At 39.1% G+C, this 121,878-nt stretch overlaps 5 protein-coding genes, 1 non-coding gene and 1 pseudogene across 11 annotated transcripts; 3 read left to right on the top strand and 4 right to left on the bottom strand.

The window, feature by feature from the left end:
• Positions 1–2,722: 2,722 nt before the first annotated feature.
• LOC149844223 (nuclear transcription factor Y subunit B-1 pseudogene) lies at positions 2,723–3,884 on the bottom strand (annotated as a pseudogene).
• A 16,736-nt stretch (positions 3,885–20,620) lies between these two features.
• Positions 20,621–23,674, top strand: LOC149844222 (uncharacterized). The gene is made up of 3 exons (XM_090001058.1): positions 20,621–20,676; positions 20,779–20,866; positions 21,803–23,674. Exons 1-3 carry the CDS (start codon positions 20,621–20,623, stop codon positions 23,672–23,674), a joined length of 2,016 nt encoding a protein of 671 aa, XP_089857184.1.
• Positions 23,675–30,022: 6,348 nt separating this feature from the next.
• LOC149844221 (uncharacterized) lies at positions 30,023–39,556 on the top strand. The gene is made up of 3 exons (XM_090002101.1): positions 30,023–30,329; positions 37,673–37,800; positions 39,057–39,556. Exons 1-3 carry the CDS (start codon positions 30,182–30,184, stop codon positions 39,345–39,347), a joined length of 567 nt encoding a protein of 188 aa, XP_089858227.1. The 5' UTR covers positions 30,023–30,181; the 3' UTR covers positions 39,348–39,556.
• Positions 39,557–41,585: 2,029 nt separating this feature from the next.
• Positions 41,586–41,666, bottom strand: LOC149844220 (small nucleolar RNA Z155). The gene has a single exon (XR_016431230.1). It is a non-coding gene; the product is annotated as a small nucleolar RNA Z155 (small nucleolar RNA).
• A 19,256-nt stretch (positions 41,667–60,922) lies between these two features.
• On the top strand, positions 60,923–81,284 carry LOC149844219 (acyl-CoA-binding domain-containing protein 6-like). 4 transcript variants are annotated; one of them, XR_016430961.1, is made up of 18 exons: positions 60,923–61,186; positions 61,582–61,652; positions 63,947–64,010; positions 64,096–64,167; positions 65,916–66,104; positions 66,227–66,304; positions 66,691–66,801; positions 66,915–66,981; positions 67,068–67,129; positions 67,631–67,770; positions 68,154–68,280; positions 68,364–68,478; positions 78,344–78,432; positions 78,992–79,075; positions 79,160–79,345; positions 79,450–79,628; positions 79,712–79,771; positions 80,821–81,284. XR_016430961.1 is itself a non-coding variant. In XM_090000415.1 (18 exons), exons 1-18 carry the CDS (start codon positions 61,022–61,024, stop codon positions 81,004–81,006), a joined length of 2,022 nt encoding a protein of 673 aa, XP_089856541.1. In that variant the 5' UTR covers positions 60,923–61,021; the 3' UTR covers positions 81,007–81,284. The 4 variants fall into 4 exon arrangements, 3 of the variants coding, with proteins under 3 accessions (XP_089856541.1, XP_089856544.1, XP_089856545.1); XM_090000415.1 differs by having other exon boundaries at positions 79,473–79,628; XM_090000418.1 differs by having other exon boundaries at positions 60,959–61,186; positions 66,730–66,801; positions 79,473–79,628.
• Positions 81,285–81,396: 112 nt separating this feature from the next.
• On the bottom strand, positions 81,397–97,708 carry LOC149844218 (mitochondrial thiamine diphosphate carrier 2-like). Of its 3 annotated transcripts, none has more exons than XM_090000420.1 (8): positions 97,609–97,708; positions 96,840–96,973; positions 92,557–92,673; positions 92,198–92,309; positions 85,239–85,366; positions 82,852–83,004; positions 82,244–82,393; positions 81,397–81,868 (listed from the first exon to the last, which is right to left on the bottom strand). In XM_090000420.1, the coding sequence occupies exons 2-8, from the start codon at positions 96,954–96,956 to the stop codon at positions 81,650–81,652; spliced, it is 996 nt and encodes a 331-aa protein (XP_089856546.1). In that variant the 5' UTR covers positions 96,957–96,973; positions 97,609–97,708; the 3' UTR covers positions 81,397–81,649. The 3 variants fall into 3 exon arrangements, with proteins under 3 accessions (XP_089856546.1, XP_089856548.1, XP_089856547.1); XM_090000422.1 differs by having other exon boundaries at positions 96,840–96,966; positions 97,609–97,665; XM_090000421.1 differs by lacking the exon at positions 97,609–97,708 and adding an exon at positions 97,072–97,206.
• Positions 97,709–114,064: 16,356 nt separating this feature from the next.
• On the bottom strand, positions 114,065–116,253 carry LOC149844217 (protein SRC2-like). Its single transcript, XM_090002100.1, has 2 exons — positions 116,160–116,253; positions 114,065–115,443 (listed from the first exon to the last, which is right to left on the bottom strand). The coding sequence occupies exon 2, from the start codon at positions 115,429–115,431 to the stop codon at positions 114,388–114,390; it is 1,044 nt and encodes a 347-aa protein (XP_089858226.1). The 5' UTR covers positions 115,432–115,443; positions 116,160–116,253; the 3' UTR covers positions 114,065–114,387.
• Between the last annotated feature and the right edge of the window lie 5,625 nt (positions 116,254–121,878).

Below are 121,878 nucleotides of genomic sequence, written 5' to 3'. Positions count from 1 at the left end.
AAAATATATATATATAAGAATTGAATGAGAATTGAAATGGAACACAAATAAAAACTAAAATAAAAGTGACTATTCTTAAATTTCATGATTTTTAGTGTTATTAATTTTTTTAACAAAAATCTAAAAATGATGCCTGCCAATTTAGAGAAAATACATGGAAGTTAGTGAGAACCGTGAGAGAAAACACATAAAAAAACATAAAAAGTAGAGTGAGAGAACATATGAAGCATGATAGAATCGAGATTTTCATCAAGTTTCAGAAGCCAGGAGTATCACGCTTCTTAAGCGAGTTTTCAGGAAGCAGGCTTCCCTCCTATCTAAGAAGCTTCTGGTAACTCTGGGTTCTCCTCTCAAGGTGTCAAGACAACAACAACAACAACAACAAGGCCTTCATCCCAAACAATTGGGGGTGGGCGAAGGTGTCAAGACAACAAATTCTAATTAAATTAATCTTTCAAAAGCAAAGGAAAATAAAACTAAATTACATGGCTGAATTGGCATTTTTAACTTAACGATGGAGTCATTGAAAGAGGAAAAAGAACACATTGAGGACGGGATCATATAATACTAGCTATGAACAAGTGACGCCTGTTGCACCCTCACCTACGTCAAAACGATTGAGACAGGTGTCACTTTTCTGTTTGCATATGATAGGACCCTGTATGATCTATTCTTTGTCATATCAACTATCCAGAAATCCAAATCTCTGATAACAAACTGGAATTCAGCATTGTTTCACACTCTCGAGTAAAAATCCGAAATATATATATATATATATATATGGGAAGCCAAAGCATGCAGAGGAGCAGAGAAAATAAGTCAGCATATTATACTGAACTAGAGATCATTTCAAAGAGCTAATTTTCTAATGTTAATTCATCGTTAGTGTAGACATGTATAGCCTCGCATGAAAAACATTTGATGTAACCAAACACAAATCAAATGACAAACCAAACGCCATTCTGCATGGCATCCCTCACCTGATCCACCGGAGCACGCTGCGGTGCCGGCCGGTGATTCGTTCTTTTACATGAGGTCCTTGCTTCTCTTGCCACTGGTCCAAGGCGTGCACCCTCAGTTCCTCCTCATTCTCTCATCTCCTCCTTTTGAAGGCCTTGGAGCTGAAGGTGGAGTTCTTCACACACACACAGTCAATAAAAAATGCACCATTTTTCCTTTCTTTTGAGTAAGGTTCATTAATGGCAATCTGCACCTAGTTTAGAGAGAGAGAGAAAGAGAGGGTTTTACAGGATAATGGAAACCTAAGGTTTTACATTATCTGCAGTCACTGAGTGGTGGGAGATGAAGATGGATGGTATGGATAGAGAAGGGCATCTTCTTTACCAAAGCAAGTAGGCAGAGTTTCTGCTTTCTTTGTTCAATGCAACACACGCACCAACCCCGGGAATTTGCTTCTTTTGTTGGGTGTGTACCTGCTGCACAACTTTAGCCATCTCTCTCACCTTCCCCAAGTGGTCGACACGTGTGTCCGTACACACCCACGTGCAATCATGGAGGGGGAATCTTGGCGGAACCTCAGACTTCCTGAAAGTTGCATCATTGACCACAACTCCCAACACATTTCCAAATAACTTGGGGCTGATTTTACACCCTGCTTCTTCTGAGATTTGGGCAAGTTGAAAAGATTAAAAGCAAAAAGGAAAGAGCCCACAGGACTCTGGTGTGTCCTTTTCCAAGGTATATCAGTGAGGCAAGCGTGCATGAGCAATTGCGGGTGTGCTGTGTTGCAGACATTGCTCCCTCTGGTTTTAGGGGAACAAGGAGTCTATATTGGTTTTGCGGGTGGTCCTTTAATATTCTTGTGATCTTTGAAAAGTATGAAATAATGGAAGCTTAACAAGGACTAGGTGCCCTTACTGCAAGTAATATTAGACCTGCAGCTTGGTGATGCTAAGATGAGCAGAAAACATCTTTTAAGCCAGGGGCGGAGCCACATGGGCCAGGGTCGGCAAGTGCTCACCCTGGCCTAGAAATCCCCAATAAGGGGTTTGGGTCAGGGTGGGCAGTACTTACCCTAACCCAAATGTTGTGCCCCCTCCCCCCAAAAAACCCACCTCTCTCTCTCTCTCTCTCTCTCTCTCTCTCTCTCTCTCTCTCTCTCTCTCTCTCTCTCTCTCTCTCTCTCTCTCTCTCTCTCCACCAGCCGGCACGTCCATTGCCACACACAGAGACACACCCGTGCCCTCCCAAGCTTGGATTTCTGGCTCCCCCACTAATTTAAGCCTTGGAAGGCAAAAACTAATCTATGGTTGTATCATATGATGAAAAAAATCCCAATCTTCTCAACACAACCTCTTGCAGATGTAGGGGTGATGAATACCTCAAGTTGGTCATGTAGAAGTGAATAATTGGTGATGATGATGATTGAGAATCAATCCTTAGACTTGTTTGGTTTGTGTACAAGATTATGTACCAATTTGGGAGCAAACTGAATAAAACTTTATATCCTTTGAGGAATCATAGGAAGCAAAGAGCCAGATGGATTATCTCAAAGACATGATCAATTACACAGAAATTAGTCTCTGTCGCACAAAACTAATCAAAGAAATCCTCAAATCAGATGTATTATCTCAAGGACCATAAATTACACTGCAATCTTTTTCTCACACACAAAACTGAGTAACCAACTGATACAGAAAAGCTTCAAACAACAAAATCAAAAGACAAGTCTAGTTATGAGCTCTCTCAAAGAACTAAAGAAGTACAACATAAACCAAGTGCTTCTTTTGACAGAAGGAACTCTCAAGGGTGCAAACCATGCTACAACAATCACACAAGCCTCACAGTGAACAATCACCAATTAGCATGTTAGCACAAGACAAATCTTAGACATATCATATACCTTGTACTACCTAATGTGAGCGAGAGTTGTTATTCCTTTCAACCATATCATGCTTCATGTAAGGCATTGAAGTCTGGCCTTTGAATTGAATGTTCTTGCTTCTTGGTGATCCTTCCTTGGTGTGATTGCCCTTCTGACTTCCATAGCCACCAGTACTAGATTTCTCACCTTCTACCTCTCTGAACTTCTGCAAATACTGGCGGACGGGCACGGCGTAATCGTCGAACCCCAGTGTTGCCATTGCCCAACACAGATCATCGCCGTTGATCGTCTTGCGCTTCTCCTTGCGGCACTTCTCGGAAGCCTCACCAGTGACAAAGCTGATGAACTCTGATACACACTCCTGCATGGTTTCCTTGGCTTCTTTGGAGATCTTTGCATTTGAAGGCAAGATTTGCTTCATAATTCGGCCGACGTTCGCGATCGGGAGCAAGCCATCATGCTCCCTGATGCAACCATCACCAAGACTAGTGTTTGTGTTAGTAGTTGCATCCTGAAGATTGCAATAATCCTCAGAGTCATGGTCACTTCCTAGTGAATCAGCCATGTCTTAAGGTGTTGTGTGTGGGGGGGTGGGGTGGGGGGGGGGGGGAGGACTTCCCTGGCCTATTTTGACAAGGCATGTTATCTCCACATCTCAACTTGCTTATTTATAACTATACATATGCCCTTTTTGTGCATCAATAATTCAGTATCTCTTCACGAGGCGATGAAGCAGTCCAAACATGAAAATGGTCATCTGAGTTCCAGGTCAAGGTCAATATTTACTCTTTGTTCTCTAGCACAGCCTTTTCAAATTAATTGTATATATGAAGTTTACTTTTGTGGTTACCCTAGGATGGGCGCCTAATGTATGGTATAGGGCATAAATCCATATATTGTCCTTGAAAAAAATATCAGCGAGGAAAAATCTCACGATCTTTTAAAATATTTTGTTTTCTCAAGAAAATCTTGTTGTATGTAAAACATATAAGCATAAATAAAAATATGAATAATATAAAACCTTTGCGAAAGGTGCTTTTATCACCTTAATATCATGATAAAAGCATGATATTTTAAAAATATCATTTTTTGGGTATAACATCAGCCTATAAAAATACAGCAATAATTTAAAATTTTCGGCGATATTTGTGAGTATTTGCCCTCCCATTGGTTGGTGGTTCAAGAATAAGACTTGGATCCAGTGGCAGCAGATGCACATTCATGTGCATCTCTGTGGCCATGTGTGTGTGCATGTGTGTGAGTTTTATGGGTCGCCGACAGGTGGAATTGGATGTAGAGAAGTAGGATTCTCATTTTCATACAGGAGTGGTCCGGATTCCATAAACCAATGCTCCCCTCGAAGACTGCAATTGCATTAGTTGCCTCAAAGACAGCACTAGGTTGAATGTGATGAGACCAAGTGAAACCATTGAAGCTTAAAATTGTTCCCTCTAGGCCAACAACATTGACTATAATGACTACATACCTTGATTCCACAGAAACCTAGGCAGCCATCACTCTTGAGCAGATCAATTCATCAAAGATCTTAAATCTCTTTCTCTCTCTTTATATATATATATATATATGGGTTCATGCTAAACCCATTTGGTGCTAAACCGCATGTTAAATGGGTTTTCCAGCTTCTTCTCTGTTTTTTATGCGGTTCTGGCTAGGGATGGCAGTGGACCGGGGGGAAAGCGGGGCCCCGCCCCGCCTCGCCCCGTTTGGACCAGGTATGAAGGGTATGAAACGGGGATGGAGGCGGGGACGAAGGTTAAAATCCATCCCCGTCCAGGGATGGAGGCGGGGATGGACGTGCACTTTTCCCCGCCCCGCCCCATCCCCGCCACGATCCCCGCCTCATCCACTTTTCCCCGCAATATCCCCGCCCCGCCCCGCCTCATCCCCGTTTGAACCGGGGATGGAGGACATGAAAAGGGGATGAAGGCGGGGGTGGAGGATAAAATCCATCCCCCCCCGGGATGGAGGCGGGGGTGGAGGATAAAATCTTGAGGCGGGGCGGGGGTGCAGACCTTGTCCCCCGCCCCGCCCCGCCCCGCCCCGCCCCACTGCCATCCCTATTTCTGGCCCTATAAATGCGTTGGGCATGGTCGGTTTACTAAGAATCCACACCATGTGTTTTCAATGAAAAAAATGATGTTTGGAGCCTCAAAATTTTACAAAGGTTTTGGACCGTTGATTTTTTGGAACTCTATAAAAACTACTCATGTATTGGAATCAAACCCTTCAAGAACTGATCCCTATAAAATCAAGAAAATAGAGCACATCTGTACGGTCAGAATTTAAAAATAAAATGAAAAAAACCTGAAAAACCTATTTAGCATGCGGTTTAGCACCAAATGGGTTTAGCACCCACCCATTACTATATATATATATATAAGAAAGAAAACATTTGAGGTGCAAATATTTATAAAATTAACCACTCATTTTGGATCATCGGAAAAACATGTACACGGATCATATTCTGATGATCCAAAAGTCTGTTCCCACTAAACAAAACCTATACATCTATGGTGTTAGATGTGAGAAAAAATATGGAAAATTACAATTTTAAAGGGGCAGAATGAGAAAGTGAGCAGAACTACAGTATCACATCTATAGTGTTATATATGTATAAGAAAGCAGGATCTTGACTAAATATGCACCCTATATGGACAACCGTACAAACTACTAGTGGACCAACCAGTTCACCATTGCATAACAAGCATTTTTTTGTGTTTCCTTATCGTAAGAGATGTACACTAACATTAATGTAATATATGAACTTGTGGGGGGGTGAAATGAGAGCGTGTCATAAGCATCTCCAAGAACTGGTGTAGCAAGGACACTGGCTTGTCATCGCCAACACAAGTTTACTTAATCGTATGGCTAACTGGCATTTGTCTAATTAAACATACATCTCTTGGAAATTTTTTATTATAATATATTTGCCAGGCCCAAAGTGGGGATTCCTCAGTTTTTAAAGGTAAAAATTCAGGATATGGTATTTGAATTCTTGTCCGGCTTTGATATCACTTTCATATTATGGAAGCTGGCTGAATTATTCGCTATATTATATTCTTCTCTCTAATATACTATTATTGATCTAAGCATGATGAGTCCTCTTGTATCTCAACATGTCTATTTAAAGTATTTAAGGTCACCTTTAGGCTCCAGAATCCATTCTTGTGGTCCCAAACTTCCTAGTCAAATTTTCTCAAGTACCCACATGCATATGACAGAAGAAAAATAGGGGTGTTTTGAATTGGAATGAACTTCCATTGGTAGATAGAAAGTATATAAGATTTTTGCATATTTTTTATTCATATTGGGAGGCAAATAACACATTGGAACCTTCTTTATTGGGCTTTACTTTTGATTCCAACTTATTAATCCCTTTAATAAATGTGTCAAGTGGGTTTATCACTATGTTAAGTATTGAAAGTGACAGGAGAAGTTGGCTTAAGAAACCCCATATATTCTTCCTCAAAAATCTATTATACAGAAAGCACCGTAGGCAACTGCTTCATCAGACAAGCCCTCTAAAAGATAGGAACCCCTCTCTTTTTCCCACGTGGCTCTCACCTTCAACCTCCCCCCCCCCCCCCCCCCCCCCTTGCTCTCTTTTTCCCACGTGGCTTTTCACCTTCACTCCCCCCCACCCCTCTCTCTCGATGCCACATCCTCAAACCATTGGCACCATCCACTTTCTGTCTCTCTCTCACTAAGTAGTTACTATGGCATTAATTACCTTGACCAAATGTCCTACACATTAGATTCCAAATGTCCTACACATTATATTTTTTACTTAACTTTAGCCTATTTAAAAAAGATTGAATATCCAAACCAAAATATATGTGATATTTTTACCCCTTACCTATCCAAAAAGATTTTGATAGTAGGTAGTTGCCAGTTCTCCATACGGTTTTCTTTTGCCAAACCTCAGAACACCAGTCAACCATTACAAACGCTATAACATGGAAGGGAAGCAGAAACACGGACACTCGGAGAGGAGGACGACCCACAGTGAACACGATGACATACCAGTCGCCGCCGTAGCCAGAGGGATGAAGACGAGAGCGACCCCTTAACTCAGCGAGCCTTAAGCGAGGGAAGCAAAGTGCAAGAGAGCCCTGGTACACAAGAGCAAGTGAGAGGGGGACAATGCACGCTCTCAACCACTACACAGACGGACGTGCTAACATGCATACACTTTCTATGTGTAGATGTCACTCTCTGAAAGAGAAGAAAAAATCCCCTTGAGGAAGACGCCGTAATCATAACCGAGCAGACACGCATACACCTCTCAGTCTCTTTGGTTTGGGAAGGATTAATTCCGTCTCTTTGTCTTATATTGATCTTTTACTGTTTATTTCTTCCATTTCTTTCTTGTTTTCTTCTATAAGTGCAGTGTGAACTCGACCCAAGGGGTGCAAAACACAATTTAGCAAGTGGTGGTTACCTATTCGGCTTGTTACAGGTCAGTATAATAATGCTCTGCGTGGATACTAAATGCAACATTTTTTTTTCTTTGACTTTGGCTATCACTGAATTCAGATCCTACTTGTTTTATTTCTATTTGGATTTTTTTCTCATTTTCAGTTTTGTATTATATTCAAGAATTGATATCTTGAATTAGCCACTTGACACTTTAAGGTACCAAATTGACATGCATAAAACCAGGCGGGATGGCAACCTTGGCATCTACCCTCTTTGATTGTTGGATAGAGGAGCTCCTTCTCAAGTACTTGGGACTTTCCCTGCATCATGGGGCCTCTAGAGACGGCTATTGGAAGGACTTAGAGTATAAAGTTTCAGCAAAAATAAATTCATGGGTCTAGTTCAACCTTGCAATTGTGGGGAGGATGACACTTAGTGAAGCACGTTCTCACAAGCTTTCTACTTCATTTTGTGTAAAATATTTCAAATTCCTTCCAAGACAAGAAAACAAATCAATAAAGCCTTTCAAATTTCATTTCGTCCGATAAATTGCAAAAGGAGAAAATACACTTGGTCTTTTGGGATATCAGGAATCCGAGAAGTGGGTAGTTAGAACAAGGCTTTGCTAATCAAATGGTTTTGGAGGATCATCTCACTTGACAAACAGTGGGTGGTGGTTGTCAAGCACATATACAACCTTCATAGTTGGCTCTAGGGATGGATTGGAGGGGCAAGATGGACGTGGGAAACCCGGATTTGGAAAGGTTGGGTCAAATACCTATGTTTCCTTAGGCAACGGGTCAAGCACCCTATTTTGGAAGGACATTTGGCATGAAGATGGGTGCTTAAGGGAACAATTTCCTGCACACTTTAGTGGGTTGCCAACAGCAAGGAGGGGAAGATTCACTCATTTTGAGATTCACAGGCTAGTTGGAAAATCCAACTCCCTAGAAATCCCTCAACTTTGGCATTTGGGTAATGGATGGAGCTTATGCAGAAACTCTCCTCTCTTAAGACTAAAAATAGTCTCTCCTGCCTGTCAATTCACTGTAGCCTCTTGTTACCGAGTGTTAGGGCCTCCTAACATTCAATGGCTCCCAAATCAGGCTTTATGGGATCAAGCTCTCCCCATTAGAGGATTGATTACAGCTTGATCGATCCTGCTGGATAGGTTGCTCTCAGAAAGTGCAATTTCAACCTCTCGAGCCAGTGCTCACTTTGTCAGAGAGAGGAGGAGATGGTTGTGCACCTGTTCTGGAGGTGTGCATTTGTGAGGGGATGCTTCGCAATCGTTTGGCACCCGGCTGCACCTAACTGGGATTCGGAAACTGATCTAAGGGGTGTGTTTATCACTTTACACCTCGGCGATCGTGGCAGAAAATTTGTGTTCACTTGGCGCTGCTTCATCCTCATTTTATGGTGGTCTATCGCTTCACACCTATGCGATCATGGCAAAAAAATTGTGTTTGCTTGGCAATGCTTCATACAGCAGAAGACAATCAGAGCCCCCACAGGACCCTACCATTATTGCTAACGCAGCAAATCATGAGTTACTTGTCAAAACTTCGCTTCAACTGGACGGGCATAACTGTATCTCTTTGTAGTCCTTCATCTGTGTGTTGGATTTAAAAAATCCATTGAGATTTGGATCAGCATTTTAAGTTGGATTTAGAGTTTATACAAATCAAAATCCACCCGGAATGCATTTTTTTACATGTAAAAAACTTGTTTTGTTCTATTTTTTTCTAGATCCAGTATTACCACATGGATTTCAGATTCGGATTCAATCTAACATCCTCAAATCTGATTTGGATCCAGATTCAAATCTATTGTTGTTGTTGGTATTTTGAATTTGGATTCAGAACTAGCATAGGATCTGGCCCGAATGTAACCCGTTTGCACCCCTTAATGATGGGACTGATACCGGGAGGGAACCCCGATATTTCACAAAAGGAGAATTAGAGTTCCCACCTAACTAGGTGGGAACTCTAAATATTTAGAGGAATTCTAATTTTTAGAAATTCTTTTCTTAAAAAAGACTGATGCTTACTGTCATTATTTTAGTATTATATTAATATAAATATATTTTAAAATATAAAAATTAGCTTTTTATTTTTATTTTCATGTCCCCGTGCCCTATTTTTGAAAAAAAAATCAAACTTACAAGTGAAACCTGTGTCACATTGACTCGTGTCACCGTGTCTTTGTGACATAGCTTGTGACTCTCTTTCCGTCAAGACTTTCACTATATGGTTCAGGTCCAGAATGGATGGTAGTTCAATCCAGATTTATCCAGGCATCGTATGCACCTACCTTACTACAAAGGCAATCTCATGTTCTTCTTCCTCGGGCTTCGACCCGACCCGATTCTGACCCGGCTGATCTAATCCACAATCTTTATGCCCTTCTAATAACATCCAACAGAAGAATCTTAGCTATTGGGCCGGCCTAGGTTCATATTTCTCGGGTTCGGACCAGACCTGTAGACAAGTCAACAAAGCCCAGATATGATGAGATGGCTGATGAAGTGGACCATCCAAACCAATCTGGACCCACCTTCGTACAAAAGTTTTCTAGTGGTTGTGGATAATGACGGGGGATCAGGTAAATGCCATTTTAGTAATAGTTACTAAGCCAATAAAGGAGACCCGTAGTCTAATCATCATATCACCCCATAAATCCACTCTTAAATTGCAGAAATCCCCTCGAATTTCCTTAAATCCCTCAAACCCTCAATTTATGTTTCTTTTCTTTTCAATAAACACCTCGAATTTATGTTGGTAAAACCAATGTTGTCAGTATAGGCCTGAATAGGGATGGCAGTGTACCGGGGCGGGGGACAAGGTCTCCACCCCCGCCCCGTTTCAAAATCCGAACCTCCACCCCCGCAAGGGGATGGATTTTAACCTCCATCCCCATTTGGTGTCCTCCATCCCCGATCCAAATGGGGGCGAAGCGGGGGCCCGTTTCTCCTTAGCCTATAGTCATTCCTTAAAGGATTGGGGACGGGACAAGGTGGGGTTAGGCGGGGATTAGGACGGGGACGGGGACGGGACAGGGCGGGGCGGGGAAAAGCGTAAGTCCATCCCCGCCTCCATCCCCACATGGGGATAGATTTTAACCTTCATCCCCGCCTCCATCCCCGTTTCATGCCCTCATCCCCAGTCCAAACGAGGCAGAGCCCCATTGTCCCCCGGTCCACTACCATCCCTAGGCCTAAACCGGCTTATACTTATAGTATAAGCAACAAATCGATACGAATACAAACCTGAATCAGCTATTTTTTAATAAATATAAAAAATACTTAAAATCAATTTTTAATATCATTTTAATAGTTATAACATGTGTCACTATTGATTGATACTGAATAGTTTTTATTTATTTTTAACCTGATTCAGAACTATTAACTTGAGAATCATAATCCATATCTAGGGATGAGTGGATAAGAGGAAAATGGGGTCCCGCCCAGTTTCACCCCATTTGAACAGGGGATGGAGAACATAAAACAGAAATGAAGACTGAAATAAAGGTTAAAATCAAAACTCGTGCGGGGATGAAGGTGGGGATGGACTTATGCTTTCTTCCATCCCGCCCCGATACCCGTTAGTAAAAGAACTAAAATACTTTTAGAGATGGCAGTGGATGAGAGAAACAGGGCCGTCCAGCGTTGCTTCATTTGGACCGAGGATGGAAGACATGAGGCGGGGATGGAGGTTAAAATCAAAACTCATGCGAGTATGAAGACGAGGATGAAAGTTAGAATTTTGAGACGGGGCAAGAGGGGAGCATAGTGACAAACGTTTTAAACGGCAATTTCTCGTTTTTCAAAAACTCGTGAGAAATTGAATTTTTTTTATAAATCTTGCATTTTTTGGGCAAAATCTCGGCAATAAAAAAACAAATTAAAAAATATAAAATTTATTTTTTATAAGAAAATATTAATAAAAAAATATTTAAAAATAAAAATACATGTTTTTTCCTGATAAATAGCCATTTAAATCGCGGTATTTATGTTTTTTTCATAAATCTCGTGAGATTTTGAAAATCCCGCAATAAATTGCCATTCTAAACTTTCAGGCAATTTCTCACGATATTATCATGAGTTTTTTCATAAATCTCGCGATATTTGTCACTATGGAGGGGAGACCTTGTCCCCTGCCTCAGCCCCGCATCCACTGCCATCCAGGGTAGGGGGGGTGCATTGGCTGCTAGACCAGCAGTCAAGGCTCAAACGGTAGTGACAGATATTGAGAGATTTAAGAAAAATCTTGTGATAATATCATGAGAAATTGCCTGAAATTTTAAAACTATAATTTTTCACGAGATTTTCAAAATATTGTGAGATTTATGAAAAAATATAAATATCACGATTTAAACACGATATTTATGTTTTAAACAGCTATTTATCGTGAAAAAACCATGTATTTTTATTTTTAAATAATTTTTATTAATATTTTTTTATAAAAATATTTTTAAAGTTATTTTTTTATTGTTAACATTTTGCCAAAAAATGCGAGATTTTTTAAAAAATTTAATTTCTTACGAGATTTTAAAAAACTAAATTTTGCCGATTTTAACACGTAGCATAGGCCCCGGGACTCCGGGAGCAGGGGTCCTAGCTTAGGAGTTTTATGCTGGTAGCACAACCATTGTAGGTATTGGCAGTATCGGTTTTGGTGTTTAGTGTTGGTATTGTAATCGGAAATTCATAAAGGTCAATCATTACACGTTGGTTTATTACGCCGTTGATTCCTTCGGGTCTCTCTCTCCGCTTGATTTCTTCTATTTCTACGTGTTGGGACGTTAGGCTTCTCGTCATGGAGGTAAACAAACTTCTTTTTCCTCCCTCCGTTTCTTTTCTGGCCTTTGTTGCGCTGTGCGTGTGTAGAACGGTTGCTTGCTAGCTTGGTGGTGATTTTGTGGGTTTCTAGTGTGTTAGCTAGTGGAACGCTTGTGGATCTTGTGTGAATTCGTGAGGCAAGTTGTCTGAGTGTTTTGTTGTACCAGGAAATGATTTGTGGGCTTTCCTTCTTGTGTAATTTGGTTGAAGATTTGCTACTTTGATAGCGCGAGTAGTCGTTTTAGTTGATGTGTGACTGTTTCCCATGTTGGTTAAGCGTGTTGCAGTCCCATTTTTGTCTCTGTTAATGTTGACAGTTGGTGGTTCTTTAGCTTGAATTGCGAGTATTCGAATATTATGGAGTGTTTCTTGCATACCCAATTGTTGGTACCATCTTGTGTCCACAAAAAACTGGTTTTTTGGGTTCTACAATCTTGGTAGAATTTTTTTTCAAGAAATACATGAGTTTGTGTTCAGGGGTGCCCTGTTTGTGTTTAACATAGAAGTTAGGAAATGGGAATGGTGAATTCTGAAGTTTTGTGTTTAATGGAGTTTTGGGCTTTTGAGGAATGGAGTCTTGATGTAGTTTTCCCATCTGGCTTGGCAATTTCATGCTGGGGCATGGGTTTGGCGTTGGTGTTAGGGATTTGTCGTGGTTGACGAGCAACAAACACCAGGTTTTATCCAACATTGACCATTGTTTAGCTTGTAGGTCAAATTGGAAGCTTGGAGGGATTTATCAGGAACATGTAGTAATATATATGTGCCAAATATCTTATTCAGCATTTCTCTACAAATTTATTGATTTCCTCATATGCTGATAATGCCGTTGCAATTTGATCAGGCTGCTCCATTGTGTTTCTTATTTAGGGATTCAATTATTAAAACCGCATCTGAGTTATTTCTTCTCGCTCTTTTTTTTTTTTATTTTCGTTTTGCTATACCATATAACGAGTTTCATAAGATCGGACCGTCGCCTCTTTCTTCGAGGAATGCTGGGTGTCAATTGATTAAAATCACGACAAATTATTTCATCTTGCTCAAATTCATATATTTTTGCACAATAATAATATTCCAGTTCTGTATTCTTGTGTTTTTTCCTTTTTTGGGTTTTCAGCTGTTATGTCAAGTTATTGGTGTCTTTCAAAACCATACAGAAGACCACCAACTCTGATTTTTTTAACCCAAGATCTCTTGGTTAAGATGCTGGAGACTGACCATTTGATCATCAGGTCCAATTCTTATCCCATTGCACTTTGACTCTGTTGATGTGTTCGTCTTCATCAGGTATATCCTTTCTGTTTCAAACTGAGAAGAAATATACAATAGAATTAGGCTGGTTCACCTTGAGTAATATGCTTTTTGATTTCTGAGATGATCAAAATTTCTTCATGAGTGTATAATAGCTAATTTCTATATATGCAGTCCCACGTCAATAGCACAAACAATGGATATCAGGTTTGTCATAAACAAAGATACCATAATGATTGTTGTGTTTGCATCCCAAACAAAAGGCATCATATTTATGAAAGGAAGGATGTTGTAGCAGTCTAGGTGGTGAGATGGAAAGATCAGTCATCAGGGTAGATTCCTGTCATCCTGAGCTTCGCTTGGATAAGAAGGTGGTGCAATGCAGCTGCTCCTAAGTACCTTGGTATATTGGCTATGTTTGTCTGTCCAAAACAAATGTTGAGTATTGACTACCTATGAATTCAGGGGTCATGTTTTACCGGAGCAGAAGTCGAAGCTCCAAAGAAAGACTCCTTAATTTGTGATTGACAAATCTATAATCTATACTTTCTTTTGAACTGATTTGTTGGCTGATGAAGAATTCATTGTCACATGAAACAAACATTTTCTCATCTTATTGTTAGCACAAAAGAAATCATTATTTAAGAGTTATAGAAAGGCCTAACCTTGATCATGGAAGTTGTTGATGCATAAAAATGTCTTTTGCCTTTTGAATGATTGTAATGTATTTTAATTGGGTTAGCATGGAGGAGGATAGTATCTGTTTGGCACAGGCCTATCAAGGCTTCCGTTATAGGAATTAATGTTTCAAACTGTATAATTAATCATATTTCTTGTCGTAAGCCTTCATAATTGCTTTAAGAACAGAGATGCTTCTGGCACGTTTGAAAATTTTGCAGGTTCATGAAGTTACTATATGTAAATGCACAAATCTGCTTTATCTGCTTTTGCTTTCAGATAATTTTTATCATTCTAGAAATATTTTACTGGTCTGGTGAAGCTTTGATTCTTTGAAGGTGCAGATGGCTGAGGTGAATCATAATGAAGACTCTGTTGAAGATGCATCAACTGATCCAAAGCAGTTGCTTTGCACTGATTCACTTAGTTTAGACGATATCTATGGAACACCAGAAGTACTTTCTCGAGTAGGGGAGCAGTACCAGGCAAATATTCCCGCAATTATGACAGAAAAGGACTATCTTCAGACGAAACAGACTTGGACTGACATAGAAAATAGGGATGATGTTGATGACTTTCTTTGCATGCGGTTAGCAGTTCCACTGGTGTGGGTCCATGATAAAATTGACAATGTCAAGCATGAAACACTTGCATGTACAGATACAATGGGATCACTGTACTATGAGTATACTAGAGAGTGCAAATATTATATAAAAAGTTCTACTTTAAGCCAATTTACAGGCTGTGACCCCTGTCATCTTGCATACCTGAAGAGTTGTTCATCTGGATCTATTCCAAAATTTCTGTATGAAAGCCCGCAACTGAAAACCGAAAGTTTGGATAATCCTCCATGTGGTAGTGAAGGACAGGATACATCAAATCATGAACCTCGACCACTAGTACAACAGATGGATAGTAACTCGGTCATGCCATGCCGACAAAACCCTTCTCTTGGCCAGATATCTGAAGGCAGACATCAGAATCGAAGCCCAAGGGGATTTGTTGATTTGAATGGTTGGCATCTTGTGCCTGGTGTGCTTGGTGAATCTTGGAATGAACTTGAACATGAGGCTTTTCTTCTTGGTCTCTACATTTTTGGGAAAAACCTTGTCCAAGTAAAAGAATTTACAGAGAGTAAAGGTATAGGAGATATTTTGTCCTTTTATTATGGAAAGTTTTTTAAGACCGATGCACATCGCAGATGGTCAGAGTGTCAGAAGATCAGAAGCAAACGGTGTATTCATGGGCATCAGATTTTTCATGGGTTAAGGCAACAAGAATTGCTGTCCCGCTTGATTCCTCATACCTCAGAGGAGTCCAAGAACATTCTGCTAGAGGTAAATTATGGAGCCCTTGCATCTAGGGAATCTTATTACTTCCTATTCCTTATTTTAGTATATGGAAAAGCTGCAGTAAGTTTTCCTAACTGGAAAGACTTTCACTCTATGTATTCTGTATCTGAATATGCTTGAAGGTATTGTACTCTAGGTGAATTCCTGCACTTATATTATTTTTTACTCAAAACAGATATAAATCATTCTTGTGCTGTTGTGATTTGCATTTAGATTAGTGAATTTATCAGTTTGAGTTAGATATAATTAGCAAGTCATGCTGTGGTTTTAGAATTATATACTCATAAAAATACTTTTTCTTTTAGAATTATATACCCATAACACTATTCTTTTCACCACCTTCAATTTCTTTATCAAGGATAAAATATGCCAATATCTTTTTCACGACCAATTTCCTTATCAAGGATAAAAGTAGACAATATCCTTTTCACCACCAATTTCCTTATCAAGTATAAAAGTATCCCTTTATTACTTGTTTCTGTAGTTGATGGTTATTTATGAAATTATAAATGAATGGTGCTCAAGGCATTTTAAGAAATTGTATAGGGGGTATCTTTTCTCTCCCTTGACTAGATGGGCTGATATTGTATTACTCCTCTGAGATGAATTGGTCTTTCACTTATTCTGTTTTTCGTTTTGCAGTTGTATCTATAACTGAGTGGAGCTAGAACAAGATTAAGTAGAATTAAGATTCCCTCACAATTACCTCCAGTTTTCAAGAATAAAATGGTCTATCATGTGAACAGAAGGAAGTTCTCCAATCTTTTTTTTCATTTTCTTTAAAAAGATGAACCAAATGGCATGACACTAGATTGCATGCAAAGTAAGGCAAAGACAGAAACTTTATTGACCTGTGCTTTGTTGTTTGTTGGGGTCCTGATATAGACTGATTTTTTGCATGGAGATAAGAGAATCTCTATTAATTTGTTGGAGCAGAATTGTCATAATCAGTGTTGTGAAAAGCGTTGAGGCGTAAGCCTCGAGGCGTAAAGCGTAAGCCTCAAAAAAAAATTTAAACTTAAAAATCGATAAAAAATATCTAAAATTATAAATAAATAAAAAATGCTTTATTGATGAAGCAACAACCAACAAGAAATAAAACACACACGAGATTTTGGACTTATATTCAGTCAAATATCCAATCCAAATCCCAAATGTTGACATTCCTCTCTCTCTCTCTCACTCTCTCTCTCTCTCACACACACACACGAGATTTTCAAAACTTGTTTCTTTTGTTACTTGGAATCAGTGTTGTTAAAAATCGGTTCACTAAGTGAATTGTTAAAAAAGATAATATCTGTCCAAATTGAATGGAATCATATTGTTTTTTAATCAGACCATTGCAAAGATTAGCTTTTTTTATTTTTATAAAACATATAAATGAATCGATTTAGGGTAGAATCAACTTGATTGAGCAAAAAAAAACAAATTTTAGCCAGCAACCTACATTGGTTGAGTCCATTTTTTTTAGAAGTCATTTCAGAAGTTGAAAGTTTTTGTTATCAAGAGAAAAAGTAAGTTCAATATGAAAAAATGAATAGTAACTAAAACAATACATTTACATAATCAATCAATTGTTGTTTTCACATGAATACATCATAATTAACTTATTATAATCAAATTGGACGAAATTGAGATAACAACAATATCATATGGTACAACACAACTTTAACTCTCATTATTCGTGCATTTAAAAGATTGTTTTAATTCACCTTTTCAATGTTTCGTAGCCACTTCTTGCTTTTTCATTCCATGTGAACTTGTAAAAATATCATTTTCACTCCTGGCATCACTTTTTTATTTTACTTCCATGTTTAGCAACCTTGTTTTAACTCCGCATGTGTATAACTGTTTAGTTATACACTGCCGGTCCCAAGCTCGGATAAAGGAGGAGGGTTGCGGTAGGCCTGTGACAACCAGCATAAAAACTTAGTCATACCCTATGAATATGAACCAATATGAGAATTTCGTTGGGGCGTTCCCTAATGAGCGACGCGTTGTACTCTATAGGCCCGGAGGCAGTGATAAATGGGCAAGGGTTGCTAGGTCGTCGCCCGGAAGCGATGCGTCACACCGGCACTCGGGTGTGGTGTCAAATAGGCAAGGGTTCCCTCACTTTGTTGGACGGGTGGGGGTAAAGAAGTTAGTCCAAGACCATAAAATTAGGTTAGCCAATTGGAACATAGGATCTTTAACTGGTAAGTTGGTAGAGTTAGTAGATGTTATGTGTAGGAGAAAAATTGATATTTTATGTCTACAAGAGACCAAATGGGTAGGTGAGAAAGCAAAAGTGATAGAACCTTGGGGATATTAGATTTGGTATACAGGAATAAATAGGAATAGGAATGAAGTAGGGATTGTTATGAGTCGTGAGTTTATAGATAATGTAGTTGAGGTCCGTAGGAAGGGTGATAGGATTTTACTTATTAAATTAGTATTAGGTACAAATATTATTAATATTATTAGTGTTTATGCACCTCAAGTAGGTTTAGATTATTCCATTAAGCGTCAATTTTGGGAAGATTTAGATGGAGTAGTACAAGGGATATCTTATGGAGAAAGGCTTTTCATCGGCGGTGACCTTAATGGGCATGTAGGCATTAGTAGGGATGGATTTGAGAGTATCCATGGAGGCTATGGTATAGGAGAAAGAAACGAAAGTGGAGAAAGGATTTTAGATTTTGGTTTGTCCTATGATATGATCTTAGCAAATACTTGGTTTAGGAAGAGGGAGTCTCACCTAGTAACATTTAAAAGTGGGGTTAATACGAGTCAGCTAGATTTTTTTCTACTTAGAAAGAGAAATAGGGATTGTTGCATCGATTGTAAGGTTATACCGAGAGAAATTGTAGCTACACAACATAGAGTCTTAATTTTAGATCTTAGAATTAGACAATACCGCAAAAGGGATAGACATATGATAGATCCTAGAATTAAGTGGTGGGCACTGAAAGAAGCTAAACAAGGAATGTTTGTAGAGCGGGTAATTAAGGAAGTTGATTGGTGTCTCGAGGAGGATTCAGAATCTATGTGGAATAAGATAGCGGGTGGCATGAGAAAGGTGGCTAAGGAGGTATTGGGTGAGTCTAAAGGCGGTGCACCGCTAGGTAAGGATACATCGTGGTGGAACGAGGATGTCCAATTAGCTATTAAGGTTAAAAGAGAGTGTTATAGAAATCTAAGTAAAAATTGTGATAATGAGAATTTGGAGAAGTATATGATAGCAAAGAAGGAAGCTAAAAAGTAGTTCGGAACGCGAGGGATAAGGTATATAAGGAGGTTTATGACAAGTTGGATACCAAAGAGGGTGAGAAGGATATTTATAGGCTTGCAAAGATGAGAGATAGGAAATCGAGGGATCTGGGTATTGTTAGATGTATCAAAGATGAAACGCAAAGGGTTTTAGTCAAAGATGAGGAGATTAAGGAGAGATAGAAAGATTATTTTGATAAGCTATTTAATGAAAGTCATGCTCAGGATCTGGGAGACTTCTCCATTCCTTTTCATGAGATGAATCGTGACTTCATGCGCAAGATTCAAAAGAAAGAAATTGCAGAGGCTTTGAAGAAAATGAAATCAAGAAGGGCAGTTGGCCCAGATGGTATACCTATCGAGGCTTGGAAATGCTTGGGAGAGAAAGGTTTAGAATGGTTGACAAATCTTTTTAACAAGATTTGGCGGACAAATAAAATGCCTAATGAGTGGAGGAAGAGTACTTTGGTGCCTCTATATAAGAATAAGGGTGATATACAAGATTGCACAAACTATCGTGGTATAAAACTCATGAGTCATACTATGAAACTTTGGGAGAGGGTGATTGAGTCTAGGTTGAGGAAGATTGTCATGATATCGGAGAATCAATTTGGTTTTATGCCTGGAAGATCAACTATGGAAGCTATACATCTTCTTAGACAACTTATTGAGAGAAATAGAGAGAGGAACAAAGATTTGCATATGGTTTTTATTGATTTGGAGAAGGCTTACGATAGAGTACCTAGGGACGTTTTCTGGTGGACAATGATGAAGAAAGGTGTTTCTCTCAAGTACATTAGTATAATTAAAGATATGTATGAAGGAGTAGTAACCAATGTCCGCACTTGTGGAGGAGTGACAACCAATTTTCTTATAACGGTTGGGTTACATCAAGGATCTGCTTTAAGCCCTTTCCTATTTGCTATAGTGATGGATGAGCTTACGAGATCAATTCAAGAAAATGTGCCGTGGTGTATGTTGTTTGCTGATGATATTGTTTTGATTGATGAGTCTAGAGTTGGGGTTAATGCTAAGTTAGAATTATGAAGACAGACATTGGAAGCAAGAGGTTTTAAGTTGAGTAAGAGTAAGACAGAATACATGGAATGTCGATTTAGTAAGCAACGAAGTAGTGATGGGAGTGTAGTGAAGCTTGGTGAGCACGAAATAGCGGTGGATTATTCTTTCAAATATTTGGGATCTATCATTCAAAAGTATGGAGAAATTGATGGAGATGTAAATCATAGGATAAAGGTTGGGTGGATGAAATGGAAGAGTGCAACTGGAGTGTTGTGCGATCGTAGAATGCCATTGCGGTTGAAGGGAAAGTTTTATAGGACGACTATTAGGCCCGCTTTACTATATAGTACGGAATGTTGGGCTGCCAAGAGACATCATATTCAAAAAATGAGTGTAGCTGAGATGCGTATGCTGAGATGGATGTGTGGAAATACAATAAAAGATAAGATTCGGAACGAGGAGATACGTAAGAAGGTAGGCGTTGCACCCATTGAAAATAAGATGAGAGAGAATCGTTTATGGTGGTTTGGACATATTCGACGAAGGCCTAATGATGCTCCAGTTAGAAGGATGGAGAAATTGGAAAATATATTAGTTAAAAGAGGTCGGGGTAGGCCTAGGAAGACATGGATGGAGGTGATAAGAAAGGATATGAATGCTTTGAACCTCACCGAGGACATGGCATTGGATAGAAATGAATGGAGGAGAAGGATTCATGTGGAAGACCCATAATGATTTTCTTTGTTGGTTCATATCGCCGACCCCAATTGTTTTGGGATGAAGGCGTAGTTGTTGTTGTTTAGCAACCTTGTTTTGGATCCTAATCCAATCATGCATACTGTGCGGAGAGAGAAGAGAGAACGAAAGGGAAGAGAGCATACCTGACCTCCGGGAGAGGGAGAGCGAGCCGGCGCAGTGGTGGAAGTGGTGGCGACCTGGGCGATGGTGGCAAAGGAGCGTGAAGAGAGGGACATCGAGTGGGAGAGGAGAGGGATAGTGTGCGTGAAGGAGGAACGTGGGCTTTTTAAGCAATGCTTTAAAAAAACTTATTTGGGGGTCAAATGAGGGCTTTGACCCTCATTTGACTATAAAAATTTAAGGCATGTACGGCTCAGCGTGAGGCGCGCCTCGCTTCGAGGCATGCGCCTCAAGGCGTATGAGGCACACGCCTCAGGGCTTTTGCGCTTTGTACGTGCGCTTCAAGGCATAACGCCCCTCCTCGCCTTGAGGCGAGGCGTGCTTTTTGCGCCTTGAGGCGCGTTTTTAATAACACTGGTTATAATGCTACATTATTGACACCAAATGCTTAATTTCTATTTTAATGGAAGTGGGTTTGATCCTTCTGCACTTAGTGTCAGTGCGACATTAGCAGCAAATGTCTGTTTCTATTTCAAATGAAATTGTTTTCCTCCCATTTATGCATAGACCAGCACCTTTTCAATTTTCACCCAGATCAGTTTTCGCAGATCCTTCATTTGTTTTCTTCTGTTGAAGGGTCTGGGTCTCTTATTAGGACACCTTTTTAGTTGGGATTTCTATTTCTAGAATTGCACTTTATCTATCTTTCTTTTATTTACCTGTTTCTTTTTTTGCTTAGTTATTGTTGTTGCTGCTTCCAGATTCTACAATTGTGCAATCGAGTGATGTCAACTTAGTCAAATTACCCATAAAAATAACCATGTGTATGTTGTAGCAGAAATAGCTTTTCTTGTATAAGCTGCCTTGTATGCATTCCTACATTCTGACAAGTCGTCTCAGTGCTGACTTTCAGTTCTAGGTTATCGCCTTCAGTATCAGTGATGACTTCCAATTCTTGCTAATCACCTCAAATAAAGTTGAGAAATGACAGATAGTAACACATCAAATGGGGAAAAATGCATTTTGACTTACAGTTATTATTTCTTTTATTTTTGTTTTCTCAAACTTGTTGAAAAACTGTTTGAGCATATATTACCTGGCTATGAGAGCATAATATTAGTCTTATGCTCTCAATTTTGACCGTATCCCTTTTGGTTGGTTATTCGCTAATTCATTATATTAGTCTTATGCTCTCAATAAGTGATTCTTTTGTCTTTAATGTGTTGGATTTTCCAATTTTGAATAATATTCATCTTTTGTGGACAGAAAACAAAAGCATATAATGGAGGAAAAGTTTCACTGGAGGAGTATGTTACCACATTAAAAATAACGGTTGGATTGGCAACGCTAGTAAAGGCTGTTGGGATTGGGAAGGGGAAGCATGACCTCACTGGCATCAACACGGAACCTGCAAAGGCAACTCAACCAGCTGTTACTCGTCTTGCAATTCCTATTGGTAAGGCTTGCTCCTCCTTGACATCTGAAGAGATTATCAAATTCCTCACAGGGGATTTCAGGTTAAGCAAAGCTCGGTCAAGTGATCTGTTCTGGGAAGCTGTTTGGCCTCGTCTACTAGCAAGAGGGTGGCATTCAGAGCAGCCTATAATTCATGGTTTTGTTGTGTCCAAGAATTCATTGGTTTTCCTCATCCCTGGTATAAAGAAATTCTCAAGAAGGAGACTCGTGAAGGGCACCCATTACTTTGATTCTGTTAGCGATGTGCTGAATAAAGTAACATTGGATCCAAGCCTCCTTGAAATTGAGGCTGATGGCACCAACAGCAATATGGTCAAGGAGGATGTATGGGGTGAGAATGCTAAGTTGGATGAAAAGGGCCCTTTTGATCATCAACTCCATTGTTATCTTCGCCCAAGGCTTTCAAGTTGCAATTCTGAGCACATCAAGTTTACAGTTGTAGATACCAGCATGGTTTATGAAGGGTCATGCAAGGTAAGAGAAATGAGAACTTTACCCATGGATACTGACAGTCCAGCCAGCTTTTCAACAGATGCTGATGATGACAGTTCTGAGGAGCAGGCTGATGAGCCTGATTCAGCAAAGACATTTCTGAGTTGTTTGGAATCTTCTGCTAAGTTTAGAGATAATTCAGACAAGAGTGTGAACAAAGGAATGCAAGCTGAGCATCCAGATGCCCATCTTCCCAATTCTGAACAGGCATCAACAAGAGATGAACTGGATGTGGGAAGTGGATCCACTTGTAATCAAGATAGAAGACTTGTTGCATTGACTTCCAAGAAAAAGGACCATGAACCCAATCATATAGTAAGGTCCTCCCCAAAGAAATATTTAGCTACTGTTTTGAAACGGTGGAGGATTAACCCAGGAAATCATGGAGATAGCAGTCAAGAAGATGATACATTGACCACTGGAACCAATAAAAAGGAAAGTGAACTGCATTCTCAGTCAAAGTCATTTAAGGATAGTCTTCCTGAGATTGCAGCAATTGATGATTTTCAGGGGACACGTGTTCTCAGTACAAGTCTTGATGGAAGATGTGAAACTATGGGAGCTGATGACCATTTGGGCAGTGGCGAATATAAGGAGAAGGGATTGTCTCTACGTACGGAAAAAAGTTTTCCACGTACTTTGATTGATCTGAACTTACCACATTGTCCCACTGATATTGAAATGGATGAGGCATTGGACACACAAGTGGTGCGTTGTCAGGATAATGCTGACTTAAGAGGAGATTCCTTTTCAATGGAAACAAATCAGCGGGGTAAGAGTGCCCAAGCATTTCAAGTGTCAGATGGCATGGATAATGCCAAGAAGTCTACAATACAAGCCAGGAGGCAGAGCACCAGAAACCGCCCTCTGACAACAAGGGCCTTGGAAGCACTTGCGATTGGTTTGCTGAGCCCAAGGCATAGGGTGAGGGGCACAAAAGCTGGGGAAGCAGAGAAACTGGTGTCTAAACCCAGTCGAAGGACAAAATGTATTGCAGTGCCAGCCCGCACCACTGCTCTTGCATCTGGCAATTGTACTGATGCTGTCATACACCCTCAAGAAGAAAGAATGGATGAGAAAGGTGGTACTAAGAAAATCAGGAATGCACTTCAATCTGATAAGGGAGTGACTCTTGGAATAATGGGGTTGTCAAAATCTTCATCAGTCTGAAATCCCAACTGGAAAAGATGGTCAATCTGGCTAGAGGTGCCGTTGTTTCCTCTGGTTGAGAAACAAATTATGCAGTGGTGCGGGTTCTCGGATGCTCTAACATTCACAAAGTTCACATGAAAATCTACACAGTTGAACACATGGTGTTCAGTGTTTCCTGGAATTGGTCCGAGTGCGAGTGAACATCCTACTTTTACAGTTTTTCTCTTTCAATAGCCACAGATTGCTTCTGATGCAGCATCCCAATCTTATGAAAATCATGCCATTGGGGTAATAAATTTGCGGAGAAGTCTTGATCGTTCTTTGCTAGATCATCATGTTTGCATTCTTATCGGTGGTGGGTAATTCTATCCAATGCTGCTGTAATAGAGCTGAGTGGATCCATTGCAACGTGGAACTCACATCTTGTTTCAGCAGATATCATGCTGACTTGTGTTCATATCTTTCACTTAATGAGTATGCTATCTTCTCCGATTAAGCAATCTTGTATTTGATATCTTTTACTTTTTCATTTTCCATGGTATTCATCATCATAATTGATGAACTCAAGGTCATGTTGCCTTTCCATCTCAAGTTTCTGATTCTCTTCATTCAATTGAGTTTGCATCTATTTCTAACCCTCCAAAAGCTTTGTTTGATGACCTTTTCTTCTAGTAGGCAATTACCTGTAGCAACTCTCTCTCTCTCTCTCTCTCTCTCTCTCTCTCTCTCTCTCTCTCTCTCTCTCTCGATCGAGAGAAAGATTTTCGGGAAAAAAACTTTTCTATCTCTCTCTCGCTACGTCGGAAACACCATCGCCCGACCTCCTCTGCAGTGACGCCCTTCTCCACGCGGGAACCACCATCGCTCGACCAACTCTGCAGCGACGCCCATTGCTGCTCAGGAGCCACTGTCGCCAGACCTCCCTTGCACGACGCTCCTCGTTGTGCCAGAGCCACCAACGCTCGACCTCCTCTCCAGCTACCCCCCCCCCCCCGTCGCCCGACCTTAGGGTCATCCTCTGCAGCGTCGTCCCTCACCACATCGGAGCCACCATCGCCCGACCTTTGCAGCGTCGTCCCTCACCGCATCAGAGCCAACACCAGCTGCAATCGCCCACCATCCCTCAGACAGCAAGTTCTTTGGCATTTTGGGGGTTTTATGATTGCTGAAGAGGTCGACCTCCCACTGCAACCGTCCACCATCCCTCCGGCAGCCAGGTGCTCTCTCGCTTCTTTCTTCCTCATGAGTCGCTCATCGCGTGTTTTCTGGGGTTTTGTTTTTTATCGCTCTTTGGGAGCAAATCGGAGGGCCCTCCATATCATTCAGGATGCTCTTAATGACTGGGGCACAGCATTCGCCCTTCGACGGTGGGGTTTCGATGTTGACCTGCCATTCAGACTCAAGCATCGATTATTTTTCAATCTCTCAGATGTCTTCGGTTCATGCCTGGATGCAGGCTCTCTTCATATCTCAGACGTCAGAAAATTTATCCATGTCATTAGGAGGGAGCCTCTCGAAGCATGTTCTGTCATGGCGCTGCTTGACCCGCCTTTCTTTTTTCGGGAGCTTCCACATTGGGTCGCTGACCAGGACTGGCAGTAGGTTCAATCTTCATGGCAACGCTCTTTTTGTGCCCTTCGCACAAGATCTCAGTTGCGTCGCGCTAGACCGGGAGATTGGTGGTGTGTATCATGTTTTTCTCTGAATTTTCAGAAACGCTTTGATTGCCATATGTGTGATTAATCTTTCCTTGCTCGTCGTCATCCTTTTTGGAAGCGAAGGCGAATAAATGTTCTTCACCACCATTCAACCGGAAAGCCTCTTGACTTCAGCGAATCTTTTGTGTTGGGAGCCACTTTGCCTATCAGAGTTCTAAGCGACCTTCGCGACATACTTCTTTTTCGCCATGGGTGCAGATTGGAGATCTTCAGGAGCTGAAGATTTCTTTTCATGCCATCAAGATTGGGACTATCTGGGTTCCGGTCTGGTTATCACATGCTTTGCTCAGGCAGCTCACCGAAAAAACCTTTTCGACTACGGTTCCGGCTATATCATCTACATTTCTGGCATACGTTGCCAAACCCAGCACGTCTATTAGACTTCTCGTATCTTGCTTTCAACTACTGTCGAACATGCTACTGGGGGGCCTCAAGATATCTGTCGCAACTAGTTTTGATTATTATCCTATCGATGATAAGTCCGTCATTATTCCCCATCCTCATGCCCATCATGGTTTCTCTGTTAGTGACTTTGTGCCTTACACAACTAGCGCCACTTCTCGAGGTGGATTGGCAGCTCGGTTAGACAGTCATGCAAAAGGTGGAAAAAGGTTAATTTTGCCCTCGTCCTTCATTATTTTTTCATTTAGGCATTTTGATTATATGGTGGTTCACATTATGGCGTTTAATGCTCGTTCCACTGATGCTCACAGATGCATGATTATTGGTCTATCGGTTCCTTTTTCTTTATTGTCGGCCGTCACTGAGGCCACTACTATTGCCTCTATCGTCACTGATTCTGTGTGCAGTTCTTGGAGGTGTGTAGCTCAAGATGGTCAGTTAATCACTATTTGGGAGGATGGTTTTAAATACGCTAGGAGTTTTGTGTTTGAACAATGGTGGCTCAAGGAGCCAGACTTTCACACTATTATTTCAGACTCTTGGAACAAGCCCTTCAATGAGCAGTGGGCGACTATTCAGTGTCATGAAAAGTTGTCTCGTCTCACTAAGGATATCAAAGCTTGACTCCATAATCGAGATGTGGTTAAATTTCAGCAAATGACTGCTTGGGAGCAAGAGATTTCAGCATTGTATCAAACTATGTCTTCCCCGGAGTCTCTATCTGATTCACACCTGCAGAGTTTGCATGCCAGATCTATTGAGTTATCAACGCTTTTGAAGAACTAGAGGGTCAAAGAGGAAATTAGATGGAAGCAACAGGCAAGAGTGAAATGGCTTACAGACGAAAACGGTAATACCAAATTTTTTCACTCATATGCTTCTCATCGTCATAGGAGGAATGTCGTCTCATCAATCACCATTGGGAGTGTTTTATACCTTAATCAACACGTTATTTTAGTTGTCACTCAGTATTTTAAAGATTTATATTATGTTTTACTTACTGCGAAGGGTGTCATTGGTCATGTTTCTGTTGGTTCGATTCGGCAAGATCAAGCCAGAATTAGGCAAATGAAGTTCTCTGAAGATGAGATTTTTAGGGTCATCAAAGGTTTGTCGGGGTGGAAAGCTCCAGGTTCTGATGGGTTTCATGTAGATTTCTTCAGAATTTTTTGGTCTTGTGTGAAGCCTGATGTTATTAACATGTTTGATGAGTTCTATCGCAACTCCAGATTGCCTATTCAAACCCACTTGGCAATTATTTCTTTAATTTCAAAAGATAATGTTGCCACTGATATCTCTAGGTTTCACCCAATTTCTGTTATGAGTGCCCTTTATCGAATGATTGCCAAGGTGTTGGCTAATAGGTTGAAGGTCGTAACTCACCAATTTTTTTTGAACTCTCAGTTCTTCTTTATCCACAATAAGAGGATTCACCATTCATTCATCTTGGCCTCTGAAGTCATTCACTCCTTACATCTTAGTGGCCAGTCTTATTTTTCTCTTAAATTAGATTTTCATAAAGCCTTTGGATTCTGTGCATTGGCCCTTCTTATTTCAAATGTTATCCAATTTTGGCATTGGTCGTTGTTTTTTTATGTGGGTGAGGGAATTGGTCTCTAATGCTCAGGTCATGATTAAGATTAACGACACTAGAGGTGACTATATCAAGTTGGTTAATTTTTTTTTAATTGGAGTGACACATTGGATGGGACAACCCACCTATGGACTCCTACCAAATTATAAATTTTGGTTAAATTATAAATTTCATTTCACTAAATAAATTTCTAATTAATTCACTTGAAATTCAAATTCAATTCTTTAGAAATTCAAATGTAAAGTTAAATGAAATGACATTAAATGAATTTGAATTAGACTTTATTTCAATTACATGTCACCTATTAAAATTTGAAAACCAATATATTTCAATTATTTATTTTAAATATTCTTTATGAGGTTAATTTGAATTTTTTATAAATAATTTTCTAAAGAATTGAAACTTAATAGGGTCGATGAGACCCTTGGGCGTGTGGGTGTATTTTGTATATTTTTTTCTAAGGTTTAAGCAGTATATAGTATAGTATTTAATATACATTAGCAATATTAATTCATCTAAATTATTTAATCTCTTTTTTAAGAATGTTTTTTTCTCATAAACGAACTTCGAAAGTGATCTCTAGCTGGGTCGGTAGGACCCAATATCGATTTGAGTATTTTTTTTTTTTTGTAAATTAGATTTCGAACTCATGAAACTAAATTCAAATTTATTGAATTCATATTACATACATATCAAATTAGTTAGATTCGTCTGAATCCTATTCGTCTTTATTTTGATAAAATTTATCAATTATTTTATTAAATTTTATCTCTTTCAGAAATTTGATTCTAAATACGAATTTTACTTAAATCAACTCGAATCAACTTTAATTTTTCATAGAATGTTTCTTATATATTTTTTTAGGCTAATTTATATATTTATATTTTTTGCATAAAATTCATTATTAATTATTATTTTATTTATTAGAAACACTCTGATGAATCACCTGTATTACTTTTGAATTCAATTTCAAAAAAAATATAATTTATTGTATTTTTTAAACTTGCATTAACATTCAATTAAGTCTTAATTTAGATTTAAATCAAACTCAAATCTAATTATAATATTTGAAACATATTTATTAAATCTGAATTCAAATTCGATTAAAAATTAAAACTCTGATTCAGCATAAATTATTTAGTGAAAATTTATTCCGAATCCTAGTAAATGTTTGAATTATAGATTAATTCTTATCTTAATTTTAAATAATATTTTAGCCTTAATTCAATGTTATTTTTTATAAAATATTAAAAATTTACTGGTTTTAGAGGAGGACAGTTTTTTCGATTAAAAAATTTAAAGTTGTAAGCTGCGTGAAACTCAAGCAAAGATGCTTATTAATTGGCTGACTAATTGAAGGTTCTTTCTTTCACCTCCTAACTCCTAAGGCAATATTGGTTGGATCACGTGACATTCACTTTCTCATATAAACTAAAAAGTGATTCTCACAAGGGCCCAAATCTCATGCTCAACCAAACATGGGATTTGGGATCATGTGATTTTGAATTACGTCAACCTGTAAGATCTCGAATCTCATGGGTAATGGTGTGATTTTGAATCACACCCACATTTGGCTGGTAAACACTGGGGTTCCCCCAAACATTTGTTTCCCTGTTTCTCTCATCTTCTCCTCTCCCCCATGTGAAGAAGAAGAGCATGTAAGAGGGAGAAAAGGCTAAAGTCAGAAAAACCCAAGCCTCGCTAGAAAAAAGAAGATTGCCAGATAATGGGAAAGCTTCAGCAAAAGCTCGTCGAAAAAATCAGGTAAATTTTTTTTTTCATGATTATTGAAGGGGATGGGGGGAGCTTGCCAGAGGAGGACCTCACTGGAATGGATTCCGGCGAGCTCCATTAGCCCTACCTATAACTGAACATGGGCTATCGCTTGTGAGATCTTATTTCAATCTTTTTTTTTTTTATGGTTCCTTGTGAAGCACAATGAAGGGGGGAAGCTCGTCAGAATCATTTGTAGTGAGCTATGCCATCCTTTCTACAACTGAACATGGGCTCTCGCTCGCTCGGCCTTGTTTCAGTCTTTTTGGGGCGGGAGAAGCTCGCCGACGAGCTCCATTAGCCCTCCTTATCACTGAACATGGGCTCTCGTTCGTGATGCCTTGTTTCAGTCCTTTTTTATTTTCTTTGCTTTGGTTCCTTGCGAAGCATAGTGAAGAGAAGAACTCACTGAAATTGATTATGGCCTTACGACTGAACATGGGAGCTCGCTCGTGAGACTCTGTTTCAGTGAAGGGGAGAACTCGCCGGAATTGATATCGGTGAGCTCCATCGCCTTCTCTACGATTGAACATGAACTGTCTCTCATGAGACCCTCTTTTAGCCTCGTGAGAAAATGAATGTATGTCAACTTACCAAACAAAAAAAAATTGAATCTCATACAAATGAAATTTCTTTCTTTCCTCAAACCAATCAAACATGAGAAGTGGAATCTCATGAGATTTACTTTTACATGATTTCATCTCATGATATCATAAGATTTACTTTCACATTTGTAAAGGGCAACCAAACGTACCCTTAATGTTTTTATATGTGATCACGTTTTTTTCATGTGATCATCCAACTTTCTTATGAAAATTTTTACCACTTCCAAACGTGGCCTAAATGTGAGCCAGAGGGAGCGCTTCTTAGTCCAGCTACCACAAACACGCGCCCTAGAGTTTGAGTTTCTTATTTCTTCGTATGCGAACTAGTCGCCGGAAATCCGTCGGCGCTTCCATCTACGCCTCACGAAGAGAGGTTTCCGGCATGGTCCGAGGCGTTTTCCGGCACCTGAATCCCTAGAACCATCGGCGAGAGATGGGCCAGGCGCTGCGCAGAGCGATCGCAAGGGGTCGGGCTCCGAGCCTCGACCCGTCTAGGAAGAGCGAGCGGCCGAGAGTCGTCGTCGCGAGCAAGCCGAAGTTGCCCAAACGAGAGGAATCGAGATTCTCCGCCGCCGATTCCGGTGCGTGAAAATCCGGTTTGCAATTCGCACAATTCTCTTCCTATACTCTTATCGTTTCTCTTCTCCCCTGTTTCCCATTTTCTGAAATTTTGTGATCATTGCGGGCATCTACGATCGTCTGATGCGGATTTCGGCGTTTCCGTTAGACCCAATTCGCAGTACTCTAGCATAGCTTAGCTCGTTCTCACAAATCATCATCATCATCATCATCATCATCATCATCATCATCGTTGTCGTAGTCACTATGATCACCACCACCACAGTGAGAAAACGAAGTGGACGATCGTTGTTTCTATTCATTGCGAATTGTTGGCGTTTCCCTTAGTACTGATTCCCAGTAGTCAAGCGTAGTTTAGTTCACAGCCACGAATCATCATCGTCATTGTCGTCATCGTCATCATCACCACTGTGATGCCGAATCGAATGCGGATTTGATAATGATGGTTGTTTTTTTCATTCACTGCGAGATTGTGTTTGAATTTTGGGATTGAGAAAAGTGGTTTGGAGTTTGCACAAATTGTGTAAATGTGATGGTTCTTTTATCGAAGGATAATTGCATTCACTTGTTTTCCAGTTCTGCGAGTTCCTTCTGTTATGAACTCTCGCTGGATAAATCCACATGCGAGAAGAATGGTTAGAATTTCGCACAAATCATGTAAATGTGATGGTTCTTGTATTGAAATATAATTGCATTCACTTGTTTTCGAGTTCTGTGAGTTTCTGTTATGAATTCTCGCTCGATAAGTCCCGATGCGAGAAGAATGGTTTGAATTTCGCACAAATCGTGTAAATGTGATGGTTTTTTATTGAAAGATAATTGCATTCACTTGTTTTCCGGTTCTGTGAGTTGCTTCTATTATGAACTATCTCCCAATAAGTCCATATGCTAGAACAATCCGTAAAAAGCACGAGCAATAAGAAGTGGAAGGAATATTAACAAAATGTTGTTGGTGAGGGGTTTAATAGGACGCTATTGTCTCTGACTTGATCTATGCTAGATCAATATGGTTTCTAAATTCACACACATATGCAGGAAAACATGCAAAATTACCCTTTTATCGAAGGATAGTTGCATTCACTTGTTTTCCAATTCTGTGAGTTCCTTCTATCACGAATTTCTCTCTTGATAAGACATGCGAGAATAATACTTAAAAAAAACACAAGCAATGAGAAGCATAAAGAGTACTAACAAAATGTTTTTGGTGAAGGGTGTGATAGGACGCTATTGTCTGTGACTTGATGTATGCTAGATCAATATGGTTTCCAAAATCATAGGAATTTGTTTGTCATGTTTTCACAGTCAAACACAGTGCGGAAAATGAGGTCTGACAGACCATCTTCAGGAGGGGTAGTTTGATAATTTTTTAAAATAAAAGAAATGTCGGTTTGGTTAATTAAGTGAGTCATTGTACCGATCCGACTACTTCTATGAGAGATTCAACTATAGGGTGAGGGTTCAATCCTTGCATTCGAGGTAAAAGAACATTTGCAAATAACTCCCTAGATAATAAAATACAGTCTTTGTGTATAAATTGACTGAATGCATGCTTAAAAATCTGTATTTTGTGGTTTTTAAAAAGATGTATGTGAACTATAGTTCATATTACATGTTATCCTAGTACTTTGCCAATTCATGAAAATGTTGGTATATGATTATGTCATGAATGTACTTATTGTAGAAACAAGGATAATGGTTTGACATATATAATATATTATGGGAAAAAGGAATGCTAGGCTTTGAGAAAGAGAGGTGTAGTTGAGGTCCGTAGGAAGGGTGATAGGATTTTACTTATTAAATTAGTATTAGGTACAGATATTATTAATATTATTAGTGTTTATGCACCTCAAGTAGGTTTAGATGATTCCATTAAGCGTCAATTTTGGGAAGATTTAGATGGAGTAGTACAAGGGATATCTTATGAAGAAGGGCTTTTCATCGGCGGTGACCTTAATGGGCATGTAGGCATTAGTAGGGATGGATTTGAGAGTATCCATGGAGGCTATGGTATAGGAGAAAGAAACGAAAGTGGAGAAAAACTTTTAGATTTTGATTTGTCCTATGATATGATCTTAGCAAACACTTGGTTTAGGAAGAGGGAGTCTCACCTAGTAACATTTAAAAGTGGGGTTGATACGAGTCGGATAAATTTTTTCCTACTTAGAAAGAGAGATAGGGGTTGTTGCATCGATTGTAAGGTTATACCGGGAGAAAGTGTAGCTACACAACATAGAGTCTTAATTTTAGATCTTAGAATTAGACAATGCCGCAAAAGGGATAGACATAGGATAGATCCTAGAATTAAGTGGTGGGCACTGAAAGGAGCTAAACAAGGAATGTTTGTAGAGCGGGTAGTTAAAGAAGTTGATTGGTGTCTCGAGGAGGATTCAGAATCAATGTGGAATAAGATAGCGGGTGGCATGAGAAATGTGGCTAAGGAGGTATTGGGTGAGTTTAAAGGCGGTGCATCGCTAGGTAAGGATACATCGTGGTGGAACGAGGATGTCAAATTAGCTATTAAGGTTAAAAGAGAGTGTTATAGAAATCTAAGTAAGAGTCGTGATAATGAGAATTTGGAGAAGTATATGATAGCAAAGAAGAAAGCTAAAAAAGTAGTTCGGAACGCGAGGGATAAGGTATATAAGGAGGTTTATGACAAGTTGGATACCAAAGAGGGCGAGAAGGATATTTATAGGCTTGCAAAGATGAGAGATAGGAAATCGAGGGATCTGGGTATGGTTAGATGTATCAAAGATTAAACGCAAAGGGTTTTAGTTAAAGATGAGGAGATTAAGGAGAGATAGAAAGATTATTTTGATAAGCTATTTAATGAAAGTCATGCTCAGGATCTGGGAGACTTCTCCATTCCTTTTCATGAGATGAATCGTGACTTCATGCGCAAGATTCAAAAGAAAGAAATTGCAGAGGCTTTGAAGAAAATGAAATTAAGAAGGGCAGTTGGCCCAGATGGTATTCCTATCGAGGCTTGAAAATGTTTGGGAGAGAAAGGTTTAGAATGGTTGACAAATCTTTTTAACAAGATTTGGCAGACAAATAAGATGCCTAATGAGTGGAGGAAGAGTACTTTGGTGCCTCTATACAAGAATAAGGGTGATATACAAGATTGCACAAACTATCGTGGTATAAAACTCATGAGTCATACTATGAAACTTTGGGAGAGGGTGATTGAGTCTAGGTTGAGGAAGGTTGCCATGATATCGGAGAATCAATTTGGTTTTATGCCTGGAAGATCAACTATGGAAGCTATACAACTTCTTAGACAACTTATTGAGAGAAATAGAGAAAGGAACAAAGATTTGCATATGGTTTTTATTGATTTAGAGAAGGCATATGATAGAGTACCTAGGGACGTTCTCTGGTGGACAATGATGAAGAAAGGTGTTTCTCTCAAGTACATTAGTATAATTAAAGATATCTGGTGGACAATGATGAAGAAAGGTGTTTCTCTCAAGTATATTAGTATAATTAAAGATATGTATGAAGGAGTAGTAACCAATGTCCGCACTTGTGGAGGGGTGACAACCAATTTTCCTATAACGGTTGGGTTACATCAAGGATCTGCTTTAAGCTCTTTCCTATTTGCTATAGTGATGGATGAGCTTACGAGACCAATTCAAGAAAATGTGTCGTGGTGTATGTTGTTTGCTGATGATATTGTTTTGATTGATGAATCTAGAGTTGGGGTTAATGCTAAGTTAGAATTATGGAGACAGACATTGGAAGCAAGAAGTTTTAAGTTGAGTAAGAGTAAGACAGAATACATGGAATGTCGATTCAGTAAGCAACGAAGTAGTGATGGGAGTGTAGTGAAGCTTGGTGAGCAAGAAATACCGGTGGATGATTGTTTCAAATATTTGGGATCTATCATTCAAAAGTATAGAGAAATTGATGGAGATGTAAATCATAGGATAAAGGTTGGGTGGATGAAATGAAAGAGTGCAACTGGAGTGTTGTGCGATCGTAGAATGCCATTGCGGTTGAAGGGAAAGATTTATAGGACAACTATTAGGCCCACTTTACTATATGGTACGGAATGTTGGGTTGCCAAGAGACATCATATTCAAAAAATGAGTGTAGCTGAGATGCGTATGCTGAGATGGATGTGTAGAAATACAATAAAAGATAAGATTCAGAACGAGGAGATACGTAAGAAGGTAGGCGTTGCACCCATTGAAAATAAGATGAGAGAGAATCGTTTACGGTGGTTTGGACATATTCGGCGAAGGCCTAATGATGCTCCAGTTAGAAGGATGGAGAAATGGGAAAATATATTAGTTAAAAGAGGTCGGGGTAGGCCTAAGAAGACATGGATGGAGGTGATAGGAAAGGATATGAATGCTTTGAACCTCACCGAGGACATGGCATTGGATAGAAATGATTGGAGGAGAAGGATTCATGTGGAAGACCCAGAATGATTTTTTTTTTTGGTTCATATCGCCGACCCCAATTGTTTTGGGATGAAGGCGTAGTTGTTGTTGATGAATTATTTTGAGAATGTCATGCTTATACCTTGGGAGGGTATTTTAATGTTGTGGCATGATTAATTTATGTTGTATCTGTGAAAGTATCTCCAACAAGATACTAATATCAAGACCTTAATATTCTTGATAATGAACCCACCACGAAAGCACAATAAGAACACTTTAGAACACTTGTGCACAAAAAGCACAACCCACAAATAACTCACAAATGCACAAAGGCATAAAAACAATGGAATCAATTTATTGAGAACTTGGGCTTTGACTCAAAGCCATAAGAGAATACAAGGGGAGAGCCCCTATTTATAACAACCCAAAAGGGAGCCTTGGAGGGGCTCCACTCATAGACGTTGGAGCCCCTCCAACGGTCACAAATGTGACTGTTGGAGGGGCCCAACATCTATTTGAGTGGGGCCCCCAAGGTTCCTTTAAGTACAAAAATAAAAGAAATAAAAATAAAGAAAAAGAAAAACTAAAAAGAAATTACAAACACATTCAAAAGGTGAATGTGCGTAAAATGGAAGAAAAGACGAAACTACCCCTATGACTAAATAATAAGAAATATATATATTTTATATATATAAAAAGTAGATACATATACATATATATTAATATATGTATTACCTTATATATATAAAATATATATATATTACATTAGGTGATAAGGTACATAATTTAACAGTATCTCTGTGATGGATTGTCATCCTTAGACTTGATATTGTGTCCATGTGATTACATGCTGAAAACTAGTTAATGAATGTATACTTAAAATGATATAATACACTAACACTGAGAAAGGAAAGAAAATAAAATAAAAGGAATAATGTATATAAGGTAACAACACATACAAAGATAAGAACTCTACCAGGAAAAACATGCTCTAAAGCTTTGTTAGAGGTGTTTGAACCTCATTTGTACCTGAGATATTGAGAAATTTCTAAGTAACCCTTTGTGGGTAAAAATATTGCCTATTAGACATATGTAGAAAGTAGCATGAACCACAAACCTGAGATGCTAACAGTACTAACGAGAATGGTTACGAAGAAGACAGGAATGTTGAAAGGTTTGAGTGCTCAACAACAATACAAATGGATCAGATGGCGACAATTTTGACGTTCTTCTTGACAACACTGATGGAAACGGCTAGAGCATTTAGACTCATGATGCCTCTCATTCCTCCCCCGCACTAGTCATTATAGTGGTTAACGATGACTATTGTGGGAGAGAGAGGTTTGGACCTGGCTACTTAACCCTACCCCTTTTATCGACTAGAGGATTACCAATGTCGAGGGGACATCCCCCACTTGGACTCTTTAGAGGAGGACCAATAAGGCATCGAGGACGTATGACGGATTACCAAGTTCAAGAACATGAAGGTACTGACGTGTGACGGAACTCCAAGTGAAGAGATAGTAAAAAAATGGATTATGCAAGCTGAGAAGGCATTCAATGCAATTTAGTACCCAGAAGATCAGAAGGCATTAGTCATGACATTTGACCTAGTGGGAGATGTGGAGTATTAGTGGCGATCTATCAGGGATGTACTGGGTGACGAAGAGTTTGTTTCCTTAACTGTTTTTAGGAACAAATTTTACCGAAATTTTTTCCCAAGAATGGAGAAGTTTCGTTCTCAAAGACTTCTGTAGCTGCCCCTAAAACTTCGTAGTAAATCTCGGGTCTTAATCGGAAATGATAAACAATGGAATACCATGCAGTCTAATAATCTCATCCACGTACAAGTCTGCAAGACTCTCCAATGTCTGGTTCACCTTGATTGACAAGAAATGTGTTGACTTCATAAGGCGATCCATAATAACCCAAATAGCATTGTATTGATGCCTAGTATTGGGCCCACTTTCACTAGGGTATTTTAAGAGTCTACAACGTACCTCCTGGTCTTACCAAATACACATTGAGTCAGGATTTAGTTAGTAGTGGAGATCATCTTGGTCATTATATGGTTACATTGTTGTGCATTGTAAACATAAATGTTGCTCATGACTTCCTTGCATTTTTATCTTGAAGAATAGGAGTCAGTTTTCTTCTTGGCATAATCAGTAGGACTTGCTTTGTTAATGCATCCAAAGGTTATAGCTGTAGATTGCGAATTGTCAATTATGGTTCTGTACTTTGAAGCTTTGCTTCTTAAAACAGATTCAACTGATGGAAGAACTGTAGTGCTTTCTGTCAAATAGCACAAACTCACAGCCGAATAAGTTTATCATGTCAAAATTATGGATAATATGGTTCATATTCGATTATGAACGCTCAAACTGTCTTTCACTTTCATCTTAGCACCTCCAGAATCTGCCTTGAAATTATAAAATATTTTGCTGTTCTCTCTTTTTTGTTTCTCTGGCTCTCGTTTTTCTGAAAGAGATGTTAAGCTCACAATTTTTGGTGGTTAGTCTACGTCAGCATTCTTAAATCCTTTTCTAAATGTGATCAATGCTTCAGTTGCATGGTATTCTTGTCACTTTATGTCACTGGCATTGGAATTCAGCTACCAGAAATTGCCAGGATGTATGAGAATGCAAAATAAAGACTTATTGTCTTTCCTTTTTTTTCTATTTCTATTTTCATTCACTTGCCATGTACTGAACTCTATCTACATGTTCTACTGTGATACTTTTACGGTTGGAAGACTATGTTGAGTTTCTGTCTGTTTTGGACATACATCTTATGAAGTTTTGAACTAATCAAAAGATTAGCTGATGTGGAGGGGTCAAAGAATGAATATTATATCCTTATATTTTAGAATATTAAATCGTTAAGTTACATATTCTTTGCCTTTTATGAATTCTGAACCCAGTAAAGACACTTCTTCATTTCATCTTGTTTCCCAGAATCTATATCTAGGAACAGAAATGAATCTTCTGTACTCGAAGAAAGAGATCCAGAATACGATGCAATGCTCAGACAGATGGCCGGAAGAATCACTGCAAAGCCTGGCGGTAAACTGGAAATGGTTGAGGTGAGTCTATGCAGGTCCTTTTATTTCACTTTAGTTATATATAGATTATTGTTGTCTTACCTCATGCTGTCCATGCACCTTAAAAAGTGAGTACTTCTCAAGGTAATGAGATTGTTAATCCTGTGTCTCTACTTTATTAAACGTTCATATCAGTTTATCCACCTGTTGGCCGGTTTTACATGTATGTGTGTGTGTGGGCACACACACATTCATTTGTGTCCATGTGTATGTGTGTTTTTGCATGCAGACATCTGTGTGTGTGTGTGTGTGTGTGTGCTATAACAAGTTCACCACACTTCTTAACTCTGAGAAATTATAAGATACCATATGGTTTAAGATTAATGGCGTTTTGCAAATTTATGAAAGGCACATTGGCTTAACAACCTAATGGTTGAATGGCAATCATTTCTCTCTTGGCTTAACAACCTTCTAACATTCAGAAACATAAATACAGGGGTGAAAGAAAGTGCAGGCCGGTATCGTAGAGCATTTCAAAAGTATCTGACAGTTTGGAACATGTCATACCGCAAGGGTTGGAAATAAGCACATATTACCACTCAATTTCCTACCTTGTGTGTACGATAGTGAAATAGTTCTGTTCTTCCTAAAGATTTGGTGAGGCCTCATCCACCAAAAAAATAGTATCGAGCATAGTCTCTGGTATACCTGATATTTTGAGCATGTTGTGATGAGATATTTCAAATGCAAAATATCACAATAATTTCCATTTAAAAATATTGTGATATTATCATGGTGTTATCACAATATTTTTTATTTATCTTGGATTTTCTAAATGAAATATACAAATCCCTTCTGAATCCCCTTGAATTTGCTGCCACATCTGGCAACTGGGCAATATCAGTTATCAGTTGTAAGATATGGATGGTGTGGCAGTGGCACATGTGGGTTAACCGATAAGGTTGCTTCTTTCTGTGTGAAATGTATGAAATTATGTACAGTTTCCATTTCTTTGTTCTTGGTTTGCCAGAGCTCTCCTAGAAAAGCAGAATGATTTTGCTGAAACAGGTTTGAATTTGTCAGGGATCTTGCATGATAAACTAGGAATTGTTTCTTGTGTCATGTTTGGGCAATTAATAATTTTCTTTTATGCATGTATCTCTGTGTGTATGTGCTTGAATTCTACAAATTGCTGTCTCATGTTTGCTTTCTGCATTTCGATGGGCTTTCTACTGCTATGATCAAAATCTGCATTTGATGATATTTTGGACCAATAATTGGCTTTACCCTCTTTGCAGGCATCAGTGGTCCAGCGATATAACAGACCCATGCCAAAACTACGAGATACAAAGTCTGGTGCTGGCCGTGATGAAGAAATAACTGTTGCACCAGGGACGCTGAATGTTGCTAAGCTGCGCCAGATCTTCCTTCTCCATGAAGGCAAAGCGGATGGTCAAAGTAGACCAATGGATGCCAAAAACATTGCTGAGACATTAAAAATTGACGTAGTGCATGTTCAAAGAGTCCTGCAGTTTCTTTCTCTCCCTCCTGAGGGTGCCAATAAAAGCAGCAATGATGGCAGCAGGTAGAAAAATGTTTTTTACAGTGATTTTCTCAAGTTTTTTTTCTCTGTATCAGTTTCCAATTTTGTATCAGCACCTCAGGAGGGACATCCAACCTGGTTAAAATTGCTAGCTGAACTAACTGAAATTCGAGATTGACATGTCTTAAAAGATGGGATGTGGAATCCTATAAACTCCTCCAACTTTTCCTTCCTGATCAGTGATCACTTATTTGCTTGTAATTCTTCTTTTGCACATTAACGCTCTGCCTATGGATGTGAACACAGCGGCCGGCTCATTTCAGGGCTGGGCTGGTGGTTGACATCCATCCAGAATTCAACTCATCGTCTGACCACGCTGCCGTCACGTATACCTTGGTCAGCATCCAGTGTGATGCCTTCTGCTTTTCTCATGGGAGATCCACACATGTTAACAGATCATGTATTTCACTGGTTTCATACAAGCATGCCAGTTTAGTGAAAATTATCAAGATTATTACATCCACTGCATAGTAAAGGGGCAAATCAGGTCCAGTGCAGTTTAAATGCCATAGCAGTTCAACCTGGGCCAATCTGCCATCCTCACCTTTCCAGTAAGCCTACTGATGATTGTTGCCCATTTAAACCTGATGTAAATGGAATTAACTTGGACTCGGCCTGGTTGACCAACTGAACACCCACCATTCCTGGGCTCATTCAAGGTGAGCCAACAAAGCTATATATTGGCCATGCTACAAGGCATTGCACATTTCTATTGTCATTCTGTATGCATTGTCAAACACATTTAAAAATATACAGCTCTTGAAAACTTCAATCTGGGTTTTTTTATATGATTAAATATTCCCAAGCTTTTCTATTGCACTGTGATTGCTGATTCCCATGTTGTATAAAAGGATGAGCTTGATGAAAATATACAGTTCCTGGAAACTTCAATTGGGGTTTCTAAGATGTGCGCAAGTTTTTTTATCTTTTATGCACTGTAATTGTTGATTCCCATGTTGTGTAAAAGGATGAACTTGATCAATCAGCATTCAAGTACTTTGCAAAAGGCCTTCAGGTTAAAATGTAATTACTGTGCCTAGTCACTAGGCAATCCCTTTGCATGGAATCTATGCAACCCTTTATGTGAATAATTCCAGTTAGTATGCCAATGAATGTAAAGCTTTGTTTGGGAGCCTTGATTTGAAGGTGCACTACGGTGTCTCCAACATCCTCTGCTGTTTGGGAGCAGTGTGTTTCAGTTTCCCCAACAACCTCTTGTTTGGGAATACGGGAGCAGTGATGTTGACAAACCCCAACACCACATTTCAACACCATTCATAACAGGGTGTTTTTGGCAACTCCATCTCTAATACCATCTTTTTTCCAACACATGGAACTGGTGTTTCCCTTAACAGATCATGATTGCAATTATATACAACGTTAACTCTTGAGGTGTTCTCGGAGCTTTGAGCTTGATTTTTTGTTCAATGCTCTTGTTCCCTCTTCATTTCATGTGGGGTTTGCCTCATGGGTGAAACAGGGACACGTCATTTTATCTTTGTGTCCCTAGTAACACAAGGGGACACGCAGACTCGGACACAGACACAGACACAGACACATACTGCATTATTTTAATATTTTTAAATAATAATTTATTATATTTAAATAAATCTAATTTTACATTAAAATAATCAAAATACTTTTTATTGATTAAAAGTACAAAATTTCTGTCCTCGTGTCCCAGTTTTGAAAAATTTTCGAACTCTCAAGTCGTGTCCTAATCCCGCGTCCTCAAGTCCGAATCATTGTGACAGAGACTCATGGTGGATGGTTGAGGGCAATGCCGCAGATTGGGCTGTCATCAAAGTCAAGTGAAATGCTGAATGTATCATTCAATGTTTTTCTCATTTCCCAACCAAAACTTTTTCTACGCTTTTGTGCAACGAGTGCCAAGAAGATTTTTCCCAGGAAACACTATTCTTGTGAAGAGTTTTCCCAGGAACCATTTTCCCAACCAATCAAAAGGCAGCCCCACTCCCAAACGCGCTCTATCTCAAACGCCTCCGCAGCTCCGCCGTTCCTTAAACCTGATTTTGCTAAAACAGAAAACAAAAGGCGAGGAAAACCAAACTAAAAAAGCCCAAAATAAAAAACTTAAGAAATCCAGAACTCTGAAGATCTAACAAAAATATCCAGAAAAAGAAACATTTTCTTGAACAGGGGAGGAAGATAATCCTTTTTAGTCTTCTTCCGAAAAAAAAGAGGATAAACAATTAAAAGATACCATTGATCAGATAATTGTAGTCTGATTTTCTGAAACAACATTTGCTATCGCATCTGCGAGGAGCATATCATCACATCGATGGCAATAACAAAAGACCAAATAAATAAACAAATAAAAGGAGAAAAAAAGGAGACTCAGAGGATTCATTGGTTTCTTTATCATCCGAGATGATTTCAAATAGCATCCCCTCAACAAATAGGTAGCTTTTGATCATCATCGCCCCGCATAAATTCATAAGAAATCTTCAAAATGAAGCAATTCGAAGAATTTACGAAGAAAATCATGAAAACGGATTATGAGAAATCATACCAAATCTCGAAATAAAGCAATTCGAAAAATTTACAAAGAAAAACACGAAAACGGATTATGAGAGAAGAAGAAGATGATGATGATGAAGAGGACTAAGAAGAAGAGATTCGTTGCGTTTTATAGAGAGGAACTGGGGGGGGGCGGTGTAGGGTTTTCGAATTTTGAATTACGTGACGAAAATGGCCTCCATAATTTTACAAAATGCTGAAGAACACCTCTCGCTGTCTCTCATGTACTGTTTGATGGTGCGTCCCGCGTATTGCTCTGAACTAAAAAGTCAAAAAAAAAAACACTGTTTGCGGCAAACATTGGACGCTGCTGACGTGTGAAACGTCATCTGTCACATTCATATAAGATGGTTTAAATCATCTTTCCACCCCTATTACGAAAATAACAAGGACAAAGAGAACAAAAAACTAAAAAAAATCCAACCCCGACCCATCTCTCTCACCCTTGACCCCGACTCCCTTTCCCTTGCCTCTCTCACCCTTAACTGCTGGATCAGGAGGCGCTGTGGTGCTTGGTGGGGGAAGACGAGCTCCTGCTGGACCAGGTAGTGCCCGCAACTCGAGCCACGCCGCTGTACTTGGCGGTGAGGCTCAGCCACAGCGGGTTCACATCGGAGGTTGGCTCCAGCCAGAGATGGTGGGGAGAGCACCCTCTCATTGGCGTGTCGCAGTGGCCATCCCGACATCGTGAGGGTTCTTTGTTGGGATAAGCCACGTGGCAGTTACCCACGGTTTGGTAAGTTTCTCATTTTGTGTTTCTTTCGATAAACATACGGAAGATCAGGGAAGGAACGATTATGCTAACCGACCCCATGCTACAGACTATATAAATGGGTGTCAATGAGAAACCCGTATGCAGAGAAAAATCATAAAGAAGGGTTAAGGAAACATACATTTTTTGAGTTTTTTCGATTAAAGAGGAAAGATGGATCCTGCTCATCGACTGCTGAAGGAGCCTGTGCTCATTGGAGGGCTGCAGTCTGGCTAAAGAGTGAAACTCACCCTATTTCAACCACCAACGCCATCACCATCGAATCTGGTTCTCTGATGGCCGCCTCAGGTATGCTCTCCACCGCCTTTCTGTTGTTTTCTTTTTATGCGCAGGCTGGACACAACATTGGGTTATGGGCCCACCACGCTTTCCTTGCATGCTCGTTGGTGTTTTTTGGTGACTGTCGCCATGAGGCAACAAAGCTTTTCCAGCAGAGCGACATCGCCATGGGACGACATTGAGGTGATGGCAGTCGTCAGCAAGTCGCCCATGTCAACGGTAGTCAGCGACTGTCGCCGTGGGGGCGATAGAGTAAAAAAAAATTTGATCGGGTTTTTACCTGTGGCCGTTGGGCTACAGGAGTTTTCACTGTCGTCGGGGGCAGCCGTGGATTGTTGCCGAAGGGGGGGGGGGGGGGGAGGGGGCCTGTTTTTATCGGATCTCTGGTATTCTGTCAGGTGACGTGCAACATAAGGGATTTAAAACCCCTTCTCCCTGTTTCATCTGTCGTCGGCAGTAGGGTTTTCTCACCGCTGTCTGCAAGACGCCATGGGTGCACTGTTCGGAAGAGGCGGCTTTCGCCAGCTGCTTCATCGACGTTATGGTCCGTTCGGCGTCAAGCGGCATCCAGGGCGGCAGAAAATCCTTTTCGGTTTTCCCCTCTATTGTCGGGCGATGGGGGTTGCCATGAGGGTGTATCGCCAGTAAATGGCGGAGTTCGACGGCCAATTCACCGGTGTCAGGGGCCGTTCGATGACTTGCAACTTTCGGGATGTTGTATTCCCTTTTTTCTCAAGCATCTGGGGTTTTTTTCTTTCAGTCGTGGGGCTATGTCAGGAGGCAGGGGCTCCGATGTGGGTTGCCGGAGATGCATGGTCAACGGAGCTCCAGTGTGGGTCATCGGCAGGTGGCGTGGGTCGCCAACAAGCCAAGAGGGTAAACCCTCTTTTTTATTTTTACAGAAAACAGAAACGCTCGAGTTTTCTGTTTTTCTGATTTTAACAAAGGATCCAGATCGGGTTCGGGTATAGGTCTGATCTGGTTAAAACGGGTCAGACCCATATCCAGTTCATACCAGGTCAGACACGGATCTGACCCAGATCTGGTTATTATCGGGTCTGACCCAGATCTGGTTCATACCGGGTCAGACCCAGATCAAGTTATAACTAGATCAAACCCGGATCCAGTAAAGGTCCAGACACTATTTGGCCTGAACCGGATCAAGGACTAATTTGGCCCTTTTTAGGACCAGTTCAGAGTTGTTTTTGACCGATTCCTTTCAATTTCTCACTGGTTCCAAGATGCTAAGACCCTGTTTTCATAAATATAAGAAGATACAGGGATTTTGGCATCCGGTTATAGGATTTGTATGAACTTTTGTTCATACTTGACATTGGTTCATATGGTTCAAAATCGGTTCGGACCCTTGGATGATCGGTTCAGGATTATTTCAGATCGATTCAGGGTTGTTTTAGACCGGTTCAGAGTGTTTTCAGACGGGTTCCTGCTTGAGAACCCAGGGTTTTACCCATTTAAGCTTGGCTTTTGTTATTGTTCATGCATTTTATTTGTAAATTATGCATGAATAAATGAATGTATAACATTGGCATCAAGGATAACTAGATGACTTAGTGAATTCATGTCACCAAAGTGACTGAATACACGCATGTTATCAAATTTTTATACTATCATATGGATTTAGCCAATATTATTGTTGTACTTAGATTCATGAAACGATAAATGATTCAAATGTAATTTTATCGTGTTTGAAATTTAGGTAGGGTAAAATGAGGCAAATGTGTTGAGATACATTACACATGTGTATGTGTATCCAAAGATACCATGTGTTGATAGTCTAGCTTCACATGAGCCTTAGTTTTACTAACTATGGTCGGTAGACGTAGTGATTACGTGTGTCAGAGCTCTTACCAAAGTAGGACTATAATGACCCCCTACACTTACCTGGAAATACGCATATTCAGAGCCTTTTATTTATTATTTTTTTCATTTGGTTTTGTCTTGTATATGCTTTTTTTTTATACATGTCTTTTGGCTAAGCATACAAACACATATAAAGAGGGTGACAAACATAGTAGTGAGATATTGGATATAGTCCATGCAAATGTATGTGGACAGTTTACACCTGTTACACAAGCGAGAAATATTTTGTCACCTTTGTTGATGACTATTTACGACATATGTATATCTACCTAATCTTTGAAAAATCTGATATTTTTTAGATGTTCAAAGAATTTAAGAAAGAAGTAAAGAAACAAACCGATAAAGTTATTAAGATAGTCAGGTCTGATAGCGGTGTCGAATATTATAGTAGGTTTACTGAGATGGGGCAAAGGAAATGACCATTAGCACAATTTCTAAAAGAGGAAGACATTGTGCCTTAGTATACCATGCTTGGTAGTGCCTACTAGAATGGTGTAGCTGAAAGAAAAAATCGTATGCTTAAAGAAATGGTTAGGGCAATATTGAATTATTCAACATTTTTCATAAAGTTGTGGGGTAAAGCCTTAAGGACTGCTTTGCATATTTTGAATAAGGTTCCTACGAAATCTATGCTTAAAACTCCTTACGAGTTGTGGACAGGTAAGAAACTATCACTGTCTTATATGCACATATGGGGATGTCTTGCGGAGGCTAAGTTGTATAACCCCCACATTAAAGCCTTTGATCCAAAAATAACCAGTGGATATTTCATTGGTTATCCAAAGAGATCAAAAGGATACAAGTTTTATTGCCCATCGCATTCACCACAGATTATTGAAACGGATAAGGAAAATTTCTTGAAGATGGTTTAGTAGGATTAAGTGCACTTCAAAACCTTGGTTTTGAGGAAATAGAGGATTCAGTTTTGTTACCTGTTAAGAAAAACACTAAGAGATACCACATTATTATCTCTAATGATGATGTGGTTGATCACCCGGTTGTTGATGCACAAATCCAAAGTGAACCTATTATGGACAATGCAGAAGAGCACGAACAAGATAAAGATGTTCAATCTGAGCTTGAAGAATGACCTGTTTGGAGATCCACAAGAGTTACGAAATCTGCCATATATCCTGATTATGTGGTGTACCTTCAGGAGCCTGATGATTTCATAGATATAGATGATGACCCATTGACTTTTATGAAAGTTGTTGAAAGCAAACAATCTTCACACTCAATAAAAGCCATGAAAGAAGAGTTGGACTTTATGGTTAAGAATCAAGTGTGGAATGTTGTCGAGTTGCCTAAAGGAGTAAAACCCGTATGATGTAAATAGGTTTTTAAGACCAAAAAGGACTCCAAAGGTAATATAGAGAGACATATGGCAAGATTGGTTGCTAAATGGTTCATCCAGATGGAGGGCATTGACTATAATGAGACTTTTTCTTCTGTCTCAACTAAGGAGTCAATGAGGATAATTTTGGCCCTCGTAGCTCATTATGACTTAGAGTTACATCAGATGGATATGAAAACAACGTTCTTCAACGGAGATCTGAATGAAGAGGTATACATGGAACAACTTTTAGGTTTCTCTGAAGATGATCGTTTGGTTTGCAAGGTTAACAAATCAATATATGGACTTAAACAAGCCTCCTCACAGTGGTATATTAATTTTTTTCAAGTCATTGTGACTTTCGGGTTTACAGAAACCATTATTAATCAATGTATATACCTTAAGGAAAGTGGAAGTAAGTTCATTATATTGATGTTGTATGTGGATGACATTTTGCTTGAAACCAATGATATAAAGTTGCTTTTAGAGACAAAACAGTTTCTTGCATCACATTTTGACATGAAAGATATGTGTGAGGTTACTTATGTACTTGGCATTGAGATCCATCAAGATAGGGCAAAAGATTTTCTAGTCCTCTCCCAAAGATCCTATATAAACAAGGTATTAAAGCGATATGGGATGGAGATTTGTTCTCCTAGTTTAACACCTATATCAAAAGGCGACAAATTGAGCCTAAAGAATTGTCCACGGAACGAAATTGACAAAGCATAGATGAGTGCTTATCCATATGCATCAGTTGTGGGCAGCTTGCAATACGCGCAGACTTGTTCACGTCCAGACATTTCCTTCGCAGTAGGGATGCTTGGTAGATTTCAGTCTAATCTGGGCATATCCCATTGGAAGGTTGCTAATGTAATAAACGGCAAAAAAAAAGTTTGGATTCGGGTGGGATCCGGACCCGGACCCGCAAGGGAGGCACCGCCTCTCGTGTCTTTTGAAGACAACGAGGCAGGGGTTTCAAAGAGAACCCCCACCCCCCTTCTTCCTCTCTAGATCTCTCTCTCCCTCACCACCTCTCGCCCTCTCGTCTTTTCCCGACTCTCTCACGCTCGTCCACTGTCACCGAAGCAGGCGACCTTCTGTCTCTGATGAGCTTCTCTCTGACAGCCTCCCCAGGTATGCCCCTCTTTTCCCTCTCAGTCTCTTCTCTCTCTCCCTCACCTCTCTCTGTGGCCACGTGAGGGGTCAAATCCCCTCCCCGTGCCCCCTTTTAGCAAGGGAGGGGCACAACACCCCTCTCTGCTCTCCGTCACGGCAGGGGAGGGGCCGAGCTCCTCCTCTCTGCCTAGTGTTACGACAGAGGAGGGGCTCGCCCCCCCTCCTCTCTGTTCCCTCTGTCACGGTAGGGGAGGGGCTGAGCCCCTCCTCCCTGCCTCCTGTTACGGCAGGGGAGGGGTCGAGCCCCTCCTCCCTGCCTCCTGTTATGGCAGAGGAGGGGCTCGCCCCCCTCCTCTCTATTCCCTCTGCCACGGCAGGGGAGGGGCCGAGCCCCTCCTCCCTGCCTCTTGTTACAGCAGAGGAGGGGCTCGCCCCCCCTCCTCTCTGTTCCTTCTGTCACGGTAGGGGAGGGGCTGAGCTCCCCTCCCTACTCCCTATTAAGCAGGGGAGGGGCTGAGCCCCCTCCCTGTTTTTTGTTACGGCAGAGGAGGGGCTGAGCTCCCTCCCTGCCCTTTTGTTCGGCAGTGGAGGGGCTGAGCCCCCTCCCTGCTCTTTGTTTTGATAGGGGAGGGGGTCGAGCCCCCTCCCAGCTCGTTGTTACGACAAGGGAGGGGGCGAGCCCACTCCCTGTTCCCTGTTACGACAGAGGAGGGGGTCGGGCCCTCCCTGTGCCTCTTTTCTTATTAGGCAGAGGCATCGCCCTTGCCTTCACTATTTTTCGGCAGGCTGGGGCAAGCCCCCTCGCCTCACTTTTCCCTGGCATCAGGCGGGCCTCCGTTCGTTGTTGACAGGCAGGGGCTTTGACCTTGCCTCTCTTCTACTTTGTCAGGCAGGGGCGCAACCCTGCCTGCCCTCGCTTTATGAGGGCAGGGGAGCAACCCCGTGCCTCCTCGGAGTCCGCTGACAGCAAGTCAGCAGGGGCTCGCAGCCTTTGCTTCTTGCGTTTATAGCATGTGCGCATATGCATGATGCCCCCGCCTCTGCTTCCTTTATGTCAGGACTGCGACAATGCCCATGACCTTCTATTTTTGGTGGTAGCTTGCTAAGATCTTTACTTTTGCAGCTCGTGCGACGGATCCTGCTCGCGCTCCGCGACCCAAGGCGTCCACCGCTTACACTCGCAGATGCCAGCAAGCTTGCAACTCCCAAAGGTAGGGAAAAATTGCACATATGACTTAGACAATTGAATTGAGTTCAATTAACTAAAAATGACAATTAAATAAATATATATATATATATTTATACAAGTACGCATTTAACTCAAGGACGCGGTTTCGCGATCCTTGTTCTTTACTTTGCCGTCGTGCATCACGCAAAGGTTCTATGTTGCACTCCTGCTTATAGTTCTTTTACTTTACCGTCGTGCATCACATAAAGGTTCTGCGTTGCACTCTTGCTTACAGCCTTTACTTTGTCGTCGTGCATCGCGCAAAGGTTCTGTGTTGCACTCTTGCTTACAGTTTTTACTTGCTGTTGCGCGTTGTGCCGAGGGTTTGCGTTGCACTTCGACTTACCGCCTTTACTTTGCTGTCGCGCTTTGCGCTTAGGCTCTTGCTTTTGCATATGTGTTGGTATTGCCTTGCTATTGCAGATGACGTGCAAGTTATTGCTCTTTGCGTATGCCTTAAAGGCATCCTCGTGGAGGATGCAAGGGGCATTTACCACTCTTCCTCTTGCGACAAGAGTTCAGTCGGGAGCAAGCGACACATCCTCGTCTAAGGAGAGGAATACCTCACAAGGATCCTGGCTCTTCGTGTGCGCAGTCCTGCAGAGTCGACTTGAGATTTTAGGGAGCTACACAAAAGCATCAAAGACTGCTCCAAATCGAAGCATTTGGAAGGATGCGACTGGCTGGTTCTGCTCGCCTTTTCGGCATATCTCGAGTGATCCCGAATTGAGGGTTCGAGCGAACTTCTTAGCGGGTGTTCTGTTGAAAAACCTGTATCCCATCTATCGAGGACGGTATCGAGTCATGCGAGACATGTAGATACCCCGATAGCGGATGTGATTCGAGATAATCACATGCATAAGGTTGGCACAAGGTACTGTTGTTTCAAAAGATAGAGTAAAGTTGATAAACTTTACATCTTTGTGAAACACTCATGTTGAGGCTTTTATTGAGAAGCTATACCCCCTTCATCCTAGAGTACTTGTAGTCGTGCACGACACGTCTAGTACTGCGATGATCAGATGAGACGGTCGTGCGACCTCAAACAATGCTAAATGCATAATACTGTAGTCACATAAATGGCCTCACATTCGCCTTCACAGGCAAGATGCTCGAGTGGTTTAAAGACCACATTATATGATGGGTCGTTAGTTAAGCAACCCCTAACACACTCATTCGGTTCTGGTTGTCTGTCAAAGGAGAGGACAAAGCAGTACAAAACTTCAATGGACAGGTTGTTAACAACCACCCCACGGGCAATGATCCGGCCTCCCCAGTCATTGGAGTTAAGGGGAAAGGGGCTACAATAGTTAGCTCAATACTTCTGCAGAAGTTGGATGCATCTGTGACATTGCTTTTCAGCCTTTGGGGAATCCTCTCTCGGCTAAAGTCGTCCCCTTTGGAGCGGACTCAACTAGCTATTTGGGTTATTGAAAATACATAGAATAACAGACGACCGAACTAGTTTCAGTTTTTTCTACGTTTTGCCTACGCGTACCCGCAGGCCAGTAATATTGAAACATAAAGTCTGTTCACACTGGTCGATCGCTTGCTTGCTCGGTAGTTCAGTATGCTACTCGTTGAGCTGTGCACGCCTATCAAGGCGTTACTTTAGTTGGTTAAACTGCTTACACAGTTCTTTGCGGAGTAATAAGGAGCTTCTCATACTAGTTAAATGCTTATAATAATAGCATTATGCCAGTTGCTACATATTAGCATGTGACTTGCTTTACCCCTTGGTTGAACTGTTTGGTGCTTATTGTAGTGTAGCACTTGTTGGCTTGCATCTCTTATGATTGATGTGATTGCATACAACTCGTAATCTACGAACTGGTGGCAATTAGGATTGATGTGGCCGCTTGTCTTATAAGTTGCTTACATATTGTGATATAACTGTTGCCGTATGATTGCTTATGAATGACTTATGATGCAATGGTTTATGCCTTATGATTAATTTAATTACTTGTTGATGGACTGAGCCATTTTATGGTAATTGTATGTTTTACGAGTGCTTGTCTTATTCAATTGTTTTGTTTGGCTGTCAGATAGAGTTAGTTACTCTTCGCCTATAGAATCAATTGGATTGCCATATCTGTGTGTTCTCATGTGTCGTTTACGCATGCTTTAAGGTCGTATTTGAAGATTGCAATATTCCTTGTGGCAATAATACAATGTGTAGGATTATGTGCTTTTGTGTGGAGTGATACGATGCATATTGTTGATATACATGCTTGTGCCCATATTGTGGCTACTGACCCCGAGGCGGTCGATGGCTCGGAGCAGTCGATTATTGATGCATGTATCACCGAGTAGGGTGTCTGTTGAGGACCTGATCTCCAAAGGATTATCTGCGAGGGCGTGTATGATCAAGATCAGGTGACCCGACTAGAGCGATAGAATCTCTGTGAGGATATACACTGTCCACGAACGGGTAGCCGCAAAGGCGGTGAACTCCTGTGAGGAAGTGTATGGTCCAAGACCAGGTATACCATCTAGGGTGGAATTCCTTGTGAGGTTATACATTTCTCAGACCAGGTGATCCAGCGTTGATCTTGTTGTTTGTATTAGTGGTTATCGACCCTGAGAGCGGTCATTCGTGTTGATGTGTGTATCGCAATGATTCTCATTGGATATGGCATTTGTTGGAGACTGACTTCTCAAAGGTTTCGCTGTGAGGGTATGTATGATCAAGATCGAGTGACCCGGCTAGAGCGGTAGAATATCTGTGAGGATGTACACTGTCCACGAACGGGTAACCGCGAAGTCGGTGAACTCCTGTGATGAAGTGTATGGTCCAAGATCAGGTATACCCTCTAGGGCGGTAATCCCTTGTCCGCTCGTATATCTCTCGGACCGAGCGATCCGACCTGGATCTTGTGTTTTTGCTTACCATAAAAAGTTATGGTGAGCTGTGATGATCTTCTGAGATTATTTGTGATAGCCAACTATGAATTCATAGTTTCGGCTTTCTGTTTTAGAATAATTGCATGCATGACTCAGGTGTGAGAATCAGATCGTTAGCGATTTGAGTTAGTGATCATGTTTTGGACCTTCTACGGAAGGGCAAACTTTTCTGAGAAAGTATGACGCCTTAGTGAATCATAACCGGTGACAGTTAGCCGCGTAAGACTTTGATAGATGAGAATAGATTAAGGTTGTTCAGGACAAAGCGTTTGTTAGAAGTAGTGAGCGACAAACGATGTCCTGATGGTGATTAGATGTAGAGACCTCATTCTAGGAACGAGGACAAGCTAGTTGTGTGGTGGTTCACAACCTACGATCAATTGAATCGTATGTTGCGTTTGTCAGTTGCACTGCTTACTTGCTTTGGACTGCTTACTGTTTGCACTACTTACGCATTTGCACTGCTTACGTGCTTGCACTGCTGACTCGCTTGCACTACTTACTCGCTCACACTACTTATTCGCTTGTACTACTTACGCGTTTGCAATATTCACCTGCTTGCATTGCTTACCTGTTTAATTGCATATCTGCTTTAAACAGCGTAACATACTGAATTAAATGTACTTAATTCAGTTTCTTGTAGTCTCTCTTGTGCACCTACTAGTTTTTCGCAAAACTAACTCATTCTATGGGTACAGGTGATGATTAGGTACACTACGGGCGATGGCGCGATTGCAAGATGGCTTCAAGACTTCTTCTTCCAACTCTTAGCTCGCATCCTGGACGCTATGAGTTTGTATTGAATTTTCCTTGGGATATCCGAATCTTGTGAGTTTTGGTTCTTTTAGCTAACGTGCCCAAAGTTGTCAGCTTGCCTTATGATTTATCAAAAGAAAAATCTTCTGTTGATTTCATAAACAAACTCTGAAGGAAAGAGATATTTCTAGTCACTTGCCTGTTTTTCTGAAAAAGTTCGCAAGTTTGAAATTTGGGGCGTTACAGCTAAGAAAGTCTTGCGGTATTTGCAAAGGACAAAAGACTATATGTTGACGTATCATAAAGTTGATCACCTCGAGGTCGTTGGCTACTCAGATGTGGACTTATGAGGATGCCTTGATAGTAGAAAGTCTACTACTGGGTATATCTTCCTACTTGCTGGGAGAGCGATCTCTTAAAGGAGTGGGAAGCAAACGACCACTGTTGCTCGGACCATGGAGGCAGAATTCATAGCATTGTACAAGACTACCTTGCAGGCCATATGGTGAAAGAACTTCATATCACAGTTAAAGGTGGTCGATTCAATTGCGAAGCCACTGAAAGTCTACTGCGATAATGAAGTTGCGATGTCCTTTTCAAATAACAACAAAAGTACTACGTCATGCAAGCATATGGAGTTGAAGTATTTTGTTGTTAAAGGAAGGACAGAGAATCATCTAGTGCATATTGTCAATATTGGTACAAAAAAGATAATTGTTAATCATCTTACTAAAGGGCTAGCACCGAGATTATATTCTGAACATGTGTTAAAGATGAGCTTGTTAAACTCTTTATTTTGACATATGCATATGAATAAAGTGATCACATACAGTTTATTGATTCTCATTATAATTGTTGTTAATCTCATAAGGATTAGAGATTTAACTAAAGATCTTTAGAATAGATTTTTAAAGGTCAATCTATTCATCAAGCAATTCTCATAAAGTTTACTGATTTATCATCGAAACAAGTGGAAGAATGTTGGGATAAGCCACACATCGTGGCAGTTACCCATGATTTGGTAAGTTTCCCATTTTTTGTTCCTTCCGATAAACATACGGACGATTAGGGAGGGAACAATTATGCTAATCGACTCCCCTGCTACGGGTTATATAAACAGGTGTCAATGAGAAACCCGTATGCAGAGAAAAATCACAGAGAAGGGTTAAGGAAACATACTTTTTCTGAGCTTTTTCGACTAAAGAGGGAAGAGGGATCCTGCTCACCGACTGCTGAAGGAGCCTGTGCTCATTGAAAGGTTGCAGTCCGACTGAAGAGTGAAACTCACCCTATTCCAGCCACCAGCGCCATCACCATCAGATTCGGTTCTCCGATGGACGCCTCAGGTATGCTCTCCACCGCTTTCTTGTTGTTTTATGTTTGTGCGCAGGCTGGACCCAACATTCTTCTGATGAGTGGTGGTCCGAGGGCACTGCATTTGGAGATAGACGCCTCGCCTATAGCCATGCATTCAGCAGCCTTGAGCAGCCATATAGGTAATTGTTGATGCTTTCCACAAAATGGTTTTGATAGTGTCTTTTTTCAGTTTCGAGTTTAGCCATCCTCTTTGAGCACTATCTTTTTCTTTTGGTGTTTTTATTTTTCGTCTACAGAATTTGGGAAGGAATTGGTTCTTCACCGGAAACCCCATCCTTAATTGGAGCTTCTAGTGAATTGCTATAATACCCAAGTTGTGAATCGATTGGTACATTTGGCTGTATTGTGAATTCTTGTTTCTTGGAATATTTTTTTTCTGAGGTTATATGAAATTGATTTTGTGATTTATTTCATTTTACATGTTTGTTTTTTGGTTGTTTCAATTGCTTAAAATATACATTTGTTTATGCTTTTTTATTTGAATCTAATTTGAGATCCACGTTCGGGAAAAATCCATAATTTTAGAAATACCTTGGTAATTGGATCCATATTCAAGCCAACAATCCATAATAAACTTGTTAAAACATGTAAAATAGTGAACAAATCAGGTCATACTATCTAAAATGAAGTAATGGGACCCATTATTCATGTTTGTCCAAGTTGTCCGCACATCATCACCAAACAAGGGATATTTGAAACACAGGATCCGAGTATGGTCAAATAAACATTGAACTTAATACAATTGTTATTGAACAAACAAAACCAGTGTCATATCCATTTTTTTTGTGCATTTTGTCCAATCCTTGACAAGCCATCAAACAAGCCCTCAGGAGTTGTGTGTTAACGGGTCGGGTTTGGTTAGGATGAAGGTGAAATAAGACTCAAACCAGATTTGAGATGATGGTACCATAGTCCGGACCTGGGTCTAATCGGACCCACCATAAGAGAAACCATACTCGGATCCTATAAGGACTACATGAACCAGACTCGCACCAGTAAAATAATATTTTTTATTATTTTCATTAAAAAATTGTGGATCTTAATCAGAATTCAGGTTAGGCTTGGGTCTGATATAAATTTCACAAATCATACCCGGCTTCATGCATTAATTGGACCCATCGGGTTTGGCCCGGATTATAATCAGGTCTTCTTATTTATCACCAAACCCTGACCCTATAGGGTTTGGTACGGGTCGGGACTGGATCAAAGCTGACCCATTGGCACCCTTAGGAGTTAGGGCTAGGCCTATTAACATGTTGGGTCTAACCAGAACCGACCAGTTATCAACCCGATATTATTCAGAGCAGATCTGATTACAAAATGGGTTTGGAACCACCAGCACTGAGTAGTATATGGATCCGGATCTGCTTGAAAGTTTACAAACCAGAATGAAGTCCGACCATAGATCCAAAACTTTCACATGTAAAATTAAGGCTGGGCATCGAGCCGACCTAGGCCCATTTAGTGCTTGACCCATTGGGTTTTAAGTGTGGCCCAACCCATTTACTAATGAGTCAGGTTTTGGCCTGATTCTTAATGGGCTTGGGTTTGAAGGCAACCCATGACCCGACCCATTGACCCAATAGCACAATGTTTAGCGGGTCAGTTCAGACTGACCCAAACTCATTTGCAGGTTATTTTCAAAATGTAGAAAGCCTAATGTTTACATAAACCAACAGTCCCATGCACCCAGCTAATTATCTTTCTATTTCTCACAAAATTAAGGCAACTAATTAGGTGAATAGTAATAATCAACAACTTCCCATGTACCCAACTAATTATATTTTTAGTTTTCATAAAATTAATGTTAAATGATAATCATTACCAAGTTACTATGCAACCAGAAATTTTTTCTTATTTTTTATATTACTAATAAATTAATTAGGTAGCTTAAGTCCTTCGGGTCGGACAGGTAGCCCGTTGGCCGACCTGAAGCCAGCACATGTATATAACGGGCAGGGTTTTGGCCTGGTAACTAATGGGTCAGACCTAAAACCTTGACCCAAACCCAGCCAATTGAATTCAGATCTGATATATTCAGATATGGATCTGGAGTCAGACTTGGATAAGGATATATAAAACTTTTGCCAAATTGGATCTGACTAGTTATTTAGCCTCTAGATAAGAATTCCAGATTCACATGTAAAAATCCAAAACAAGATCCAACATGCACTCGATAAGAAATTCAGATATGTGAACCAAATCTATACCATTGAAATCCTTATTTGGTAGGGATGACAGCAGGTCATATATTATGCGCCATCTGACCTGAATCCGAATCCAATTAGTCAGATCTGATTAATAATCAAATCCGAACAGGGTATTGAGTATTGCAATGGAATCCAAACCAGAGTCCGACTAAGATCCAAATCTAACTAAAATCCAAATCCATATACGTTTAAATGTTGGATTTTAAGTTTGCCAGATCCAGATTCAGTTTTAGCCGATCCCATCCCCAATCTGATTAGATCAGATCAGATTATGTCAGATTCGGTGTTGCCTGGACTCAACCTGAGTCTGACCCGTTAAAGTCCCTACTAATAGGTTTCTAAACCCTAATATCATCTAACAGGGTGTCTGATAGATATCAGGCCCATTATGTCTAAATGAAAATCTGACAAGGAGCCATATATAAGTTCGGGTTTGATTTGATATCTTGCAGCCTGGTCCAAGTCCAAAAAAAAGATGCAAAACGACCACATCTGCTTAGATCCGGTTTGCTTGCCTAGCTCCAATTAGAAATTCGACAAATGTATTATACTCTGTTGCACATAAGTACATGTAATGTTCAAGCAAATTAACAAAACACACACACACACACACACACACACACACACACACATATATATATATATATATATATATATATATATATATATATATATATATATATATATATAGAGAGAGAGAGAGAGAGAGAGAGAGAGAGAGAGAGAGAGAGAGAGAGAGAGAGAGATCTTGTCCCATCTCATTCTCCAAGTTAAGTTCAAAGTAAACCAATTTTATGAAGCTGCTTAAGGTTTATGAAATTTCATACCAGACCCAGATCCAAACTGACTTCCAATTGAAACCTATGATTTTTCAATATAAAAAAAGATAAAAATTATTATTTTATTGGGTATGAACCACATCTGATCTGATTCATGTAATTCTTATAGGAACAGGGTACGGTGTTCCTTATGGCAGACTCGTTCGAACCCAAGTCCGGACCCGCTATCAGCAACTTAAATTCAGATTCCGGTTCGGACTCACCTGAGTCTGAACCAGATCTGACCTGTTGAAACCTCTAAAATTACCACATAACCCACGTGTGTGGAAACCCCAGCTTGGGAAACGAGTGCTGAGAGTGGAAATGAGTTATTTTCAACTACATCCTCACGAGTATATGTTGTAGGTCTGAATCCTTACATGAGTGAGATACAGTGAAGTATGGTTGAATCCGGGTCTTATGTACACCATGAGGGGGGGCAGGACTGGGCTGTAGCCCAGTCCTAGTCCAACCCTGATGAGGAGAGAAAAAATGTCACCGGTAAAAGCAACATTACTGGGGCTATGACTTATGCAAAATAAGAAAAGTGAAAATAATAAAAGATTATAGTGAAAACATTAAAGAATATACACATTAAGAATATAAACATGAATAACAATAAAATCTATAACAATACTGTCCACAAATAAACATATATATTCAGAGGATGACCTAGTTATCCAGTTGCAGGAACTCTTAGAATCACAAAAAGAAATACCCTTGTGGTGGCACTGCAGTTGCAGAAATACTTAGTTATTCAGTTGTTCTGTCAATGCAGAAAGACATTGATGATAAGAACAAGGAGATCAAGTATGAAAGAGATCTTAAGGACCAAGTTGTGTTAAATGTTGAAGCTAATGAAAACATAAATTATTTACAAAGAAAAAACAAATTATCAAACTGGAGATGCAAGTCAGACTTGCTTAACAATCGTGCAGAATTTGTTTCAATCAAACAACAATAATTTTGAACTATTATAAGAATTCGGTACAATCAAGCAACGATAATTCTGACTACAAAAGGATCTACACTTGTGATGGCATAATCATACGAGGTGTCAATGGTTGTGATTTCTCTGATGTTAAGTATTCCCTATGAAATCTAGATAGTTTGCTGCAAATCTAGATACAATACCCACTATGCTTGTCTATTTTAGAGTACATTTTCTGTGTGCGTATGTATGTGCAATGATCTTGTAAGGGTTTATCTCTGTATGCTTAGCAATCATGCTATAATAGTTTTACAATTTAGCAGAAGCCATCATGTTGCAGAAATCTCTGGCAATCTTTTCAGCTTTTATTCTTCTGCAAGATGGTCCTTAAGTTGAAAAAAGTTTAATTTTACAGAAACGATCCTCTATAAAAAAATTGAGGGAAAGAAAAAGGAAATGAGAAAAGCAAGAATTCCCAGCAACTATGAAACATAAATCAATAACCAAGAGTTTTCTCTCCTCATCTATGTCACATGGGTGCGGCACTTTTGTATTTTGATTTATTTTGTCATAAATAAAATTTATACATCGTTATGAACTTCAAATTATCGCACCAGTGTTATATATTGCCATTAGATAATGTTTAAGAACTTTTGGTTGAGGTTGAGAAAGACTGCAGCAGCAGATAGTTTGATTTGCCCATATGAAATAGTTTTTTATTAATAATTGTAGCCATTTTTTATTTTATCTCAAAAAAAAAAAATCGAGGGCATTGCCCCCGAACCCCCGACTATCACACCAATTTTTTTTTTTTGCTAACACCCCCCCCCCCCCCCCCCCCCTTCACATGAATCCTAGATACGCCCCTGAATAAAACATTTTACTTGTAAGAAGTTCAAACGGGTTTGACTTGATCTCACTCTGAACATTGATCTCACAAAAAAAAATACTTGCCCTTTTGGGTATATGCCATTCTTCAGTCGTAAACAAACGGATCAGATCTTAAAGAATCACATCCAAGTTATGCTAAGACCAGGTTGAAGGCCTTTCAATAGTCACTACGGAGATACCAACGGGGGCTCCACTTGTCTGGTAGGAGCAGCTAGGGCATGTCACCTTGTGTTGGGACGTTGCAGGTTCAAAACCCAATGGTATAGTTGTATAACTAGTAGGGGTCCCCGCCTAACACCAGCTTGCCTTTCGAAAAATTGTCGCTGGGGAGATGGCCCTTCCGCTGCTGTTCAGGTTGGATTGTATTCTTTAGAATCTATTGGGAAAGAGCTTAATATGGGCCTGCAACTACAATGACTTCTACTTATCTGGCTCCTTGTGCTGGTGAATCCGGCCCAAGTCCACTAGGATGGGATTGTTTGAGTTTGGTCAGATATCATGATATCCAAATACGTATAGTTGGACTTGGCAGAAAGAAAAAAACACATCTAGTTAATAAATTATTTGGTTTGAGCATGACTGGATGAACATCAAGAACCTAACCAGTTACATATAAATTTAGAGTAATGGGTAGGTGCTAAATGAGTTTTTCAAGGTTTTTTTGTTTATTTTTAAATTCTGACCACACAAATGTGATCTATGTACTTGATTTTATAGGGATCAACTCTTGAAGTATTGGATTCTGACACATGGGTGGGTTTTTATAACGTTCAAAAAATCAATGGCTCAAAATCTTTGTAAATTTTTGAGATTCCAAATATCATTTTTTCATCAAAATTATTTAGGGATTCCTCATAAATCGATCAAACTGCCAAAAAAACACTGGAAGGGCAGAAAACCCCATTTAGCATGTTGCACCTACCCATTTCTCTCATATTATGATGAATAAATAATTGGATCCAAATCCAGTGACAACTCTCTTCATTTGACTTTAAATTCAAATTCATTACCAATTAAGCTGGCCCTATTAATCCCTGCTTCATACCAAAAAAGTATAAGTTATTATTAATACATAATTTTTCTCTACTGTTTCATTAGAAATCTTCCGATTAAAATTCCTCCTTTTTTTCAAACAAGCTCCTCCATCAGCTGGTCACTTTCTTCTTTCTCACCTTTAATTTAAAAATATAAATACAATATAAAAATTTGTTAAATTAAAAACTGTTTTATTGTGTTAATATTATAACAAAAGCATCCATATTTGTTTATGAGAGCTCCGCCTTCTTAGTTAGGGGTAGGGATGGCAGTGGACTGGGGGAAAGTGGGGCCCCGCCTCGCCCCGTTTGGACCGGGGATGAAGGCAGGGACGAAGGTTAAAATTCATCCCCGTCCGGTGGTGGAGGCAGGGATGGACATGCACTTTTCCCCTCCCCGCCCCGTTCCCGCCCCAACCCCGCCCCGACCACTTTTCCCCGCAATATCCCCGCCCTGCCCCGCCTCATCCCCGTTTGAACCGGGGATGGAGGATAAAATCCATTCCCCGCCGAGGATGGAGGCGGGGGTGGAGGATAAAATCTTGAGGCGGGGCGGGGGTGGAGACCTTGTCCCCCGCCCCACCCCACCCCACCCCTAGTTAGGGGTGACTGCCTTTTATTTTTTGATAATTAGAAAGAAAAACCCTAATCACTGACCGCACATTGACTGGCCTCCGGTTGGTAAAACCAATGTCGTCAGTAAAGATATCGGCCCTGAATCTTTTGGCGAGCGATTCAGGTTTATTGGCTGATACCGATTCTCAAGTGAATCGTTTTGAATCAGCAAAAAAATAATTAAAACATATTTCTTGTCAATCAGAACGTGCCACATGTTAAAACCATTAAAATAATAATAAAAATTAATTTTAAGTATTTTTTTATATTTATTAAAAATAGCCGACACATCTATTTGCTGCCGATACCATATCTATGGGTCAATACTGACAACATTGGGTAAAACCCTTGAGGTCCTCCCTACCTTCGGGATTTGAATCTTTTAAGTAAAATCTAAATGTAGATTTGGGTTGAATCCATACATGTTCAATGGGATCACTTTTGAATTCGGGTCTGATTCATATCTATATTTTAAGTCGGATCTAAAATTGATTCAAATTAAAATCCTAACCAAATGCATTTTTTACATGTAAATAGCTTGTTTTGTTGTATTTTTTTTTAGATCCAGTATTACCCCAGATATTTTAGATTCCGATTAAATCTAACCTCCTTGGATCTGATTCAAATCTGGATCTACTGTTTGCGTTTTAGATTCTGATCTGAAAGGATTCGACCCGTTTGCACCCCTAATCAGAACGGAAAAAAGATTGGGGTTCGGACCTCTCTTGTATCCGACCCAAACACCTCATTTCGGAAAAGAGAGTGGTGGGTCTGCCGGTCAATCAAGCGTCATTCAGGCAACGATAACGGACGTTAAAAAAAACTTGAATGAAAAATATAAGTATTTCATTTTTTATAAATACGGCAGGTTTAGCGGGAGTTGCCGCGGTCAGATCCTCTCTCTCTCTCTCTCTCTCTCTCTCTCTCTCTCTCTCTGCGATTGCTGGTCTCTGCAAGAGAGGGAGGAAGCAATGGCGATGTCGAGGGCGAGATCCGGCCTCGCATACCCGGAAAGATTCTACGCGGCGGCCGCCTACGCTGGATTCGGTGGAGGATCTCAGGGCTCCGGCAAGCCCGCTGCAATTTCCCGCTTCCAGAACGACGTCGCCCTCTTGCTCTATGGACTCCACCAGCAAGTAAGAAAAATCCGATCGATTCGCTCTATTTCAACAGATTTATCGACAATTGCTCCCCGATCTGTGGTTTTCTTCATCGAATCTGCGCAGGAATTCCTTTCATTGTCGATTTCTTTAGGTTTGTGGTGAATTAGTCGGATCTCTAGGGTTTACAAAGCTTTTCTGGGCGTTTCTTGAGGGAATTGGTTGAGATCTTGGTACTGTGGATTTGATACGGGAGAGATCTGATGGAAATGTTGAAACTCGGAGTCTTTCTCTTTGAATTTTTGTAGCGTTTTGGTGCCGGATATGCTTTTGGATTCCCAGATTCGGATCTCGCGCTGATTTTAGTTTTTTTTAACGTTGTGCATGATTAGAAATGTGGAATTGAGTTCCAGAGTTTTTTGTCATTGTAGGCTACCGTCGGACCGTGCACAATCCCTAAGCCTAAGGGGTGGAATCCTGTTGAGAGCAGCAAATGGACGAGGTTAGTTTATGCAATGGTCTCTGTATGTATAAAATTGAGTTTCTGGTCTGATATGCCTGTGGGTTTGCATGATCTTCAGTGCCTGTGGGCGTTTCTTGAAATGCATTATGTGATGATTTAGATGTGCTTAAGTGTTGATTTCAATTAGCAATGAAACAATTACGTTCTGGTAACTGGTAGAATTGTAACGAAATCGAGGTTAGTTTTTTTTTCCTTTCCTCTATTTGTGTTTTGTTTTCGTTTGCCATGATGCGATGATGTGAGGCATGATGAGTTGCTATTTAACGGTCAGAAACTGATGGGACTGGTACCTAGCTGAGAGAGGATAGAAACATGATGAGAATCATATGCCATATGATAGAAAGGAGACTCCATAGTGTGCAGGTTAAGGATTAGGCGTGAAACATAACCCAATCTTACTTGTTACTTTACCTGAATGTTGTTTTAAAGTTTTGATGATCAAGAATTCTTCTTCCCATCTCTCTTCTTTCGATTTGGTGCAGATTTAGCATGTGACCTCTACCTCTTGGCTCTCTAAACCATTCATGAGTCTCACAAGAGAATCTAACAAAATTGATAACCTTGAAACAGGAATCTACAAGTGAACATTTCTTGCAATGGCCACTGTGGTAGTTTTTATTGCATATCTTAGCATTCTTGCCAGTTTGCCTTGACCACCCAAAATTTCTGTCACGTACGCTCTCTTGGCCATAAGATTGCGTGCATGTTTGTGTGACTTCAAGTTCCTAATATGCGATTAGAAGTTACCTAGTCAAGAATCAAGACCTTAATTGATATAAACAGCATCATGCTAATGACTAATTATACTAAGAAAAACAACACTTATCAAGTATCCAAAAAAAATGAGTCAAGAGTCGGTTCATGAAAAGGACATAGAGGAAATCATGGACACCATTTTGTTTGTGTCTCACACATGTTTTCACTGTGCCCAGGAAGTGTTTTGACATAGCTGGTGTTCGTGCCATAGTTGTATATGCATGTACATGTAACATAGATGGAGAACCTTGGCAGCATGACACTCCACTTGTTTTGATAGGATTAGGTTTCATCTTGCACTCAAAAGGAGTCCTCATTCATCTGCCTTTAACTAGGCACAAATCCCCGATCATCAAACCCAACTGACGCTGAATCTTTCTGTCGAGGAGTTGAAAAGTCCAAGGTTACCATATCAAATGGCTTTCTTGCAATCTACTCTCAATATGAAGGGTTACCTGACTGAAAATGGAGTCAATTAGTTCATGGGTCAAAATAATGCTACAAGAAATTCCCTGCCTTGGATAGGTGTGCTTGTGATTTTGAGTTAATATGCACATTATAACTTTGTCATGGAGTCTTTGACTTTGAGATGATTTGTACATTGAGGCAAGGTAAGACAAAATGAAAATGGAATTAAGAGATGTCCGGGATGCTGTTTTCCATTAGGGACTTAGGATGAGTACCAATAGGGATTTGTTAAGTTCTTTCCGGATAAATTTGCTGAAATTCCAAAATGCATTAGCATTTGTCTTAAAGACCTCCATGTTTTCCTGCATTTTAGGGTAGTTATAAGATGAAGATAATATTCTTCTTGCGTTTTAAAAAGTTAAAAAATGGTTTTGTTTGTCTCAGACACTATGAGCTTCAAATGAATTTCTCATATAATTTGGTGCATATTGTTCTCTAAATTTAATGCAATATTTTAGTAAATTTCTGTGCATGATCTCAGCAGTTCCATTTCACAAAATTTACCAACTTAAGGAACACTCGTCCAATCTTTCATCATATTTTTTTTCTGGATAAATATGTATCTTTAATGCTTAAAAATGTGAGTTGATTTCTCCTGAAAATTGATCTTTGGCAAGGAAGCATTATTTTTATGCCTGAAATCTCAACACCTTTACCTTGATGTGGGGTTGGTATTTGTAAATAAGCACATCATGTTCAATTAGATTTTGTAAATTCTTTTCTGCATTAGGTGTTATTAACTTTGGCAAACCACTATGACTTGGTTACAATTTAGAAATTTTTTTATTGCATTGAGTTGAATCTTGTTTGGTTGTTTCTTTTATTTTTTCTTAACATCTATTTCTGGATTTTTCTGTGAACTTTCATGTGGAAATTTACTGCTGATCCTTCACAAGGATTGTCTGCTAAGGGCTTTTCTTGTTGTTCTTATGTACACAGATGCAAATGTATATATGCATGTATCTTTTGGTAGTTATGGTATCATCATTCCTACTATTCTTGTTATGTTCTTTTGAGTATTTATTAAGAAAACTACATTTTCATTACAGCTGGCATGGACTTGGAAACATGGCACAAACTGAAGCCATGCGCCTCTTTGTAAAAATTTTGGAGGTGGTTATTATTAACAATTCAATCATTTTTACATATTATCTTTTGTTTTCAACAGCTGTTGATAATACAATTTGTTTCCTTCTAGGAAGAAGAGCCAGCTTGGTATTCAAGGGTTCCTGAATTTGTTGTTGAGCCTGTTGTGGATGTGGAAATGAATGTGAGTTTTGAACACTTATGCCAATTTTTGTAAATTGCCACAGCTGCTACAGTGCTACTCAAGCAAATACATTCTTGAATTTCATGTGCTCATTTAATTCTCAAGTGCTCATTCCATCATTATCTCATTATCTTCCTACAAAGAGAAAAGCATCTTATGGTCATTAAGGTTGAGTGTTGTCATCATTTGACCTTGTGATTTGTTCTTTTGTGGCCCTTGTGTATTATGAGTTGCATGTTTGCACTCATGTTTCTTTGTTTACAACGTAACATGTTACATTTGGTTTTGTGGAGAAATAAGAAAAGATCATATTTTGTATCATCTCCACTGGTGTCATGCATAAAGTGATTGTCATCGTTAACCACCAATCCATCTTCAACTCCTTATCCCTCATTTCTAGTGTTCTAGAGCCCCACTGGAGTAGAGATTAGTTGACCGGACAGCCATTTGGTACCTGATGAGTGATGAACAATTTCTTTGGGTCAGTAACACTCTCATAGAAACATTTACAGCACATTTGAGTTTGTGAACCCTTGTCAATAACTCCTAGATCCAGTGGTCATCTTTTTTGGATGGGACATCCTTTGTTTGGATGTTCCCGTCATGTCCTTACGGTTTTTTTTGCACATCTTTTGGCTTAAGGGGTACAATTAGAAAAGTTTTTCATGGATTTCTAATTTGCCTTGTGTTAGTGTTAAAACCTAAGTCACAGGGACTCGGCTAAAAGGTCAACGCAACCGCGTCGACATGCCCCGACACGGGTGCGGACACGGACACGAGGCGGACATGGTCAACTAAGTGTCGGACTCAGTCAATGCACCAGGGCCAACTCCATCCACATTTTGGACTCGGTCAACTTTGACAGAGTCTATTTTTGTCCATTTATTAAAATTAATTTGGACTCGGGTCCGGACCCAACCCGGATCCAAGACGGTATTGGGGTTGGATCCTATATATATAGCTGTGTCCCCGTGTCCAAAATTTTTGAAATTGCTCCGCACCCGTACCCGTACCCGCACCCATGTGACATAGGTTAAAACGTATGTAAGGTCATGGGAAACATGCTTCATTGGACTGTTAATATTAGTGAAGGACACAATGACCCCAAATAATACCACAGATGGCTGACTGCTAATATTACTCATTGGACTGTCACTAATGTTATTCTTGTTTTCACTATTGTTCCTTTTTCTCTTTCTTTCAGTATACTGATGAAGGTTTCTTTTTGTTAAGTGCTGCTTGGACTGAGCAGTCCTCGGAACTCCGAACTTATACATTTTTTATTGTATCCTTGGCTTATGCTTTTCCATTGTGGGTTGGGTAGCTCATCTTGACATGTGGGATATAGTTTTTTTTCCTTCTTCTTTGGGCTTAAAAATCTCTAAAACACCCATAAAATCTGTTTCTTCTCTATGTTGGAAATTATTGATATAGCGATCAATTGCAGTCCTGGGAACTTATCTTTTTTTATTGCATCCTTAGCTTATGCTTGTTTTCACTAATTTCCATTGTGGGGTGAGTTAGCTCATCTCTTGACATGTGGGATACAGTACTTTGTTTCTTTTTCTTTGAGCTTAGTGGTCTTTAAAACACCCATAAATCTGTTTCTTCTCTACGTTGGAAATTATTGATATAGTGATCAAGTATAGAAATTTGAGCTTATCACAATTTGTGGGTTTTGTCAACTTCTCTGTTGGATGCTTCTTTTTGTTGCCTTTTGTTGATCTTTCTGTTGCGGATATCTGCAGAATCCGACAGCAGAGCCAGTCACATCAGATAAGAACTCTTTTGAAGAGCCAAAGACCATTCCTGCTGAAAATGGGGGTCTAGTGACAGAAGATAAAGATGTTGTTTCAGAAGTATTAGGATCAGTTGGTGTTTATGACAAATGGGTTGCACCCTCAATATCTGGTCCACTCCCAAAAGCTCGATATGAGGTCTGAACTCTAATGTAGTGAGATGATGTTAGCTTACAGTTATACCTTTATTATATTCTATATATATGTTTTTGCACTAATTCATATGTCTTGATCTTGATCTTGATCTTGATCATTTTCAGCATGGAGCTGCTATAGTCCAAGAGAAAATGTACATTTTTGGTGGAAATCACAATGGGCGTTATCTTAATGATCTTCAGGTATCCCTACCATAGTGATCTGTTGGGTATTACATCATTCAGAATTTAGTGTGATCAGCAGCCTTCACATGTTACATGCTTGAAATCTATGTTTAAAGGATTTGGCTACTGATTGAAGTAATTTCCATTTGATTTTTAAGTTTTCACGTATTAGTGAAACATTAATGAAGTTTGGCAACCAATACCTTTTTTAGTAATCATTAGAAAGTGCTATAGCCTATAACGGACAGTGTTATGAAGTTATGAAATGCCGTATGGCTATAACATCATGCATTTATTTTCCATCTCCATTACTGTCTATTCGAAAACTTGTCATTGTTCTTCTGTTTTGTGGCCATTTAGGGCTTATAGTGTTCATGTGCAAAGTTCATATGGGGCAATGACAGGTTCTGAACTTGAAAACGTTTACATGGTCAAAACTTGAGCCTAAGATGGCAACAGAATCTCAAGGATCTCCATCCTCAGTGCCCTTAGCTCCTTGTGCAGGTCACACTCTGGTAAGTTTTAGTAGGAGTAATTCTTTCCTGGGTCCTTATTCTCTTGATATTCAGGTAACGTAGTAACTTTTTTGGTTTGGAATGATTAATATTTTACTTCTTTTCCCCTGTAGATAGCGTGGGGGAATAAACTTCTTTCTGTAGCTGGGCATACTAAAGATCCTTCTGAAACTGTGACAGGTACAAGTCCACCCATGTTTATGTATTTCCTTTATATATGCTTCCAGTAACTTCTGCTCATCTTTGATTTTTATTTTTCATGGCAGTGAAGGAATTTGACTTGCAAACTTGTACCTGGTCGTTCTTGAAGACATACGGGAAGCCTCCGGTATGTAAAATGCAAGTTTGAACACACCATTAAATATTTTCATTTGATTGGCTATATTATTGAGGACTTACCTAAGGAACTAATTGATTATGTAAATGTATTGTTATTTGCATTCCGTTTAGAAGATGCAATGAATATGTCCTCTATGCTGAAGTTGGTTTCTTAATGGTCTTTCCTTTGGTCCTCCAGATGTGAAAAAACTGCCACATAGCAAATTGTTCGACTGAAATTCTTTAGAAATTGTTTGCATTGTAAAGCCAAATTTTCTTTTACATGACCTGTTCAATGCTTTCTTTTATATCCCTGGTCAACTCTTTCACTAAGTAAGAGGAGTTTCACTTGCTCTGCAATGTAAAAGGTGTTCTATTGCTCTGACAACTTATCATGGATTTTTAACATATTACACACCTTTTAAAATAAAGAATGTTGTTCTATATTCTCTTCTTCCAAACAATTTTTGTTTACTATTTCCTTTTCTAACATTCTGTATCTTCCACTCAGGTTTCCCGTGGAGGTCAATCTGTTACCCTTGTAGGATCAAGTTTAGTCATGTTTGGTGGCGAGGATCATAAGAGGTCTCTTTTAAATGATCTCCACGTTCTTGATCTAGAAACAATGACCTGGGACGAAATAGATGCTGTGTAAGTTGGTTCTCGGGGCTTATTTAGACTCTAGATTGCTTTTGTCAACATCTGAACAGTGCAGATGCCTTGTCGATACAGATGTGATCTACATGGTTTGTTTAGTAGGTATCGGCTTTTGGATTGTCTGATTACAACACATAAGCAGGTTTTTGAAGGGCTTCAAAAATCAATGTCCCACAATATACCACATTTTCATGACTCAAAAAATTGTGTCCTTTTTATTGAAAAAATATGATCCAAGAAGCCGTTTCTAGCAAATGGACTGTGCTGGTATTGTAGTTGTATTTTTGTAAAATTATATAACAAAATGCATTTAATGTGTTTTATGTTTTCAAACCAAGTGTAAGTAATTTGAAATTCTATGATTCTTTATTTTGTAGGGGTGTACCTCCTTCACCAAGGTCAGATCATGCTGCTGCTGTACATGCAGAGCGTTACTTATTAATATTTGGTGGTGGATCACATGCCACATGCTTCAATGATTTGCATGTTCTTGACCTACAGAGTGTACGAGGCATTTCAATGATTATTTCTGATTCATATTAAAGAAATTTAGCCAGAAATACTTATTGGTACTGGTTTCATTGCAGATGGAATGGTCAAGACCAACATTACAGGGAACCATCCCAACTCCCAGAGCTGCGCATGCAGGTGTAACTGTAGGAGAAAACTGGTTTATTGTTGGTGGAGGAGATAATCAGAGTGGTGTGTCTTCAAACTTTAGACATTTAATATTTATTGTAGTCATGCTATTCTTTCTTAATACTTCTATTTTCCACATGCACACCTTCATGTGCTAAAGAGCTACCTGAAATACATGGTACTGCCTCTTTTTAGTTGGCATAACCAGTTGGTGAAAACCCTAAAATGACTTTTACTTGGTGAAACTGTTTATATCAGCTATCACTTTTAGACATTAGAAATGCCTTTATTGAATTTTACAATGAGAAACTGTTCCTGGGCAGTGGCGTTTTGATAGATATCATGTGAAGTGAGTTGCAATTACATGAACTGCTTCTATAAGATTTATGTACATTTCTTTCCCAGAAACAAAGTTAAATTGGTGTCCATAAATGAATGATGATGCGAAAATTTCCAACACCATGTGTGTGTGTGTGTGTGTGTGAGAGAGAGAGAGAGAGAGTACCTCCTTGGAAATCCCATTTAGCTGGAAGGAAAATTATAGTTTCGAAAGTCTTTCTGGAAACCTTGGTTCAATAGTTTCTGAAATCAATTCTCCTACCACCCTTGAAAGGGAAACTGTGAGGAATAGGGGACTACCAGCACTGCTTTCCAAGTAGATTGTAGGTACCAATAATTGTAGCAAATACTAACCCATATATTTATATATAGAGAGAGAGATGTGTAATTTCCAGACCATTTATCTCCCAGACCATCTCAGACCCTTTTAAAAAACGTACTTGCATGTGTTTTTTGCTTAATCCAAACATTTAGATGTATTTATCGTTACTTATTCACTAAAAACCATGCTTTGGATTGAATCAATTCAACAAGAATTCTTGATTTGTAGTTGATAAAGTTTTTGGGGTAATATGAACTATTGATTTTTTTTTGTTGAGGTAAAAACACATCTAAACATGAAAAATGTTTAAACTAATACAATGGTACTGGAAGATACATCTCTCTCTCTCTCTCTCTCTCTCTCTCTCTCTCTCTCTCTCTATATATATATATATATATATATATATATATATATATATATATATAGTCAAAAGCACTGACTAGTCCGCCTAGGCGTAAGTAAAACACCTAGGCTTTGCAATTCCTAGGTGGATACCTATGGTACCGAGACACGCCATTTCGGTCGGCGTACCCGTGTCAACACGGGGGCAGGTAACGGACACGCCATTTGTGTCATATTCATTTTCAGTATATAATATATATTTTAGATATAGCATATATATTTATATTATATTCAGTTTATTTTGTATTTATGTGATATTTAATATATATAGCCATGTTCCCATACCCACATTTTTTGGAATTGCCGTGTTGTACCCTCTTTATCCGTACCCATACCCGTACTCAGGTGACATAGGTGCGTACCTTAAAAGGTACCAATTTTGCCTACTAGGCACCGACTAGGGCACCTAGTCAGTGACTAAGCTGCCTCGCCTAGGCGCAAGGGCAGTTTAGTCATTTATTATTGTTATTATTTCTGGATGGGGTTAGTTCTAAATGATTATGTTTTTTATATGTGTGTGTTAATTTGTTTTTGATGAAATTTTCTGTTAAAGGCTGAAAGTGAGATATATGTGTGGTTTTTGTTTGCATATATTTGTTTGTTTTTGTAAATTTTTCTATAAACGCTTGAAAGCATGTTTTTAGTATTACTGATTATGTACTATGTTATTTATATGTATGTGTTACCATGCTTCTATGTTTTTTTTTTTTTTGTAAAAGGCAAAAAGTATGTGTATATATACTCATTATTCTATGAATAAAATATGTGTGTGTGTTACAATCAATTTTTCTGTGAAAGGCTGAAAGCATGTTTTGTTGATTATACTGAATATGTTATGAATAATTGAATAGTTTTGTAAATTTATCTATAAAAGCTTGAAAGTACGTTTTTAGTATTATTGATTATGTACTATGTTATTTATATATGTATGTGTTACTGTGCTTCTATGATTTTTGTTTTGAAAGACGAAAAGTGTGTTTATATATATATATATATATATATATATATATATATATATATATATTCTGATTATTCTATGAATAAATATGTGCGTGTGTGTTACAATCAATTTTTTTGTAAAAGGCCGAAAACATGTTTTGTTGATTATAATGAATATGTTATGAATAATTGAATTTATATATTATTTATATACATATATATATATATATATTTTTATATTCTGGTTATATATTTTGTGAAAGCATGTGTAATTGTGTACTTTATGATAAAAACATCTTATTACCCAAAGAATTAAACATATTATATATATATATATTATTTTTAATTAAGGTACTGTCTAGTTCGACTAGTCCCGCCTAGTGCTTTTAGGGGTGTACCGACTAGGCACCGCCTAGCGCTTTTAGGGGTGTACCACCGCCTAGCGCTTTTGACTACATACACGTGCACACACTGCTTTTACTTGGTCCACCCTTAGTTATGAACCACAAGGCCATGGGGGTATTGTGAAAAGGTCTACAAAGAGAATACTTATACAAGCACCAATACCTCACAAGAGATGTGCACAAAGGCACTCAAATAAGACTTCAACAAATATGCACAAAGGCATAAAATAACACAAATATACACAATGGCATGTAAAGAATGTCTATATTCGAAAAGAGAGGGAGCTTGAGCTCTCAAGCATACAAGAATACAAGGGGAAGTCCCCTATTTATAATACACAAAAGGAACCACTTGGAGGGGCTCCAATGTGGTCGTTGAAGCCCCTCCAACGGTCACATTTGTGACCGTTGGAGGGGCCCAACGACTACATTGGCCCCCCCAAAGTGGGTACAAAAAGGACAAAAAGAAAAAGAAAAGGAAAAAGAAAAATAAATGTAAAAATACAACCATATTTCAATTGAAATATGTGTAAAAGGTAAAATGATAAAAATACCCTTTATCAGGTTTTATAAAGAGTGATATAAATATATCTATATATGTATATATACATAGAGATACGTATACATATATGTAGGACATATATGTATATGTATCTCCTATATATATAGATATATATATAATACATTGAGTACATTTTAACACCCCCCCCCCCTTATACTTAGGGAGTGATGACCGTAAGTTTGCCAAGGAAAAAATTAAATCTAGGAGAGCAGAGCACCTTGGTGAAGAAGTCCGCCAATTGATACTCGGATGTCACGTATGGAAGATCAATGACCTTTTTCAGGTATTCTTCTCTAACATAGTGGCAGTCCATTTCAATATGCTTCGTGCGTTCATGAAAGGTGTGATTTTTGGCAATGTATATTGCGCTCGTGTTGTCACAACACAACTTTGTTGGTTCTTGAATGTAAACTCCTATATCTTTTAGCAAACATCGAATCCAAACTATTTCCATGGTTGTGGATGTCATGACACAATATTCGGCTTCAGTAGAGGATAAAGACACCTTTTATTGTTTCTTGCATCTCCAAGAGACTAATGATTCTCCTAAGAAAATACAGAAACCAGTGGTGGAGTGACGGTTATTAGGGTCACCTCCCTAATCAGAGTTAGTATGTGCAATTAAATTTAATTCAGAGGATGAGGAAAGCAAGACTCCCTTATTTACCGTTTCCTTTATATATTTGATGATGCGAAGAACGTCACCCATATGAACGGTTGTAGGGGGCATGCTGGAATTGACTGGCAATATGAACTGCGTGAGATATATCGGGTCTGGTGATGCTGAGATACACCAATGAACCAACCAGTTGTCTGTAAGGAGTGGGATTATCTAGAGGAATTCCGTCATCAATTTTCAACTTTGCCCAACTACTTTTGGTGTTTCACAAATTTTGTCATCAGAAATACCTGACTGGTCAATGATCTCACAAGCAAGTTTAGTTTGGGATGGGAAGTATCCCCTATGAGAAAAGACAGCTTCAATGCCTAAGGAATATGTCAGAAAACCTAAATTTAACATCTCAAATTTTTCTGTCAAGGCATGCTTAATTCTTTTTATTCCCTTGACATCATTACCTGTAATTAACATATCATCAACATACAAAAACAAGATTACAATTCCTGCATCAGATTTCTTTACAAACAGGGCAGTGTTAGTATAACATGATATAAAACCATTTTCTGTCATTAAGTTGTTAAAACAATAATACCAAGCTTTGGGAGCTTGTTTTAAGTCATAAAGAACTTTTCGTAAGCGAAGAACTTTTCTATTAGGAGAATTCATTTCAGGGGGAGCATCCAGGTAAACTTCTTCATTTAAATTCCCAATTTAAAAATGCATTTTTAACATCCATTTGGTATATGTTTCATTTTTTAATCGACGCAATGATTATAAGGCACCTAACTATAACCATACATGCAACAGGAGCAAAAGTTTCATCGTAGTCTACCCCATATTTTTTACCATAACCCTTAGCGATAAGACGAGCTTTATATCGTTAAAGAGTCCCATCACTCTTGGTTTTAACCTTAAAAACCCATCTACACCCTATAATTTTCTTACCTTTGGGAAGATCTTGAAATTCCCATGTTTTAGCATTTCTAAGAGCCTTAATTTCATTTTCCATAGCTACTATCCATTCATCTTTCTTCTTGACTTCAAAAATTTTTGGTTCTATGTAAGAGTGATTGATACTAAGGCAGGCTCTATGTTTGGGAGAAAAGGAGTCATAGGATATGAATCTAGAGGGGGGTTTCCTATTTCTCTCTGTTCTTTGCGAACTTTCACTACTTAATGTAGTTGTTTCATTATATTTTTCTATAGCACTTTTAAAACTGTTTTTATCTCTATGTGTATAGGTGATAGGTTCTTTGTTTGTTCTATCATCAATCTCTTGATAGATTGTTATCTTCCTCTGCTTCATTATCGCTAAGATTATTTTGTATGGTCTCATCATCACTAATGTCATCATTTCTAGACAATAGGTCGAATAGGAAATAATAATCTATACTTTCCTCATGAGAATCATTTCTTTTAAAACCACTAACATTTTCTAGAAAATTTATATTTCTAGATACATATAATTTGTCATTCTTAATATCATAGCATTAAAACCCTTTTTGAGTTTCGGAGTATCCAAGAAAAACACATGGAATGGCTTTAGGTGAGAGTTTATCATTCTTATCTGTAAGAACAGAACACTTGCACCTAAAAACCCTTAATCTACTATAATCAGGGTCTCTTTTATACAAAATTTCAAAAGGTAAAACCTTATTTAAATTTTTGGATGGGAGACGATTTATGAGATAGACGAACGCAAGAGCTGCCTCAGCCCAAAATCTTTTTGGAATGTTTTATGAAATAAGTAGGGTTCTGGATGTCTCAATGATGTTCTTATGTTTTCTTTCGGCCAAACCATTTTGTTGAGGTGTTTTGGGGCAAGATTTTTTATAGATTATTCCATGTTCCTCAAGACAACTCTTAAATTCATTTGAGAGATATTCTCCCCCAGAATCAGTTCTAAAAATTTCTAATTTTTCGTTGAATTGTTTTTTAATCATCATATGGTAGGGGTTTTGAATGTTGCAAAAACCTCGTGTTTATGTTTGAGAAAGTATATCCAAGAATATCTAGAATAATCATCCACAAAGATCACATAATATGCAAACCCTCCTTCTGAGATAACGGGTGCCGGTTCCCAAACATCTGAATGGACAAGTTCAAATGGTTTTGTAGTAAATATAGATCTTTGATAAAAACGCAAACTTCTCATTTTTCTAAGAATGCAATCATTACAATTGAAATCATTTTTACATAGATGTTTAGAAAAAGGTAAATAAGAGATCTTGGTGACATTGGGATGTCCAAGTCTTTTGTGCCACACGTTAATGTCTTTATGTTGCACAACATTACAAAAAGGATTCTTTGGAATACGAAGAAAGTCCACATAGTATAGATCTCCCTTCCTAGAGCCTTCCCCAATCAACTTTCCGGACTAGTGATCCTGTATCCAACATTTAGTAGATGAGAATTTTATATCACATCCATGGTCCGAGAGTTGAGAGATCGAAAGAAAATTTAAATTCAATTTAGGTATAAATCTTATTTTAGGAATAAAAAAACCTTGTTCTTCAAAATTTTTTATTCCTTTGATTTCAAGAGAAGTACCATCCGCAGTTGAAACAAAAGTAGGAGATGAATTTTTTAAATATTTGAAAAGAGAAAAAATATTTGGAGACATATGAAAAGAGGCACCCGAATCCAAAAGCCAAGAAGTCTTACCGGGAAGAGAGAAGGTGGATGTAGCCGCTCTGAAAATTGCCCCCTTGAGAAGTGGTTGAAGTGCTTCCACAATTTGATGCAATGATAGAGCTTCATTTGAAGAAGATGAACTTTCTTCCTTTTAGGGTTGAGATGTGGTAGTCATAGCTAGCAACTTCTTCTATTTTGGGCAAACCGGTTTGATGTGGCCCGGTTCCTTACAAAAATGGCACACAATCTTGCTATAGTCTCTTTTACCTCCTTGACTACTTGATCCTTGATTTTGATTTTTGAAATGGGGAGGTTTGTAGGTTCTTAAGTTCTCCGGTCTTGAGACGACATTCACACCATCACTTTCTTCTTAATTTGAAGGAGTTGCAAAGACACTTGGATTGTTTTTGCTTATATCCATACGGGTCTCTTCCCCACTTAGTTTCGTAATAACATCCTCAAGTGAAGGGGAAGTAAAAGAGGAAAGAAGAGAGGATCATATTTGCTCGAATTCGGGTCTAAGCCCATTTAAAAAGTTAAAAAAGCGATCATCCTCCAATTGCTTATGTCTAAGTTCGATGGCTTTACCAGTCCACCTAGGTTCAAGCATGGCAAGTTCATCCCAAATGGATGACAATTCCACAACATATTTTCTAATAGACATCTCATTTTGTTGAAGAGTCAAGGCTCTTTTTTGAAGATAATATTTGTGAGACAAATCTTTTGATGTATACATTTTTTCAAGATATTCCCACGCTTGAGAAGCCTTTTTGAATTTAATGATGTTGGCATTGATCCTCGTCTCTAAGGATGAGAAAATCCATGATAGGATTTTAAAATTTCTCATCTCTCATTCCTCATGCTTCTTAGAGTATTCTTCGTGAGCCTTATCTCTTTCTTCACCTTCAAGAATTTTGATTTTACCTTTTTCTATCAAGGTGATCTTATGCTTTGGTTCCAGAATCGAACATTGGACATAACCCCAAAGCCTTTTTCCTTTGATACGGGCCTCCATGTTTCCGGCCCAAACATGATAGTTGGAGCAAGTTTGAAGCCAAGAGAAAAGAAAGAACAAAGTACGTATTACAATAAATTTTTTTATCTTACTTGGTGGAATACACTTCTAAAATATTGAATGAAGAGAAGACTCCACGCCAATCACCCAAAAGTTGAAGGCACGTTTTTTGAGGCACCCAATAGCGTGAATAGCCACACGATCTTCTTTCTTCAAACCAAGCTCTGATACCATGTAAAAAGGTCTACAAAGAGACAATACATATACAAGCACCAATACCTTACAAGAGATGTGCACAAAGGCACTCAAATAACACTTGAACAAATATGCACAAAGGCATAAAATAACACAAATATGCACAATGGCATGTAAAGAATCTCTATATTCGAAAAGAGAGGAAGCTTGAGCTCTCAAGAATACAAGGGGAAGTCCCCTATTTATAATACACAAAAGGAACCACTTGGAGGGGCTCCAATGTGGTCGTTGGAGCCCCTCAAACGGTCACATTTGTGACTGTTGGAGGGGCCCAACGACTACATTGGGCCCCCCAAAGTGGGTACAAAAAGGACAAAAAGAAAAATAAAAAGAAATGTAAAAAATACAACCATATTTCAATTGAAATATGTGTAAAAGGTAAAATGACAAAAATACCCTTTATCAGGTTTTACAAGGAGTGATATAAATATATCTATACAACAACAACAACAACAACAACAACAACTACGCCTTCATCCCAAAACAATTGGGGTCAGCGATATGAACCAAAAAAGAAATTCATTTTGGGTCTTCCACATGAATCCTTTTCCTCCAATCATTTCTATCCAACGCCATGTCCTCGGTGAGGTTCAAAGCATTCATATCCTTTCCTATCATCTCCATCCAAGTCTTCCTAGGCCTACCCCGACCTCTTTTAACTAATATATTTTCCCATTTCTCCAACCTTCTAACTGGAGCATCATTAGGCCTTCGCCGAATATGTCCAAACCACCGTAAACGATTCTCTCGCATCTTATTTTCAATGGGTGCAACACCTACCTTCTTACGTATCTCTTCGTTCCGAATCTTATCTTTTATTGTATTTCCACACATCCATCTAAGCATCCGCATCTCAGCTACACTCATTTTTTGAATATGATGTCTCTTGGCAGCCCAACATTCCGTACCATAAAGTAAAGCGAGTCTAATAGTCGTCCTATAAAACTTTCCCTTCAACCGCAATGGCATTCTACGATCGCACAACACTCCAGTAGCACTTTTCCATTTCATCCACCCAACCTTTATCCTATGATTTACATCTCCATCAATTTCTCCATACTTTTGAATGATGGATCCCAAATATTTGAAATAATCATTCACCGGTATATCTTGCTCACCAAGCTTCACTACACTCCCATCACTACTTCGTTGCTTACTAAACCGACATTCCATATATACGTATCTCTATGTATATGTATATATACATAGAGATACGTATACATATATGTATATGTATCTCCTATATATATAAATATATATAATACATTGAGTACATTTTAACAGGTATATCATTGCTTTTAACATTAAGCATTCTCTCCCAAACAGGCCAGCATTAGGGATGGCAGTGGACCGGGGCGGGTGCGGGGGACAAGCTCTTCACCCCCGCCCCGTCTCAAACTTTTGCCTTCCATCCCCGGTCCATCCTTGAAGCGGGTTTTCATTTTCACCTCCATCCTCGGTTCATTCCCCGTTTCATATCCTTCATCCCTGCCCCTAATGAGGCGGGTTCGGACAAATCCCCGTTTTTCTCTGATACATGATTAGAATAGTCCTTTAGAGCCATCAGAGGAAGGAGAGAGGAGAGAATGAGACTCATTTTTAGGGTTAGGAGGTAAGAACTTAAGGTTATATATATATATATATATATATATATATATATATATATATATATATAAGATTTAAATATTCTTTTATAATATAATAAATATATATTAGTAATTACATTAACGGGGATCAGGGGATCAGGTGGGCGGGGGCAAGAGTAAGTCCATCCCTGCCTCCATCCCTCCACAGGTTTTAATTTTCACCTCCATCTCCACCCCAAATGGGGTGGGGTCCGACGGATCCCCATTTTCCCCCGGTTCACTGCCATCCCTGGCCAGCATCCGTGCTTTGCTGATGTCAGCTTGTCCCTACAGGGGAATTAGTCGGTTTAAAGGGGCCTAAATACCCTTCGCTGCTATCTTCTGAGATGGTTGCTTGAGTTGTACCACATATTGGACCAACTAGAAAATGTGGCATAATATGGAAATTTTTTGAAGGTTTTGATATTAGACCTTTTGTAAAATGTTTGTTGTACCTTCACAACTTTGGCTTCTATAAGTTGGCATGCACCTGGTACGGTTAGGCATATGCTCATTCCAAATTGGAGATGCATATTCTTTGGTGGGTGCACCTGTGATTGTTTTATAATGCTACGTATGAGTGGTTATGACTTGTGAGTACTACATGTAGTAGTTATTAATACAAGGTAGAGTTTAATGGGGTAATCTGTATGCTTCCATAAACATAGTAACAGGATGTACGTTTTGTACAGACCTAGAGCTGTGGATGCACCAAAAGCATATTCAAACACTAGTCTCTAAATCTGAGCGAGTTCATTTCTCTCTCTCTCTCTGCATTGACACATTGATCTTTTGGGTGGGTAATTTTGCAGGGGTCTCAGAAACTGTTGTTTTAAACATGTCTACGCTCACATGGTCTGTTGTGACCACAGTCGAAGGACGTGTTCCCCTCGCAAGTGAGGTAATCTCATTCCCCTCGATTGATGCGATCTATTTTGTGTAGCATTATCTTTGTAGTAAAAGGGACGTGAAACCAGTGAAAAATGTGTTCATATATTGTTAATGTCAGACTAACATATCTTGTAATAATAAATACTTGCCCTCACTTTTTTTTAATGGTTTGCACATATTGTGTTCCTGCCACTTTCCAAATATTTTTAACTTTAAAAGGTGACAGTTACACACTAAAATTGAGTCTTTGGCAAAATATTTTACATGAATCAAGGTTTCCCTGTTCTGATCATGCTCAATGTGAAGAGGTTGAGTTTCAGGAAATTACTCGACTGTTTCCCTCAACCACGGCTAACAATACCAGAAACACACAATCTTCAATTTGCAAATAAGCAAAATCCCTAATGTTTTTCATGAAAACATGGAACACCATCCCTGTGATTCATCTGATCCCCAAGGATTTATTGTTTTTCTAGATCTTCCTGATAGCAGTGACAACTTTCTTTCATGCAGATTGCTATTCATCACCTGTTGCTTGATGCCAATATGCAAATTTCATGATGTTGCAGGGATTGAGTTTGGTTCTGAGCTCTTATAATGGGGAAGATATTCTTGTTTCATTTGGTGGATACAATGGGCGTTACAGCAATGAGGTAAAATATGCTAATAATATTCCTCCTCTAATAGCAAGCCTACTCAAGGACATTTAATATGCATCTGGTCTTTGTTCTGTTTAGGTTCACGTTCTTAAACCAAGCCATAAGTCAACGTTACCATCAAAGATTGATGCATCGGCAACAGATAGTGTTGCCCCTCTGCTTCACGCAACAAATGCAACAAGAGATGTAGAGTCTGAGTTTGAAACTACTCAAGATGGAAAAATACGAGAGATTGTCATGGACAATGCTGAACTAGATGCTCTGGTAATAAGATGCTCTTATATCATACTTTTCCTTCTTTTTCAGTTGGATGAGATCTATCATATGAATCATACTGGGATTGCTTTCAAATGTCAATTCTGCATCAGCTGAAGCTTGTTAATGCTTATAGAACATTATTAGTGAGGAAACCGGAGAGCGGCTTATTGCGTCTCTCAAGTCTGAGAAGGAAAGTCTAGAGGCAGCCCTAGCCAAGGAGCAGTTGTTGACCCTCCAGCTGAAGCACGACATAACAGAAGCTGAGGCACGTAATACAGAACTTACCAAGGCAAGATTCTTATTCTCTCGAGTTATATGAATTAAACATGGCCATTTGAATGTGGGAACCTCATTCTGGTATGCATTATGCAGGAGCTCCAATCTGTTCGTAGTCAGCTTGCTGCTGAACAGTCGAGATGTTTCAAGCTTGAGGTTTGTGCTTGCCATATTTAGATCTTTTTCCCGATTATAATGCATCTAATGGTAGTTGCTTTAGATATAAGCAAAGAGTCCCATGTATATCTAAAATGTAATCGGTATAAATAGCAAATCTGAATAAGCATGTGAAAACACATATTACCTTGAATGTGTTTTGAGTGTTTTTTGAAAGACATGCCACAAGATATTAGATATCAGTAAACAAATCATTTCTCAATTTTAATCTAAAAGGTTCCAATTCTCCTCAACTGAAAATGAGGATTCAGTTATGATAGTTCAGAATATTAAAAATCTTTGGTGTTTTGGTTCCTATATTCAGCATCTTCCAGCTATCTGCCCACTATTCATATCTTTTGTGGTTTCAATTTGATCAAGTGTGACAGTACTCCTTTGGTTTCTGCCTTCAGTCACTGACTTCATAATTCCTATTGTGAAAATGCCTATGATGGAAGATTCTCTGTCAACTTACTTGTACATGTCCCCAACAGACCCAAAAAGAATGAATTTGGTCTTGTTGATTTCAGAGCTGATTTCCATTGTATAATGAGTTATAATATTATGCAAGTGCTGGTTTTGATGATGCGCGCTAAATGTGTGCTTAGATTCTCATATGATGTAACAACACCAACCTCCACCAAAGTTGAAATGTTTTCACCTGATTCCCTAGAAAATAAGAAAATATTAGCCAATAGGTTTCTCGAAAGATCATTTCTTATGGATTTTTTCAGGCATTATTCATTAGAAGGGCTTCATCTTTCTGTCTTGCTATTGAAAATTGGTTTCCTGTCTGTGTAATATCTTTACCTTGAATGTCATGCATGTATTGCTAATCTTCCAAAACTAATGATCATTGTTGGAAACTTTGGGCCTTCTAGATTTCAATAATCCAAGATAACTGTAGACATCTGAAATTTGTGTTTTGCTATAAATTTTTATATTCGATTGGGATTTATAATAACAGTTATAGCAGAGGAAGTCATCTGCTAAAGGTTTAGAAAAGTCCCTGAATGCAAGTATACTAAAAACCTATTTGGGTTGAACAGGTTGATGTTGCCGAGTTACGGCAAAAGCTACAATCTATGGAAACATTACAGAAGGAAGTAGAACTGCTTCGTAGGCAGAAAGTTGCATCTGAACAGGCTGCGTTGAGTGCAAAACAGAGGCAGAGCTCCGGAGGGGTGTGGGGATGGCTTGCAGGAACTCCACCTGACCAAAAGACGGATGCTTGATCAATTATCCAGCCACGTATCATATATATATATATATATATATATACATACATACGTTTCTGTATCCATTTTAGATTTTTAGCTTTTTACAGGAAAAAGGCAATAAGAGCCCAAGCCCCTTTTTTCCTCTTTTTCTTCAGTTAATTACCATGAAGCTTTTGGCCATATAATTGATTGTATTTTCCAGTACAGGAAGTAAGTAATCCTAAAGATATCTAATTTCTTGATTATTGAATTGTTTCAGGTTATATATGAGATGAACCCAAATGATTTTTTTTTAGTGAAATGAGCATTTTTATGTCTCTTCCGTTTTGTTGGCTGGCATGATTCGTTCAGATTTGAATCCATACAGACCAGTTGAAGAAAACAGATCGCAGAACCCAAAAGGAATAAAGGCCAAAATTGCTATTGTTCTTCTCTAAATACAAACAATAGATGTCTTTCTGTCAAAACGAATGTTCCTCTCCTCTTTTTTAAGAGCCAAATGAGCATTACAGCAGGTATACGTTTTTGCAGGTATACTCATCTCTAGTTTTTGCATGTCTAAAAAATTGCCGCTGGAAGGAATAAATAGAATCGGCTGTTACTGTTACAATGGACTGAAAAATGTTACAGACGAAAAAGACAATGGTGGTGGTGGAGATCAGGTTAAGACGGACTCCAACCAATCGGACGTGTATTCATACGCAACAAAAGTTACAGCACCTGCAGGAGCTGCTTTAATTATTGATGGAAAAATGCCCTTGTAAAGACCTGCCCAACCTTCGGCGCTTGTGATCCTTCTTATTGCATCCCACATGTTTCTGTAGGCATGATTATCAACTCGTGCCCCATATTTTGGATGTCTTTGTAGTCCTTCAATCTGCAAGATGAAACACCAAATAAAAATGATATACAAGGCAGGCAAAATTATCGACCATTGCTGCAAGCTCTCCTTTCCAAAAACTATATAATCGACACAACATGATGAAATGCGCATGGTGTAAGATCCAACGGCTGTGATGGCACTTTTTATTTGATCTTCTTTACATTTTTTTAGATACGAACACCTACACTTTTTTTATTACTCTTCAATTGTTTGAATGACAAGATTTTTTTGATATCATTTAGAAAATGTACTTTTATGTTAACACGTACTATGACAAGACTGTAAATTATGATGATGAAGAACCGATATGCTTCAAAAATTGACCATACATAGTACTCCATGAGTAACATTACATCAAAGATCACTAACCTGGAACCTCTTCTTAACCACATCTAGAGGGTGGCAAACAGCTTTTGCACACGTGCCGGCAACTAAACCACACAGGAAGAGCTGAAAGCTTGAAAGACTGTCATCTGTCCGGCTTGAGTTTGGCTGGGAAGATTCATATTGGTTCCACATCTGAAAACATCGAAAATATAGAGCTTAGGAAGGCATTAAAAGGGACTTGGAAAAGCATCCATCATCTCTATGACAATGTCTGCAGCTCTCTCTCTCTCTCTCTCTCTCATATGCACGTATAAACCTAACTTTACTGGAAGGACAGGCACCGTGATACTGTGAACCAAGGGTCTGTGTGTTTTATCAACCATGCAGAACAAATTGATGTGAACAACACGAAGTTTCTCCAAGTCTAAATGTTCCGGGATAGTTTTGATCGTTTCTTTTGAAAAACACAGTAAAGTACATCCAAGGTTGAACAATTTGTTAAAAGAACAACACAAAGAGGGAGCTTTAAAAGTAGTAGTTTCAAAAGATCCACAGTCCGGGACACCAATGCTTGAATATACATTTGTGCTTGAATAAATTAAATAGCAGCATGACAAGGAAATTTTGCAAAGACTCATGCAGAACAATACCTTGGCCCAGCGTTTGAATGTATCATAGGTGCCAAATTGGAGACCAGCATAAGGAATAATTTCAACAAGGGTTGGAGATAGTCCAGCATATAAACCCCAAAAACCACGTGTGTTTACAATGTCAACAAATGCAGATCTCATGTTTGAATAGACCTAAATCAAAATACAATTATTTTATTTCAGAATCCCTGAAAGCAATTAGAAACGTAAGAACTATAGAGAAAAGGTAAAGAAAAGTGATAAGACAAAATGATCGACAAAATGTACACTTAATTTTAAATATACATAGTGTCATATGCATCTTCCAATATTGTCACTTGCTAACCACGCAACTTACATATCAATGTCAGTCCAGACTCCAGCCTGCAGTACTTACAGAGTTTTAAATTGAGGTTCTTTTCATACAGAAGGATTTTTGAATACCCATAGGGAGACTTTATGCAGCCAAACCTAAAGTTTTCCAAACTATGTTGATTGACAATCAAATATGCTATTCCAAATTCTTATAATATTCTGATATGGGGAGAAAACCAAATTGTTTCAACACCAGCCTTGCAATATGTCAACATTTTAGCAAAGAATCTCCATGTTTGCACACACACATACACATGGGTACTGTTAAAACTGGCAGCCTATTGTGAACGGTAAGAAGTTTATAGCCCATAACAAAATTTGATATGCCATGATGTCTTTCACGATTGTACAAAATTTGGGGACATGGTGGGTCTTTAATCAACATGCATTTTAGTGAGTTTTCAAGAAGAAAAAAGTATCAAAAGATGGCTTACATACACAAAAATAAAATACAAACCACAGAATACACCTTTTACTTGTTATGCAATTGTTCATTACCCCTAGCAGTGAAAATTAGTATAAAGAATTGCCACGGTATTCCAGAATTTGTTATGAGGAAAAGTTTTTGGTGCTGTAAGCATCCAATAAAGTTTAAAAGACATGTAAGCTCATAACTCTCTCTCTACACACACACATAGTTTCCTTAGGTTCAAAACCAAGAAATAAAATGGAAGTAAGAAAAGTTTAGTCCCTCCAGATAAAAACGGACCCCTCCCCCCAAAATATTGTCTTTCATTATGCTTCAGGACTTGAATAACAGGCTAAGATGGTTGAATCTACAAACCAAATTGAATTTGGGTCAACTATTTTGCTTACCACATTATTTGCAAAAAGGATCAAAACCATGATATATCAAGAACTGGCTTCCTACAGTCAAAACTCAAAGCTTAGACTGTCCTTTTAGAAAGCTATTGTTTTATTTCTTTTTTGCTCTTATAAAAATCAGTTTGTTCTATAACAAAAGAATAATAACACTTGGAAAACCCCAAAATTTTATTGAATTTCAACAAATTTATGACACACCCAGTAACAAGTATACTGAAATTCCCACTTAAAACATGAGGTTGAAAAGATTAGAAACCGTAAAGGAAACCATGCCAGTTGGACACTACTAATAATTTGCATTTGACATCATAGTAGGATACAGGCTAAATTTTGCATTTCCTTAGAATGTTGATTTTTCACAGCAGTGATAACATATATGGTTTGGGGCCAGTCCAAGTGTATAGGAGGACCAATACATTATACTGGTTTCAAGCTACCACAAAGCTGGAAATAGGTGACACCAGGGCTTGTCCACTAGATTCTCTAATCTTTATCATGACACATGATGGGTCACCTAGTGCACACTATGGTCTAGTAGTTAAATTGATTGTGCACTAGTTTAAGCATCTTCAGGCACCTACTAAGCCATGATCCAGTGACCATCAGCATAATCATGGATTGGGCTTGAGCTTCCATTTAATTTTGCACTCCGCAATATTCTTCATGATCACCCAGATGTGTGGCTTCAGCCCAAACATCAATGATCAATCACTTAGGTTCATTCAATCAAAAGATTCCCTCCTCTAGATCCTCTAAAAAATACGGATAGTTGTGGCCTAACTTTTTTTTTAATTACTAATTCAATGACGTTAGCATCTTTTTTTTCATTTACTAATTCAACAATGATACCACTTGAGTTAATTAATACTCTGACAACCACTTATCACTCGCAAAATACTGAGCCACCATTTCCAATGTCTGATCTTGATGCCCTTAACAACCATACTTTGAAAGAGAAATTTTGGGCATCAACCATCATTGCAATTGAGAAGGCGTATGTCTGGCATAATGTGTCAGTGAACATACCTACTAACTAGCATATGGGTACTTAAGACCTGAAACTAATGGATGGTGTATTTTCTCAATGGAAGCAAACTTTAATCAAATAGAAACTATTGTGCAATGTATTATTGTCCTATTGTTGGCTCCAAATTTAGAAACTGGAAATCCACAAAAAGTTGCAGTAAAATATTCTTGATGGAGCATACCTTTGGCTCCCCCTGTGAAGCCAAAATGGTTCGCAAAAGATCAAATGGATAGGATCCAAAGGTTGCTGCACACCCAGCCAAAGCCCCACTAACATAAGACAAATATGGACTCAGATGAACATGATCAGCTGTGGAGCAAGAACAGAAAGAAAATCTAATCAGCAAACTATGAAAAACAACAAAAGGGTAAAAAGAAGAAGCCTGAAAGTTAACTTCCGAAACAATGATACTCAATATTTTTTATAGGAAGATTGTTTTGAAAATTGACATAGACAACAATCATGCACCTATATGAAAGCAAGTACCTGTGCACAATGGCCACAGACTCCCCGTTCCAGAAGAGAGACAGAGAGAGAGAGAGATTCCAACGCACCATAAAGCCTACACTATATACAGAATATAATAACCTACACTTATTCTGCCTAATTACACCATCCCACAATGGGCAAAGTTATATAAGGATGTGTTCAACTATTTTATTTGTTTATCTGGGCTTGATTTTTTTGGGGTTTCTTACAACTTTTTCCATCTATGTCACATAGGTGCGGGTGAGGGTACGGGTGCGGATGCGGCGATGCAGCACTTTAAAAAAACTTGGGTGTGGGGAGGATATATATATATATATATAAATTTTTTAACAGTTTTAAGTTAACACTATGTGTATTTGTGTGCATTTATGTATTTATATATATAATATAGATAAAAATGGACTTGATTAGGGTTAACTGAATCTACTTTTGGATAGAAATGGACCTCAGTGTGGTTGACTTCACCTAACACAAAGGAAGCTGTGTCCAAGTGTCACACCCGCTTGGGTGTGGGTGAGACGTGAGTGCGGTGCCCTGTTAGAAGACTCCGTGTGACATAGTTTTCCATCAATCATTGGAAAAAACTGTGAAGCAGTTGACTTCCTCAAGTGTACAGCATTGACAACCAGAGTCACTTTTCGCTCTTGATACATAGACTCAGCAAAGCTGTGTATTTCTACAAGCACCTAAAACTTCACCGAAGCCATAATCTCTTACGAATCATCTGCTCAAGATTCCACCAAAAGATTCATCATTACAAAGAAAATAAATTCCAGGTACAGAGTGTTAAAATGTAAACTGTAATATATATATATATATATTATTTAATATTATTATATTTTCTTTTATTATTTTATTTTTCTATTTTTCTTTATTTTCTTTTTTAGCATCTAGTTCAATAGAAACTAGATATTTGATTCAGTCAAGTTCATGTTGGAACTTGACTGTGCGAATAGCTCTTGGACTGTAGTCCAACAGCTATAATAAATGTTGTTGGACTATAGTCCAACAGCTATAATAATAAATGTTGTTCGACTATAGTCCAACAGCTATATTAAGAGACGTTGGAATCCAACGTCTCTTTTAGAGAGCTCAAAATGAGCTCTCCTCTCTCTTCCACTTTTTTGTATATATAGGGGTGAACCCCTTCAATGTAAAGAACCATGCTTCTTAAGCATTTTGTTCATGAATAAAGTATTGTTTATTTTTCAAGTGTTCTTCCTTTTATACCCTTTCAAGGGTCATGCTTGTAGTGTCTCCAATAGACACTTGTTTGTGAGTTATTTGTGCATTTGTTGAAGACCACAATTTCATTACATGGTATCAGAGCTACGAAATCCTTAGATCTTGAAGTGCTTCCGCCTCGATTTCCGTGCCACATTTACAAAAGGTGTTTCATCACCTTGTTCTTGGCTCAAGAAGATTTGTTTGAAGAAAGGCGAACTTGTGCTACAAAAAAATTTGGTTTTGTATCCTCTCTTATTCCTTTGTCTACTCTTTTTTTCTCTCTCTCTCTCCTCCTATTTATTCCTCTCTTACCCTTGTAAAAGATGGATGACAATGATAAGATCACCATCATTCCTATGAAGCTAAATGATACTAACTATGTAATGTAGGCTTCGATTATGAAGCACCACATTTGGGGAAAAGGTTTATGGGGTATAGTGGATGGTTCCGATTTGAAACCTAAACTATCTCTTACCAAGAAAGAGGGTGATAAAGAGGTTCCTCTAACGGAAGAAGAGAAGAGTAAGGCGTTAGCCACTTATGAAAAGAAATGGAAAGAATGGAGGATAGGGCATGCAAAAATTATGTCATGGCTCATCAATAGCATAGACATTAAAAAATGCTCTAGTCTAGCTAAGTTTGAGCATGCCGATAAGGCTTAGGAATACCTCAAAAACATGTATTCCCTTAAAGATATTGCACATGTATGCAATTTACAAGATAAAGTTCGGACAATGACTCAAAAAGATAAAACTATTCGAGAATATTATAATGAGTTGTCCGAACTTTGGGAAGAGTTGGCTCTTCTTGAGCCCAAATGGCATTGTGCCGAAGACATCGAGCTTCGCCAAAAGCAACTCGATATGGAGCATTTCTATCAATTTGTGAATGGTCTAAAGCCGGAGTTTGAATCCACCAAATCGGCCCTTTTACATCGTGGAAAAATTTCTTCTATTGTTGATACTATAGAAGAGCTCACTATGGAGGAAAATAGACTTAGAAAAAGTACTCCAAAAGTTGATGATGACTCCGTTTTAGCTGTATCTAGACCGGAGAATCATACTCGTACTTACAAGCCGCCTCATTTTGGAAGGCAAAACGGCGACTTTGATAAAAGAAAAGTTATTTGTCATCATTGTCATGAACCGAGGCACTATAGGCCTCAATGTCCAAAGTTAAAAAGAAGAGAAGAAAAAAGAGTTGCATCTGTTGAATCTAAGTCAAAAGATCAAGATGCACCTGTGTCTATGGCTCAACTGATGGAAATCCTTCAACCTCTTCTCAAAGGGGTATCCTCCTCAACCGAAGCCTCAACTGGAGCGGCAATTGCATCTTTCTCCGGTCCAGGTAACTTTCCTTGGCTTTTAGATTCTGGTGCTTCTTTTCATATGACCCCAAATGTTAATAGTCTATCCGAATGTCTTAAAAATAACTCAAGTGTGTCAAAGGTTTTTACAGCCGAAGGCACATCTCTTGAAGTAAAAGGAATAGGATGTTTTGAAAATCTTCAAAAATCCAAAAGATTTTTTATCCCAGAAGTTAGATATATCCCTAAACTTAATTTGAATCTCTTATCTGTCTCGCAAATATCTGATTATGGATGTAATATATCCTTCTCTTCTCATGGTGATCGCCAGTCAGGAAAGCTGATTGGGGAAGGCCATAGAGAAGGAGGACTTTATTACATGGACTTTTTGGAATTACCCAAGAATGCATTTTGTTATAATATTCAGAAATTAGAATTGGATTTATGGCACAAAAGGCTTGGCCATCCTCATATGTCTAAAATTCAATATTTTCCAAGTTTGGAAAAAATTTGTAATTCTGAAAATTTTTCTTGTAAAGACTGCATTCTTGGCAAAATGAAAAGGTTACCATTTCTTAGTAGAACTTTTGTTTCCTCACGACCACTTGAGTTAATACATTCGGATGTTTGGGGCCCCGCACCAGTTATTTCCAAAGGTGGTTATACATATTATGTCATTTTTGTTGATGACTTTTCTAGACATACTTGGATTTATTTTCTTAAACATAAATCTGATATCTTTGCTAACTTCCAAATATTTCATAAAATGGTTAAAAATAAGTTTCAAAATGATATTTCTGTTTTTCGCACTGATTCAGGGGGAGAATTTATGTCCAACGAATTCAAAGACTATCTCAATTTACATGGTATTACACATCAAAGATCATGTCCACACACTTCACAACAGAATGGCCTAGCTGAACGCAAACATCGGCACATTATGGAAACTACTAGGACATTGCTAATTGCAAATCAAGTTCCAAAAAGTTTTTGGGCTGAAGCGGTCCTAACTGCCACCTACCTCATTAATAGGATACCATCTTCCTCATTAAAGAATACAACTCCAATAGAAAAACTTGTTAATTTAACTCTAGATTATTCTAGATTAAGAGTCTTTGGATGCAAATGTTTTATTTTCACCAACAGAAATGACAAACTCTCTCATCGTGCAATCCCATGTGCCTTTTTAGGATATGCTGATAATCAAAAAGGCTACAGGTGTTTTGATTTTCAAAATGACAAATTATGTGTCAAAAAATGTATCTTTTTTGGAAAAAGAAAGCTTCTTTGAATTTGAAAAATCCAAGGATGTCACTGAATACTCGTTTTTAATTGATCCAACTTCAAAATCCAATGAATGTGATGTTGGATGCGACCTTGACAATGATCAAAGTCCTATTGTTGTTGAAAATGATGATAATGAAGAGCAAATCCATAGGGATGTTAGTCTACAATATTCAAGACGTAGAGAGCAAAATCTTCCATGTGCATTACAAAAATACTCTAAAGTCTCACCTAGAAGAACGTCTAGAATCTCTAAACCTCCAGAAAAATTTGTGTCTTATGAATCTTTTTCACCCACGTATAGGGTCGCCATTGCATTAATACAATCATATGTTGAACCATCATCCTATTCTCAAGCAAAAAATCATATAGAATGGATAGAAGTCATGAAAATAGAATTGGATGCACTTGAAAAGGTCAATACTTGGACGATACAAGATATTCCTCCGGGTAAGAAACCTATAGGTTGTAGGTGGGTATACAAAGTCAAAACCAAAAGTGATGGGACCCTGGAAAGATATAAGGCCCGTTTAGTAGCAAAAAGATATGCCCAAGAGTATGGCATCGATTATGAAGAAACATTTGCTCCTGTGGCCCGTATGACCACTGTTAGAACTTTAATAGCCTTGGCATCCATTAGAACATGGCCTATCTTTCAATTAGATGTCAAAAATGCTTTCATGAATGGGAATCTCGTTGAAGAAGTATACATGGAAGCCCCACCTGGTATTAGTATCCCTAAGGGTAAAGCTCTTCGTCTAGAAAAAGCTCTTTATGGTCTTAAACAGGCTCCAAAAGCCTGGTATGACCGATTTAGTCATGTTATGCTTGATATTGGTTTTCAACCTTGTTTAACTGGCATTGCTTTGTTTGTTAAGAAATCTGATGCAGGCATCATTATTCTTCTTCTCTATGTGGACGATATGATCATCACTGGAGGCGACAAACAGAGAGTTGCAAATATCAAATCTCTTCTTAAAACTCACTTTGAAATGACTGACTTAGGTTTATTAAGATATTTTTTAGGCATTGAAGTTGCTTATTCCCCTCGGAGGTATTTGATATCTAAATCTAAATTTGTTCTTGATATCGTTTCCAGGTCTGGCATTACAGATGATAAGAAAGTAGACACTCCAGAAGTTGTCAATGTTAAAATGAAAATTGATGATGGAGAACTTCTTGATGATCCTACTCCTTATAGACAGCTTGTTGGAGCTCTTTCTTATCTTTCCATTACTAGGCCAGATATAACTCATGCGGTTCATACAGTCAATCAGTTTCAGCATGCTCCCACCTCCGTTCACATGGGAGCGATTTTGCGTATTATTAGATACTTAAAATTCTCTCTTTCACGAGGACTCTTCTTGTCTGCTTCATCTTCATTAAATTTAATTGCATATACTGATGCTGACTGGGGAGGTGATCCCAATAATAGACACTCAACTACTGGTTTTTGTGTGTTCCTAGGTGAAACCTTAATTTCGTGGAGGTGCAAGAAGCAGCAAAAAGTCTCTCTTTCCTCCACCGAAGCTGAATACAGAGCCATGGCAACCACCACTATGGAGGTTGTTTGGCTCAGACGATTGCTAGCGGATATGGGAGCTAAAGCAACGCAAGCTTCAAAGATGTGTTGTGACAACAAAAGTGCGATCTACATTGCAAGCAACCGGACATTCCATGAGCGTACTAAACACATTGAGATGGACTGTCACTATGTCAAAGAGGAATACTTACATGGAACCATTGATCTGCCATATGTTACATCAGAATATCAATTAGCAGACTTCTTCACCAAGCCTCTCGCTGCTCCCAGATTTCACTTCCTCTTAGACAAACTTTCGCTCATTGTACCGTAAGTTTGAGAGGGAGTGTTAAAATGTAAGCTGTAATATATATATATATATTATTTCAATAGAAACTAGATATTTGATCCAGTCAAGTTCCTGTCGGAACTTGACTGTGCAAATAGCTGTTGGACTGTAGTCCAACAGCTATAATAAATGTTGTTGGACTATAGTCCAACAGCTATAATAATAAATGTTGTTGGACTGTAGTCCAACAGCTATATTAAGAGACGTTGGAATCCAACGTCTCTTTTGGAGAGCTCAAAATTCTCTCTTCCACTTTTTTGTATATATAGGGGTGAACCCCTTCAATGTAAAGAACCATGCTTCTTAAGCATTTTGTTCATGAATAAAGTATTGTTTATTTTTCAAGTGTTCTTCCTTTTATACCCTTTCAAGGGTCATGCTTGTAGTGTCTCCAATAGACACTTGTTTGTGAGTTATTTGTGCATTTGTTGAAGACCACCATTTCATTACAAAGAAAATAAATTTCAGGTACAGAGTATGTCAACATTGCATTTTTTACTGTTGCCACAAAATGACAAGTCTTTCGGCCCTTTCCTTTCTACAGCTATTAAAGCCAGGATTTTGGTAATAAAGGTACAACTATGATAGGCAAAAGTATAATATTGATCGGTTTCAGTGGACTCTCTCTCTCTCTCTCTCTCTCTCTCTCTCTCACACACACACACACACACACAAGCCACTGTCTAATTTAGACAATTAAAATGATCATCATACTGCAACTAAATCAGTTGTCTAAACATGCAATTGCATAATTCATTCAGTTTTGGGTCAGAAATACACGGTACCTACTATCACTAACCTAAACATGTTGTCACATAGTTTTTAAAATATTTTAATTTTAGGCAGAAAAACACCCATATTTTCTGAATATGATCACATGCAATAGAAAACAGAGCTGACTCCAGCAATCATTTTACATAGCATACACTCATAGGTTTTAACGTAATTTCCATTGAAGATTACCTGATTTAGATGAACCCGCTGCAAAAGTCTTCAACATGTGTAAGACCGTAAACTGAATTGCCGTATAGGGCATAACCATAAGGAGTGCAGGGACATTGCCTCTCCAGAACCCCTGCATAAATAGTAATCTAGATCTAAATGTGGTACGAGAAATAAAGAAGGGAAAAAATAAACATTTCTCTGCATACAAGAACACAGATTGAACTTGTCCAAAACAAAATCAACACATCCATAACCCTTATTGTGTTTCGAATAAAAATGATCATATCAAACCCAAAAAATATGTTGAATATAATCCAATAGTATAGGTAAATGAAATTTTCATGATATATAATACTAACTTAAGAAAGAACATATACCGGAAGACCTTCTTCCCTAAAGATATCTTTTGTTGCTTGTAGAATTCCAGTATACTTAGATGCCCCATGCAATTCCCTATGGAGAAAAGCCCACGAAGAGGTAGGCTCAAGTTGAACCTGTTAATCATTATCAATACAACAAAACAAGTTTCTGTTAGTCACATATTCCGCTATAACAGATGCCAATAATGAAAATAATAAGTCAATGTATGCATGCCACATTGTTAGATCTTCTCAATCATCACACTGCATTTCAAACCAAGATAAATGGATGGATACAGTCTTGCTAATTTTTCATCCAACACTACAGGACTAATTTTGTTGCTTTTGACAAAAAGCTTAAATTGATCAAATCAAGTCTAGATGGAATGCTACGTCCCTTTTATTGACATAATTACCACAACAACCAAAAAATTGTCCAAACTGTCATCCACGAATCGTACATTTAATGGTTAAAATGGCACATAAGAATTAACAAAATCCATTCCTCAAAAAGAAAGTCACAATTACTATAAACAGAGTATTATTTTCTTCTCCATGACTAGGGATGGCAGTGGACCAGGGCGGGGGCGGGGGACAAGGTCTCCACCCCCGCCACGTCCCAAAAATTTTCCCTTCATCCCTGCCTCCATCCCCACACGGGTTTTGATTTTAACATCCATACCCGGTCCATTCCCCGTTTTATGTGTTCCACGGCTACCGCCTTCTGCTGTTAGAGGAAGGAGAGGAGAAATGGGAGCTCGTGCGGCTCGTTAGAGGAAGGAGAGATGAGAGAAAGGGTTTTATGTTAGGGTTAGCAATATATATATATATATATATATATGTGATTTTATGATATGTATAAGGGTATAATAGTAACTTCCTTAATGGGGATTGGATGGGGCGGGATGGGGGCAAGAGTAAGTCCATCCCCTGATCATTCCTTGTTTCATGTCCTCCATCCCCGGGAGGGGGGGGGGGGCGTGTTTCCCCCGGTCCACTGCCATCTGATGCGAACAGAGGAGGAATGCACGGCCAAGCGATGCAGCAGCCAATGGGATGTTGCCACATCAGGCTTACACTTAAGTGTAAGAAACCTCCAGCGACAGCTAGGCCAGCTCAGCCAGCGCAACACTTGAGCTCAACAGCACCGTCAGCTGAGCGTGTGACAGGGTAGCCAGCAACGCACTAACAGAATGCACCATTCGGATGTCTAAATTCAGTGCATTGGCACGTCACCTTGGGGACCACTTGCGCAAGTGGGCTTGGGCAGTTGGAAAACCGGGTGGTTTCCAACCGAATTGGTAGGTTTTTATTTTGCTGGTTTGTGGTTTTGTAAAACATATAAATAGGCGACTTCAGCTCATTTTTGTAATCTTTGAATCTTTGAGAATTGAATAAGACTTTTGCCTTTGGGGAGAGGAATTTCCTCTTTGTGCCTACGAGCATTAGGATCTCCTTTTGAAGATATTTGAGGTGTTTGCTTATGCAAGCTCTTTTCGGCCAACGCCGGCTAGCTTAAGGCTAACCGACTTGGATTCGGGCGTTGATCGGGCGAATTACCTTGATCGTGCTCATCGCACATCCGGCGAACCACCGCGGATCCCTTGCAACTTCAACGCACCAGTGAAAACATCAAGAGCGCAGTGCTCACTACGTAGAACTGGTGAGTACTTGACTCCTTTGCAGCTTCATCTAGTTTCCATTTGGTGCACGTACTTACTCTTGCATACTGCCATGTGCCGCATCTGCTTGGACTGAGCACCGACGGCTCTGGCACTTCAGTGAACGACGATTGCAGCGAGACCTTTCGCTATTTACATTAGGCGAAGGGAGGTTTTCCGCCTGACGAGAAACACTCTGATGCTTAGTGAGTGAAGACCGTGCATCTTCTACATCAAAGTGCGCAGACCGAGTGGACTAGATCCACAGGCCCAGGATTGAGCCAGATCTCAGCAAAGTCTTGCCACACTTTGCTCGTGCGCAAGCCAGATTGTGTCGCGCCCTTGCTGTAGCAATCACCGCAGCGCCTCAACATCGCGCGCTACCGCACGACTCAGCTTCCATCGTGCAACGCACGCTTCAGTGCCATGTAATCTCCTCGGTGCAAGCCGTTGCATCTCTGCACGCCTGTGCGCAATCCACAACCTGAGCGCATGAGCGTCGCGCACGTCAGTGCAGCGCAGCTTCTACGCCAACCTTCCACAGGAGCAGCACACTCTGCTCGAGTGTGTCAACTGAAGAACCTCCCTTGGTAAAACAGTGATGCATCTCCACGTCCCTGCCGTGCGGTAGAGCTTTGTAAATAGGTGTGGTTGTGTAAGACAACACACACTACTAGGCAATGTATCTTGCCTTGTACTTGATTGTGTAAAGCTTGTTTGTGTTTGCTTTGAGCTTGTATACTAGCCCTGAGCTAGACGAAACCCCTCTTAAGACTTGTAATAGTGTAGTGAATTTAGCGGAAGACTCATCACACACACTACACAAGTGGCACCACAAACCCGAGCTCGAAGACGTGAGGAGCTTAGGCAAATAGCTCAAGAACACCAATCCTCCGTGCGTTTGATTTTTGAGGACCTAACTCAAAGTCAATTGCCTTCAAATATGGATCCTAAATCTAAGGTCCCACCACATCCCTATCCATGACTTGCAAATTCTAGTGACAAAGACAACGAATTTTAAGCTCACAGCAAAAGTCTCACTACATGCTCCTGACAACTATTGTCAGGTTCACACAATGATATTCAGATGGCAATAGCACAACCCTGGTATGATGTTACTCTAAATAAATTATGGAATAACTAGTCAAATGTGAAGTAGACAAACGATCCCTTTGAATTTGTTGACAAATATGCATGATAATTCTTGCATTGCCTACTGGTCAAGGTTTCAAGCATTGGTGCCATACTACTCAAGAAAAAATGAATTAGGTGGCTGCACAACCATGCAATTGATGCCAGAGGACCTCTTCACGCCTAATCAAACATAGCTCGCAAAACAGGAGCCAACTACCTGTAAGGATAATCTGCCCAAGGTGCCTGGAACTCTAGACTAGTTTGAAACAGTTAGTATTGATCAAAGAAAACTGAGATGCATGCCATGGTCTCTAACTAAAAAAAAGGACAAGAATAAAGGAACTTTGGCTTCCCACAGTTTCCATTACAAAAAATCTTGAAGTCACAATTCGAGCTTCTGCTTATTGTTTCCAATAAATTGACAAGCTTCTTATTCGACTGCATAATCTAGTAATCATCATATTTGGTCAACCAATAACTGTGACATTCATTTATATTTTCCTGAGAGCATAACTCATGCACCTTCGATCCCGAAGATGCAAAAAAATCTCTATGTTACCCTACTCCAACGCACAAAAATAAAGCCAAGCAGAAAAATAATGGAAATTGCAGAAAATTCAGAATAAAAAATAATAAGGTTCAATCATCCATCTCTAACTCAGAAACCCCTATAATGAGTATTTATAGGGAAACGTGAGAAACCCTAGGTCTATTTTGGATCCAAGATGGATCCATTACATTGAAAAGATCCAAATATAAATAAAAGCCTACACTGAAACTAGATCCAAATGGATCTCTTGGACGCTGCTCCGGCATCAATAGCCCTCATTAAAATTGCTCACTGAAGCATAATAACTAGCATCCCCCTTGTACCTAGTGTTTTTCTCTCTGTTTACAAATCCAGTGAAGGATTTTCTACAAGAGACCCGAAACCATAATCAACCTCGAACATATACAATGTACAATGATGTCTAATAGAATCCATCACATCACTAAAATATGCATTCCAGAATAGAGAATAAAACAAGGAAATATCATGTTTCATCCACAAGAACTGTACATCATAGAGATGGAGAGCACAACATGGGGAATGGATGGAGGTGATTGGAGCACGAAAATCATGCCGATATCAAAAGTAAGTATTTATGGTACTATAATTTTCACAAGCCTAGGTGATCAAACTGCGTTGATAACCATAAATTGGCCACATTAAAAACATGTAATAGTCTAGATAACAAGAGTGTTCCCATGAAAACAAATATTAAATCACACCCACTTAACACAAAACACCGGGAGAAAGAACCATTATGGAAAAAAGCGAGCCTGCTAAAGAGTAAACCACAAGGCAGGAGGTCAAATTCAGAGATAATAACAAAGAGAAATTACTCAAAAACAACCCGTCAAATTCAAGAGAGCATATATTGGAGCAATCCTCGTCGCAACTCTATAGGAGAACAGAAAACAATTTAAAAGAACGACATTTACTGAATGAGCAACGGAACCAACCTGAAATCTTATCTTTATGACGTCCAACGGCGAAGTCAGTGTTCGCGAGACGCCACCTGCTATCGCCCCGGAGGATGCATCTATCAACGCACGCTTCAATTGCCCAGGTTCTTCCATTCACCAAAATCTAAAATCTATCTCAAATGCCAAAACCAAGAACCTAAATGAACCGCTTCAAACCATCATCCAAATAGCCCACAACAACAACACTAAGTACAGAACCAAAACGCACCGAATTTCCCTACACAAATTCACCGGTATTTCGATACTTCGAGATTGAAGGAACTACTGAACAAGAACAAAATCAGAAAGGCAACCCCTGATCTCCGACCGATCAAACTACCATCGATTACATTCCGACTCCCTTGTTCCTTAAATGGCAAGAGTATTATCACACAATTCTCACAACGTTCTTGTTCCTCAAACGCGGCGCCGTTTCTCCTTGATCCCCAATGTACAAAAAAAAACTCTCCTAAACACAACCGGACCTCATTGTTCCAACGGCGATTTCAGATATCCGTCCGAAATCAGCATCGATATGCTTTACTTACGCGATTTACCAACAAGAAAGGACACCGGGAAAGGAGATACATAAACCCTAACCCTAACCTTAAACTCGAAAGGGACAAAAATCAAGAGAGAGAGAGAGCTGTAATCTTAATCCTACCAGAAGAAAAAAAAACTGGAAAAAATCTAACCCAAACACGAAACGGAACCAACACCAACAAAAATCATCACCAAGAGAGAGAGAAGGGTTTTGGATATTCACCTGGATCGAGGGATCGCCATTGACGCGTGTACGAATTAAAGCAGAAGATAAGATTGAGAGAGAGAGAGAGAGAGAGAGGGCTTTGCCCTTTCTCTCTCTCTCTCTCTCGCTCTTCACGGCGGTGGACGGCGCAGAGCGCACGCCTACGTTCAGCTCCCAGTTACGTTCTTGCCCTTCATCGAACCAAACAATTACGATTCTACATCCATTACTCTGAGCGTGCAGCTTTACTTTGGAAACCACCCAAAGGTCAAGTTCATTTACGACACGCTGCCAGCTAAGCAAAAAGGTTTCATATTTGACTGCGAAAGCCATTAACGTTCCACGTATCAGCATTCATGGTTAGCGATGCATACGAGCCGAGCCTGGGATGTTCGAACTCGGCTCAGTTTCGAGTTTGAGCCGATCCGAGCCGAGCCGTTATTCAAAAAAAAATTATTAGAATAGGTGGGTTTCAATCCCCAATCTCTCCCGAAATAGACCCACTATTAAGCCAGCCTTTATTTTGAGAATAATATGGCTCAAAAAATATACATACAGTAAAAACCTATTAGATTATTGAAGAGAGAAAAAATTCCATGAAATAAAGTTTTAAGTCAAAACCTCTTAAAAAACATACCAACACCCCCAAGACAATGGCTTTGGTGAATTAATTTGCAAATATGTTATATATACTCTAATGCGAGATTTATCGAGCTTTTTGAGCTTAATCGAGCTCAACAACTCGATCAAGCTCAGCTCATTTATCCACATTGAGCCTGAACTCATTTATTTTTCAAAGGAGCTAGAGCTAAGCTTAAAAAGGTCGAGCCCAAGCCAAGCCCGAGCTAACTCGGCTCATTGTGCATCCCTATTCATGGTTTAAGATGAAAGGTTAATCAAATGACCACCAGGTTTCAGGGCATATTTTTAAAACTCATCTTTAAGAGTTTGCAAACGCCCACCAAAGGTTAATCAACTGACTCCAATCATAAACTCACTTAAGATACCGAACTCATATTTTGAAGTTATAGTTTTACCCGTTAACTAGTTTAAATATTTCTACAAATTTTTTTTTTTTTTGACAGAGAAAATTGGGGTTAGGCAGACCTCTACCAGTTATACAACCATACCCAAAATCTGATCCAAGTCTGGTTTCACCTAGGTTCGAACCAAACCCGATTTGTCGACACCTTTACTTGTGATAAGTGAAAAAAAAATAAGTTTCATAAAAAACTAGGCTTTCTCAATTCTCATGTGGTAAGCTATATGAGTAGCATGGTCATTTGAAAATAATTATAACTGAATTAATTAGAGATAATTAAATTAGAGTCATGGGATTAACCCAAGTGAAAACTTTGATGGGCATGCACATGAATTAGGTTGGAACGTTTGGGAGGTATTTGAAAATTTTTCCTTTTCTTAAAATTGGTGAATGCCTAGACCCAAACATTTATCCGAGAAAATAAAAATATTCTAGAATTTGGTGCATATCCCAAGCTTCCTATATATGTGTAAGGATGGCAGTGGATCGAGGAAAACGGGGCCTTACCCCGCCTTGCCCGGTTTGGACTGGGGATGGGGGACACGAAACGAGGATGGAGGCCAGAATGGAGGTTAAAATCAAAACTCGTGCAGGGATGGACTTATGCTTTTCCCCGCCCTACCCCGTCCTTGTCTCCAACCCCCACCTTTCCCCGCCCTACTACATCCTTGTCTCCAATCCCCACCTTGCCCCACCCCGCTCCATCCTGTCCGGTCCCCAATCCTTCTTTAGGGATGGCAATGGAGCGAGGAGAAACAAGGCCCCACCCTACCTCACCTTGTTTAGACCGGGGGTGGAGGACATGAAACGGGGATGGGGGCGGGGATGGAGGTTAAAATCAAAACCCAAGAGTGGAGGCTAGGATTTTGAGATGGGGCCGGGGTGAACACCTTGACACTCATCCCTGCCCCGGTCCACTGCCATCCCTAGATATGTGGGATAGTGCAAACAACCACATGGCTCGAACCCTACGGAACCCAATGCCAAAGGCCAGAAGGGCAATGTTTTGACTCTGGCTGCTAAGGTTGCAAATGGTCTAACATCCAGGAAGAGGAATTTGCAAAATTTAGCTGTCTCCGAACCTAACCGACCCGACTCTCTATATAATTTGAGATCCAATTTCCTATTAGTACTGGTGGCATCTGATTAATAATCAGATTCAGATTCAATATGAAGTTCCTAATCCTAATTTTTATTATATGGATAAGCTCCTAATGTTTTATTACAAATGTTTGCAAGTAAAAATGCCTTTGAATCTCCGTGACTCAGGTTGTTTTGTTCCAATCAGACCTCATAAATGGATTCAACATGTCCAAAATAGAAGGGACTGAATTTTTGAATCAAAGAAACATGATTTTATGAGGTGAGAAAGTATTTCACATTGTAAGTCATTGATTTTTGAAGTCTTATAAAATGCCTACCTACATGTCATAATCGGATGATCTGACAGTAGAGATGGGAATCAAGACTAGCAGCTTGCTCTTCGACTCGGCTCGGCTTGGTTCGGCTCAGAAATTGAGCTCTACGAGCCAAGCCATGACCCAGCTCATCTAGGTAAACAAGCCGAGCAAGAACATGACAAGCTCAACTCATTAAGGTTACACCCTAGCCATGTTGGCTTTTCCCATGAACACCTTCGTTAGAAAGGGCAGACTGTGAATGCAAAGGGGAAAAACTGGGATTTTCCTGCGAAAGCAATGTGTCAGTTTTTCCTATGAAAGTTGCATTTTTGTGGAAGCATTCCGGCTCACCTTTGTTTTCTCACAGCACGAGTGTTTCACACTCTGAGAAAATGCCTGTTTCCCCATGTTTTATGGTGAAACAACAGGACCCTAAGAAATTTACCTACCTCATTCCGAAAAATGTGAACACATGGTTCCTATTAAACGAGTCCCTAAATTCATGTGAATCCAAATTAACCTAATTTTGGTGGCTCCCACACCAAGACGTGACTCTTTTTCTTACTCTTTGAATCATTTTCCCACAAACGGTCTCTAGTCTTGGCACAAACATGATGTACTTTCTCCCTTTTCAAGTCAAAGCCACATACAACAGCCCAGACTAAGAATTGAATAATAGGCTCAAAACTTGTAATATCATCCAAATATCTTCATTTGATACCCTTTGAATGCAGGAATTCAACGTTAGACTTTTGGGTGAATATCAATGTTGCTGCTTTTTCTTCTTCTTGTTCTTATCTTTTATGGTCAAAGCACCTTTGTTCTAGATGGTCTAAGCAACCTAAACTAAGATGTTGGTCTACACCCTTAAACAAAATTTTATTTTTAAAAATAACAAACTTTATCATTTTTTTTTAATAGTCAAAGGAAATCCCTCATCAGTGACTGCACATTGGCAGGCCTCCAGTTGGTAACACTCTTGAGATCCCTTTTCCCACCAAGGGGGGGGGGGGGGGGACACCCAGCTTCGACCTTGCAGCAAGGGATGCCACTGGTGGGTTTCGAACTTGTGAAGTCCAATCAATTTGGTGAAATTCACAAGTCGCTCATACCAGATGAGCAGAGCACTTGTACTTGATCATTATTAAGTACATAGTCATTGCAAAATGGTTTCAACTCTTTTTGCTTTGATGATACAAAATAGAAATCAGAAAAAATTTCATTCAGGGCAGGCTTAGCTTGCCTGGTAGGAGCCGCTAGTGCACGTCACCTTGTGTTTGAACGTTGCAAGTTCAAATCCCAATGGTATAGTTGTATAACTGGTAGCCTAACCCCAGCTTGTCTTAAAAAAAAAAGAACTGGGGGGTTCACTTGTGCCAGTACCAGACTTTCTTCCTATGATAATTTGATGTTTGTTTAACTCAAAGTGGAAAAAGATGCTAAAGAATGCCAGCTTTTCTATGAAAACTACCTGAAACAAACATGAACTTTATGAATTTTTGTTGCTCCTCCCATATCTTCAAGGGCACATTTGGAAGTGAGAAAATGTAGGAAAGGTGATGCAAAATGAATAATCCGTATGATTTTTTTGTCCCTTTCAAACGAGAAAGACTTTTTCATTGAGAGATTTTATTAAAAAAGTACACTTTTTGATAGGAAACATTTCTTTATGGGGGTGCTGGAGGAATGTTTCCTACCAAGAAAAAATTTATTTTTACACTCTCTACCACCCATCTCACTACGTCTCACCACTACTGCCACCACCCTCTTCTCTCTCACTTTTCACATTTTTTCACTATGTTTTTCTCATGCTACACAAACAAGTGAAAAAACTTTCTTTTAAGAAGCTTCTCATATGAAAAACTCTTGTATGCAAAACTTGTTTTTCCTAAGAAAGTATTTCTCTCTTCCAAACATGCCCCAAATCCAACTCTCAAATACGAAAAGAAGCTTCTTGGCATTTTGTTGCAAAAGTATGATGGGTGGCGTTGAGTTTGGCCTTTTGCATAATGTTCCAACCAGATAGGGTATCCTATAAATAGAAAAAATATTGTTTAATTTTCAGTAGAGGCAAGCTTATCCTCCACTGTAGATGATATAGCTAATAGGGGTGGCAATCGTTCGGGTTAGCAGGGGGGTCGGGTTCGGGTAAACGGGTTGGCGGGTCGGGTTTGGGTAAACAGGTTGACCTGCCCACCTAACCCGTTTATTAAACGGGTCAGTCGGGTTGGTGGGTTGGCATAACCCTAACACGAATCCAACCCGTTTAATAAATGGGTTACGTTTAAGCCAAACCCGAACCCGGCTAAGAAGTGGGTTGACGTGTCAGATTTTGCCACCCCTAATAGCTAATATGTCAATGTCCCACAAACAACAACCATGGTCAGCAATCAATTTGGTGATCACATGGTCCCTACAAGATTCTCACATTATTCCTCATCTCTGAAGTTTCATAATCCTCTTTAACATATGCACGCAAACCAATGGCAGCACTTGCAAGGAAGGCAAGAATAAAATTGATCATTGTAGAGAATAAAATGGATGGAATATTTTTGTTTTTTAATAGATGTAAAACCCTAAGTTTTCCCTGAAAAGATAAGGTGCAATATGAATGCACAAATATTTGTGCATTAACTACCTGATACTGTGGAATTCCCAGCCTAAACTGTCGTTTGGAAGAGTGAAAAAAATAGGGAAAGAAGTATTTCAGAGTAAGTTCGTTGATGCCATTTCCACAATTTCGATGCCCATGCATGTGTCACGTTCTGACTGACATGCAATATTGTTTAATTATTTTTTTGCCGATTCAGAATGATTCACTTGAGTATCTGTATCGGGCCGCATTCGCCTAAATCGTTCGGTGCCGATACCGGCACTGACAACATTGATGAAGTCTGCGTCCCAAACAACTTAGAAATAGAAGTGGGGAATGCTCAACCGAAATTTAAGAGGCCTTCCGAGCAGCTGTATGGAATTGACAAAACCATGAAAAGTGTGGATTTTTCATATTTATCCATAACTACCAGTTTCCAAACAGCTGACACACTTGCATACACAGATTTCTACATAAAGTACACCACTTGCATGTCCCTCATCAGCAAACTGTTTGGATATGGATGTGGCATCTAGATCCATAATCCATATTTTAACAGTGTTTGGTAGTATCCGATCAGATTTTCCTGGAATCTGTACTTAATCTGTGTGGGAGAGATAGATTTACAGGATTTTGATTGTCAGTATCGGTATCGGCCCTGAATCGTTTGGCCATCAATTCAGCTGTATCAGCCGATACGGATACTCAATTGAGTCATTCTCTATCAGCCCAAAAATTCTAAAAAATTATTATGTAACACATGTTAAAACCATTAAAATAATTTTAAAATATTATTAAAACAATATTTTTGAATTTTTTACATTTATTAAAAAATAGCCGATTCAGGCTTGCAGAGTATTGTTTTTTATGCTTCACTCCTGAATAGGCTACTTTTAATAAATGTAAAAAAATACTTAAAATTATTTTAATGACTTTAACGAGTATCAGTTCTGATTGATACAAAATATTTTTTAATTATTTTTTGGCCGATTCCCTTGAGTATTGGTATCCACTGATTCACCTGAATCTTTGGCCAAACGATACAGGACCGATACCGATATTGACAACATTGGTTTTTCCGGCAGGTTTTGATTGTTTTGAATACGTGGTGCTGGGATACTATACAATTCACATTTGCAATCCAAAGGATCATATCAGCTTTGTTGGCTGTGTTTAAAGCCTCAGATCTCAAATCCGAAGGAGATCCTTGGATTTGAGATCCAAGAATCTAAGAATGGATCTCTCCTTAACTATTTTCATATCCATATATCTGTCCATTACACATCCAGAACCATCTTGTCGTTAATTTGAATTGCCTTGGATCTTAGCACGAGGCACGCTGAAAAATGCTACTAAATAGATCAGGTGCGAACATTGATCAATCACGTAAGGTGTTATAGGTTGGCTCATTTTTGTAGCTAGTCGATCCCAACTCGAGCTCATGAGCTCAGGTTAAATGAGCTAAGTTTGAGCTGATTCATTTAAAAAAAAAAACAGTATTTTAAAGTTGAAAATAATAGATATTTGGTGTAGAGCTATGATTTTTGGAGTCTCAAAATGAAGACTGTTAGCTTGTTTAGATACAAGGAACCACACAACTCTTGCATCACGGACTCTAGCAAAACAAAAAAAAAAGAAGTTAAAGATAACAAGAACAAAGATACTAAGATGTTTCTTTGCATCTAATTAGGGATAAGCAATTCAATCTTTCCCCAAATTACGAATGCCTCTAAAGAAGCTTGAAATATCTTAAAAGTTGAATTCTAAGGGTACGAAAAAAACCATTTTCATCAAACTTCAATCTTTGTAGAGAAAATTTAAAGAAAACATACAATTTTTTTTTCAAGAGTTGCTGAAATTATAATTCAAATAAGGAGCTCTGACAACAAAATCGAAAAAAAATATATTGTTGAAAATTTTCTAAAAAGTTTACCGATAAAGTCTGATTATGTTGTAGTTGTCATAGAAGACTCAAAAGATCTAACAATCTTATCTTTACAAGAGTTGATGGGATCTCTCGAGGCATATGAAAAATGAATATCAAAATCTTAAGCATGCACTCCAGGCAAAATTGAATATTGACAAAAAAGAAGCACAAATTAAAAGGTGCAATTTGAAAGAGATAACAAAAATCAAAGACCTTCTAGAGGATGTGGCAAAGGAAGAAGCTTAATAATCAATGGAGACACTAGAAGCAATTCAATAGGTCCAATGCATGCTGTCATTTGTTTTTCTCTGATGCACAAGAAGACTCACTAGATATATGGTATTTGGACAGTGGTTGCAGCAATATGAAAAACTGAAGTTGTTTCACCAAATTGGATGAACGCTTTCATTCTCATATCTGATTGGGAGATGAAAATTTTCAAAAAATTGATGGCAAAGGAGTCATTGCAATAAAGATAAAATCAGGTGATTTAAAATCCATCCCTGATGTTCTTTATATCCCTGGCTTGGCCCAAAATATTTTGAGCAACTTATTCAAAAAGGCAATTCAATGCATTTCATTGATGATCAATGTGTGATTGTTGACAAAAAGAATCAACAATTCATTGCTAAAGTTGATATGGTGTCAATATATTTTCCTTTAACTATGGCGCCATGCAAAAATTATGACTTAAAAGTTGACTTTATCAACTATTCATATCTTTGTCACTTGAGGTATGGGCATCTAAACTTCATAAGCCTAAAATTATTAAGGCAAAAGAGGATGGCCATAGGTCTCCCATGTATTATTGAAAAAAAAGAGTCTGTGAAGCTTGTATATATGGCCAATTTCATAGATTATTTCTCAACTCAATGTGGAAAGCAAGGCGCCCTCCTGAGTTGGTTCATGCTGACATATATGGACCTTCTCAAATCGAGTTTTATAATAGAAGTACTTTCTTCTATTCGTCGATGACTACAGTAGGATGATGTAGGTGTACTTCCTCGAGTAAAAATCAAAGGTGCTTGAAGTCTTCAAGCAATTCAAAGTGTCCACAGAAAATGAGTGTGGATTCAAGTTGAAAGCTCTAAAGAGATTGAGGTGAAGAATTCACATCAAATGAATTATGGGCTTTCTGTAGACAAATTGATATCAAAAGGCAGCTGACTACAGTAAAAACACGACAACAAATTGGTGTGGTGGAGTGTCAAAATCGAACTATTGTCAAGATGGAAAGGAGCATGTTGAAAGGTAAAAATCTTCCTAATGCTTTTAGGGCAAAAGCAGTGAATACTGCCATGCATATTTTAAATTGATGCCTAACAAAGTCCATGCACAATAGAACTCCCTATATTGCATGGCATAAGTACAAACTGAAGGTTGATTCATTCAAAGTTTTCTCATGCATTTCCTATGCCAAAGTTGTCTCAAAACAAAGAAAAGTTTGATGAATAGTGAGAAAATACATTTTTATTGACTACACATACTCTCTTTAATCCAGTGAAAGAATGGTAGTTTCAAGAGACAAGATTTTTTATAAAACAAACAAATGGAGCTTGAAATAAATTTCCAAAGAAGAAGAAACACAAGAAAAACAAGCCCCAACTGCCTAATGACATTCAACAAGTAGAATAGATTCAAACTCAACGATCTAGAGTCTAAATCTCCTCCAAGAAAGGTAAGATCTCTTGCATATATTGATGATTCTTGTGGTTTGGCATTGTTTTTCTGTGAGCCTAAAAACTTTAAAGAGGCTATCCAACATGATATGCGGGAAACAATCATGAAAGAAGAAATCTATGCAATAGAGAAAAATCATACATGGGAGTTGGTAGATAAACAAAAAAGAAAAGACATTGGTCTAAGAAAGAAAGGGAAATAAAAAAATTTATTGATTAAAAAAGGCCCTGTATGGCTTGAAACACAAAAATTGATCAATACTTTCATAAAAAAAGCTTTTAAAAAAAGTCTTAGTAAGCCATCACCATTTGTGAAAAGAGAAGGAAAAGAAATTTTTTTGATCTTGTGCGTATGTGTCTGATTTGATCTATATTGGATCAAATCCAAAAATTACAAAGGAATTCAAGGAAGTTATGGAGAAAAAATATGAAATGACATATTTGGGGATCATGAAATACTTCCTTGGGATTCAAGTCAAGCAAAAAAAATAAGAATTTTTTATTTTTCAAAAAAATTATATCTAAGACTTGTTGAAAAGGTTTAGCATGTCCAACTGCAAAGTGGTGAGCACACCAATGGCTATAAATAAAAACTCTCAAAAAGCGGAGTGAAAAAGGTGGATTTGACCATGTACTGTTGTTTAGCTTGGTCTCTCATATATCTTACAAATACAAGACCTGACATTGTAAATGTTATGTTCATCAAGTAATCTCAATTTTGTAGTGGAAAAAATGATCCTAATATATCTCCAATGCTGCAGAAAATCATTTAAAGTTAGTTGGATATACTAATAGTGTCTGGTCTCGATCCATTGATGATAGAAAAAGCACACCTCAGGCTGTATTTTTTCCCTGGGTACAAAAGTCATCTTTTGGTATTCAAAAAAGCAAGATAAGCCACTATCATCTACCAAAGTTGAATATATTTTTGCCACCACTATCGCATGTGAAGTTGATTGGCTAACACTACAAGAAAAATGCTACTTAGCGACGGAAATTGGCGACGAATTTTTTCCGTCGCCAATTTGCGACGGATTAGAGAACGAAAACTATTTGTCGCTAGCGTTTGAAATATTTGCAAAATTAGCGACGGAAATATCTCCGCCGCCAAAGCCGTCGCTAATTAGCGAGGGATTAGCGACAACATTTTTTCGTCGCTAAAAACACTACAAAAATGCTAATTAGCGAGGGAATTAGCGAGGAAATTTTTCTGTCCCTAATCCGTCTCTAAGTAGCGACGAATTAGGGACGGAAAAATTCCCTCGCTAATTCCGTCGCTAATTTTCGTCCCACCTGAGGCACAAAATTTTCCCTCCCTCCGTTTAAAATTTTTCCTCCATTTGTTTTTCCCTCCCGTTCGATTTAAACCATCCCCACTTGAGGTGCTTCTCAGAACGCCAGAAGCCCCGCTGACGACGCACACAAAGAGTCGATCCCCACCTATGGAGAAGTCACAGATGGAGCTGTCGTGGCTTCGCCGGAGCTGAGACGTCAAGGGAGCGATGAAGAGGAGGTTGCTGTTGGAGAGCCACTGGAGCCTGCCGAAGTCAAAGAGAGTGGCGACGAAGAGGAGGCTGTTGTTGGGGAGCCACCGGAGCCTGCCGGAGTCGCGAAGAGCCTGCCGGAGTCGCAAAGATGTTGTACTCGTTGCTCCTCCCCCTGCAGCTCGCGAAGATCTGCGCGGAGTCGCAGCTGAAGCTGAGCGCCCCCGCTGTGAAGCTCTTCGGCTGGTTCTCATGGCAGACCTGTGGAACTTGAAGAGGAGCTCCCCCCGGAACGCGCCCCCGTCGTGAAGATCTTCAGCTAATTCTCGTGGCAGACCTGGAACTTGAAGAGGAGCTCCCCCCGAATCCGCGCGAAGTCGCAGCCTGTCGGAACGCGTCGGTTCTGTGCAAAAAAAATTGCTCCTTGTCGGAGAACGCGCCGGCAACGATCATTTTTTTTTTATTTTTTTTTAAAATTTAACGACGGATTAGCGACGGATATTATCCATCGCTAATTTAAAATAGCGAAAGACTCGCGGTAGATCATATCCATCGCAAATTAGCGGCGGATAAGTTTTGGCACTACTTAGCGTCAAAAAATTTGCGATGAAAGTTTTTCGTCGCTAATCCGACGCTAATTCGTCGCTAAACAGTTTAGCGACGGATTAACGTCGGATTAGAGACGAATTTAGGTCGTCGCTAATCCACAGGTTTCTTGTAGTGTAGGGAGACTCTTTGAATATTTACATCTGAAGCAAGATGGGTCAATCATCATTTATCGTGACAAGTCAGCCATTACCATGACAAAAAATCCAGTGTTTCACAATAGATCCAAACATGTCGAAATGTGGCATCACTATATCAGAGAATTAGTAGAAAAAGAAGAAACAACTCCACAGTTCACCCCAACAAAGATCAAGTTGATGACATATTCACAAAGTTTATCCCAATAGACAAATTTGTAAATTTTAAAAAAATGTTGGAAATTACAAATTAAGGGGGATATCGAAATTAATTTGTAATTACTTATGTTAAATTAATTTGTATTTACTCCCAAGTAAGTTGGCTATGTTAGGAGGTGACTGAGTTCATGTACAGGACTCCTGGATCTTTATGATCTGGTCTCTTTAATGCTTTTATACGAGTCAGTCATGGGAGTTACATGAACCTCAACACATAACACCTTGGAATTTGAAAGGGTGCCTTGAGATGGGTGAGAAATCTCTCCCTCTTCATTTAAGTCAATTATCACTGCTCCCTCTCACCACCTCTGCATGGAGTTAGGTTTTCTTTTTTTTCATAATTTAAGGTGGAGCGACTGTAGCTCAAGTTGCTTGGTGAGCAACTTGAGTGAAAGGCGTGTAGCCTTAGATTTGGTGATACTTCAGCTTAATGCAATCCTATAAATATACCTGTGTATCATCTTCACATTGAGTTGGAATGAAAAAATTCATTTTGAGTGAAATAGTACTTAGAGTGCCTGATTTGCATATTTTTAATTAGGTCCCTTCAACAAAAAATATTTTCTACAAGTTCTCTTTTTTCCTGTCAAATTTCTATTACCTTGTGTGTATTCTCTTCTCTTATCACATAGATAATTCCAACAAAAAGATTGCCAGAAGACTTGAGGGCAAGATTAGAGTAATCACAGCTACATTTAAGAGTATGTTAAAGGCTTTTATAATGCAAAACAGAGCATATTGTCTCTGAAAAAAATGTGTTGTTGCTCAATGTTTTTATCATCCTGTTGGAAAGTATTATGCTTTTTATAATGGGAAAGAGTAGATTATCTTTGAAAAGGTATGTATTGTTCAATGTTTTGTTAGATTTGGCTCAAAACTGTTCCTAAGTTTTCTATCCAACTTTTTATCTTAAGTTTGTGGGTTTATAGTATTTTTTATAAGTTTACTCACATATTGAAAGTTTTAAGAACTTCTCTTGTCCTTGTATAGAGTGGTGGGACCTTAAAGGCCATTAGATCTTGGGTTTGTGCATCTCTTAGACTGTGGACCCTTTAAGTTTGGATATATCAATTTAGTACTTAAAATGAATTTAATTTCCAAAATTAACCAAACTGTTGACCTGGTCTTGAATGTTTCTAATCTTAACCCGGTCTTGGATGTTTCTGATCTTGCCAAGGTCATTCTAGACCTAATCATTCATTAGATCTTAGGCATGTGCATCTCTTAGACCTTTGACCCTTGGTTTTGAACTTGGATTTGGATTTATCTTTTTAGTACTTGAGATGAATTTATTCACCAAGTTTATCAAACTCAGCCTTTTGACTGTTGGACCTTGGATCCTTGACTTTGGACTTGGGTTAGGATCTATTCTTTTAGTACTTGAGATAATTTAATCCTCAAGTTTACCAAGCTCAACCTTTTGACTGTTAACCCGGTCTTGGACATTTTTTATCCTATCAAGATCATTTTGGACTTAATCTTTTCCCTTTTAACCCCTTTTTTACGCCCTTAAATTTTTAGTTGTTTGGACATTGATGGGTGACTGTTTAGCCAACCATGCCCATTTGTTCTTGGTTGTTTGCCTTTATGGTGGTGGCTTGAGTGTTGAGGTATATATAAACATCAGCCCTCTCTCATTTATCTCTCTCTCTCTCTCAAGCTCGGCTCTCTCTCTCTCTCCCTTCTTTTGGATTTTTTTTTTTGAATCCAGATTTGGTTACAGTTTGGATTCATATACCTAAGATTCAGATTTGGTTGCAGTTTGGATCCATACCTAAGATCCAATTCTGATTGCGGTTCAAATTCATATTTGAATACAGGATTCATCATACCTATATCTGAATTCAGGATTCATATTCAATTCAAGCATGAATCTTCCTATCCTAATCAAGAGATTGTTCAAAGCGTGTCGAGGTTATCGGTTTCACCTAATACTGGGTGTGAACTAATTTTTTGCAAGAAGGCAAAAAGCTTTGTAGTATCATGGGAGCATAATTGCACGAGTACCCATTGCATCTAAGACTTGATCTTAAGTAGAGCAACTATCGCTTGAAAGATAGCGCATGTACATGTGTGCCTCCAAGCGTACCTAATTCACGCTCTGTTTACTAACCTACTAAGTGAAGCATATTTTCCAACATGTTTTATATCATTCTCATGAAAAATATTATATATTTTTTATAACACAAGAAAACCTATTTTCTTTGAAAATATGTGCTGTTGCTCAATGTGTTAATCATTCTATTAGACAACAGTATAGTTTTTTTATAATCCAAAAGGATCAAATAATCTCTGAAAAAGTATGATTTTACTCTTTCTTTATTTTCTAGAATCGTGAATACTTATTCACAGAATAATTATATAATTGTGTCCATGATTGCCATTGACATTAGCTTTCTTATATTAGTCAATGATAATATAATTAAAAGAAAAAACGGATGTACAACATGGGGGGATCGTATTTGATTTCTAGGTTCTTTGTATAATTTAATTAAATATATAATTTGGTTGTACCTTTGAGCTTGTTTCAGATGATAATTTTTATGAGAAAAAAAGAAATAAGTGTTGATGAAAATTCCGAATTTTTTTCTTGTAATATTTTATGTAATGATATGTTGTTTTGTAGGTTCTTCTAAAGACAATAATGTCTGTCCATTGTAGTTAGATGGTTCAAATTACTTGTGGTTGCATAATGTAAAAATTAATAAACTCCTTGGAATTTTTTGTGTAACAGACCCGTCTTTTATAAGTAGAGGCAATAATCTCGGTTTAAAGTAGTCATTGCAGCTCTAATTTAAAGTTATTGTTTAATTTATTTTTTGCTGGGGTTAGGTAGACACCCCTAACAGATACAACTATACCATTGGATTTTGAACCTGCAACATCCCAACACAAGGTGACGTGCACTAGCTGCTCCTACCAGAAAAGCTGAGCCCCGTTGGTATACGTTCTTGTTTAAATTACTTGGGCTTTTTGTAGTTGTTTTTTCCTCTTCCCCATTTGGAGGTTTTTGAGAAAGATGGATTTGTATTTGGATTTAGGGGAAAGCCAGAAAGGTTGAGTCCCAATTTAAAATTGACCTTTAGGATAGGATAATTAGCAATGAAGCCGACCCAGCCTGGCCCGGTTAGGGCCCAGCAAACCCAACTCGTTTCTTGGCCCGACTAAGTTATAATTGGACTCGGGCTGAACTCGACCGAGCTCTTAGGCCTGATCCATTTAATAGGCTGGTTCTGTTAGGCCCTGTATAAAGTACACATGGGCCCAGCCCAATAATTTAATCGGGCCTGGCCCAGCTAAGCCAGCTCAAGTTGAATTGGATCTAGCTGCATTTTTTAGCCTGAGCCCGACTGATAATGGGCTGGGTACCCCACAGCCACCCCTAGTTAGAGATACAGCCCCAACTCCAAATAGAGGATCACCTTGTACCCTAGATCTTCAGATCCACTTTTTTTAACATTGGGTTTTGAACCTGCAACGTCCCAACACAAGGTGACGTGGACTAGCTGCTACCAGACAAGCTGAGCCCCCGTTGGTAAAGCATGTTGACATTTTCTTTCAAAGATCGGTTTAATATTGAAAGGGAATTTAATAACTTTGTTGTTATTTTACTTGTGATTAATAATAATAAATAAGATAGAGGTAGTAGGATCTGATTTGGCTATTTCACCAAAATGTTGTTTTTTTCCTTCTTTTTTTGGTTCAGATGTTTGAAACTTGTACTAAAAGCTGCATTCTCACCTATGATGAATATGTTCTCCAACAGCTGCATTCTCACCTAGATTTAGACTAATCATAGCCGTCCAAATGTAATTGGACGGTTAAGATCAACATAAATCGTGATGTCAGAAGATAGGATCCTTTTGTGGGGATAGTTGCCCACGTCTAGGGATGGCAGTGGACCGGGGGACAACAAGGGCCTGCCCCGTTTGGGCCAGGGATGAAGGGCATGAAATGGGGATGGAGGCGGGATGATGGTTAAAATCTATCCTCCTGCGGGGATGGAGCCCGTCCCCAATCCGATGACTATAGACCAAGGGGAAGCGGGCCCCACCCCGCCTCACCCCTGTTTGGATCGGATCGGGGATGGAGGTTCGGATTTTGAAACGGGGCGGGGGTGGAGACCTTGTCCCCCGTCCTGCCCCAATCCACTGCCATCCCTACCCACGTCAACCTTACCCATATGAACCCATCCACTTTGTATGGATGGCTCGTGGATCCTCAATCTTGATACTACCAACCTTCAATAAAACAAGCATAGCATCACCCAATCATCTAACGGTTCGAATTCTGTTTGAGTCCATAGCTGAACTGAATTTAGATTTGGACCCAACTATTTTTTTTTTTTTTGAAAGGCAAGCTAGGGTTAGGGTACCCCTACCAGATATCTCTTAAGCCCTACAGAAGGATTCGAACCTGATACTTCAGCTTGGCACAGGACCCCACTTACCACATGGGATACCACTTAGGTGGTATTTGGACCCAGCCTTTGGTCAGCATATCCATTACCTATTACATGTAAAGGATTCAAAAGGCATTCTGTTTAGGGTTCTCTGTTTGGGCAGATCCAATGATGGGGAATTTTTATTCTTAGCATTCACTTTAAAAAAAAAAATTAACAATAATTATTTACTCTTTTTTTAAAAAAAAAATTTAAGCATCAATTTTTAGACAAGTCATCCTTTACATTGTATTTTATAAGTCTCACCTAATATTCAGCATTATGTCATGCACCCTTGTTAGTTATAAATGTCATCTTAGTCTTATCATTTGTTTGTAGTTGTCTTATCAATAGTATTTATATTACAGTCAACCATTAACCTACAAAGGTCTACATGATCCTCCGTCAAGATTTATTTTAATAAAATTTTTTATAATTTTCTATTGATTTTTATCAAAATTAAAGTTTTCACGTATCATTACCATAGCTTTTGGCAGAAGTATCATTTTGAGTCAATTTATTAAAAATATTTTTTTATCTTACTTATTTTGTCTCGAGACCTATGATTGATCGTCGGCTAAACTTCACACCTTTAACAGTTACACATTACATTGAAGTAACCCCGTATGAAACAAAGTTCTTAAAGACCGATGATTGATCGTTGACAAGACTCTACCATCTTGAATGACTGATCATTGAGCCGAAGAGTAAGAAACGTCTTGAAAAATGCATTTTGTCAACATGATTATTTTTCATCAAAAATAACAATAGAAACTTCAAGAAATTAAGTTAAGGTTAAGTATTTTTTTGCATTGTTCTATCAAAATTTTGATATTTAATGAGTCAAAAAATTTGTTTTAAGAACTTGCTTTGTGACCTTGATCAAAATATCTCAAATCAAACATCTTGTTTATTCATGCCTCATTTTTTATCGAACACAAGATTTCATAACGGGACTATGCATTCGATTCTTCGATGACCGCAAGCTGAAAATATTCCAGATCGTGGCTGTTACAAGACCAAAATTTTACAAAACATTGGCATCTTTCCGATACCACTGAATTTAATCCGATGTAGTCGATCGTTCCGGTCTTGAAAATCAGGCCGAATGGGTCCAGCTTGGTACAGAATCTTCAATCAACTTGGTTTGGGCTCGTTGGATCAATAACAAGTAAGAAATCATACAAATTATGAGATTCAACAAAAGAGAGAGAATAGACCAAGGTCACCCAGATCGGGAATAGTCCCAGATAGACCGTTTGACGGATCTCAGAAGTCAAACCCAGCATCGTACCCGGCCTCGTAGGCACCCACGTCGGCGAAGTCGGAGAACATGTCACCGATGATCAGCCCGCCGAGGGCTCCTCCGAGCAGACCTGCGCCCAGACCCAGCCCAAATTTGTTCTTATTCTGCTGCTGCTGCTGCTGCACCATCGGCAGGTACCCATACGGCTGAGGCGGGGGAGGGTGCCCATATGGCGGTGGGTATGCTCCCGGAGGAGGCGGGCGTGGGTACCCCGCTGCTGGTAGAGTGTATGGCTGCCCTGGTGGCGGTAGCGGGTACCCCGCTGGTGCTGGATGATACGGCTGCCCTGGTGGTGGCAGTGGCGGATACCCCGCTGGTGCTGGATGGTATGCCTGCCCTGGTGGTGGCAGTGGCGGGTAACCCGCTGGTGGTGGAGAATACGGCTTCCCTAGTGGCGGAGGCGGTGGCGGGTAACCCGCTGGTGGTGGAGAATACGGCTTCCCTAGTGGCGGAGGCGGTGGCGCATGAGAGCCCGGCACCGGGTATGGCACGGCGGAGAACGGTCCTACTGGGTACGCCACCGCCGGAGAATCCGATTTCACGCCCGGGACCGGCTGGGCTACGAGCGGCGCCTGGTTGGACGGGGCGGCGGACGAGACGAGCTCGCCGAACTTATAGGAGAGGTTGAGGACGCCCTTCGGCCTCCCGCTCGGCGTCTGGACCTGGTAGCTCACGAACCGGGCTGACTTCGGGTCCGCTTCGTCGAGGAGTTCCCTCACCGGCACGGTGACCTCGCCGACGTCCCTGTCGCCGAGCGCCTTCTCGCACCGGAGGAGGACGTGGAGGAGGAGACAGCCGCTCCGGGCGGCCGACTCGTCGGCGTTGAACCGAACGGCGAAGTTCCACGAGGGGTTCGTGCCGCCGTCCCGGTCGACGGGGGTCCTTTGCCTGTTCCTCGGATCGCTGCTCAGCCACGCCACCGCGTAGACGTCCATCTTGCCGATGAGGTTGACGTCCTTGATGTCCTTGGCGGAGATCACCGTCAGATCGAGGAGACGGTACTCCATCTCCGTCGGATCCTGCATCCAACGGTCAGAAACACATCTCGAGACGCAGGAACTCACGATCGGATTCACAAGAAGAGGAAAACGTCGAGACGATGAGAAAGGAAACCCGGCGATCTTGATGCACGAAAACAGTAAAATCGGCCGGATCCTTTATAATTTAAGGCGGAGAGGGCCTTTAATCGCGTGAAAATTATGCAGATCAACTCAAAATTAGGCGAAAAACAGAGGATTCGGAATAATTTAGCGCCGGATGGAGTTCATCTCAAGATTCTCAACAATCTTTTCTGTAAATTCGCCGGAGAACGTATAACTCCAGAGAATGATACAGACAATGGCCAAAGATCTCAACTTTGACATCGAATTCGTCACGGAACGCTAACTTTTCGCCCGGAATCTTCAATGCACGAAACCTTTCGCCATCACTCACCGGAAAAGGAAGAAAAAACGGAGATTTTCAGGAATTGCGCGGAAGAGAGCTCGGAAACCAGGAAAACGAGAAAGTAGGGTTTCTGTGCAAAGGAGAAACACGAAGAAGAGGCGATCGACTCTTCCAAAACGAAGAGAAGGAGGATTCTCGGTCCCAAATCTTTTCAGGAAGAAATCGAGAATCGAGAGACTATTAAGAAGATTAAATGCGACCGGATCGACGAAAAACTGAGAATTCAAACGATTACATATAAAGAGATTAACTGAAGGATGTAGAGAAAGGAGATGTAGAGGGATCGTACCTGAATTTGATCGTCCTCCTCTCCCGCTAGAGCGGGGAAACGCGGAGAGGAAGCGTCTGCGAGGAAGGGGACGGCCACCTTCCCGCTATTCTTAGGAGGCCCCACCGCGAGAATAAAAAAGGGACCCTGTCCTCCGACATATCATGTCAGAAAGATCTATGTTGATCCTAACCGTCCAACTGATGCAGCTGGACGGTTAGGATCAGCCCACATTCGTGTGAAAATGTGGATTAATCCGCTTGTTGGTTTGTTGGACGGCTAAGATTGATTGTAGGATGGATCTAGGGCTGAAAAAAGAGACAAGCAGCTCGCTGTTGGGCTCAGCGCGACTCCGAAATTTAGCTTGGCGAGCTGAGCTGCGAGCCAACCCGGTTAGATTAATGAGCCTAGCACAAACATGACAAGGTCAGCTTGGCTTGAATAGGCTCGTTTTGCATTTATATATTTATATATTGTATATTTTACATATATATTATATATTTTGTACATATAATATGCATGTTATATACTTTTTTATAAATGTATTATACATATATTATATGTACTTTGCATATATTATATGTACTTTGCATATATTATATATATTATATATTATCAAACTTTAAAAAAAAATGAACCAGCTCTTGATGTGCTTGCAAAACTTGGCTCGGCCCAAACTTGGGTGTACGATACCCTTAACGAGCTGAGAGCCCAAACAGTCTAAGCTCAGCTCATTTACCAGCCCGTAGATGCATCCCATCATCGGGTAAATGATGAGATCCATTCCGAATAGGAATCTTGCAAAACCCGAGATTTTCCTGATAAATTAAAATGAATATATGATGGAGTATTGATGTGATTATGATCATAATTCTGCATTCTTTATTTTTTTGATCTTCTTGCTTTTTTTATTTTGATTAATTATGAATCTTTGTCTCAAGCTATGAATAATATTTTTAAAATAATCGAAAAAGATAAATTATGAAGATTTTATGAGTTTGGTGTGGTTTGGATCTTGAACTTCAATTCTGAATTAAAGATCAATATTTGGATCCAAGTTGGATCTTGAGTACAGTTTGGTCTGAATCCAATTCAAAATGTTATTTGGATCCAATAGATATATTTTGGACCCTCATAGGGGACGTTCAATGTGGATCCTCATTTGGATCCAAGAGTCCATATGAATTAAATTATCTTGTGGTTTTAAATTCATAAAAAGAATAATTAAACAAAATAAAAAAAGAATAATTAAGACTTTTAAACTAAACATTTTTAAAGCAATAAATGAAGGGGACGTCCCACATCTCTAGAAGAGTCTACACGAGTTATATGGCTGAAATTAAATGTTGAAAAGTCAAACATAATTATCTCACTAAAATAAAATTAAAAAAAATCAATATAATTAAGAATTAGGAGTCTAGAAGTTAGGGTTTTTCAATAATAGACTTCTCTTCCCCTCCACATGATTTTGGAGAGGGAGGGTCCAGATTTAACCAACTTAGGGTTAGAAAGGGGATATAAACATCCTCCTCCCACAAGCCCCTCACTTGTTTAGAGAAAAAAAATCCTTTTCTCTCTCTCTTCTTCTTACTATCCTTTTCTTTACCTTTTTGTTTTTTGTTTCTTCCCTCCTCCAAAACGTCTAGGAGGTCGAAAGAAATCTTGTGCAGCCATTAAACATGCACTTACTCGTTGGTAGTGGTGGAGTAGAAGTCGGATCATACATTTCTCTCATTCTACCCTAAAGATCGATCATTTTACAGGTAAGATTTATGTAACCAATGCTCTTTAAGCACTTGGAGCATGAATATTTATATTATTTTAATTTTTAGCAACATATGGAGATGATCTTGATCTATTCTACACATTTTCTTGGTTGAAGAAATTGTTTTTTGGATTCAAAAAAGATAAATAACAAGTTTTTCCATAAAAACGATTTTGAGAAACATGCATAATTAGGGTTTTGTTATTTTGCATTGGATAAAATCAAAACATGATTTTTATAGTGTTATTCATATATTAATTCATATTAAGTCTGATCAAATAAAAAATAATAAGATTCTAAAAGTTTTATGATCTTAAAACGGTTTTTACAAAAACATTTTCTCAGAAACCAAAATTTGTGATATCTGATATATTATTTTTAACCAGTTTCAAAAATAAATTAATATCTTTATGAATATCAGTTTAAAAAATCTAAATAAAATCACCATGATTATCTACACATCTTGATCTTAAACTTAGAATCTTGTTTCATTCATTTTGAATCATTATTGATGAAGATATACCCATTTTAATAGAGCCCTAGTTTCTGGCTCTGGTTACAGGAGGGTTTCAACCCACCTTTGATAAAAAGATATAAACGACTCGAAAAATGACCCCAAATATTTTATAAAACTTTTGGGTAAATCTTCATACATAATAACATACTGTGTAAAATGGGTTTTATCAAAAACACTTTACATAAATTTCAAGAAATACCTTAATCTGATAAAAATCTTATAGATTACAGATTCTAGATCGAAACTCTGTCAGAATAGGGTTTTGTAAAAGATTTTTAATTATTTTTGTATTTATTATTTTTGAGATCTGTCTATTAGATTGTGTTCTTGACAGGTACTTGTAACCACAGTAAAAATGCCATGATTTTATATAAGCTCTCTTATTCCTGACAGATTTTATAAAAATGGTTCAGTAGAGATCCAAATTTTTCATTAGAGACTTATGCTTGGATTTAATTAGTGACATATTAGAGACTTATGGTTTAATATATTTTTTACATGAATTGCATATTATTAGTGTTTCTTGAAAAATATCTTTTAAAATTACTTTATCAAAAAGTTGTTTTAGCTGTTATCCAGCCGAAGTCAGAGCCAACCACGAAGCAGATGGCGCCGAGTGAGGCGCATGACTTGAAGGGGGGAGCTTGTTTCCTGCGACCAATTTTGTTTAATTGTGCTTATAGTTTGTTTTGCTTTGGTTGAGTCTTGATGTTGAGTGTTGAGTCACCTGTAACTTTCTTGGGGTCACCCGTCTGCTTTGGTTCAGGTTGACGAATACCCTGAAGCGTTAGCCCATAGATCTGAATTGCAACAAGCCCTTGGGCAAAAATGTGAATAAATGTAAATGCGAAGAGCTTTCTTCTGTTCACCCTCATTGTGATTACTTTCGAATGATTGTGATTTTTCTCCCTCTCTATTCCCTCGCTCTCTTGCACTCTTAGTTATCAAAGCTTTCACAACGGCAAGTGAGCGACTGAAAGGCTTGCAACGGTAAGGAAGGACCATCATGTCGTACTGGCCTATTGAAGAAGTAAGCCAGTGACAGGCGATTTAATTCAAAATTGAATTTTGACAAAAAATAGTAAATGGATTTGTGAATCCCACCTTTTCCAAAACCAGATGCCCATGTCACGCTCATTGTACGGAAACTATGCCCGAGGCCCCTTCCTCCCCTCTCACCTCCTGTTGCCTGAGTGAAAATCACAATCACCATAGAAGGACATCGCACAACCCTCCCCTACAGTTGTGTTGCCTCTGTAAAGGGAGGAAGTATTGAGATCACATATGATCTTTGTGGCCATGTTTCACAAAGAATCTCACCTATTGAAGAGAGAGGTGCCCTCTCTCTCTCTCTCTCTCTCTCTCTCTCTCTCTCTCTAACGGGTGAAATCGCCCAGATGCAGGCCTTATCCAAAATAAATCATCCTTCATTTTGGATAAGCTCAATCGTGAAATGATAAACCAGAATTTCAGATGGGTTATCGGCTACCAAGGAGGGAGTAAACTCCCAACTACTTTATTCTCTTATATATATGAGAGGGCTTACTCACTGAATGAGCCTAATATTGTGTGAGAGCAAACCCCTTTTGAAGAAGGTCGTAAACAATTTCAACAATCCTTCCGTTCACTTCGATCCTTCATTGGTATCAGAGCCAAGATTATTGGGTACAGAGGCTCCTCCACATATCGCAACTCCATCGTTTATCACTGCTCGGGCCATCAACACTTGTTCTCAGTTTAAAGGAACACAGAAAATCAGCAGAGGTCAACTACTTCTTTTATATAAGATTCATCAAAAGAGGTCACCGGATTCCGATGACCCCTGCTTCTGTTTGATATTAACAAGCGACAGAAACCCAGTCTTGGGTATGTTGGTGATAGTAAAAAAAAGAGGTTCTTTTTACTATCTAGAAAGTCGCTTGTTGCAGACGACCTTAACAAAGGGGAGGAGCATAACCTTTTTTTTCAAGGATCGCCAGTAATCAGAGACCCCTTTATTTTTTTGGGTTTGTTGGTGATATTTTTTATCAATTTTTTTTAGGGTCACCAGCAACAGGTGACTCCTCTTCACTAGCATAACCATTGAAGAAGGCCGTCAGCATCAGGCGACCTTAGAAAAATAATATGATAAAAAAATGGGGGGTTTATTTTTTTTAGAAGTCACTGAATTATTAACATATTTTCTATTTTTTTTTCGGTGACCCATCCGTAAAGTGATCAAACTGGATTGTTTAAAAAGGCATTGTTTTAGAGAAAAGTTATCAAACCGAATGGTTTATTGCAGAAAGAGGAACGCAAATTTTTTTTTAAAGAATTTTTTTAGGGTCGCCTCTATCTGAGGAGAAAAAGAATGATTTAAAAAAAAAGAGGGGGAGCATTACCTTTTTTTTCCCTTTCTTTTCATTAGAAAATGGCAGACTGAATGGTTGATCGGTCTTTGTTTTCTTTCTTCTTTAGACGTCGGCCTCATCTCTGTAATTTTTTGTTTTTTTCTGACGACAACCCCAGCAAGGCAATTGAATCTCGGATCCTTCTCTCGCCGACTGAAAAATAAAACAAAAAATAAAAAAAGGGTTGATCACCATTTTTTTTCTTCATTGCTTTTTCCTCTCTCTTTTTTTTGGCAATTAAACCAAATCCAACTTGAATTTTTTTCTGGTGAACGAGTAGGGGTGGCAATCGTGTCGGGTTAGCGGGTCGACCCGACGGGTTGGCGGGTCGACCCGATGGGTTGGAGGGTTAGCATACCTCAACCCAAACTCAACCCGTTTATTTAACGGGTCGGCTGTGGCAAACACGAACCCGGCCCGTTTAATAAATGGGTAACCCGTCACGACCCGCCAACCCATTTAATAAATGGGTTGGGTTGGGTAAACGGGTTATCAGGTTCGCGGGTTGACGGGTTAGGTTGGCAGGTTGGCAGGTTGACACACCCGCCTAATTCGTTTATTAAATGGGTCGGCCGGGTTGGCAAACCCCTAACACGAACCTGACCCGTTTAATAAACGGGTTAGGCGGGTCGACCCGTTTATTAAACGGGTTCATTTTTTCCAAACCCAAACCCACCTAAGAGGCGGGTTGGCAGGTCGTGTCAAATTTTGCCACCCCAATGAACGACCGACATAGATCGGCATTTTCATCGACTGAAAACAAAAAAAAAAACTCAAACAAAAGCTTCTGATCAGCAAAGATTCACTTCTTTTTGGTGAATGACCGATGTTTTTGTTGACTGAAAAAATTGCAGAACATGGGCAGAGGCTTTTCGACAGAGAACAGGCCGACTCTGCTCCACTCTTTTGGCGAACAATCGAAAATAGATCGGTGTTTTCGTCAACCAAAAAAAATGAAAACCACAAAAGAACAAACGAAAGCTTCTACTAGAAGCGTCCGATTTTTTTGAGAAATGCAGGTTTTATACCCATTTACAAGTAAAAGTATAACTTTACCCCTGGTCATTT

This window comes from Nuphar pumila, chromosome 3 (assembly GCF_984573655.1).
Source record: "Nuphar pumila chromosome 3, dmNupPumi1.hap1.1, whole genome shotgun sequence".
NCBI lineage: Eukaryota > Viridiplantae > Streptophyta > Magnoliopsida > Nymphaeales > Nymphaeaceae > Nuphar > Nuphar pumila.
This window is presented reverse-complemented; position numbering and strand designations above follow the sequence as displayed.

What these genes read in the sequence shown, in the direction of transcription:
- LOC149844222 (XM_090001058.1), top strand. Translation starts at nt 20,621, where the DNA reads ATGGTGGCAAAGGAGCGTGAAGAGAGGGACATCGAGTGGGAGAGGAGA. An exon ending in TGGGAGAGGAGAGGGATAGT is followed by an intron (nt 20,677 to 20,778) that starts GTGCGTGAAGGA and finishes TAAAAATTTAAG; the next exon opens with GCATGTACGGCTCAGCGTGA. An exon ending in CCTCAGGGCTTTTGCGCTTT is followed by an intron (nt 20,867 to 21,802) that starts GTACGTGCGCTT and finishes TTTTGTGGACAG; the next exon opens with AAAACAAAAGCATATAATGG.
- LOC149844221 (XM_090002101.1), top strand. Translation starts at nt 30,182, where the DNA reads ATGGGCCAGGCGCTGCGCAGAGCGATCGCAAGGGGTCGGGCTCCGAGC. An exon ending in ATTCTCCGCCGCCGATTCCG is followed by an intron (nt 30,330 to 37,672) that starts GTGCGTGAAAAT and finishes CTTGTTTCCCAG; the next exon opens with AATCTATATCTAGGAACAGA. An exon ending in GTAAACTGGAAATGGTTGAG is followed by an intron (nt 37,801 to 39,056) that starts GTGAGTCTATGC and finishes CCCTCTTTGCAG; the next exon opens with GCATCAGTGGTCCAGCGATA.
- LOC149844219 (XM_090000415.1), top strand. Translation starts at nt 61,022, where the DNA reads ATGGCGATGTCGAGGGCGAGATCCGGCCTCGCATACCCGGAAAGATTC. An exon ending in TGGAGGAGATAATCAGAGTG is followed by an intron (nt 68,479 to 78,343) that starts GTGTGTCTTCAA and finishes GTAATTTTGCAG; the next exon opens with GGGTCTCAGAAACTGTTGTT. An exon ending in ATGGGCGTTACAGCAATGAG is followed by an intron (nt 79,076 to 79,159) that starts GTAAAATATGCT and finishes TGTTCTGTTTAG; the next exon opens with GTTCACGTTCTTAAACCAAG.
- LOC149844218 (XM_090000420.1), bottom strand. Translation starts at nt 96,956, where the DNA reads ATGGAAGAACCTGGGCAATTGAAGCGTGCGTTGATAGATGCATCCTCC. An exon ending in TCATAAAGATAAGATTTCAG is followed by an intron (nt 92,674 to 96,839) that starts GTTGGTTCCGTT and finishes AATGATTAACAG; the next exon opens with GTTCAACTTGAGCCTACCTC. An exon ending in CTTCACAGGGGGAGCCAAAG is followed by an intron (nt 83,005 to 85,238) that starts GTATGCTCCATC and finishes ATTTTGATTTAG; the next exon opens with GTCTATTCAAACATGAGATC.
- LOC149844217 (XM_090002100.1), bottom strand. Translation starts at nt 115,431, where the DNA reads ATGGAGTACCGTCTCCTCGATCTGACGGTGATCTCCGCCAAGGACATC.